At 40.5% G+C, this 144,179-nt stretch overlaps 1 protein-coding gene across 7 annotated transcripts; it reads left to right on the top strand.

Annotated features, from left to right (window-relative positions):
- The first annotated feature begins 71,776 nt into the window (after positions 1-71,776).
- On the top strand, positions 71,777-141,517 carry Slc22a30 (solute carrier family 22, member 30). 7 transcript variants are annotated; one of them, XM_006527135.1, is made up of 11 exons: positions 71,781-71,823; positions 72,068-72,384; positions 75,980-76,083; positions 90,084-90,238; positions 90,328-90,496; positions 106,684-106,807; positions 131,452-131,567; positions 132,166-132,380; positions 138,909-139,017; positions 139,962-140,165; positions 141,067-141,517. In XM_006527135.1, the coding sequence occupies exons 1-11, from the start codon at positions 71,802-71,804 to the stop codon at positions 141,125-141,127; spliced, it is 1,596 nt and encodes a 531-aa protein (XP_006527198.1). In that variant the 5' UTR covers positions 71,781-71,801; the 3' UTR covers positions 141,128-141,517. The 7 variants fall into 7 exon arrangements, 6 of the variants coding, with proteins under 6 accessions (XP_006527199.1, XP_011245564.1, XP_006527201.1 ...); NM_177002.3 differs by having other exon boundaries at positions 71,783-72,384; positions 141,067-141,265; XR_877676.1 differs by lacking the exons at positions 139,962-140,165; positions 141,067-141,517 and adding an exon at positions 132,475-133,966 and having other exon boundaries at positions 71,777-72,384; positions 138,909-138,971.
- Positions 141,518-144,179: the final 2,662 nt, after the last annotated feature.

Below are 144,179 nucleotides of genomic sequence, written 5' to 3'. Positions count from 1 at the left end.
TTTGAAAGACCAAGGGTCTTTTCTCCCATTGATGGCCGACTAGGTCAAACTCTGCTACATATTCAACTAGAGACACAGCTCTGGGGGTTACTGGTTAGTTCATATTGTTGTTCTTCCTATAGGGTTGCAGACCCCTTTAGCTCCTTGGGTACTTTCTCTAGCTCCTTCATTAGGAGCCCTGTGTTTCATCCAATAGATGATTGTGAGCATCCACTTCTGTATTTGCCAGGCACTGGCATAGCCTCACAAGAGAGAGCTATATCAGGGTCCTTTCAGCAAAATCTTGCTGGCATATGCAATAGGGTCTGGGTTTGGTAGTTATATATGGGATGGATCCCTGGGTGAGGCAGTCTCTGGATGGTTCTTTCTTCTGTCTCCGCTCCGAACTTTGTCTCTGTAACTCCTTTTGAAATCAAGTCATCAAGCTTGATGGCAAACACTTTACCTGCTGAGTCACCTTGCTGGCTTCTTAACTTATTTACATTCATTGACTGGATAGTTAGTTATCTAAAACAATTGATTGTGATGATAACAACAAATATGTCCAAAGTTTCTTCAAAGTTACCTTTTGGTCAGTTCCTGTTAAATCTACATGTACCACTAATTTAATCTCATGTAATATTTGAAACTCAAAAAAGACAAGTCATGAGAAATCTACTTTACTGTGTGTTTTTACCTTTCAAAGTCAATTCTAAAAAGTTAGCATAAAGAATAATAGGTTTATTATACATTTTCACATCTACTCTGTTTTGGTTACTCTGCCGCTTTTGTCCAATTCCCTTCTGCGAGTTTACCCCCATTATTCTGCTTACCACCTCTTCCTTTCAGGTCACATGTATGTGTGTTTGTGTGTGTGTGTGTGTGTGCGTGCCTGGGAACTCTCTAAATAACAAAGACCAGCATAGGGAGATTTAGAGATAATTAGGACAAGAATATACGTCTTTTGTCCTCTCTGATCTCATGTAAAGCAGATATCCTTAATAAAGTTTCACAAGCATGCACAAACACAAATGCCATTTTATCCCTTATACCTGGTAAGTGCTGGTAAGCTGTCTGAAACTCTCAGTACTTATATGCTTGAGCGTACAATGGTCACTGAATAACTTAAGGGAAATTACATATAGGTCTAAAGGGCCTGCCACTAATTACACTGTATCTGGGTGGAGGAATCTTCTTTTTGCTATGAGATTCAGATTATTTTTTTACACAAGGAATGAAAGTATTCATGACAGAGAAAAAGGGAATCGTCAACAAAGAGGTTATAGAATATGAAATAATGGGCAGAACTTCAAAACTTATGAGGCATTTCTATTGCCTCCCCTCACTCAATTGTCCTTGAAAAATACCATGATAGCCAAGGTATAGCCAAACAAGTGCCCTAGTTTGCTTCTCTGTTGCTGTGATAAAACACTGAGCAAATACAACGTGAGGAACGAAGGGTTAATTTAGTTTATAGGTTAGTCCATAACTGAGAGAAGCTCAGACAGGAGCCTTAAACAGAAACCAATCAAGCAATGTTATTTACTAGTTTGCTTCCTCTGGCATATTCAGCTACCTTTTATATACAGCTCAGACTATCTGCCTAAATATATCACCACAGTGAGTTGGGCCCTCTTATCTCAATTAGCAATCAAGAAAAATTCTCTAAAGTCACGCCACAGACTAATCTGATGAATCAGTTCCTCAGCTGGAATTCTTGCTTCTCAAGTATGTCAAGTTGGCAACCAAGATTGGCCGTCACACAGACGTTACCAGGAGGCTGGCCTTTGACTTGACAGGATATACTCAGCTAATTTCTGGCAGAAATATTGGATGTTTTCAAAGCAGTTGGGTGAAAGACGAGGATGTAGGGGATGTCATTTTTCCTCAGTGTTCTTTTAGGTTTATTGTGTTTTTCATGTTTGCTGTATGTGTTACAGAGGAAGAGTCTCCAGACAAGCAAAGCATAAAGATACTTTCATCAAAGTGACACAGTTTTAAGGAACTCCAAGAACTGAAATCTGATAAGCAGCAAGATAAGAAAACTATCACTGAGATTTAAGATGGTCCAGGTTCACTCTAGATATAGCAAAATTCTTAATCAAATAACATAGCAAAAAGTTTGTATTAAATTTAAAATTTCCATACTCAACTGATACACAAATTATCTCAATAACAAAATTAAAGGAAAACATAACACAGTGAAGTAAATCTTCAGGGATATTTTTATGATAACAGACAGCTATGACGTTTCTAGATAGGATGTGGATGAATCTTCTTCCAATTATTGTGACATAATGCTAGGGAAAATTAAAGATGAATAATTTACTGTGGAATTCTCATTAGTTTCATCCCATGGTTGTTGGGATAATTTCTTGTTCACTGTGTAAAGATTGCCTTCATATTATTCAAATGCTGATTTCAGTACTAGCAGAGATTTGAGTACAGCTGGACTTTGGTATTTTTTGAAGCATCTCTCGTTTCAGTATTCTGTAAACATTTTCTCTATTACCTCCTGATCGGTTTAATAAAGAGGTGAATGGCTTGTGCCAGGGCAGGAGAGAAAAAGTGAGACATTGATTTGGTAAGACATAGGAACTCTGGGAAAGAGTTGATCATGAAATTGATCAGCGATTAATAGGAAATGTTCTTGAAGCCTCAGAATTTTGTGAAGAAACACCATGTTAACAGCAAAGGTTTGAAGAAAGATTTTTCTATTACTTGGCAGCAAGCCCAGAAAATTGTAAGGAAGTGTTTTGTTCTTTGTATAACCTAACTCCATTACCTGCAGTAAGTAACCCAAAAGATACCCAAAGAAAGGAAATTTTACAAATGGGTGTGTTTTATTTTGCAGAGTTTGGAAAAATTAAAATATGTGAACTATTCCATAGATACATATTCAGGATTTAAAAGGGCAACTGCTTTTCTGAAAAGGCTGATTTTGTAATTACACATTTATTATAAGTTATGGCTATTATGGGAATACCATTACAAATTAAGACTGAAACTGCTCCAGCATATTTCTCTAGTAGAATGAAAGATTTCTTGCATATTAGAACATAAAGCTTATTATATGCATTCCACATAATCCTACAGGACAAGCAATTATAGAAAGATCAAATCAGAGGCTGCCGGGAGTTGGTACTCCTGGCCGGAAGCAAAGGCACTGCAGGAGTGATCCTGGGGCCTGCCTTCTGTGCTTGCAGCCTGGCGTGCATGCCTGCTAGTGCGCTGCCTAGCCTGGGATGTGCTGGGGATGCGTGCCCGCCAGATCTGCGGCTCCTGGCAGCTGGGTGTGGGGCTATGGAACTGGGCATGAAGAAGTTCACGGTGTGCAGGTACTTCTCTGTGTACCTGTGCAAGAAGTTGCGCTCCAAGAAGAGCTCCAGTCCCAGTCTCCTCGAGAGTCCTGCACCTGCTGGAGGACATCTGTCCAGAGCCCTAGAGTGGCCTGTCTAGACGCTTCAGACAAATGGAATCCTAAAACTAGTGATGCTCTGTGACTGGCTTCTTTCACTGGGGCTTAATGTTTCCAAACCCCATCCACACCAGCATTTCTTTGTCCTGCATCCTATGGCCACACCATAAATTTATTTATTTGTCAAGAAGTCGATAGATGTTGGAAATGTTTCCATGGTTAGGCTGTTGCAGAATGCTGCCAAGAACATTTTTGTGTGACTTTTTTGAGGGTATACCTTTTCACTTCCTTGTGAAAATATCCAGGTGTGTAGCTGCTGTGTTGTCCGAGATCGCTCCACGCTTTAAAGCCGCTCTGGTTGTTTTTAAGTCACTGCGATTCGGCGACATGAAGTTCTCACCAAGGTTATAACTGTTCTTTCCACTACTTCCATGCTGGTGGCTATGGTGTAGGTCTCCCTATGGTTTAGATTTGCATCTCCCAAATGACCCGTGACACTGAGGCCATTTCTTGGGCATTCGTATGCCTTTCTTGGAGAAACATCAGTTTTCTCTCCTTAAAAGTTGAGTCTGCCAACGGGCCCAATGTACATAATGTCTTATGACTTCCCCAAAGAGCTCCAAGTGGGGACCAAACATGCAGGCTGGTGGGGGTATAGTTCCCATTCAAACGGCAATGATCTGTCTCTCACCACTGAATTGTAAGAGTGACTTAACATGTCCTAGAAACATATGCTCCAGACACCATTTGCCACTGCCTCTCCCAGGGTGTCAGTTGTCTCCCTGTTCATGAGGATGTCACCTACAGACTAATTCTCTGACTTTTGTGTGAATTCTCAAATTCTCCCTCATTTGCAGTCACACTGAAGTTCCTGTGTGTGCAGCCCGTAAGAGCTAACAGTAGGGTTCACATTCAGAAACTGTAATAAACTTGATGCTATGGCGAACACTAGCCAGGGCCCAGGTCTGTGGGTCACAGGAGACACATTGAGGAAGCTGAAGTCTGGACTGTTCAGTAGTCTCGCATGCCTTTAGTTTCCCTTAATGGATGGTCACCCTGCAAACTTACACGGTGATGGAAAGCTAAATGTCTAAAGCCCCAGGGTCCTGTCCCCCTGGGTCCTGTCTCCCCCTCCCCCCGGTGCCTTTCTGTTGTGGTCTGCTTCTCATGGACTGTTACCAAGGTACTGAGCCAGCAGAGGTGGAGGCCCAAGGCCAGATCTTTGATGGGGGGCGGGGGAGAGGGTGCTGTCTGCCAAGTTCACATCCACCTGCCAGGTGGAGCCAGAGGATGTGGTGTCATCTCAGGTTTGCAAGTCTCATTTGCCTTTCCAATGGAATTTATTGCTGGTCCTATTCATGGCAACCCTTGGTACCTTCCTAGGGATACAAGAGGGGATAGGGGTGGCTTGTATTTCTTCCACAGCACATCTCCCTCATGCCCCTTTCCGGTAGAATATCTATCTGCCTTCACATTCACATTGTTGTCTGATGTCAAGGCCCGGACAGAAGGTGAGACATTTTACAACTTAAATGATCTTAACAAGCGTAGTTACCTCTCTAGTCAGGGTCTTTCTAGCCTGGGTCTGAGTTCAAAGAGGCACATGTTAAAGTATCCTGGTTCTTGTGTCCCACAATAAATAATTAGACCAGAGACACATGGCTGGAGAGAGAAACAGAGACAGTGCATTAAGAGACAAAGTACCCTGAAAAAGAGTGGCTAAGAGCTGAAGGAAAGGCCCCAAAGCACCACTCTGTGAGGCCTCCAGACACCTCCCCCACATTTGTGTCTTGGGCTTTTTTTCTTTTTTCTTTTCCTTCTTTTGAGCATGCTCCATACACTGTCAGGTAAGGAAGGGCTGCCAGTCTTCCTCAGCCAACTGGTTTCTTTAAGGTTAATCTTTAAGGTAGCTTTTTTCAGTCTCTATTCTTTGGCCACAAGAGTTTTGGGGATCTCAAATTCCATGTTATCCTGGGGGCCTCCTTCTAAGGAGTTCACCTAAGTTAAGGAGAACAGAGTAATAATCCTGAAGTAACCGTGAGAGTGTGGTGAGATGCCGGGCCCCACGCCAGGGCATGGACTCAACAGCGGTGCTGTGTGAGAAGGGTGTGTTTGATATGGTGACCAGTATCATGGTTGGTATAGGAGCCTGAGACGTGAAGCTAGGCTTCTAAAACCAGCCCTCAGGGAACCTGATTGGGGCAGCTTTCAGATGAGGTGGAGAGGGCAAGTCTTGAAATGCAGGAGTGGGGAAGCTCCTGGAAGGGAATGCAGCCCAGCTGGGATCTGTGAAGGTGGTGTGGGGGAACCTGGGTGGGCAGAGCCCACGGTCCTTAACACCTCATGCCTGGAGGGACTCAGCTCTCTGTATCTGTTTGATCTCGACAAGCCCATGATGTCAGCCTTTTCTTGGGCTCCGCTTGCAGATAAAGCATGACCGTGAGGAATGGCCAAGGACAGGCTCCCAAATGGCCTTGTTTGTGGTCCCCCACTTTTCCTTAGTGATGTTTGGAGGAACAGAGGGTCAGGGAGAGCTGACCAAGTTCCTGGCCATAGTCTTACCCTTGGCTGTTGGTGTTGGGGGCGTGGCTTTGAGTCCCCCAGCAGGGATGGCTTATCTTTTAGACGTAATGCACCTGATCTCTCCTTAGGCCCCCTATAGGAGTCTTGTCTTACCTATTACAATCCAGCTCATACCTCTGGTTGGCTTGAAATCGCCTGCTGTTTTACAGAGTGCCTCTCCTACTGCTGGTGTTATACAGTAGGGCAGCCCCCCCCCCCCCCATGGCTACCTACCTCTTCGCTGCTGTAGCTCCTTATAGCCAGTCATCCTCCTCTCACAAAGAACCTGGTCAGGGGTCTCCTCACACCAACCCCACCGAAGCAGAGAGGGTATCCAGATCCCCCATCTCCACCGAACTCCAGGATCTGGTGGGAGATGTCCCGCCCTTAGCTCTGCCCACTTCATTCACCCAGGTTTCTGTGGTCCTGATTGAATTGAGTTAAGGAACACTTTCCTTTGTGGGAATGCCACAGCCTGTGCTAGGCAGGAACACAGGCTAATCTCAGTGGAGCTGCCTTCCCGTATAGGCTGGAGGGCTGGTCATATGACATCTCTGAGACCAGGCAACGGACAGAAGGAATGAATTTTCTGGATCCAGAATGCTCAATTTTCGCTGTCCCTATTGTTACCTATGCTGGCAATTCTGAATAGCTTCCCACTGTCTGTGGAGGTTTGTAGCTGGGATTTGTCAGTCAGAGCAAGCTCACTTCCTTGTCTCAGTAAGTAAAATCAGTGACCGGAGTTCTTTTCAGAATTTTCCCTATAAAATATGTCAAGTATCTGTACAAATAAAAAAGCACTGTAACGAATGTCTATGCACCCATGAACTAGCTTCAGAAATAGAAGGTTTTCAATGTGACTGGAAAAAAAATAGAAAAATCAAATCATACTTTAAAAGAAATATTTAATAAACAGAAAGGGGTAACAAGGACCCTCTGAGAGATATTACATAGTATTTTATTACCTTTAAAAATTTTGAAAGTTATGAACAGAAACCAATAGCTACTGAGAGACATTGGATTGTGGGAAAAAATTGCTGAATTAAACCAGTCTGTATGTTTTAAGGATTTGTTAACTTACAAATGGAAGTCAGGAAATGTGTTGTATGGGGGAGGGGGAGAAGCTATTCCTTTGTTTCAGCAGAAAACAAAAAGCTGTATATTACTTCAATATTAATAAATATTAGCTTTAATTGTGGGAAAGCTCCTGAAAATCCTGACTTCATACCCGAAGGAAGAAACAAAGAAGAACAAAATAAAACAACAAAAAAGAGGTACCATGACTGATGATCCCTCTTCATGGGATCTAAGATTGGCTGAGACATGTTGCTGCATAGCCAATAAATAGTATTGGCTACAGAGTCCTCAGTACTTATTTGTTACATGCCATCCTTTCATATGGCATGGATGGAGATTTATATTACAACTTGGCTATACAGTCCAAATGGACCTATAAAGTTTAATGCTTTTCCTGATCAAACAAAGAGTAGAGAATAATCTTTAGCTGATGTGTGTACACTGCACATTCCATACATATATCAATGCAGAAATATCTATTACCTTTAAAAGTTTATGTGTTTTTAGAACAAAATGACCAGACACCAATGAAGATAAGTAGCCCAGATGATCTAGTCTTACAGACTGTCTCAAAAGCTGTTTCCTCAAAAACCCTATATCCAGAATGACTTCAAAGTGTTAGCTTAATTGTTCCATCCCCCCAAGCTTCCAGTCATGTCTTCAATTAAACCCTGCCCTTTCCCATCACACAGACACTGGAGAGCAAATGATATAGCTGGCTCTCCCATGACTTGATCAATTTCCCAACTTTCTTAAGGTCCCTAAAGAATGCTGTTGTCCCTAGACAGTAGGAAACAATGTTAAGAGAATGATGCCCCATTTGCAAGAGGTGGCATGGGTGTTTGTTGGTTATTAGAGGGTGATAGATGTTTGTCTTTATTTAAGGAAGGTTAGTCACAAGTTGTTACTGGTCTTTGTCAGGGAGGAAACAAAGTAAAGGAGGCTAGATTCAGGGATCTGATCTTCTTTTTGTTCCATCTTTCCTTATTTCTCGCCTATCTAGTGTTAAGAAGAGCATGGGGGAGATGGAATGAAAAGAAAAAAGGAAAATATATGAATGATAGGATGAAAGTGTAGATTGTTGAGTTTACTTTAGATTAGAAAGCAACAACAAGCCAAATGTTTTTACATTGGTATGGATTTTTGTATATTGATAGAAAATTGTTATAACATATTATATATATATGTTTCAGCTCTTGTTTAAGGCATTGAACCTATACAACTCACTTTAAATGTAAGGTAAGGTTCTAGTCTTGGAAAACTACTGTTAGAAACTGTTTAGGATAATTAAATGCAGGTTAGTGTCAAGCAAACTTGCCATATTAGGTACTAATTTAGTTAATTTAAAAAACAATCCTTATTTAACCATCTGTACTTATTTTCAAAGTTGGGGGTGGGGGAATGGTCCTGGAGCAAGAGTGAGATTGAGACATGTGCAAACCTTAAAAATATCATCTTGAGACTGGCAGGAGTAAGGATTGTTCCCTTCCTGTTCTGAACCTACATGACTTGGGGCACATAACTCTACAATCTCCACTTTTACCTCCATCGAGGTAGTCATATAGCCTCATGGCCAGAGTACAGGTTTAAGTACCTGGAATTCTTCTTCACGTAAATGAAACATTCCCAGCACCACGGCCCCAGTCAATAATGTATACTCACCCCAAACCTCTACCCATTCCCTGAAGTTTATACAGCCTGTGCTCACACCCAATAGAGAACATTTTCACTGAAAAAGTTCTAGAAGAGCTGCTTCACTTTCCCCTGATAAACTGTCTTGGAGAAGGCCTCCTTACCACTCACCTGGCCAGACTGAGACCCTGCCAACCAGTCTGTTCCAGTTCAGTTTCATCCTTTCCAGTCCAGAATGCAACAGTGTCTGAACACCTCAAACCCCAAAGGAAGAAGCAGGATACATAATGACAGTTGGTGCTCATGTGGATTCAACAGGACCTCTGGTTTGAGCAGGAAAGGGTGAGGGTCCTCTGGCCTTTGGCATCAGTCCAAAGGGCGTTAAGCCTCTTCACTCTCAGGGCAGGCAGTATATTTTCTCCTATTTTGATTTTGGTTCACACCATTGCATGGATTCATATACATTGACAGGACATCTGGAGCTATTTCTCAACTAGCTCATATAACTTAATTAACCTGTTTATTCTAATCTAAGTTCTGCCACATGGCCAGTTCATTATGTTTCCTTCAGTACCAGCACCTGGCTGAAGAATCTCCTGCCTCTGACCCTTTCCCAGAGTTCTTATCTCTGCCTGGAAGATCAACCTGTCCTCCCTTGCTTTGCTTCAGGACTTTCAGCTCTTTATTAAACCAATCAGAAGGTGATACAGAGAATGTTTACAAAATGCTGAGAATACAAAGACAACCTTTATACAGTACATAAAAGATTATCCCAACATCTCACTCTTTCAGCCCAATAAAAGGCTCCTCTTTTAACATCAATAAACTATATGCAATAAGAACAATTATGAGTGGTATAAGATAAGAATATATTTACAAGGTCCAGCCCACATTTGTTTGGCAACCTTGGAGAGAATACTCTACTATTTATCCCATCTTGGGGAGTTCAAAGTTCTGTACCTAAATCATTTTTTATTATATCTTGCATTTGTCAACCAAAACCATAATTTTATATCTTAAATTATTTATTAAATCCTAAACAACTTAAGCTTAGTATGAGACTATAACTATCTAGTCTTCAACGGCATCTGAGACCTGAGAAAGATTAAATACTACCTGAGGAAATAGGTGCTGAGGAATTGGCTTCTAAAAATATATAAATGACAGAGATTGCTGGATGCCTGGACAGTCACCCAAGATTCCTCTGCAACATTGGAGCATCTGTCTTTGGCCTATATGACTGAGTATCTGACAGACTTTTTGTGAAGCAGGAATTAGGTAGGACTGGCCTACCTTATCTTGGCAATGTTCAGTAGTCAACTTCCTCCATCTCCTGCTTGTCCAAAATTTGGACAACATGCTGTCAGCAGTTGAGGCAAGGGCAGTTTTTTTTTTTTTTTTGGCCAGTGCCTAGCTTTGTTACATTTGAAGCACACTTTATGTGGAGGTTCTTCAATGCCCATCATCTTCTTTGAAGTAGATTGGGGCTGCTGTCACGAGAAGCCGTATGTTAGTAAAAGTTCTTAAATGCCATATTCTATAGATTTCTGAAGAGTTTGAAAACCTATCTATCTATCTATCTATCTGTCTGTCTATCTATCTATCTATCTATCTATCTATCTATCTATCTATCTATCTATCTATCACCTATTTGGATAGGCAAATGTTGCTTGTTTCAAGCTATTTACTATCTGCTTAACTTTAAAAACCATCTATAGAAGGCTAAATAAAGGCTATTTCTGTATTTAATTTAGTACCTATCATGATCACAAGTTTGTTGACTTGCATTTCTTTTTTTTGTCTTCTTTCTTTTTTTTTCCATTTTTTATTAGGTATTTAGCTCATTTACATTTCCAATGCTATACCAAAAGTCCCCCATACCCACCCACCCCCACTCCCCTACCCACCCACTCCCCCTTTTTGGCCCTGGCGTTCCCCTGCATTTCTTTTTTTATTGGATATTTTATTTACTTATATTTCAAATATTATACCCTTTCTTGGTTTTCCCTCCACAAATCCCCTATACCTTCCTGCCCTGCTTCTATGAGGGTACTCCCTCACACATCCACCCACTCCAGCCTCCCCACCCTGGCATTCTCCTACAATGGGGCATTGAGCCTTCACAGGACCAAGGGCCTCTCTTCCCATTGATGCCAGATAAGGCCATCCTCTGCTACATATGCAGCTGGAGCCATGAGTCCCTCCATGTGTACTCTTTGGTTGGTGTTTTAGTCCCTGGGAGCTAAGGAGGGGGGTTGTCTGGTTGGTTGATTGCAAACCCCTTCAGCTCCTTCCGTCCTTTCCATAACTCCTTCATTGGGGTCCCAGTGCTCAGTCCAGTGGTTGGCTGTGAGCATCTACTTTTACTGACAAATACAGATGTAGATGCTCACAGGAGCCTCTCCGGAGATAGTTATATCAGGCTCCTGTCAGAAAGCACTTCTTGGCATCAGCAATAGTGTCTGGGTTTGGTGTTTGTATATAGGATGACTCCTCAGGTGGGGCAGTCTCTGAATGGCCTTTCCTTCAGTCTCTGCTCCACATTTTGTCTCCAAATTTGCTCCTGTGAGTATTTTGTTCCCCCTTCTAAGAAGGACTGAAACATCCACACTTTGGTCTTCCTTCTTTTTGAGCTTCATATGATCTGTGAGTTATATCATGGGTATTCCAAGCTTTTTTCCTAATAACCATTTATTAATGAGTTCATACCATGTGTGTTCTTTTGTGACTGGATTACCTCACTATCACTCAGGATATTTTCTAGTTCTATACATTTGCCTAAGAATTTCATAAATTCATTGTTTTTAATAGCTGAGTAGTACTCCATTGTATAAATGTACCACATTTTCTGTATCCATTCATCTGTTGAGGAATATCTGGGTTGTTTCCAGCTTCTGGATATTATAAGTAAGGCTGCTATGAACATAGTAGAGCATATGTTTTTGTTATATGTTGGAACATCTTTTGGGTGTATGCCCAGGAGTGGTATAGCTGGGTCCTCAGATAGTATTATGTCTATTTTTCTGAGGAACCTACAGACTGATTTCCAGAGTGGTTGTACCAGTTTGAAATACCACCAACAATGGGTGAGTGTTCCTCTTTCTCTACATCCTCACCAGCATCTGCTGTTACCTGAGTTTTTCGTCTTAGCCATTCTGACTGTTGTGAGGTGGAATCTCAGGATTGTTTTGATTTGCATCTCCCCGTTGACTAAGAACAGTTCTGTGGAACAGTTCTTTAGTTGCTTCTCCATCATTCAATATTTCTCAGTTGAGAATTCCTTGTTTAGCTCTGTACCCCATTTTTAAATAGGGTTATTTGGTTCTCTGGAGTCCAACATCTTGAGTTCTTTGTATATATTGGATATTAGCCCTCTATCTATAGGATTGGTAAAGATATTTTCCCAATATGTTGGCTGCCATTTTGTCATGATGACAGTGCCTTACAGAAGCATTTCAATTTTATGAGGTCCCATTTGTCAATTGTTGATCTTAGAGCATAAGCCATTGGTATTCTGTTCAGGAAAGTTTTCTCTTTGCCCATGTGTTTGATGCTCTTCCCCACTTTCTCTTCTATTAGATTCAGTATATCTGGTTTTATTTGGAGGTCCCTGATCCACTTGGACTTGAGCTTTGTATAGGGAGATAAGAATGGATCAATTTGCATTTTTCTACATACTAACCACCAGTTGAACCAGCACCATTTGTTCTTTCACTTGTTTGGTTAGAGTCACACCTAGGTATTTTATATCATTTGTGACTATTGTGAAAGGCGTTGTTTCCATAATTTCTTTCTCATCCCTTTTATCCTTTGAGTAGAGGGAGGCAACTGATTTGTTTGAGTTAATTTTGTATCCAGACACTTTGTTGATGTTGTTTATCAGCTGTAGGAATTCTCTGGTGGAATTTTTGAGGTCACTTAAGTATACTATTATATCATCTGCAAATAGTGGTATTTTGACTTATTCCTTTCCAATTTGTATCCCTTTGATCTCCTTTTGTTGTCTAATTGCTCTGGCTAGGACTTCGACTAATATATTGAATAGATAGGGAGAAAGTAGTCAGCCTTGTCTAGTCCCTGATTTTAGTGGGATTGCTTCAAGTTTCTCTCCATTTAGTTTGATGTTGGCTACTGGTTTGCTGTATATTGCTTTTATTATGTTTAGGTATGGGCCTTGAATTACTAATCTTCCTAAGACTTTTATCATGAATGGGTGTTGGATTTTGTCAAATACTTTCTCAGCATCTAATTAGATGATTATGTGCTAACTTGCATTTCTTAATTTTCCAAAATAGTTTGTAGTGGTAGCTTTTAAGGACTAGAACCTTACCTTACATTTTAACATGAGTTTCATAGGTACAATACCTTAAACAAGATTTGAAACTCATATAAAATATCTTGTCCCCCCCCAAGTAGAATAGACTTTATTTTAATTTTAAAATGTATCTATTTATTTTTGTTCTTTAATCCTTTTTTTAATAGTCTAGTCTTTATCCCCATTCTGGTATGCCCTCTGTTTCTCATTCCATACCTCTTCACCCTAACTCCGGTTGGCTGTCCACACCCCTTCCTCACACCCCTACCAGACCTCCCCACTCCCTGGGGCCTCATGTCTCTCGAGAGTTAGGTGCATCTTGTCTCACTGAGGCCAAACCAGGTAGTTTTCTGCTGTATATGCGTTTGGGGCCTCATATCTGCTTGAGTATGCTACTTGGTTAGTGGCTCAGTGTCTGAGTGATCTTGGGTATAATCTCAAATTTGTATCAATATACAAAATTCCCTATCAATGTAAAATATTTAGTTTATTAATGGTCTTTAGTTTAAAAGTAGATTTAATAATCTGTACAGGTTTGGCAAGTACAAAGTCAAACCATCCTCTGAGGGGGGAGTGAGGATGATTACAGAAAAGAGAGAAAAAAGATGCAAGAAACAGATAATGGGAGGGCTGCAGGACTATACCATGACAGCAGTGAGAATATTTCTCATAGCCTTTTTATATTACAGTACTGTGGGAAGAAAAGCCACAAGCTAACAGAAACAATTTTGCTAAAACACACACATAAGACATGTTCTCAACCAAAATGTCCCTATTCCTCTAACCAAGGTCAATAGAATCTTCAGCCCCTCCTCAAGTGTACCTCCTCTTATTGTTCCAAACCTCAGCATGCCAGGAAATCTACGACAGACCCTGACTTCCTTTGACTCTGCTTGACAGGCCAGAGTTTTTCCTTTATATTTTTTTCTCTGCTTCAGAGAAGCATCAAATGGCTCCTAACATCTCCCCCTGTTTTATTTTCTACAAGCCAATGATGTCTCATCTATTGGCACAGAAAGATTGGGTTTGTTTTAGGCATCCCCTTAAGAAATGTGGACCTTACCCAACATTGGTACATTAATCCCAGCATTCATGCCTTGTGTTAGGTTGATCCACCTATGAGAGAATCTTACCAATCTTTGACTACCAGCTTCTGCAATGGGAGATGTGACCTATTAGGCTACTGTTTTGAGACTTATATGATGGAGATTTGCATGAATGTTCAAGAATGAATGGAGGGCACAATTAACCACAAGGCACAATCCTATAACCATTAGAGTACACAATGCAAACACTGAGGAGGCCAAATGAGTAAATGAAGACCAGGAAGGCATCTTCTTTCTTTCTTTTTTTGTTTTTTAAATATTTTTATTAGGTATTTTCCTCATTTACATTTCCAATGCTATCCCAAAAGTCCCCCATACCCCCCCCCCCACTCCCCTACCCACCCACTCCCACTTTTTGGCCCTGGCATTCCCCTGTACTGGGGCATATAAAGTTTGCATGTCCAATGGGTCTTTCTTTCCATTGATGGCCGACTAGGCCATCTTTTGATACATATGCAGCTAGAGTCAAGAGCTCCGGGGTACTGGTTAGTTCATAATGTTGTTCCACCTATAGGGTTACAGATCCCTTTAGCTCTTGGGTACTTTCTCTAGCTCCTCCATTGGGGGCCCTGTGATCCATCCAATAGCTGACTGTGAGCATCCACTTCTGTTTGCTAGGCCCCTGCATAGTCTCACTAGAGACAGCTATATCTGGGTCCTTTCAGCAAAATCTTGTTAGTGTATACAATGGTGTCAGCGTTTGGAAGCTGTTTATGGGATGGATCCCCAGATATGGCAGTCTCTAGATGGTCCATCCTTTCGTCATAGCTCCAAACTTTGTGTCTGTAACTCCTTCCAGAGGTGTTTTGTTTCCAATTCTAAGAAGGGGCAAAGTGTCCACACTTTGGTCTTCGTTCTTCTTGAGTTTCATCCGTTTAGGAAATTGTATCTTATATCTTGGGTATCCTAAGTCTCTGGGCTAATATCCATTTATCAGTCAGTACATATTGTGTGAGTTCCTTTGTGATTGGGTTACCTCACTCAGGATGATGCCCTCCAGGTCCATCCATTTGCCTAGGAATTTCATAAATTCATTCTTTTTAATAGCTGAGTAGTACTCCATTGTGTAAACGTACCACATTTTCTGTATCCATTCCTCTGTTGAGGGGCATCTGGGTTCTTTCCAGCTTCTGGTTATTATAAATAAGGCTGCTATGAACATAGTGGAGCATGTGTCCTTCTTACCAGTTGGGACATCTAGATACATGCCCAGGAGAGATATTGCAGGATCCTCCGGTAGTACTATGTCCAATTTTCTGAGGAACCACCAGACTGATTTACAGAGTGGTTGTACAAGCTTGTAATCCCACAAACAATGGACGAGTGTTCCTCTTTCTCCACATCCTTGCCAACATCTGCTGTCAAATGAATTTTTGACCTTAGCCATTCTGACTGGTGTGAGGTGGAATCTCAGGGTTGTTTTGATTTGCATTTCCCTGATGATTAAGGATGTTGAACATTTTTTCAGGTGCTTCTCTGCCATTCAGTATTCCTCAGGTGAGAATTCTTTATTTAGCTCTGAGCCCAATTTTTTTAATGGGGTTATTTGATTTTCTGGAGTCCACCTTCTTGAGTTCTTTATATATATTAGATATTGGTCCCCTATCTGATTTAGGATAGGTAAAGATCCTTTCCCAATCTGTTGGTGGTCTTTTTGTCTTATTGATGGTGTCTTTGGCCTTGCAGAAGCTTTGCAACTTTATGAGGTCCCATTTATCAATTCTCGATCTTACAGCACAAGTCATTGCTGTTCTATTCAGGAATTTTCCCCCTGTACTTATATCTTCGAGGCTTTTCCCTACTTTCTCCTCTATAAGTTTCAGTGTCTCTGTTTTTATGTGGAGTCCCTTAATTCACTTAGATTTGACCTTAGTACAAGGAGATAGGAATGGATCAATTCGCATTCTTCTACATGAAAACCGCCAGTTGTGCCAGCACCATTTGTTGAAAATGCTGTCTTTTTTCCACTGGATGGTTTTAGCTCCCTTGTCAAAGATCAAGTGACCATAGGTGTGTGGGTTCATCTCTGGGTCTTCAATTCTGTTCCATTGGTTTACTTGTCTGTCGCTATACCAGTACCATGCAGTTTTGATCACAATTGCTCTGTAGTACAGCTTTAAGTCAGGCATGGTGATTCCACCAGAGGTTCTTTTATTTTTGAGAATAGTTTTTGCTATCCTAGGTTTTGTTATTCCACATGAATTTGCACATTGCCCTTTCTAATTTGTTGAAGAATTGAGTTGGAATTTTGATGGGGATTGCATTGAATCTGTAGATTGCTTTTGGCAAAAGAGCCATTTTTACTATATTGATCCTGCCAATCCATGAGCATGGGAGATCTTTCCATCTTCTGAGATCTTCTTTAATTTCTTTCTTTAGAGACTTGAAGTTCTTATCATACAGATCTTTCACTTCCTTAGTTAGAGTCACGCCAAGGTATTTTATATTATTTGTGACTATTGAGAAGGGTGTTGTTTCCCTAATTTCTTTCTCAGCCTGTTTATCCTTTGTATACAGAAAGGCCATTGACTTGTTGGAGTTAATTTTATATTCAGCTACTTCATTGAAGCTGTTTATCCGGCTTAGGAGTTCTCTGGTGGAATTTTTAAGGTCACTTATATATACTATCATATCATCTACAAAAGTGTTATTTTGACTTCTTCTTTTCCAATTTGTATCCCCTTGATCTCCTTTTGTTGTCGAATTTCTCTGGCTAGGACTTCAAGTACAATGTTGAATAGTTAGGGAAAAAGTGGGCAGCCTTGTCTAGTCCCTGATTTTAGTGGGATTGCTTCCAGCTTCTCACCATTTACTTTGATGTTGGCTATTGGTTTGCTGTAGATTGCTTTTATCATGTTTAGGTATGGGCCTTGAATTCTTGATCTTTCCAAGACTTTTATCATGAATGGGTGTTGGATTATGTCAAATGCTTTCTCCTCATCTAATGAGATGATCATGTGGTTTCTGTCTTTGAGTTTGTTTATATGCTGGTTTACGTTGATGAATTTCTGTATATTGAACCATCCCTGCATCCCTGGGATGAAACCTACTTGGTCAGGATGGATGATTGTTTTAATGTGTTCTTGGATTCAGTTAGGGAGAACTTTAATGAGTATTTTTGCATTGATATTCATAAGGGAAAATTGGTCTGAAGTTCTCTATCTTTGTGGGGTCTTTTTGTGGTTTAGGTATCAGAGTAATTGTGGCTTCATAGAATGAGTTGGGTAGAGTACCTTCTGTTTCTATTTTGTGGAATAGTTTGTGAAGAACTGGGATTAGATAGTCTTTGAAGGTTTGATAGAACTCTGCACTAAACCCATCTGGTCTGGTGCTTTTTTTTTGGTTGGGTGACTATTAATGACTGCTTATATTTCTTTAGGGGATATAGGAGTGTTTAGATCATTAATCTGATCTTGATTTAACTTTGGTACCTGGTATCTGTCTAGAAACTCATCCATTTCATCCAGGTTTTCCAGTTTTGTTGAGTATAGCCTTTTGTAGAAGGATCTGATGGTGTTTTTGATTTCTTCAGGATCTGTTGTTATGTCTCCCTTTTCATTTCTGATTTTGTTAATTAGGATGCTTTCCCTGTGCCCTTTAGTGAGTCTGGCTAAGGGTTTGTCTATCTTGTTGATTTTCTCAAAGAACAAGCTCCTTGTTTGGTTGATTCTTCAAATAGTTCTTCTTGTTTCCACTTGGTTGATTTCACCCCTGAGTTTGATTATTTCCTGGCGTCTACTCCTCTTGGGTGAATTTGCTTTTTTTTGTTCTAGAGCTTTTAGGTGTGTTGTCAAGCTGCTAATGTGTGCTTTCTTTAGATTCTTTTTGGAGGCATTCAGAGCTATGAGTTTTCCTCTTAGAAATGCTTTCATTGTGTCCCATGAGTTTGGGTATGCTGTGGCTTCATTTTCATTAAACTCCAAAAAGTCCTTAATTACTTTCTTTTTTCCTTCCTTGACCAAGGTATCATTGAGAAGAGTGTTGTTCAGTTTCCATGTAAATGTTGGCTTTCTATTATTTATTTTGTTATTGAAGATCAGCCTTACTCCATGTGATCTGCTAGGATGCATGGGACAATTTCAATCTTTTTGTATATGTTGAGGCTTTTTTTGTGACCAATTATGTGGTCAGTTTTGGAGAAGGTACCATGAGGTGCTGAGAAGGAGTTATATCCTTTTGTTTTAGGATAAAATGTTCTGTAGATATCTGTTAGATCCATTTGTTTCATAACTTCTGTTGGTTTCACTGTGTACCTGTTTAGTTTCTGTTTCCATGATCTGTCCATTGGTGAAAGTGGTGTGTTGAAGTCTCCCACTATTATTGTGTGAGGTGCAATGTGTGCTTTGAGCTTTAATAAAGTTTCTTTAATGAATGTGGCTGCCCTTGTATTTGGAGCATAGATATTCAAAATTGATAGTTCCTTTTGGAGGATTTTGTGTTTGATTAGTATGAAGTGCCTCTCCTTATCTTTTTTGACGACTTCGGGTTGGAAGTCGATTTTATTAGATATTAGAATGGCTACTCCAAGTAGTTTCTTCATACCATTTGCCTGGAAATTTGTTTTCCAGCCTTTCATTCTGAGGTAGTGTCTGTCTTTTTCTCTGAGATGAGTTTCCTGTAAGCTGCTAAATGTTGGGTCCTGTTTGTGTAGCCAGTCTGTTAGTCTATGTCTTTTTATTGGGGGAGTTGAGTCCATTGATATTAAGAGATATTAAGGAAAAGTAATGGTTGCTTCCTGTTATTTTTGTTGTTAAAGTTGGCATTGTGTTCTTCTGGCTGTATTCTTTTAGGTTTGTTGAGGGATTACCTTCTTCCTTTTTCTAGGATGTGGTTTCCGTCTTGTATTGGTTTTTTTTTTTTTTTCTGTTATTATCCTTTGAAGGGCTGGATTCGTGGAAAGATAATGTGTGAATTTGGTTTTGTCGTGGAATACTTTGGTTTCTCCATCTATGGTAATTGAGAGTTTGCCTGGGTATAGTAGCCTGGGCATTTGTGTTCTCTTAGTGTCTGTATAACATCTGTCCAGGATCTTCTGGCTTTCATAGTCTCTGGTGAAAAATCTGGTGTAATTCTGATAGGCTTGCCTTTATATGTTACTTGACCTTTTTCTCTTACTGCTTTTAATATTCTATCTTTATTTAGTGCAGTTGTTGTTCTGATTATTATGTGTCGGGAGGAATTTCTTTTCTTGTCCAGTCTATTTGGAGTTCTGTAGGCTTCTTGTATGTTCATGGGCATCTCTTTCTTTAGGTTTGGGAAGTTTTCTTCTATAATTTTGTTGAAGATATTTGGTGGTCCTTTGAGTTGAAAATCTTCGTTCTCATCTACTCCTATTATCAGTAGGTTTGGTCTTCTCATTGTGTCCTGGATTTCCTGGATGTTTTGAGTTAGGATCTTTTTGCATTTTGTATTTTCTTTGATTGTTGTGCCAATGTTCTCTATGGAATCTTCTGCACCTGAAATTCTCTCTTCCATCTCTTGTATTCTGTTGCTGATGTTGCATCTATGTTCCAGATTTCTTTCCTAGGTTTTCTATCTCCAGTGTTGCCTCACTTTGGGTTTTCTTTATTGTGTCTACTTCCCTTTTTAGGTCTTGGATGGTTTTATTCAATTCCATCACCTGTTTGGTTGTGTTTTCCTGCAATTCTTTAAGGGATTTTTGTGCTCTTTCTTTAAGGTCTTCTACCTGTTTAGCAGTGTTCTCCTGTATCTCTTTGAGTGAGTTATTAAAGTCCTTCTTGATGTCCTCTACCATCATCATGAGATATGCTTTTAAGTCCGTGTCTAGCTTTTCAGCTGTGTTGGGGTGCCCTGGACTGGGCGAAGTGGGAGTGCTGGGTTCTGATGATGGTGAGTGGTCTTGGTTTCTGTTAGTAAGATTCTTTGTTTACCTTTCGCTATCTGGTAATCTCTGGAGTTATTTGTTATAGTTGTCTCTGTTTAGAGATTGTTCCTCTGGTGATTCTGTTAGCCTCTATCAGAAGACCTGGGAGACTAGCTCTCTCCTCTGAGTTTCAGTGGTCAGAGCACTCTCTGCAGGCAAGCTCTCCTCTTAAGGAAAGGTGCACAGATATCTGGCATTTGGACATCCCTCCTGGCCGAGGATGAAGGCCCAAAACAGGACCTGTCCCAGAAGCTGTGTTGCTTTGGCCTGTCACAGAAGCTGTTAGCTTCTGTAGTCCACACTCTCACCTGTGCAGACTACTTTCAGTGGAGTCTCAGAACCAAGATGTATTCCACTGATGCTGAGGCAATCCAGGGCTGGGTGAACACCCATCCTCTGGCCGGGAAGGTGGCAGGATGTCTGGAGCCGGAAAAGGGGGCTGCCTCAGAAGCTCGGTGGCTCCCGCTTGTCTCAGAAGCTGTTAACTTCTGTAGTGCACACTCTCACCTGTGCAGACTACTTTTGGCGGAGTCCTGGAACCAAGATGGCTCCTGCTGATGCTGAGGCAAAGGCCTCCCGGGTGGGGCAGACACCTGTCCTCTGGCCGGGAAGGTGGGCAGATCGGCATCTTCCTTCTTAATTGCTCTCCCCATTCAGAGGCAGATTTTGCAACATCAAATTGCAGGGGTTACCATCTTTTAGACAGACCATTAGGTATACTCAAAGTTTTTTGAGTTGTGTCTAACACTTGCAAGCCTCTATCTGAATACCAAGGTTCTGAAACATTAACTGAAAGCATAGTAAGTGAAGGTTGAAATACTATAACTACCAGAGCTATCAAGGAGAAGCTAAAACCTAGCAGGTGATTTTCCTGAGATAGTTCTGCCATGGAGTTTAAATCTATGATAGATTTGCTTTTTTAGGCAAGGCTGAGGAGATTTACATTTGAGGAAATATTTTTGCTATTAATATGCTTTTCTTGTAATTATTAAATATATAACAACCATTAGGTACTGACCCACCCTTTTGAGTAGATTTCTGTAGACCTATGAAGATGTATTATCTTGTAGCTTTGCTATAGAGACAAATAGATAATGATTCTATAGAATTCCTGATTTGATTCAAGTAATTTTAGGAAGACAGTTTTTAGGAATGGTATTAGTTACTAGAAAGATGCAATAAAGCTAGAATCTTGCAAGAATAGAATGTGCCCACTCTTCATAATTGTAAGTAAAGGCTGCATAATAAATATAATGAGTTTTCATAATTACAATAAAAAGTGAAATAGATTTGGGACAAATTTGTGTACCAGGTAAAATATTTAGGTACAAAGATAAAGTCACATGTGTGCACTATGATAAGGCAATGCCATGAAAAAACTGTTGCTTTGAACTTATAACAAGCATATACAATGAAACATGGCTTTGAGCTTAATACCAGCATCCTTCTATAAGTCCCATTCTATGTAAGATTTTATATTCCACATCTATACCACCAGGGCAAGCTCTCCAGCACTGCTTTGACTAGCTCACCCAATGTTGTAGCTATCAAGGGGCAGAGCCAGCTCTCCCACTCTCTTGGGGTCAGCTTACCTATGCTCACTCCAGCAGGGTCATCTTTATTGTGCTGCTCGGGTGAAGTACAGGGCCTGATTTCTCAAGTACTGCAGCCTTCGAGGGGCTTAGTCAGCTCTCTGGATCTCATACTCAGAGGACTGGCTTACCTACAACCCCTGCATTCAAGGCCAGTTCTACTGTGCTGCCTAGGCATGGTGCAGACCTTGAGGTTCAGGGCTTTAAAAAATTTCCATTTTACAAGTTGGAAGATTTGCTGAATTGGATCTTGCCATGAGGTGACCACTTTATTTTATTCCATTTAATATCAGACTTAAAAAAACCTGTTTATCTCCTTGAACACAAGATTTATTCCATTCTAATTCCTGGTACCCATTTTCACCTCAAATTGTTCATTTTCTATTTCCCCTTGCTTAGCTTGCTCCTTTTCATTATAGATCTGAGTAAGAGTGAACACTAATAGCCATACCAAAGTCTATACTAGGCTGTTTTGAGATTTTTTTTCTAATAGAATTAATCCAAAACTCTTGACTGTAAATTCCGTCTGACTTTTCAGACAAAGCAAAAACCAGCCACATTTTACACCAAAATATTAAAGGAACAGTCGACCCTGAGTACCACTCTTTTCCATATTTGTACTGGGATGGCCCATTAAACCATTCAACTGCTTTCCTAATCTAAAGTTTTAAAGTCTACATTCCTTTAAACACAAGCATGGTCAGGCCTATCACAGCAATACCCCACCACTAGTGCCAGCTTCTGTCTTAGTGTTTATTGCTGTGAAGGTACAACTTGACCACAGCAATCCTTATAAAGAAAATCATTTAATTGGTACTGGGTTACAGTTTCAGAGGTTTGGTTTATTGTTGTCATGGCAGTGTACAGGCAGATATGGTGATAGAGAAAGAGCTGAGCATACCTTTTTATGGTGAAACTTTTATTTTTTTGGTTATTTTATTTATTTACATTCCAAAGGTTGTCCCCCTTCCCAGGAAAATTGTAGTTAGAATGTAGTAAATGGGAGAAAAATAAAAAAATGAAAACCAAACCAAACCAAACCAAGCCAACCAACCAACCAGCAAATCTACTTCAATGAAATCCCTGAAAAGTATGTAATTTTGTTTTTCTTACAGTTGAGGAAGCTCCACTGTGTATATATTCTGTTTCTTTCATGCACTTAGCTATTGATGGATTTTGATTAGTGCCATCATAAATGTGAATGCACACCTTTGTGGCATACTGCATTTCCTTCAGTATATACCAAGGAGTGGTATAGCTGACTCATATAGCACCTCTAGTTTTATTTTCTTGAATATTGATATTTATAGCTGCCATATTAGTTTATATTTACATGAGCAGAGAATTCATTTGTCTCATTGCTAGTATTATTATTTGTTTTTGATGTCATATATTTGGGGATGCTATTAGTTTCTTTTCTGTTGCCATGATAAAATAACACAATCAAGGCAGCTTATAAGAGAAAGAATTTATTTTAGTTTATGGTTCCAGAGGAATAAGGGTCCATCATAAGCCAGGAGTGGTGGTGTTCAACTTCATTCTTAGTACTAGGAAGGCAGAGGCAGGAGAATCTTTGTGAGTTTGAGGCCAGCTTGGTTTACATAGTGAGTTCCAGGCCGTCCAGGGCCACATAATGGGATCCTGTCTTAAAAAAACAAACAAACAAACAAACAAACAAACAAACAAACAAACAAATGGAGTCCATCATTTTATTATGACAGCAAATGGGAGGGATGGCAGTTGGAATAGAAGCTGAAAACTCACATACTCAAATGTAAAGAGAGAGAGAGAGAGAGAGAGAGAGAGAGAGAGAGAGAGAGAGAGAGACACTGGGCCTGGCATGGGCTTTTGAAACCTTAAAATCCAGTTTCAGAGACACTCCTTTCACTCTTCCAATAAGGTCACATCTTCCAATCCTTCCCAAACAGTTCTATTAACTAGGGACTAAGAATTCAAAATGAGCCCATGAGAGCCTTTCTCATTCAAGCTCCCCTTACAAGTCACACCTTCTAAACTTCCCCAGACAGTGCCATCAATTGGGAACTAAGTGTTCAAATACCTGCAACTATTCCAGACATTTGTCATTCAAACCTTACAGAGACTATGTGTGGAAGGGAAGAATCTAGAAGGAGTTAGAGGGCATGACAAGGGGGAATGGGTAGCTTATTTCAAGAGCTTTTTGTTAATTGTAAATCATTATCTAATGCCTAAGAGTTTTTGTACAATTACTCTATCTCACATGTTTGCTGAGGGCTGACAATTCTGCAGTCACAGAGATGAATACTTTTGACTCAAGCGAGCTCTTTTATATGTTTTGACTCCAGTTGTCAGAAAAAAGACACAGTAGTATAAAAGCTGATCAGGGTTAGAAGATCTGTTTTCTTTTTTCTTTTTCCCTCTTATCAGATATTTTATTTATTTACATTTCAAATGTTATTCCCTTTCCTGGTTTCCCCTCTGGAAATCCCCTATCCCCCCTTTCCCATTGTTTCTATGAGGATGTCATCACACCTACTCCTGCCTCCCACCCTGGCATTCCCCTACACTGGGGCATTAAACCTTCACAGGACCAAAAGGCTTTCCCCCCCTATTAATGCCTGACAAGGCCATATTCTGCTACATATGGGGCTGGAGCCATGGTTTGTGTCACGTGTACCATTTGGTTGGTGGTTTAGTACCTGGGAGCTCTGGGGGGTCAGGTTGGTTGATATTGTTGTTCTTCCTGTGGGTTTGCAAACTCCTTCAGCTCAGAAGGACTGTTTTCAAGAAAATACTGTTAGTACTCAGCTTAACACTTGTGACCTCTGACTTGCATTCATTGCTTAGCTATTCACTATGAATGACCACAGAAGTTCTACTAAGACAGTTGACAGTATATGTTTGTGATCTTGGTTCTAAAGTCATTACCCATCATGTCAAATTTTTTTTAATTTGTTAAAATAAAACTATAAATATAGCCAATAAAAAGGCAAGAAAATCATTCTCTCTGTACTAAAGATGTGGTTACTATCATATTTTAGCAAAACAAACAAACAAACAAACAAACCACAAACCCACCCCAAACCAAAAAACAAATGAACAAACAAAAAAACCCAAAATAAGGGTAGAAAAAATGTGAGAGTGGTCAAATGGGGAGGAATCCTGTGATCTTCTGGAAAATGTCTTCTGAACATGACATGACATTGGACTCATGCTCTAACAGTAGCTGAGGTTGTCTACACAAGACCTTCACATGACTGTCAATACTCCATCATGGATAGGAAAGGCGCTTAGGAGGCTCCACCACTCACAATGAGTTATTAGCAGTTAATGGTTACTGGTAGAATAATTTTTCTTCAGTGATGTAGCCACAAGTAAATTTCCCATGCACCTACTGGTATAGAGACAGACAAGTAGACCAATGGAATAGAATTGAAGATCCAGAAATGAACCCACACACCTATGGTCACTTGATCTTCGACAAGGGAGCTAAAACCATCCAGTGGAAGAAAGACAGCATTTTCAACAATTGGTGCTGGCACAACTGGTTGTTATCGTGTAGAAGAATGCGAATCGATCCATACTTATCTCCTTGTACTAAGGTCAAATCTAAGTGGATCAAGGAACTTCACATAAAACCAGAGACACTGAAACTTATAGAGGAGAAAGTGGGGAAAAGCCTTGAAGATATGGGCACAGGGGAAAAATTCCTGAACAGAACAGCAATGGCTTGTGCTGTAAGATCGAGAATCGACAAATGGGACCTAATGAAACTCCAAAGTTTCTGCAAGGCAAAAGACACCGTCAATAAGACAAAAAGACCACCAACAGATTGGGAAAGGATCTTTACCTATCCTAAATCAGATAGGGGACTAATATCCAACATATATAAAGAACTCAAGAAGGTGGACTTCAGAAAATCAAATAACCCCATTAAAAAATGGGGCTCAGAACTGAACAAAGAATTCTCACCTGAGGAATACCGAATGGCAGAGAAGCACTTGAAAAAATGTTCAACATCCTTAATCATCAGGGAAATGCAAATCAAAACAACCCTGAGATTCCACCTCACACCAGTCAGAATGGCTAAGATCAAAAATTCAGGTGACAGCAGATGCTGGCGAGGATGTGGAGAAAGAGGAACACTCCTCCATTGTTGGTGGGAGTGCAGGCTTGTACAACCACTCTGGAAATCAGTCTGGCGGTTCCTCAGAAAACTGGACATAGTACTACCGGAGGATCCAGCAATACCTCTCCTGGGCATATATCCAGAAGATGCCCCAACAGGTAAGAAGGACACATGCTCCACTATGTTCATAGCAGCCTTATTTATAATAGCCAGAAGCTGGAAAGAACCTAGATGCTCCTCAACAGAGGAATGGATACAGAAAATGTGGTACATCTACACAATGGAGTACTACTCAGCTATTAAAAAGAATGAATTTATGAAATTCCTAGCCAAATGGATGGACCTGGAGGGCATCATCCTGAGTGAGGTAACACATTCACAAAGAAACTCACACAATATGTATTCACTGATAAGTGGATATTAGCCCCAAACCTAGGATACCCAAGATATAAGATATAATTTGCTAAACACATGAAACTCAAGGAGAATGAAGACTGAAGTGTGGACACTATGCCCCTCCTTAGATTTGGGAACAAAACACCCATGGAAGGAGTTACAGAGACGGAGTTTGGAGCTGAGATGAAAGGATGGACCATGTAGAGACTGCCATAGCCAGGGATCCACCCCATAATCAGCATCCAAACGCTGACACCATTGCATACACTAGCAAGATTTTATTGAAAGGACGCAGATGTAGCTGTCTCTTGTGAGACTATGCCGGGGCCCAGCAAACACAGAAGTGGATGCTCACAGTCAGCTAATGGATGGATCATAGGGCTCCCAATGGAGGAGCTAGAGAAAGTAGCCAAGGAGCTAAAGGGATCTGCAACCCTATAGGTGGAACAACATTATGAGCTAACCAGTACCCCGGAGCTCTTGACTCTAGCTGCATATATATCAAAAGATGGCCTAGTCGGCCATCACTGGAAAGAGAGGCCCATTGGACTTGCAAACTTTATATGCCCCAGTACAGGGGAATACCAGGGCCAAAAAGGGGGAGTGGGTGGGCAGGGGAGTGGGGGTGGGTGGATATGGGGGACTTTTGGTATAGCATTGGAAATGTAAATGAGTTAAATACCTAATAAAAAATGGAAAAAAAAATTTCCCATGCACCTGTAAATAACCCTCTAGTCATTTACATGCAATTAATCCTATTAAACTCTTTGAGCTATAAAAAAATATGAAAGCTAGAGCTAGCAGTGGTGGTGCACATTTTTTTTTTAATTTATTTTTTTACACTCCATATTTTATTCCTCCCTCCCCTTGTTCACTCTCTGACTGTTCCACATCCCATTCCTCCTCCTCAACCCCTGTCTCCATGTGGATGTCACCACCCCCAATCCCACCTGACCTCTAAACTCCCTGGGGCCTCCAGTCTCTTGAGGGCTAGGTACATCATCTCTGAATGAACACAGACCTGGCAGTCCTCTACTGTATATGTGTTGGGGGCCCTATGTCAGCTGGTATATGCTGCCTGTTTGGTGGTCCAGTGTTTGAGACTGCTGGTCCTCCTACAGGATTGCCCTTCTCCTCAGCTTCTTTCAGCCTTCCCTAATTCAACAACAGGGATCAGCTGCTTCTGTCCATTGGTTGGGTGCAATATCTGCATCTGATTCTTTCAGTTGCTTGTTGGGTCTTTTGGAGTGATGCACATTTTTAATCCAAGTATTCTGGAGGCAGGAGCAGGAAGATCTCTAAGTTTGAGTTCAGCCTGGTCTGTGTAGCTAGTTCCAGGCTAGCCAAGACTATGTAGACAGACTATCATAAAATAAAATAAAATAAAATAAAACAAAACCAACCAACCGACCAACCAACCAACCAACCAACCAACAAACCAACCAACCAATTAACTAATCAACCAACCAAAAACCAGACAAAAGATATAAAAGTATGAGGGGGACTTTTTGGAAGAATGGAGTCTAATTTTTGAACTAAAGCATATGGGCTTTGAACTAGTTTTCTTAGCTTTTTTTCTGACTTATAAACTGCCATTCCCAATCTATTTGTATCAGTATAACATAGGTTTAATTGGAATTCCTTTTACAATAAATAAGAAAATCTAATTCTTTTTATAAACTGAAGATGCTTGCTTTTTGGATATTTGCTGTTAATTTTTTAAAAAATAGTTGCTACAAGCTCTTTGCCAATCTTCATTGATTACCCATAACAAAATAATCTCAGCATTATTATAAGGCACTACAATTTATGCTGGGTCTATTCTTGACAATTAACATAGTTATATTCTTCCTTTTATAATTAAATCAGCAATCTTTTATATATGTCTTAAATTTTACTTTGTTGGTGTACTAAGAATATCCATTCTAAAATACTATCTTCCCTTTGCATACTGAGCTCAGTAGGAGAATAAGTTGAAGGTACAATAACCAAAATACAATTCAGTTTGAGATATATGTGATCCACATATGCATCTTGCAGTCTCTTTTCTACTAAAGTTAACTCTTTTGCTGCTTCCTTTGTTAGCTGTCTCAAATTGTCTAAGTCTGAATCTCCCTGTAATGTTTGAAACAAGTTGCTAACTGTCGAATTAAATACTTAAATAAATCCCATTGGTGGGTTTGCTACCTGCCTCACACACACACACACACACAAAGCCTTTATATTTTGATATGCCTTATACAACTCAATAGCTGGGCCACTGCCTAATTTCCAGATGGTTAATCTTGAGTTAATACTTACCAAATTCTGTGTTCTATTTTGGCTGCTCTAGACCCAGAGTGCTGCCCAACTGGGCCGTGTTATGGGCCACAGTCTCCTGGCTCCTTCATATGGCAGCCATACCTCTCTGTCCTACACTCTTCTCAGACTTGGTGGATCTCCTCTCCTCCACACTCTCCCTGAATGGCAGATCTCCCCTCTCTTTTTCTCCTCTTGGTTCCAAGCCTGGGAATCCTAAAAGTCCTGCCTCTGTCTGCCCTGCCAAGCTATTGGCTTTCCACATCTTTATTTAGCAATCAGAACCAACTGGGGGCAGAGTCCCTCAGTGTCTTATGGGCAAATGTGTGAACTCTCCCATGCAAATAATTTGGGGACCTAAATTAACATTGGAATACAATCAACATTAGGCCAAACCCACTACACTTAACTCTGGAGTAGTTAATCCAATAATGGGCCATTTCCAATTAATCTCTTCTATTAATTTTTGAAAGCCAATAAGAGTTCATAACTGATCTCTTCTGATATGTACCTTCTGTGGTTGTTCTGGATGACATTTTTCACTAGTTTTCTCTACATATTAAAATGTCCACACCTGTGTTGGATAATTTTATGTCAGCTTTATACAAGCTAGAGTTATCTGAGAGGAGGGAACCTCAATTGAGAAAATATATTCATAAGATTGTATTCAAGTCTGTAAATAAATCATATTACAAACTACCTTATTGTACAGTCTCACAGCATATTGTATGCAGGACTGCTATGTAACAGATTGACTCTGGTTTGTGTTCAGAAATTATTTGTCACAGTTGAAAGGGTCATCACGGGACAAGGCTAGACACAAGTTGAACCTTAACAGATTTAAATATAGAGAGCAAGTGAGCAGAAAATCCTTATCCCTTTAAAAGAAACAGCTCTCTACCTAACTCTAACATCACTAAATAATGCCATCTCTATGACCTTGATATAGAAATGAAGAGGGGACTTTTCAGGTCAGGATCAATCCTATTTAGTATGCCTTGGTGAAACCCATGCCTTTTGCCTGTTTGTACGTATTGAAGATAGTTTATTCAGCCTGGGTGGCCTATCAGGACCACCTGAATCAAATTGGAAACCAGGGGAAGATTCCAGAGTTTTCAGACGACTTTTCTTCTGATCTGCAGTGCTGTTGTGTTCTCTCACAGCAGCCATTCCCAGTCATTGTTGCTGGGTCCCCATCCTTGGCAATGACACTGTCTTTGACAATGACTGTGGGAACCTGAGACAAAATGACTTTCCGAGGATCTCCCCTGACTCCACCCCCAGATTCTAACCTGAGACCAGACAAGTGCCATTTTTTTGTCCAACCACAGTGGCACCACCTTCATCTAAATGGCATCTTCTCCAGTGTAACAGAGCTAGACATAGAGCTCTTTGTGGATGCCTGGGTGTATTACTGAAGCAGTTTCTTCTTGACTGAGCTAAGTGACCCAATTTTCCCTCAGGAATTGGGTGTTACAGATGGAACAAATAGTACACTTGCTTTCTGCTTGCCTTCATTCTTTTAGCTAACGGTGGTTACTTCTTTACTAAATTTGAGATGTGGACTTGTTGAACAAAATGACTTGCAAAATAAGACCTTTTACTCACAAAATGACCACAGTAAAAGCAGGTAACCCACATGTTTATTATGAATATTATGAAAAGTCCATTAAGCAAGTGATTTGTGTGTTCTTTTGTAAATGTTATATCAAATTCATATTGTTTAGCCTTGATTTAAAATTGAAAATATACCTGGGCAATCATATAAAACCCTGATAGCATATTGTGAGGATGGCTCAGCTGCAGAGTCCTAGTGTAGGATGTATAAGTCCCTAGATTTAACCCTAAGTACAACAAAATGTTTTAAAAGTTTACTTTTGGTTATACAGGATGCAATGTGGCTAATTTGTAAAGCATTTTCCTCCATTGCACAAGGCCCTTGGTTTAATCCTTAAAATATCTATCTATCTATCTATCTATCTATCTATCTATCTATCTATCTATCTATCTATCTATCTACCTACCTATCTATCTATCTATCTATCTATCTATTTGGAATAAGGACAATAAAACTCAGTGTCTAGGCTGGAAAAATGTCTAGAATGAGGGACTTGTGGTGAATACATGAAATGTTCCATCTGAGATTTAATAAAGCACTTGGGTGAATCTTGCTGAGAAATTAAAAATCCTCCTTACATATGTATGAAGAAGAACGTTATGCATATGGCCTAATGACACACATATTCCAAACTTAAATATCTTAAGAGTACACACACAAGACTAATACTTAAATGAGAGTGTAGGCAGCAGTGTTCAGGATGCAGTAGATTATTTAAGATCCACAAATTATTGTCTCATCTAGCCAAATTGGAGAAGCTCCTAGTGTGGGTTATAAGCCATTAATATAATCCACAGAATTAGGGAAGACTTCTTGGAAAAGACACTTTTAAGTTAATAGCAATCCAGTTTCTATAGAAGTCAGGTACATTCAAAAGAGAAATTGGAGACAAAGAAACTAAACTTCAAGGTCATGTTGGAAGGTTTTGAACAAATACCACCTTGCTGGTTTTCTTCTCTTCCAGTGGGACCTAGTATGTGGATTTCAGACATTGAACACAATGCTTCAGTTTTTATTCATGGCTGACATGTTGGTAGGAAACATCCTAGGTGGCTACTTGGCAGACAGGTGTGAGGCTTTGGCCTACAGATTCCTTCATGAGTTTTCATCACTTTGTGAGCAATTGATTCAGCATAAATCAGTTATAGCAAACTATTCTGTTCTATGACACTGATACAGAACTAAGGAGAGACAGTTGAGATGGAGTAAAGACCAGTCTAACTTTGAGTGACTTAGTGAAGCAGATCTCCACCCCTTTGTTCTTGCCTACATATAATACTTTCTGCCCCATGATGGAAACAGTCATATAGACTACATGGATTCTTATGACCTTCTGAATCCAGTTAGCAGCCTAAGGAGTTTGAAATTAAAAATGAGAGAATCTGAAATGAAAAAAGAGGTACTTTTACATTTAGATCCTCAATAGATCAAGAGCAACTTAAAGGAGAAGGGAATATTTTGGCTTATAGTTTGAGGGCACAGCTATCCTTACAGAAAAGGCTTGATGAGGTAAGTAATGTGGGCCAATGGCAGTAGGAACTTGAGCTTATTTGATCACATCTTTGCAGACCAGGAAACAGAAATGTGACAGGAAGTGGAGGCTGTCTATAAGCAATAGGAAATATCTCCCATCAAGATGCCTACTTCTTCCAATGAGGCCCTACCTCTTAAAGGTTCTACAACATTCCAAAATGGTACTATCAACTGGGTGCCAAGTGTTTAAAACTTGGGTGGACATTTTACATACCATCATCATATCAGTTCCTGCACTTCCCCTAAAGTCATGGTCTACAGAATATGAATTTTATGTTTATATATCTTTAAATTAACTTATTTTCCTGAGAAAGTGTTTAACCAGGTAACCCAGACTCATCTAGAGCTCAACATGATTGGCTCAGGCTAGCCTTGAACTCAATGTGACTTTCCTGTCCAAGACCCTTGAATTCTGGTGTTATAGGCATGAGATAATAGACTTTCTTTTAGTTGATAGTTTATACAAGTTTGTCACTATTTTTCTTCTATGTAACTGTTGTATTATGGGGATATAGGTCTACCCTCCTGGTACTTTTAAGTTCATGCTTTGACTAACCAAGGATTACTGTTGGCTGCCATTTTATCATTTCACTTAATGCAATACATTTCACTGTACTCTGAAAGGAATTACAAATTTAGGAATCATGTATGTGTTGTATAAATACTCATGAAATATATAATTCATATAATTCATGTTATAGTGTGAATAAATTGCTGAGAGTTCATCAATCATCAGTTTTGCTAAGTTATTGATATGGCTCATACTCCTCCATTGCTGGTGGGATTGTAAACTGGTACAACCAGTCTAGAAATCAATCTGGAGGTTCCTCAGAAAATTGGAAATATATCTACTTGAAGATCCAGCAATACCCAAAAGATGCCCCACCACGCCACAGGGGCACATGTTCTACTATGTTCATAGCAGCCTTATTTGTGATAGCCAGAAGCTGGAAACAACCCAGATGTCCCACAATGGAAGAATGGATACAGAAAATGTGGTTCATTTACACAGTGGAATACTATTCACCTATTAAGAATGAGGACATATGAGTTTTGTAGGCAAATGGATGGGACTAAAAAATTATCACCCTGAGTGAGGTAACTCAGACCCAAAAGGACATGCATGGTATTTACTCACTAATAAGTGGATATTAGACAAAAATTACAGAATACCCAGGATACAGTCCACAGAACTCAAGAAGATTAACAAGCAGAAGGGCCCAAGTAAGGATGCCTCAATCCCACGTGGGAGGAAGAAGAAAATAATCGTGGGAGGCAGAGGGAGTGAGGGACCTGGGTAGGAGAGGGGAGGAAGAGGGAAAAAGGGAAACAATATCATGTATGAAGGGGAGACAGGGGAGAAGCCCTGAGGGCCATCAGAATGCATGGAAATATGTAACAGGGAGGGCACATTGGGAGACCCTCTAGGATGTACCAGAGACCTGGGAGGTAAGAAACTCTGAGGATTTAAAGGGAGAGACCTTAGATGAAATGTCTAACCCACCTCCAGTAGAAAGACAGGGCATCAAGTGGAGGAATGGGGTTGTTATCCCCCAGTCAAAAACTCTGACCCAGAATTGTTCCTGTCTAAAAGAATTGCAGGGACAAAAATGGAGAACAGACTGAGAGGAAGGAGGTCCAGTGACAGGCCCAAATTTGAATCCAGCTCAAGGAGAGGCTCTAAGGCCTGACTTTATTACTGAATAACTATTGTGTGCTTACAGAAAGAGCCTAGCATGGCTGTCTTCTGAGAGGTCCAACAAGCAGCTGACTGAGATAGATGCAGATATTTAAAGCCAACCATTAGACTGAAGTTTGTGACTCCTGTGGTTGAATTAGGGAAAGACTGGAAGAAGCTGAGGAGGAGGGTGACCCCATAGGAAGACTAGCAGCCTCAACAAACCTGGACCCCTGAGATCTCTCAGACTCTGAGACACCAACCAGGCAGCATACACTATCTGGTATAAGGCCCCTGACACTTATACAGCAGAAGACTGCCTGGTCTGGCCTCAGTGGGAGAAGTGGGGAGGCCTGGCCTGGGGTTGGGGACATCCTCTTGGAGACAGGGGGTTGAGGGGAGGAGGAATGGGATGAGGCACTGTGGGAGGGTATACCGGGAGGGGGGCAATGACTGGACTGTAAAAAAATAGAAGTAATAAAAAAATCAAGCCGGGTGTGGTGGCGCACGCCTTTAGTCCCAGCACTTGGGAGGCAGAGGCAGGCGGATTTCTGAGTTCAAGGCCAGCCTGGTCTACAGAGTGAGTTCCAGGACAGCCAGGGCTACACAGAGAAACCCTATCTCAAAAAAACCAAAAAAAACAAAAGAACAAAAAAAAAATCAAAACAGCCTCTGAGACCAGTCTGCGCAGATCAGCTTGCGGACTGCGGAGGGTGAGTGAGTAGACTGCAGAAGCGACACAGCTTCTGGGACAGACCCCTGTTTCGGGCTCCAGACATCTGGGCACCTTTCCCGCCAGAGGAGAGATGGCCACCCGGGATGGCTCTGACCTCCAGAGCAGGTGAGGGAGCCATCTTGTGTCCCAGGTCCCTCTGAGACCAGTCAGCGCAGATCAACTCACTGGACTGTGGAGGGTGAGCGAGATGACTGCAGAAGCAACACAGCATCTGGGACAGACCCCCAACTTGGGCTCCAGACATCCGGGCACCTTCCCCACCAGAGGAGAGGTGACCACATGGGAGGGCTCTGACCGCCTGAGCAGGTGAGGGGGCCATCTTGTGTCCTGGGTCCCTCGGAGACCAGTCTATGCAGGTGAGCATGCAGATTGCAGAGGCAACACATCTTCTGGGACAGGCCCTGTTTCAGGTCTTCATCTTCAGCCAGGAGTCAGGTCTGAATGCCAGACCTCTGAGCACCTTCCCTGCAAGAGGAGAGCTTGCCTGAAGAGAGTACTATGACCACTGAGACTCAGAAGAGAGCTTGACTCCCAGGACTGCTGACAGAGGCTAATAGAATCACAAGAGGAACAGGCTCCAGCCAGAGACTACTCTAACAACTAACACAAGAGATTACCAGAGGGCAAAAGGCAAATGTAAAAACCTTACCCACAGAAACCAAGATCAATCACCACCATCAGAACCCAGCACTCCCACCTCAGCCAGTCCTGGATACCCCAACACACCTGAAAAGCAAGATTCAGATTCAAAATCATATCTCATGATGCTGGTAGAGGACTTAAAGAAGGGAATTAATAACTCACCTAAAGAAATACAGGAGAACACTGCTAAACAGGTAGAAGTCCTTAAAGAATCACAGAAAAACACTGCTAAACAGATAGAAGTCCTTAAAGAGGAAACACAAAAATCCCTTAAAGAATTACAGGAAAACACAACCAAACAGGTGATGGGATTGAACAAAACCATCCAAGACCTAAAAAGGGAAGTAGAAACAATGAAGAAAACCCAAAGTGGGTTTATCTGGAGATAGAAACCCTAGGAAAGAAATCAGGAACCATAGATGTGAACATCAGCAACAGAATACAAGAGATGGAAGAGAGAATCTCAGGTGCAGAAGATTCCATAGGAAACATGGGCACAACAATCAAAGAAAATGCTAAATGCAAAAAGATCTGTTGCGTCCAACTTGGCCAGCAAGAAAAACGCAACCACCAGTTCTTCTTAAAGCAGTTTACTCAGGTAGCTTCTCTCTTCAAATCCCCCGCCTCTCGGGGTACAAGCGTTTTTTCCCCACTCCAGCCACAACCATGCCCCCACCAATCACCACAGGTCACATCACCTCACCAGGCAGGCTTGCTCAGCCAATCAGGGATTAAGGGCGGGCCATCCACCAAACATGGGCTTGTTTACTGCCTGGCACAGATTTCCGTCTGGCTGGCCAGGGAGTCCGAAATGGCTTCCCACAATTCCCCCCTTTTATATTCTTTTAAAGCAAGCTCCATGGGTGATGATAGATGTCTGATCCCCAGTGTGCAGAAATAGGGGCCATGTACAGGATTGACTCTTAGGCTCACAGGTTTTTACCCAGAGCAACCCTGACCTGCTCCCGGGCCGTTTTTTCCTGGGGGAAGGACACTAGGACACTCAACCCTCATGCAATCAGACATGCAATCTCCCAGAGATTGTCAAACAGCTTCTAGACTAACCTCTGCGCAGTGCTTAGCCTTACAACCCTACAGATCAATGGCTTCATTGTTCATTCTTCATGGCAGCAAGCCAAATCTGAGGTGACTGCTCTGCTTCCACTGTGGCAAAAACTTGCACCACCATGGCGGCAGTGTGGACCTGGTCATTCCGCAACCAACACATACACCATACACACAACATGCATGACAAAACAAGGGCCACAGCGAGGGCACCTATCCCAGTCCATTCTTTCCTGATGCCAAGCCAGGATCCACTTGGGTAGAATTCACAGTGACAATCGCCGAGCGAAGCTCATTCATCTTGCCATCAGAATTTGCAGTCCAATTTAAACACAGACAGTATCCCCCATCTGGGTTCCGCACCCATCAGGGGCAGACACATGCTCATCACCAGCAAGATCAGCTTCTTCATTTTGACAGCACTAGCTGTCACTATTTCATTTTGAGTGGCACTAGCCACTCCGTAACCCACACTGGCTCTGCGCGATTCTGTGGAAACATGCAAACAGACCCTCTCACCCAGGCCAACATGGGATCCGGATCATTCCATGATCCTGTAAGCACATCCTTCCATTTAGCATACCCCAGTTTACTGGGGCTGGTATTAGCATGTCGTTCAGCAGCAGAGCGACCTTCCTTATCCAATTGTCTTATCTTTGGGGTATGGCCATAGCCTATTCCCCCTTTTTGTTTTATTAATAATTCTTTTAAGGTTCTATGTGCTCGTTCAATGATTCCTTGGCCTTGAGGATTATATGGGAGGCCGTGTTTAACTTGTACTTCCATCTGTTGATAAAAAGACACCAGGGTTTTGGCAGTATATGCAGGGCCATTATCTGTTTTAAGTTGTTGGGGCTTACCCCAAGCTGCCCAGGCCTCCAAACAATGCTGTATAACATGGGAGGCCTTTTCCCCTGCCATGGGAGATGCATAAACTATTCCTGAACATGTGTCAATGGATACATGAACGTATTTCAATTTGCCAAATTCTGAAAAATGTGTCACATCCATCTGCCACACCTGTAGAAAGCAACATCCACAGGTACTGACTACATCCGGAGCTTGTGTTCTAGAGATTCCAAATTTTCTCTGCAGAGTTTTAGCGTTAACATGAAATTTAGAATGAAATTGTGAGGTTAACTCCATAGGGGATGCTAAAAATATGAACTCCATATGAGTACAATTATCCACAATTTCATTTCCCCTACTTAGGGGTCCTGGAAGCCCACTATGGGCACGGATATGTCCAATATATAATGGTTGGCGTCTTTCCCACAGCAACTTCTGTAATTGTAAGGCCAAGGCTTGGATGGTACTATGAGCTTTTATTTGGCCAACCACTTGTAGGGATAAAACTAAATTAACATATTGTGAATCTGAAATTAGATTAAAAGGAAAATCACAATCCTTAATGACCTCAATAACTATTTGTAATTCCACTATCTGCGGAGTACAGGGATAATACTGCCTGACCACAGGATCTTTCCCCTCTACCATATATACTCCACATCCAGTTTTTGATCCATCAGTAAACACATTAACTGCATCCTTAATGGGTGTTTTCCTCACCACTTGAGGGAAAATGACTGGATGTTCCTTAAAAAAGGTCATTAACGGATGTTTGGGATAATGATTATCAAATGGGCCCTCATTAATACAGGCTAAAATAGCCCACTCATCAATATTTTCTGTTAGGACCTTTTGCTGATACACATCATAAGGGATTACAATAGAGCTGGGTTTTATACCAAAAACTTGTAAACAATGCTGAATTCCCAACAATGCTAAAGAAGCCACTGTTGTAGGGTAATGATCTAATGTCCTCCCAGCGGATATTTTGGAATGGATCTATAACAATGGGCCTTCTTGCCACAATAATCCCGTGGGTTGCATCTCAGTAGGTAATATTATCAAAATGATGGGCAACCCTACAACGCTGAAGCTGGGCTTTAATCGATTCTTCTTCCACTAGGGTAAGGGCCTTTCTAGCCTCAGGTATTAATTCCCTTTTGGAACTTAACTCTGAGTTTCCTTCTAAAATGTGAAACAGAGGTTTTAATTTAACATTTGGGATCTTCAAATAGGGCCGAATCCAATTGATATCGCCTAACAATTTCTGAAAATCATTTAAAGTATGCAAGGAATCAACCCTCAACTGTATCTTTTGAGGCCAAACGGCCATAGGGGCGATCCTTGCTCCTAAATAGGACACGATTTTCAACAAATCCCTACCCCATAAGGTAATGGGCAGCTCAAGCACATATGATTGAAACATCTCATCATGCCCTTCCTTATCTTTCCAAGGGAGCATCCTGGCACTTATGTCTGGGCTCTTTGCATAGCCAAGGCCTGGTAATATTTGTCCTGACTCCTGAATCAGCCATCCTTTTGGCCAGACCTTAAACCAAAAGGCAGTAAGAAAAATTACCCAAATGGCTAGAAAAAGAAAGTAATCCATAGACAGTCCCTATTACCCTCTTACTTTCGCTACCCTCTTACTTTCACTTTCTCGCCTCCAGAGCCGGAGAGCCTTATTGTCTCTTTACTGAGAGCCTTATTGTCTCTTATCGAGAGCCTTATTGTCTCTTTACCGAGAGCCTTATTGTCTCTTACCGAGAGCCTTATTGTCTCTTACCGAGAGCCTAATTGTCTCTATACTGAGAGCCTAATTGTCTCTTACCGAGAGCCTAATTGTCTCTTTACTGAGAGCCTTATTGTCTCTTTACCGAGAGCCTAATTGTCTCTTTACCAAGAGCCTAATTGTCTCTTACCGAGAGCCTTATTGTCTCTTTACCAAGAGCCTAATTGTCTCTTTACCGAGAGCCTAATCACAACCCCGGGATGGTGAGTTACTTACCGTACACATCCTGTCGACAGACCCTGACTGCAGAAAGTTCTGAACCTCTTCGGTGGGGGAATTGGGTCCCTGGTTTCTTCGGCGCCACTTATTGCGTCCAACTCGGCCAGCAAGAAAAATGCAACCACCGGTTCTTCTTAAAGCAGTTTACTCAGGCAGCTTCTCTCTTCAAATCCCCCGCCTCTTGGGGTACAAGCGTTTTTTTCCCACTCCAGCCACAACCACGCCCCCACCAATCACCACAGGTCACATCACCCCACCAGGCAGGCTTGCTCAGCCAATCAGGGATTAAGGGCGGGCCATCCATCAAACATGGGCTTGTTTACTGCCTGGCATAGATTTCCGTCTGGCTGGCCAGAGAGTCCAGAATGGCTTCCCACAATGATCCTAACTCAAAACATCCAGGATCCAGGACACAATGAGATGACCAAACCTATAGATAATAGGAGTAGATGAGAATGAAGATTTTCAACTCAAAGAACCGGCAAATATCTTCAACAAAATTATAAAAGAAAACTTCCCAAACCTAAAGAAAGAGATGCCCATGAACATACAAGAAGCCTACAGAACACCAAATAGACTTGACCAGAAAAGAAATTACTCCTGACACATAATAATCAGAACAACAAATGACTAACTAAAGATAGAATATTAAAAGCAGTAAGGGAAAAAGGTCAAGTAACATATAAAGGCAGGCCTATTAGAATTATACCAGACTTCTCACCAGAGACTATGGAAGGTAGAAGATCCTGGACAGATGTTATGCAGACCGTAAGAGAACACAAATGCCAGCCAAGGCTACTATACCCAGCAAAACTCTCAATTAGCATAGATGGAAAAACCAAAGTATTCAAGGACAAAACCAAATTCACACACTATCCAAGAATCCAGCCCTTCAAAGGATAATAACGGGAAAATGCCAACACAAGCAGGGAAACTACACCCTAGAAAAAGCAAGAAAGTAATCCTTCAATAAACCTAAACGAAGATAGCTGCAAGAACAGAATCCCAACTTTAACAACAAAAATAACAGGAAGCAACAATTACTTTTCTTTAAATTCTCTTAACATCAATGGACTCAATTCCCCAATAGACTAACATAGGCTAACAGACTGGCTACACAAACAGGACCCAACATTTTGCTGCTTACAGGAAACCCACCTCAGGAAAAAAGACAGACACTACCTCAGTGTGAAAGTCTGGAAAACAATTTTCCAAGCAAATGGTCTGAATAAACAAGTTGGAGTAGCCATTCTAATATTGAATAAAATTGACTTCCAACCCAAAGTTATCAAAAAAGACAAGGAGGGGCACTTCATACTCATCAAAGGTTAAATCTACCAAGATGAACTCTCAATTCTGAATATCTATGCTCCAAATACAGGAGCAGCCACATTCATTAAAGAAACTTTAGTAAAGCTCAAAGCAGACATTGTACCTCACACAATAATAGTGGGAGACTTCAACACCCCGCTCTCACCAATAGACAGATCCTGGAAACAGAAACTAAACAGAGGACACTAAACACATGGACACTAACAGAAGTTATGAAACAAATGGATTTAATAGATATCTACAGAACATTTTATCCTAAAACAAAAAGGATATACCTTCTTCTCAGCACCACATGGTACCTCCTCCAAAATTGACCATATAATCAGTCACAAGACAGGCCTCAGCAGATACAAAATTATTGAAATTATCCCACGCATCCTGTGAGATCACCATGGACTAAGGCTGATCTTCGATAACAGCATAAATAATAGAAAGCCAACATTCACATGGAAACTGAACAACACTCTACTCAATGATTCCTTGGTCAAGGAAGAAATAAAGAAAGAAATAAAAGACTTTTTAGGGTTTAATGAAAATGAAGCCACAACTACCCAAACTTATGGGACATAATGAAAGCAATCCTAAGAACAAAACTTATAGCCCTGAATACCTCCAAAAAGAAACTAGAGAGCGCATACACCAGCAACCTGACAGCACACCTAGAAGCTCTAGAACTAAAGGAAGCAAATTCACCCAAGAATTGTAGACGGCAGGAAATTACCAAAGTCAGGGCTGAAATCAACCAAGTGGAAACAAAAAGAAAGAATCAACCAAATCAGGATCTGGTTCTTTGAGAAAATCAACAAGATAGATAGACCCTTAGCCAGATTAACCAGAGGACACAGGGACAGTATTCTAGTGAACAAAATCAGTAATGAAAAGGGAGACATAAAAATAGAACCTGAGGAAATCCAAAACATCATCAGATCCTACTACAAAAGGCTATACTCAACAAAACTTGAAAACCTGGATGAAATGGACAACTTCCTAGACAGATACCACGTACCAAAGTTAAATCAGGATCAGATTAATGATCTAAATAGTCCCATATCCCCTAAAGAAATAGAAGCAGTCATCAATAGTCTGCCAACCAAAAAAAGCCAAGGACCAGATGGGTTTAGTACAGAGTTCTATCAGACCTTCAAAGAAGACCTAATTCCAACTCTCCTCAAACATTTTCACAAAATAGAAACAGAAGGTACTCTACCCAACTCATTCTATGAAGCCCCAAGTACTCTGATACCTGACCACACAAACATCCAACAAAGAAAGAGAACAGGAGACCAAGTTCCCTTATGAATATTGATGCAAAAATACTCAATAAAATCCTCGCAAACCGAATCCAAGGACACATCAAAATGATTATCCATCATGACCAAGTAGGCTTCATCTCAGGGATGCAAGGATGGTTTAATATATGGAAATCCATCAAAATAATTCACTATATAAACAAACTCAAAGACAAAAGCCACATGATCATCTCATTAGATGTTGAGAAAGCATTTGACAAAATCCTACACCCATTCATGATAAAAGTCATGAAAAGATCAGGAATTCAAGGCTCATACCTAAACATAATAAAAGCAATCTACAGAAAACTAGTAGCCAACATCAAAGTAAATGAAGAGTAACTTTCAGCAATCCCAGTAAAATCAGGGACTAGACAAGGCTGCCTACTTTCTTCCTACCTATTCAATATAGTACTTGAAGTCCTAGCCAGAGCAATTAGACAACAAAAGGATATCAAGGGTTTACAAATTGGAAAGGAAGAAGTCAAAATGACACTATTTGTAGATGATATAGTAGTATATATAAATGATCCTAAAAATTCCACCAGAGAACTCCTAAATCTCATAATCACCTTCAGTGCAGTAGCTAGATATGAAATTAACTCCAACAAATCAATGGCCTTTCTCTACACAAAGGATAAACAGGCTGAGAAACAAATTAGGGAAACAACACCCTTCACAATAGTCACAATACAAAATATAAAATACCTTGATGTGATTCTAACTAAGGAAGTGAAAGATGTGTATGATAAGAACTTCAAGTCTTTGAAGAAAGAAATTGAAGAAGATGATGGAAAGATCTCCCAAGCTCATGGATTGGCAGGATTAATATAGTAAAAATGGCTATCCTGCCTAAAGTAATCTACAGATTCAATGCAATCCCCATCAAAATTCCAACTCAATTTTTCACTGAGTTAGAGAGGGCAATTTTCAAATTCATCTGGAATAACAAAAAACCTAGGATAGCAAATACTATTCTCAACAATAAAAGAATCTCTGGTGGAATCACCATGTCTGACATTAAGCTATACCACAGAGCAATTGTGATAAAAACTGCGTGGTACTGGTACAGCAACAGACAGGTAGATCAATGGAATAGAATTGAAGACCCAGAAATGAATCCACACACCTATGGTCACTTGATCTTTGACAAGGGAGCTAAAACCATCCAGTGGAAAAAAAAGACAGCATTTTCAACAAATGGTGCTGGCACAACTGGTGGTTATCATGTAGAAGAATGTGAATTGGTCCATTCTTATCTCTTTGTAAAAAGCTCAAGTCTAAGTGGATCAAAGCACTCCACATAAAACCAGAGACACTGAAATTAATAGAGGATAAAGTGGGAGCAAGCCTCGAAGATATGGGCACTGGGGAAAAATTCCTAAACAGAACAGTAATGGCTTGTGCTGTAAGATCAAGAATTAACAAATGGGACCTCATAAAACTGCAAAGGTTCTGTAAGGCAAAAGACACTGTCAATAAGACAAAAAGGCCACCAACAGATTAGGAAAGGATTTTTACCAATCCTAAATCTGATATTGGACTAATATCCAATAAATACAAAGAGCTCAAGAAGCTGGACTCCAGAAATTCAAATCCCCAGTAAAAACTGGGGTTCAGAGCTAAACAACGAGTTCTCAAATGAGGAATACTGAAGGGCTGAGAAGCACCTGAAAAAATGTTCAACATCCTTAATCATCAGGGAAATGCAAATCAAAACAAACTTCTGATTCTACCTCACTCAAGTCAGAATGATTAAGTTCAAAAATTCAGGTGACAGCAGATGCGGGTGAGGATGTGGAGAAAGAGGAACACTCCTCCTTTGCTATTGGGATTGCAAGCTTGTATAAGCATGGTGGAAATCAGTCTGGTGGTTCCTCAGAAAATTGGACATAGTACTACTGGAAGATCCAGCAAAATCTCTCCTGGGCATATACCCAGAAGATGTTCCAACTGGTAATAAGGTCACATGCTCCACTATGTTCATAGCAGCCTTATTTATAATAGCCAGAAGCTGGAAAGAACCCATATGTCCCTCAACAGAGGAATGGATACAGAAAATGTGGTACATTTACACATTGGTGTAGTACTCAGCTTATAAAAACAATGAATTCATGAAATTCTTGGGCAAATGGATTTATCTGGAGGATATCATCCTGAGTGAGGTAACCCAGTCACAAAAGAAGTCAGTTGATATGCACTCACTGATAAGTGGATATTAGCCCAGAAACTTAGAATACCGAAGATACAATTTGTAAAACACAAGAATATCAAGAAGAAGGAAGACCACAGTGTGGATACGTCATTCCTCCTTAGAATAGGGAACAAAACACCCATGGAAGGAGTTACATAGACAAAGTTTGGAGCTAAGATGAAAGGATGGACAATCCAGAGACTACCCCACCCAGGGTTCCATCCCATAATCAGCCACCAAACCTAGACACTATCGCATATGCCAGTAAGATTTTGCTGAATGGACTCTTATATAGCTTTCTCGAGCGAGGCTATGCCAATGTCTGGCAAATACAGAAGTGGAAGCTCACAGTCATCTATAGGATGGAACACAGGGCCCCCAATGGAGGAGCTAGAGAAAGTACCCAAGTAGCTGAAGGGGTCTGCAACCCTATAGGTGGAACAAGAATATGAACTAACCAGTACCCCCAGAGCTCGTGTCTCTGGCTGCATACGTAGCAGAAGATAGCCTAGTCAGCCATCATTGGGAAGAGAGGTCCCGTGGTCTTGCAAACTATATATGCCCCAGTACAGGTGAATGCCAGGGCAATAAGTTGGAGTGGGTGGGTAGGGGAACAGGGCAGGGGGAGGGTATAGGGAACTTTTGGGACAGCATTTGAAATGTAAATAAAGAAAATATCTAATAAAATAATAAAAACAAAATAAAACAAAAACAAAAAACACTAACCAACCAACACACCAACCAACCAACCAACCAACCAAACCAAACCAAACCAAACCAAACCAAACCAAACCAAACCAAACCAAACCAAAACCTTAGTACATGTGGTTTTTTTTTTTTTTTTGTTCAACTGGGCAGAAATTTTATGAAATTTACTGTTTTACTATATTACACATGCCCATAGTGTAATCCTTCATTTTCTGCTGGGGTCCAGTCTTGACACAGGGTTCTCAACTGGAAGCAGGAATATCTGAAATGCATGTACCTGATCTGGTATTGGGTGAGAATAAAGACTGAATCCCTGAGGGCCAGCAAAAAGAATGGAAAAAAAGCAACCTCAGGAAGCAGTAGGTTGGGGGTACCCTCCAGAATGTACCAAAGACCTGGGAGGTGAGAGACAACCAGGAGTCAAAGGGAGGGATCTTAGATGAAATGCTCTACAGTGGGGAGAAGGAACTTATAGAGTTCACTTCCAGTAGAAAGACAGAGCATCATGTGAGAAATAGGGTTGCTATCCCACTGTCAAAACTCTGACCATAGTTGTTCCTGTCTGAAAGAACTGCAGGAATGGAAATGGAGAGGAGCCTGAGGAAAGAAGTCCAGCAACAGGCCCAAAGTGGGATCCAGATCAAGGGGAGGTTCCAAGGGCTGAAACTATTATTGAAGCTATGGACTGCTCACAAAAAGGGACCTATCATGACTGTCCTCTGAAAGACCCAACAAGCAGCTGAATCAGATGCAGATATTTGCACCCAACCAATGGACCAAAGCAGCTGACCCCTGTGGTTGAGTTAGGGAAAATCTGGAAGCTGAAGAAGACAGCTACTCTGTAGGAGGACCAGCAGCCTCAATAAATCTGGACCCCTGAGATCTCTCAGACACTGGACCATCAACCAGGCAGCATACACCAGCTGATATGAGGCCCCAAACACATATACATCAGAGGACTGCTGGGTCTGGGTTCATTCAGAGAAGATGCACATAACCCTCAAGAGACTGGAGGCCCAGGGAGTTTAGAGATCTGGTGGGGTATGTGGTGTGTGGTGTGTGGTGTGTGGTGTGTGGTGTGTGGTGTGTGGTGTGTGGTGGGAACATCTTTGTGGAGACAGGGGGTGGGGAGGAGGTCAGAGGGTGGACTTGGTGGGGAATAAAATCTGGAGTGTAAATAAATAAAAAATGAATAAAAAAGGCAACACACATGCAGTGCATTGGGTACAAGCTGAAGAGCAAGGCTTAAAGTTACCCTCTCTCTCTCCCTCTCCCTCTTTTCCTCCCAGTTCCCCTCACAGCTTAAGTCTTTGTCCATTCACTGGAGCTTGCTCTCTCCTCAGTTTGGAGGTTTTGCTCTCTTTTTTGCTCACACATGCATCCACTCACTCCCCGTGAGCGCTCCTTTCTCACTCATACACTCCTCCTCATTTCTCTCTCGCCCCAGTCTTTTAGTGTTACTCAAAGATACCTCAAAGTAGGTATCAAAAGAGTTATTGTATAATCATTACTAGATCAAATTCAAAAGAATGACCATATCTTACAAAGAATTAAGAATTTTCATTGTTCGCTGAAGTTTCAAGCTTTCCACATTCCCAGGCACATGGCCAAAGTAAAGTTTGCAAACTTACCATTATTTAAATTTTAACTATTGACTTATACTTCAAAGTTCAAAGCTCCCAGGTCAGCTACATGCAGTTTTTTCCTATAAAGGTCTAATAATAAATGACATGGGCAGAAGTGCCAGGCAGTCTTTAGAAAGAAACAGGTTTACCCCTAACTCAGTAGTTCCACTAGCTTCTGCTTGTGCACGTTGCACACACTGACTCAATATCTTTTGCTTTTCTGAATTAAAATATTCCCTGTTTGTGTTTCCTTATTCCATTTTCCCTTATTCCAATGATTGTGTCTCTTATACTAATGCTTTTTCATCATTCCAAAAAATTCATTCACTCTCTGGTAATGAACCCTGTATGACTTCAGCAGTATGTGGTTCTGTTTCATCTATTTACCTCCTTCCTTCCTTCCTTCCTTCCTTCCTTCCTTCCTTCCTTCCTTCCTTCCTTCCTTCCTTCCTTTCCTCCCTCCCTCCCTCCCTCCCTCCCTCCCTCCCTCCCTCCCTCCCTCCCTCCCTCCCTCCTTCCATCCTTCCCTCCCTCTCTCTCTCTCTCTCTTTTTGACTTTATTGGATATTTTCTTTATTTGCATTTAAAATGTTATCCTCTTTCCTGGTTTCCCCTCTGAAAACCCCCTATTCCCCCCACCCCTTACCCTGTTCACCAGCCCACCCACTCCTGCTTCACAGCCCTGGAATTCCCCTACACTGTGGCATAGAACCTTGACAGGATCAAGGGCCTCTCCTCCCACTGATGACCGACTAGGCCATCCTCTGCTACACATGCAGCTGGAGCCATGAGTCCCACCATGTGTACTCTTTGATTGGTGGTCTAGTTCCTGGGAGCTCTGGAGGTACTGGTTAGTTCATATTGTTGTTACTCCTATGGGGCTGCAAACCCCCTCAACTCATTGGGTCCTTTCTCTAGCTCCTTCATTGGATACCCTGTGCTCAGTCCTATGGATGGCTGTGAGCGAGTTACACTACAGAGAAACAAATAACCCTATTAGAAAATGGTGTACTAAGCTAAACAAAGAATTCTCAACGGAGGAATACCAAATGGCTGAGAAGCACATGAAAAAATGTTCAACATCCTTAGTCATTAGGGAAATGCAAATCAAAACAACCCTGAGATTCCACCACACAACCAATCAGAATGGCTAAGACCAGAAACACAGGTGACAGCAGATGCTGGCAAGGATGTGGAGAAAGAGGAACACTGCTCCATTGCTGGTGGGATTGCTAGCTGGTACAACCACTCTGGAAATCAGTTTGGCAGTTCTTCAGAAAGTTGGACATAGTACGACCAGATGATCCAGCAATACCACTCCTGGGCATATACCCAGAAGATGCTCCAACATGTAATAAGGACACATGCTCCACTATGTTCATAGCATCCTTATTTATAATAGCCAGAAGCTGGAAAGAACCCAGATGTCCCTCGACAGAGGAATGGATACAGAAACTGGTACATTTACACAATGGAGTACTACACAGCTATTAAAAACAACGGCCTAGTCGTTCATCAATGGGAGGAGAGGCCCTAGGTCCTGTGAAGGTTCTATGCCCCAGTAAAGGGGAATGCCAGGGCCAGGAATGGGAGTGGGTGGGTTGGGGATCAGGGGTAGGGGTTAGGGGGTAGGAGGTAGGGGATTTTCAGAGGAGAACTAGGAAAGGGATAACATTTGAAATGTAAATAAAGAAATTATCTAATAAAAATAAACATTTAAATAAAAAAAGAACTTAGAAACTGTGCTACTGATGACATGAGGACCTTGAGCTGTGTGACATATGGTACAATATGAAAGCTAAAACAAATAAAGAATCCTGAAGACAAGACAAAACAAAACAACAAAAACAATGAATTCATGACATTCTTAGGCAAAAGGATGGATCTGGAGGATATCATCCTGAGCAAGGTAACCCAATCACAAAAGAACACAAATGATAGTTACTCAGTGATGAGTGGATATTAGCCCAGAAGCTTGGAATACCCAAGATACAATTCATAAACTAAATGAAACTCAAGAAGAAGGAAGACCAAAGTGTGGATACTTTGATTCTTCTTAGAAGGGAGAACAAAATACCTATGGAAGGAGTTATAGAAACAAAGTGTGGAGCAGAGACTGAAGGAATGACCATCCAGAGACTGCCCCACCTGGGGATCCATCCCATATACAATCACTAAACCCAGACACTATTGTGGATGCCAACAAGAGCTTGCTGACAGGAGCCTGATATAGCTGTCTCCTGAGACGCTCTGCCAGTGCCTGACATTTTCTTTCTTTCTTTTCTTCCTTCGTTTGTCCCTCCCTCCCTCCCTCCCTCCCTCCCTCCCTCCCTCCCTCCCTCCCTCCCTCCCTCCCTCCCTCCCTCCCTCCTTCCCTCCCTCCCTCCCTCCCCCTTTCTTTCTTTCTTTCTTTCTTTCTTTCTTTCTTTCTTTCTTTCTTTCTTTCTTTCTTTCTTTCTTTCTTTCTTTCTCTTTCTCTCTCTCTCCCTCTCTCTCTCTCTCTCTCTCTCTCTCTCTCTCTCTCTCTTTCTTTCTTTCTTTCTTTCTTTCTTTCTTTCTTTCTTTCTTTCTTTCTTTCTTTCTCTTTCTCTCTCTCTCCCTTTCTTTCTCTCTCTCTCCCTTTCTTTCTTTCTTTCTTTCTTTCTTTCTTTCTTTCTTTCTTTCTTTCTTTCTTTCTTTCTTTCTTTCTTTCTTTCTTTCTTTCTTTTTCTTTCTCTCTCTCCCTCCCTCCCTCCCTCCCTCCCTCCCTCCCTCCCTCCCTCCCTCTCTCTCTCTCTCTCTCTCTCTCTCTTTCTTTCTTTCTTCCTAAAATCATTCAAAAAATTTTTTTTAATAGCAGTCCAGTTGTTAGCCCCATTCTTGTCCGGCCTCTTGTGGTACATCTCATACCTCCTCCCCTGTCTCCAAGAGGATGTCCCTACTCACATCCCACCAGACCTCCCCACTCCCTGAGGCCTCAAGTCTCTCAAGGGTTAGGGGCTTCTTGACTCACTGTGGCCAGACTTGGCAGTCCTCTGCTGTATATGTGTTTGGGGTCTCATATCAGCTGGTGTATGCTGCCTGGTTGGTGGCTCAGTGTCTGAGAGATCACTTGGGGTGGGGGAGTGGTCCAGGTTAGTTGATAATGCTGGTCTTCCTATGGGGTTGCCCTCTTCCTCAGCTTCTTCCAGCTATTCCCTAATTCAACCACAGGGGTCTCCGGCTTCTGTCCATTGGTTGGTTGTAAATATCTGCATCTGTCTTAGTCAGCTGCTTGTTGAGCCTCTCAGAGGACAATCATGCTAGGCTCCTGTCTGTAAACACATCATAGCATCAGTAATAGTGTCAGCCGTTGGAGCCTCCCCTTGAGCTGGATCCCAATTTGGGCCTGTCACTGGACCTCCTTTCCCTCAGTCCCTTCTCCTTTTGTGTCTCTGCAGTACTTTTAGACAGGAACAATTCTGGGTTACTGTGAGATGGTAACCCCATTCTTACCCTTGATGCCCCACCTTTCTACTGGAGGTGGGCTTTACAAGTTCATCATCTTGGGACTCACCTTTGAGTCCCAAGAGTCTGTTACCTCCCAGGTCTCTGGTATATTCTAGAGGGTCCCCTCTGCTACCTCCTTGAGGTTGCCTGTTTCCATTCTTTCTGCTGGCTCTCATGGCTTCAGTTCTGTTTCCCGCTCCCAATGCCTAATCATGTTCCCCTTTTCCTCACCCTGTCCCCTCTCCTACCCAGGTCCTTTCCTCCCTCTGCCTCCCATGTTTGTTTTCTTCTCTCTCCCTAGTGGGATTGAGGCATCCTCACTTTTGCCCTTCTGATTGTTAACCTTGAGTTCTGTGGATTGTATCCTGGGTATTCTGTATTTTTTGTTGTTGTTAATATCCACTTATTAGTGAGTAAATACCATGCATGTCCTTTTGGGTCTGAGTTACCTCACTCAGGGTGATATTTTTTTAGTCCCATTCATTTGCCTGCAAAACTCATGATATCCTCATTCTTAATAGCTGAATAGTATTCCACTGTGTAAATGAATCACATTTTCTGTATCCATTCTCCCATTGGTTTGTTGCCAGATTTTGGCTACTAACTCTGTAGGTCTGGATTAGTAGAAAGATATTGTTTAAATTTGGTTTTTTCTTGGAATATTTTGGTTTCTCCATCTATGGTGACTGAGAGTTTTGCTGGCTAAGTAGGCTGACATCTGTTCCCTATTAGGGTCTGCAAGATCTATGATCTCCTGGACTTCAGAGTCTCTGTTGAGAAGTCTGGTATAATTCTAATACATATGCCTTTATATACTTTGCCTTTTTCCTTGCAACTTTTTTCCTCATTTTTTATTAGGTATTCTTTCCTCCTTCCTTCCTTCCTTCCTTCCTTCCTTCCTTCCTTCCTTCCTTCCTTCCTTTCTTCTTTCTTTCTTTCTTTCTTTCTTTCTTTCTTTCTTTCTTTCTTTCTTTCTTTCTTTCTTTCTTTCTTTCTTCCTTTCTGTTTTTCTGTGTAGCCCTTGCTGTCCTGGAACTCAATCTGTAGACCAGGCTGGCCTCGAACTCAGAAATCCGCCTGCCTCTGCCTCCCAAGTTCTGGCATTAAAGGCGTGCACCACCACTGCCCGGCCTCCATTTTTGTTCTTTTGTTGCTTCTATTTCAATTTTTAGGTCTTGGATGTTTTATTCATTTCTTTTGCTTGTTTGCATTTTCCGGTATTTCTTTAAGGTGCTTATTGTTTTCTTCTTTAAGGGTTTCTACCTGTTTGTATTTTCTTGTATTTTTAAAAGAGATTTTTAAAATGTACTCTTTAAAGGGTTCTATTATCCTCATAAAATGGGATTTAAGGTCACAGTGTCCCTCTTCAGGTGTGTTGGAATATCCAGGTGTTACTATAGTAGGAGATCTGGGTTCTGATGATGCCATATTGTATTGCCTTCTGTTGTTTATATTCTTGTGCTTACCTTTGCCATCTAGTTGTCTGTGGTGTTGATTAGCCTAATGTGTACCTCATTGGAATAGGCCTCTTGTGAGGCAGGCAGAACTGTGTCCTGGATTTGAGCAGGGCCTTCTGGGAGGCAGGTCAAGCTGTGGGGGTGGGGCATGGTGTACTGCTCCATGACTGCTGCTCCTATGAAGGAAGATGGAGCTCTGTGTAGGCATGGCAAAGCACAGTGATGCTTGGCTTTTTGGGGTCCCCACAGGCTTGGGTTTGGGGCAGGTATCTCACCTGAGTCTTTTGGGTTAGAGCAGACCCCTTGGGATGAAAGTAGAGCTGTGGGGTAGGGCATGGTGCACTGCTCTATGACCACTGCTGATGCCAATGCAGACCAGAAGCCAGATTTTTTAAAATGAACGAACACTTATTATTAATTTTAGATATTATTAGGAAGCAAATATAATTAATGTTCTGAAGCTTAGTAAAGGAACAGTCATACCCAACTAAATCCAGGTGACATCTTGGGCACTAATTTTACTTTGTTGAGTGAAGACTTTGTGTTCAGGAAGTGAGAGGGTAGAGATAGCCTTTACCATATGGTCTAACCCAGTTCAGCTAGATCCAAAAGGCAGCAGCCTTAATTCATATTTCTGTCTGACTTTGGATAACTTTGCTTGGTACCTTTGGCTTTTTGCAATTTGAACAAATGGTGCTGGTTCAACTGGCAGATAGCATGTATAAGAATGCAAATAGATCCATTCTTATCTCCTTGTACAAAACTCAAGTCCAAGTCGATAAAGGACCCCCACATAAAACCAGATACACTGAAACTAATAGAAGTAAAAGTGTAGAACACCCTCAAACACATGGGCTCAAAAAGTTCCTGAACAGTTTATGCTATAAGATCAAGAATTGACAAATGAGACCTCATAAAATTGCAAAGCTTCTGTAAGGCAAAGGACAATGTCAGTAGGACCTTTACTAATCTTATATCTGATAGAGGGCTAATATCCAATATATACAAAGAACTCAAGAAATTAGACTCCAGAGAACCAAATAACCCTATTAAAATGGGGTACAGAGGGGCTAGGGAGATGGTTCAGCGGTTAAGAGCACTAACTGCTCTTCCAGAGGTCCTGAGTTCAATTCCCAGCAACCACATGGTAGCTCATAACCATCTATAATGGGATCCAATGCCCTTTTCTGGTGAGCAGTGTACTCATACACATAAAATAAATAAATCTTTATTAAAAAAGGGGTACACAGCTAAACAAAGAATTCTCAAATTTGGAAACTTGAATGGCTGAGAGGCACATAAAGAAATGTTCAACATCCTTAGTTATCAGTGAAATGCAAATCAAAACAACACTGAGATCCCACCTAACACCAGTCAGAATGGCTAAGATCATAAACTCATGTGACAGCAGATGCTGGTGAGGATGTGGAGAAAGAGGAACATTCCTCCATTGTTGGATGGAGGAATACATTGTACAAGATACAATTCACGGACCATATGAAGCTCAAGAAGAAGGAAGACTAAAGTGTGGGTGTTTTGGCCCTTTTTAGAAGGATTAACAAAATACTCATGGGAGCAAATGTGGAGACAAAGTGTGGAACAGAGACTGAAGGAAAGGCCATCCAGAAACTGCCCCACCTGGGGATCCATCTCAAATATTGTCACCAAATGCAGACATTATTGTGAATGCCAAGAAGTGCATGCTGAGAGGCTCTACCAGAGCCTGACATATCCAGAGATGGATGCTTGCAGCCAACCATTGAACTGATCATTGGGTCCTCAGTGGAGGAATTAGAGAAAAGACTGAAGGAGCTGAATGCATTTGCAAACCCATAGGAAGCACAACAATACCAACCAATCAGAGCTCCCAGGGTCTAAACCACCAACTAAGGAGTACATATTGAGGGACCCACAGTTCCAGCCATATGTAGCAGAGGATGGCCTTGTCAGTCATCAATGGGAGAGGAGACCCTTGGTCCTGTGAAGGCTGGATGCTCCAGTGTAGGGGAATGTGCGGGTAGGGAGGCAGGAGTGGATGGGTGGGGGTACACCCTCATAGAAGCAGGTGTGGGATATGGGATAGAGGGTTTCTGGGGGTGGAAATTGGGAAAGGAGATAACAACTGAAATGTAAATAAATAAAATATCAAAATTGTTTCTGCTATTCTGTTTTTTTTTTTTTGATTTTCCAGATGAATTGAGAATTGATCTTTCCATGTCTTTGAAGAATTGTGTTGGGATTTTGATGGGTATTGCATCAAATCTGTAGATTGCTTTTGGAAGAATGTCCATTTTTACTATGTTAATTCTGACAATTCATGAATATGAGAAATCTCTCTATTTTCTGAGGCCTTTTTAGAATTCTTTCTTGATCAACTTGAAGTTTTTGTCATACAGATCTTTCACTTGTTTGGTTAGAGTTCCCCTAAGATATTTTATATTATTTGTGACTATTGTGAAGGGTGCCTTTTCTCTTATTTCGTTCTCAGTCTGGTTGTTATTTGTGTATCAGGGGGCTACTGATTTATTTCAGTTAATTTTATATACAGCTATTTTGATGAAGTTGCTAAGTTCTCTTGTAGAATTTTTGGGGTTGTTTGTGTACACTAATCATATCATCTTCAAATAGTGATACCTTGACTTCTTTGCCTATTTTATCCCTTTTCTTTTTGTTGTCTTATTGCTCTAGGTAGATCTTTGAGTACTGTATTGAATAGATATGAGGAGAGTAGGCATCCTTTGCCTTGTCCTTGATTTTAGTGGGATTGCTTCAAGTATCTCTGCATTTAATTTGTTATTGGCTGTTGGTTTGCTGTATTTCACTTTTAGTATATTTAGATATGGGCCTTGAATTCCTGATCTCTCCAATACTTTCAACATGAAGGGGTATTGTATTTTGTCAAGTGATTTTTTAGTATCTAATGAGATGATCATGATATTTTTTCTTTGAGTTTGTTTATATAGTAGTTTATGTTAACAAATTTTCATATATTGAACCAATCTTGCATCCCTGGGATGAAGCCTATTTGATCATTAGGTATTTACTAAGGGCCCCCTGGTAGTGGGTTAAACAATTGATTAGAATTGCAGTTGGGCATATTCGCCCTCTCACCTGGCTCCTAAGAATAGCTGACTTTAGATAGGGCTGATCTTATCTCAGTTGTAAACATTGCCTGGTTTCTGTCAGCTTTTATGTATGCATTTCTCTGTAAAGAGTCATTATGCATCGGATAACCTCGATGTACTTTGGATAATGTACCACCTAGCTTCCTTGTTTTCTTCTGTGTTATAAATCTGATGCTTGCTTTGAGAAATTACATTCATATCCAATACTCCCTTGTGTTAGTATCTGTTTGTCACTCACTGACTCCTTTCCCACCTGAGTACTGGGACCCTGATTTCTCCCCCGGATTGAGGGATTCAGATAGAGCCAGTCCATGACATTGCATAATAAGAATTTCAAGTCTCTGAAGAAAGAAATTGAGAAGATCTCAGAAGATGGAAAGATCTTCCATGCTCAAGGATTGGCAGGATTAATACAGTCAAAATAGCTATCCTGTCGAAAGCAATCTACAGATTCAATGCCATCCCCATCAATTACAACTCAATTCTTCACAGGGTTAGAAATGGCAATTTGCAAATTCATCTGGAATAACAAAAAACCTAGGATAGGAAAAATTACTTTCAACAATAAAAGAACCTCTGGTGGAATCACCCTGCCTGACCTCAAGCTGTACTACAGAGCAATAGTGATAAAAACTGCATGTTACTGGTAGTGTGACAGACTGATAGATCAATGGAATAGAATTGAAGACCTAGAAATGAGCCCACACACCTATGGTCACTTGATCTTTGTCAAGTAGTTATGAACAATTCAGTGGAAAAAAGATAGCATCTTCAACAATCTGTGCTGGCTCAACTGGCAGTTAGCATGTAAAAGAATGCTAATTGATCCATTCTAATCTCCTTATACAAAGCTCAAGTCTAAGTGGATCAAGGAAATCCACATAAAACCAGAGACACACTGGGGTAGCTAGGGCGCAGAGTCGGCTGACACCCGCCAGCGACCCACAAGACCCGCCACGGGATCTTAAGACCTCTGGTGAGTGGAACAGAGTCTGCTCCAATCCAATCGTGCGGGACCTGAGACTGCATTACTTAGGGAAGCAGAAAACCCGGCCTGATCAGGGGCACAAGTCCCTTCCGGTCCTTGCCAGCACGGGGGTACCTCGGGCGTGGAATCTGCGGACACCCGTAAGGTATACACAGGACCCTCCATGGGATCTTAAGACCTCTGTGAGTGAATCACAATTTCTGCCAGGAGGCAGGTTCGAACACCAGATATCTGAGCACCTTCCCCGCAAGAGGAGAGCCTACCTGCAGAGAGTACTCTGAGCACTGAAACTCAGGAGAGAGCTAGTCTCCCAGGTCTGCTGATAGAGGGTAACATAAACACCTGAGGAACAAGATCTAACTAGAGACAACTACAACCACTAACTCCAGAGATTACCACATGGCAAAAGGCAAACGTAAGAATCTTACTAACAGAAACCAAGACCACTCACCATCATCAGAATGCAACACTCCCACCCCACCTAGTCCTGGGCACCCCAATACACCCGAAAAACTAGACCCGGATTTAAAAGCATATCTCATGATGATGGTAGAGGACATCAAGAAGGACTTTAATAACTCACTCAAAGAGATACAGGAGAACACTGCTAAACAGGTAGAAGACCTTAAAGAGAGAGCACAAAAATCCCTTAAAGTATTGCAAGAAAACACAACCAAACAGGTGATGGAATTGAATAAAACCATCCAAGACCTAAAAAGGGAAGTAGACACAATAAAGAAAACCCAAAGTGAGGCAACGCTGGAGATAGAAAACCTAGGAAAGAAATCTGGAACTATAGATGCAAGCATCAGCAACAGAATACAAGAGATGGAAGAGAGAATCTCAGGTGCAGAAGATTCCATAGAGAACATCGGCACAACAATCAAAGAAAATACAAAATGCAAAAAGATCCTAACTCAAAACATCCAGGAAATCCAGCACACAATGAGAAGAAAACCTACGGATAATAGGAGTAGATGAGAATGAAGATTTTCAACACAAAGGACCACCAAATATCTTCAACAAAATTATAGAAGAAAACTTCCCAAACCTAAAGAAAGAGATGCCCATGAACATACAAGAAGCCTACAGAACTTCAAATAGACTGGACCAGGAAAGAAATTCCTCCCGACACATAATAATCAGAACAACAAATGCCCTAAATAAAGATAGAATATTAAAAGCAGTAAGGGAAAAAGGTCAAGTAACATATAAAGGCAGGCCTATCAGAATTACACCAGACTTTTCACCAGAGACTATGAAAGCCAGAAGATCCTGGACAGATGTTATACAGACCCTAAGAGAACACCATTTTCGTCCAGAATTAAAAATTTAAAGTAAAGAGGGCTAAAGATAATTGTTCTTTGGGTGGCGGGCCATCGGCGATTCCCCCTTTTTGTTTTTGTAATAGTTCTTTTAAGGTTTGATGTGCTCTTTCCACCATGCCTTGGCCCTGTAGATTGTAGGGAAGGCCAGTAGAGTGACTAACCTGCATTATTTTGCAAAAGTTTTGGGATGATTTTAATGTATATGCGGGGCCATTATCAGTTTTTAAACTATCTAGCCTTCCCCAAGATGCCCAGGCTTCTAGGCAATGGCCAATCACATTGTGGGATTTCTCACCAGACATGGGGGAGGCAAAAATGACACCTGAACAGGTGTCAATTGAAACATGAACATATTTTAATCTTCCAAATGCTGAGACATGAGTAACATCCATTTGCCACAGTTTTAGAGGAAGCAATCCACGAGGGTTAATACCAACATGAGGAGGGTGGTGAAATTGTACACACTGTGGGCATTGTAACACCACATCTCGTGCTGAGGTTCGAGAGATATCAAATTTCTGCTGAAGTGTGGCAGCAGGAACATGATACAATCGATGAAAATCTTTTGCAAGCTCCAGTGGGGTGGCGTGAAAAATAAATTCCATGTGAGTGCTAGCGTCCACTAAGGCATTTCTTTTAGCCATAGGGCCTGGCAATGTAGAGTGAGCTCGAATATGTTGAATAAAGAATTTATGTGTTCTTTTCCAAATCAATTTTTGTAACTCTAATAAGATGGTGCACAGAGGGCTGGTAGGTCTAATGGGTCCTGCAATTTCTAATGCACGCACTGCATTTACTACATAAGCCGAATCAGAGACTAGATTAAAAGATTCCTTAAAAGCTTTGAATACTTCCAACACAATTTTACATTCAGTAAGTTGTAGGGTGCCAGGATTGTATTGAAAAAAGAACGGGTTTTTGAGAATTAACTACATAGGCACCAACACCTGTTTTAGAACCATCTGTATAAATATCCAATGCACCCGATATGGGTTTAGATGCTGTGACTTTGGGGAAAATCACTGGATGTTCACTAAAAAATTGTAGCAAAGGATCTTTGGGATAATGATTATCTAATTCCCCATCAAAATTACAGCGCAATAGGGCCCAATCATCTATCAAAGAACTTAGGATCTGTATTTGATTAGCATTATAAGGTGTAATGATTTTCTGAGGGGGTGCTCCAAAATGTTGAATACACGATTTAATGCCCAAAATTGCTAATTGAGCTACAGCAATGGGATAATATTCAAGGGTTTTATTGGGAGACTCATGAGGATAAATCCACAATAGAGGACCTGACTGCCACAACACTCCTGTTGGTTGGCGGAATGTCTTCAAAATGCATAAGAGGATGTCCTCTTCTTCTTTTCATCTATACAGCTTGGCCTTTTCTAAACACCTTTCTACCTTTTTTAATGCTACTCAGGTCTCAGGGGTGAGAGCACGAGGTGACGAAAGCTGTGGATCGCCCTTCAATATATCAAAAAGAGGGATTAATTCAAAATTTGATAGCCTCATATATGGACGAATCCAATTTATATCTCCCAACAACTTCTAGAAATCATTCAATGTTTTCAAATGATCTTTACGTAATTCTATCTTTTGAGGTGTAATAAAATGTGGAGTAATTCGAGCACCCAAGAACTCTCCTAAATTTCCCATCTGAACTTTGTCAGGTGCTACAAACAATCGTTTCTTTTCTAATTTCTTTTCTTTTCTTTTCTTTTCTTTTCTTTTCTTTTCTTTTCTTTTCTTTTCTTTTCTTTTCTTCTTTTCTTTTCTTTCCTTTTCTTTTCGTCCTTTTGTTGACTGATACTCCCTTTTTCATTGGGTTGGCTCTATATGGCCAATCCGGATCATACCTATCCCTCTCATATTGAGCTGCCTCTTCTTCTAGGTCAGCTTCATCATCTTTACTAAGCTCCGAGTCACTGGAGTCAGAACTTGCTGAACTTATTGTTAAGTCTTTTAATGAGGGATATCTTTTTGCTATTTCCTTTCCTTTCTCATTATTTCCTTTTCCTTTTGAATTTGCCTTTTCTCCCTTTTCTTTTTCTCTCTCTTTTTCACCCCTTTTCTTTCTTTTGGTTATGTGTTTCCTATCTTCCTCTTACATACTTTCTTGCTGTTCCGTGAGAATTTTCTGACCAGCCTTAACTGCTTCTATCATACAAAAGCAGAGGCCAGAAATTACAAAAAAATGAAACAAAAACACTAAGAGCTACCCACACTAGGTCTACGGGCGAGAAAAACATATCCCTCCTTTTAACCAGGGATCAATTTGGGAGACTTACCGGTACTGCCCTTCCTCACCTGAAGAGTTCTGAATCCACGAGATCCTCGGGTCCCTGTGCCGGCCACCAACTTGTTGCGCTCACCTCGTCCAGCAAGAAAAAACGCAACACGGTCGGTTCTTCTCAACAGCCTTTTTTTATTTCAGGAACACCTCGATGCTACGGGAACTCCGGAAACCCAGGGAGGACTGCTTATATACACCCCAGCACTGGGGAAATCTATGTGTCCTCCTGGGATTGGTCAGTCTGCCGGCACTTTAATTTGTATGCACCCGCTCGGGAGGGGTTGGCACCAGATTCGGGGTAGTGCCTGCACACTGGTGTTGTTTACAGCGATGGTGTACCGGAGGCCGGTGCCATCTTTAAGGCGCCCGGCTGCCTACACCTGACTAATACAGAAGCTGATGCTCCCAGTCATCCATTAGATGGAATACAGGGTCCCCAGTGAAGGAGCTAGAGAAAGTACCCAAGGAGCTGAAGGGGTTTGCAGCCCCATAGGAGGAACAACAATATGAAATAACCAGTAACCCCAGAGCTCCCTGGGACTAAACCACCAATCAAAGAAAACACACAGAGAGACTCATGGCTCTAGCTGCACATGTAGCTGAGGATGGCCTAGTCGGCCATCAATGGGAGGACAGACCTTTTGTCCTATGATGGCTCTATACCCCAGTATAGGGGAATGCCTGGGCCAGGAAGTGGGAGAGGTTGGGTTGGGGAGCAGGGAGGAGCGGGAGAGAACAAGGGATTTTCAGAGTAGAAACTAGGAAAGGGTATAACATTTGAAATGGAAATAAAGAAAATATATAATTAAATAACAAAAAAGAAACACACACACACACACACACACACACACACACACACACACACACACACACAAAGTAAAAACAGCTCCATGCCAAATTGGTGCTTCCCCTCTCCCTAGCCCCTTTCTCCCAAAGCAAGCAAAGCTTCACTAAGCAGGACCCCTGCCAAGAAATTGGAGTAAATGCTAAGTTATCCCTTGGCTTTCTCCCTCTGCTCAAAGTGGATAAAATGACAATTAATACTCCACTCATGATGCTGATTGTAATGTAAGAATGTCAGGCATTTCCAGTTAATGCCCACACCACCATGGTTTGACTCCTCTCCCAAAGTCGTATTCCCATTTTAAACAGACATTTGTCCCCCAACCCCGTAGGAGCTCTACAAAAACAGCTCAGACAGCAAGGTATTAGAGCCAGGTGCACCTATGTCAGCTTCAAGCCTGAGACAAAATCACCCGGCCCTCTGACATAAGACCCCATCCTCAGCACAACCCTGATACCTTGAGCCTACCCCTTTCTAGGTCTACATTTCAGGACTTAAACAAAGAGGTACACTCCTCTTACAAAAGTGGCTGTTACCCCCTCCTGTCTACCAGGCAGTGCTGGAACACAGCTAAAAGGCACACTGTGAGGAATGGGGGCTGCTGAGCAAGAGCCAGAGGAGTTCTGATAAACTGGTAAAACTGATATCAATCAAAAGGTTAGGGCTTCACATTTCCTTTGTTTGTCTTCAGTAGCAGAATCGCTGTATCTGATATGAATTCTGGAGTGATGGCACCTAGACTTTGAAAATAGCCTTTGTCAGTGACTGTTATCTGAGATTTTGTGGTGTTGTTCTTTTGTAGGATTTTCAGAGACATGCTCTTTTGAAGGGTTCTCAGAGACATGCCTGACACACCAGGAAGTCTGAGACTTACTTAAAGTTATGGTTCTTTCAAGACAATTCTAGATCAGATGAGAAATTTGGGGACATAGAAATTGACTTGTTAAAGGTGCCTTTTGTGTAACAAAAAAGAGGATCTGCAAAATGTGTTTGGGGTTTAGTCTTTGAAGGTCTGATTCCTCTGCTGCTTGAGGAGGCTAAACTCGTCCTTCAGTGTCGCTTTCTTTGATCAATCAGTGGATTGTCCCCGTAACCCAGAATACAATCTTCTAAACAGACTTAAAGATGCTTATCATTCAGCTAAAAACATCTCTATGTACCTAAAAAAGAATGTTTATGTTTTTAACCCGAAACCATGGCTTTTTTAATAATTGGAAGGCATGGGTCTACTCCAGTTCTCTTACAGACACCTGTTAGCTGCTTTTTCTACAACGTAGATTTCAGTACAGATTATAAAGAGTGGTAATGCCAATATACCTAAAACTTTTGTATATTTTGTAAACTAAAAAAAAGTAATGTTAACACTAGGGAATCCAGGGAGCCATAAGACTTGGATCCACCTCTTACTGATCAAAAGGACCCCAGAAAGTACAGCCTAAGCTTCTCCACAGCTTAAGCTTCTCCACAGTCTAAGATTCTCTACTTGCTTATCTCTCTCTCTCCCTTCCCCCTCCCCATCCACCTCTTGGCTGTTCTCCTGTCCCCAAACTATCAGAATTATAAACTCCAAATTTCCTAAACTTTAACTTCTGGCCCTAGTCAATATCTGTCTCAGCAGATTTCCACTTGACCAACAGTCAGTATCTAGGAATCAGCTGTGGAGTACAAACTGCTTCAAATTGCTTCTAGCTCTGGATTTGCTGAGAGTTGAGGTGAACCAGTGCAGCTGATGTGATTGCTTACCATTTCTTCATCTAGATTAAACTAGATGCTTTTGATAATGCTCAGTTGCCTGATTCTCCTCCCAGCCTTTGACAAACATTCCACCCTTCCTGTGTCCTGGCAATTTCAGCAGAAAGAAGCTACAGAAGAGAGTATATAACCCTTTATCCTTGAAATGCTGGAATGTCACTTCATATGAAAACTCAATGGCATAGGGGACAAAATGGCTTCCTATACTACTTATGGGCACACCAGGAAATGTACCTGTTAAAAGAAACAGACCCAGATCTATTAACATTATATTTACAATCTGAAAACTTGTGGGATGGAGGTTCTTTCCCCAAAGGTAACACTATTCAATTTTGCATCAGGCTTATCTTTAATCTTTTTATATCTTTGAGAACAAGACTTGGCTGCAATATTAGAATATCTGATGCTCTTTTTTATACTCAAACTGCATGTTCTATATCTCTTTTTGCTTGCTTTTTTACTTTTAGATCTTTACAAGAGTGATCACTAGTAATCATTGTTAACATACAGGCAATTCCAGTGGCCTGCTCTCAGGGACCTAGCAAGTTTTTATGCCATCACCTGCCCCTGCCACAAGTGTACCAGGTATATCAGGTGTACCACCTGTGTGCTGCAGATAAAATTACCACTAGCCATTCCAGCTTGATCTCTCTGCATTCCCTCTCTTGGTTCTCTCTGTGTGACTCTCACTGCCCTCATGGCTCTCTCACTGCTGTCTGTCTTTCTGTCTGTCTGTCTGTCTGTCTGTCTGTCTGTTTGTCCACACATCGACTTGTCTGCCTTTATCCCCTCACCATGTCCTCACTCAACTCTTCTCCACCAATAAACCTCTTTCCACAAGATCTGTGGCTTGGTCCACCTTGTCATATCCTGGTTGCATTATATTTCATAACAATTATACAATAGTATCAATGTTAGGCTGTCTTGAAATCTCTATCAATGTAGTTAGTCTAAAAGTTCTGAATTTAGCCTCTGACAGGTTTGTAGGACAAGTGCTGGAGGCAGGAACCTTCTCTGCAAAATATCACAAGAATGGTCACTATCCCAGTTGCTAATATTGTTCTCATTGGTAACTTCTTGAGCTGAGCCTCCATATTCTACATTGATGTTTGTCCTAGTCAGGGTTTCTATTCTTGCACAAACATCATGACCAAGAAGCAAGTTGGGGAGGAAAGGGTTTATTCAGCTTACATTTCCACATTGCTGTTCATCACTAAAGGAAGTCAGGACTGGAACTCAAGCACGTCAAAAAGCAGGAGCTGATGCAGAGGCCATGGAGGGATGTTCTTTACAGGCTTGCTTCCCCTGGCTTGCTCAGCCTACTCTCTTATAGAACCAAGACTACCAGCCCAGAGATGGCACTACCCACAAGGTGACCTCTCCCCTTGATCACTAATTGAGAAAATGCCTTGCAGCTGTGTCCTGTCCAGCAGAACTTAGTTATTCCATGGGTCGAGAAGGACGAGGCCTGCAAGAGAAACGGTCGGAGAAAGGGAAGCAAGACCAAGCAGAGAGTTGTCAAGGTCTGTTTAATGGAGGCTTAAGAGCCTGGTTATAAGCACACAATGAGAGAAAATAGGGCGGGGTCGAGGAGTATAATAAAATACAGAGAAAGGGATGGACATCTGGGGCAGATGCTGATTGCAGGCTTCAAACATCTTGCAGCTTATCTTGGAATGTTGGCCCTAAAACAGTCCCGGGCAGCCTTCAAACATTCTGCAGTTTATCTTGGAGTGTCAGCCCTAACTAAAAAGTTCCAGGCAGCCATCAAACATCTTGTAGCTATTTTGGAGTGCCATAAACTGTCCTAGGCACCAAATGGAGACATGGAGGAGGAGGTGAAGCTTTCTTAACCTAAGCAGTTCTAGGCGCCAAGTGGATACATGAAGGATGAAGTGAAGCTGGCAGTTCCAGGTGCCAGGTGGAGACAATGAAGGAGGGGGTGACATAATTCCCATCAAAGGGTCAGCCTCTTCTTCAGGGTGAGAGTTGTCTTTGGTCTAGTTTCCCACAGTTTGGTCTCTCACATCTCCCCCTTTTTTCTTTATTAAATGTGGGGGATGGCCATGAAAAGAGGGTCAGTCAAGCACCTGTTTTAGGTCTTTATCGTGGCATGCACCCACATCCAGCACCGCAATAACTAGGCCTTTTCAGGTCCTAGGTGGGCAAGGACCCTGTCTTAGGCTAATGCAGGTTGCAACCACTCCTGGCATCACGTCTTATTCCAATGACTTAATCAGGCCACTTGTAGTTGTGATGGGCACCCAGGCAGTGGACCCACAATAATCCCGTCATTGGGTCACCTTGCAGCCAATAGGCGGTGTGTATCTGGCTCGTGGCACCACAAAATTCCGTCATTGATAATTCCACAGCTTATGGCCCTCAGCCAGTATAAGATCTGGAGGTCACCCCATCCATCATTGTCATTTCCACAGCTTATGGAACCAAGAAGGCTCTGTTTCTGCAGCAAGGGTAGAGAACTGAAGCAATGGCTGCCCTCACTGCACTGTTGGAAGACAGGTCTTTGGCTGAGTCTCAGATGTCTAGTTGATGGTAGTGGACTGAAACTGTTTTGTTTAAGGCAGAATCAGTCTGTGACTTAATAAAGCTTAATAAATTCGATCAAAGGTCCAAGGACCAAAGGAGACAAGGAGGATTAGTCCCAACACAGGTCCCAAGAAGGGGAGGAGAAAAGGCAAAGCCCCATTCCAAAAACTCCACATGGGGTTATCAAAAAGCTCTTTAAGTCTCTTCTGTAACTCCTTTTGATGTTTTCTAATTCTATCTCTAACTATGCCAGGTTTATTTGTATAAAAACAGCATTTTTCTTGCAGGGCCAGGCAAATACCTCCCTTATCTGCAGTCAAAAGATCAAGCCCTCTTCTGTTTTGGAGAACAACTTCAGCAAGGGAGTCTACCTGATCCTGAATATTTTTTTTATAGACTCACATATCATATTAACTTCAGAGATCAACTGCAAGGAAAGCTTCTTGTATGAGTCTATGGCTACCCCTAACCCCGTAGTTCCCGATGCAAGAGCGCTAGTTATGCTGAGTCCCACCAGTAGGGGAATGAATTGGAGTGCCCTTTTATGTTGAGGGACAAAAGTGTCAAAGCTAGGAAGGAGAACGGGTTCATCACCAGGGAGAATATGGATATCGGGGACGAGCAGGGCAGGGGCACAGAGTCCCGTTCCATTTATGGGCAGAAAGGGATAAGCCACATTATCTCTACAAATGAAAACTCTGCCAGGGGGCAGACAACCAGCCTGGGAGGAATTAACTATAGTAGAGCAATAATAGGTAAAGGAGGCAATACCAAGATCAACATCAAGGAATTATTTGACATAGGGTTCCAAAAACAAAAAAGAGGTATTAAATTCAGTAGGCTGAACCTTTAAAGGTTTTGTAAAACTGCAATTATGTAAGGTAGGGGAAGGCGGATCAGAGGTGTTGAGCAATGGAAAAGGCCAAAGGCCATGTTACCCCCAAGCCCAAACATAACCAGCAATCCTCAGTGAGCATAGGATTGGTGGAATTCAGTACTTTGTGAGTAGCTTCAATAATATCCATGGTCTGTGGGTTCAAATATACCCCTTTTGGCACTATCTTGAGCAAAGGGTTGTATTCTAGCTTGGGGAACAAAATCTCTACCTGATGTTGAATGGTCAACTGAACCCTTTCTTCTCTAACCATGTCTGTCGGGCCTCTGCCATCTGAGACATGAATAGGAGCACCACAGGGCCAGCAGGCTTGTTCACCCACTGGGGCTAGGCAGGAGGAGCCTGCATATTTATTGGACTTATAGCCAATGACACAGACATCGGAGGTCCAATTTCCCCCAGAAGGAGCCTGTGGAATATTTATAGGGAATGGCAGTAAAATACTTGAGGCCATTATGAAAGCATGTTGTGGCCCGCTTGTAATAACCAGAATGCATTTGGAAAACAAAATTACATTTGGCGGGGCAGGTGCCATTTGGTCCCACAGGGATAGGCTTTGGTTTATCACTGCAGCCCCACCATCCTTGTGCCCCACCCATATGTGAAGCACTCCACTGCAGAGTAGCGATCTGGTTGCCACAGTCCACCATAAATGAGGATCCACTAGAGAGTGTCAAGGGCCCATTATGACTGCCCCTACATGACTGGCAGGGCTTGCCATAAATGCCAGTCAGAAAAGTCAGTCTATCTGTGGGTTGGTCGAATCCAGCTCTGACCACAGCCAGGGAAGCCAAGGTGAATATAATGATCCAAATCGCAATCTGGAAGATAGAAAAGGGGAAGCTTTCTCAGGGCTTTTCTTCCCTGGATGAGTTATATGGTTTTATTAGGCGCTCTGGGAGCCGTCTAGCATTTTGGGCTCCTGAATCATAAATGCAAGCATGTCCTTTGCCCCATATAAGGACCAGATCTGGACCTTGCCATTTTTTGGACAAGGGATCCCTCCACATGGCTTGTGCATAATTGTTGGCAGTTGAAGGGTGCCAAAGGTGATCTGCGGCAGACTTGCCTACAGTGTCATATGTAAGAAAATTTAAGACAAATAGTGCATGATTCAAGAGGGTCTTCAACTTGCCTACTGGGGATATAGAACTCCTCCCCCAGACTGTAATTTAAAGAGCATATTTTTAAGGGTTTGATGAGTCCTTTCTACAATGCCTTGCCCTGGGGGTTATAGGGAATGCCAGTAATATGCTTGATACCCATTTGAGCACAAAACTGTTTAAAGCTGGAACTAGCATATCCCAGGCCATTATCTGCCTTGAGGATCTTGGCTTGTGGTGTAACCACCAATCAGGAGAGAACATGACTGATACCATGTTTAGTGGCCTCCCCCATCTGTAAAGATGTACAGATAAAATTACTAAAAGTATCAACAGAGCCATGAATATATTTTAACTTTCCAAAGGGAGCATAGTGGGTAACATCCATCTGCCACAACTCAGCAGGAATTAGCATGTGGGGGTTGACACCCACATGTGGCTCAGGCAAAAGGGTCAGGCAGCCCTTACACTGCCGAACAATTTCTTGTGCCTGTTCGCCGGTGATGGAAAATTTAAGTCTCAAGGTATGGGCATTAAGATTGTGTAAATCATGGGCCTTTTGAGCGGCGGCAAGAGGAGTGGTAGACAAGGCAGAAGCCACTACCTGGGTAGCCTGATCAACTATATCGTTGCCTTCAGACAATGGCCCAAGCAGGCCTGAATGAGCACGAATATGGCCAACAAAAAAAAGGAAAATTGCGGGCAAGGATAAGTTTTTGAAGTTTAGAAAACAACGGGGAAGCATTGGTTGAGGGGCGAATATTTGGAACAGTTTCTAGAAGAGGAACAGAGGTGGCCACATAAGCGTTATCTGTATACAAATTAAAAGGGGTTTCAGGAAAGAGTTCAAACACCCTAACAATGGCTGCCAGTTCAACAAGTTGCACCGAGGAAAAGTCTGTCATAAAACATGAGACCTCTCCACCAATGCTGAAGGCAGCCACACCTGAGGAGGACCCATCAGTAAAAGCTACCACAGCCCCAGCAATCCCACCTGGCTTTGTTCTCTTTGGGAAAACCACAGGTATCCTATGTAGGAATTGAACTAGTTTATCAGCAGGATAATAGTTATCAATCACACCTTGGGCCCTGCAAGAAGAATGTTGTCTATATAATGTATAATATATAAGTCAGGGTAAGACATTCTGAAAGGGTCAATTGTCTGAGCCACATACTTTTGGCAAAGGGTGGGACTATTGGCCATGCCTTGAGGGATAACCCTCTACTGAAAACGGGACGGGGGGCGGGAAGCCCGACACAATTGACTATGGGAAGGAAAGCGCTTGCAATCGTCAGGATGAAGAGGAATGGAAAAGAAGCAATCTTTTAAGTCAATGACTAATTTGACATCTCTCCTGGGAATAGCCACTGGAGAGGGAAGCCCAGGATCAAAAGCCCCCATGGGGACCATGGTCTTATTGACCACTCTAAGATCTTGTAACAATTGCCATTTGTCACTTTGCTTTCATATGACGAATACTGGGGTATTCCAAGGTGATGTGGAAGGCTCGATATGCCGAGCAGCCAACTGTTCCTGAACTAACTGTATGGCTGCTGACAGCTTTTCGATGGGGAGGGACCATTGGTCAATCTAGACAGGGGAGTCATCTTTCCATGTAATCTTGTCTACCTGATGTGCAGGGAGAGCAATGGTCCTTAGGAAAAATGGGTATTATAGCCCAAGCCTGCATGATCTACCTTGGGGGTGGCCTCTATCGGTGTAGGCCTCCCTTGGCTGTTTTTACCTAGTCCCTGTCTAGGGAGATAGCCCTGGGAAAGCATTTGATGAGCAATAACTGCATTGGGATTGCACATAAAGACTTTTCATTTGAGAGAGAATATCTCTTTCCCAAGGGTTAACAGGTAGACCAGGAGCAATGAAGGGCTGAATGGAGCCAGAATTTCCCTCATTATCTTCCCAAGTCAGCAGCTGTGAGCTCTGGAGAGTATTTTTTGATTGTCCAATTTCCTGCAAGTGGGTTAAAGAGGCTTGCAACGGCCAGGGGGTGGGCCAGGCACTCTGTGAGATTACAGTGGAATCAGTGCCTGAGTCTAAGAGGCCCTCAAAGCTCTTGCCATTTATCTTAAGGTGGAGTGTAGGGTGGTTCCTGGTAGTTGCCTGGACCCAGTAAAGATCTGATGATCGTGGCTGTGAGGAGCCACACTGTGCACCTATCACTGGGTGGGAGGTATCTAGAGGCAGAGGCAGGGCTTGAGCTAGGCGTTGTCCTTTGAATATCGATACTGGGCCCAGAGGGGCACTAACTAAAATCTTAATTTCTCCAGTATAGTCATTATCTACTAGAGAGGGGTGAACCATAAGTCCCTTTAAGGTGGTGGAGGCACACCCCAGAATTAAAAATTAAGTATTAGTTGGAGGAGGTCCAAAGACCCCAGAGGAAAGGATTTGGACGCCATCCTCAGGTGCTAGTATTGAGTAGGCGGGGGCATACAAGTCTAGTCCTGCGCTACCTGGTGTGGCTCTGTAGAGACTAGGGGCTGGTTTGGCTTCTGGCTGTTCTCCGTGGCAGGAAGAAACGAGGTGGATTGGGGCCCCAGGGCTGGCTCCACCATCTGTTTTCCTGAAGGGGAGGCAGAGGATTTCCAGACATGTCTGTTTTAGATTTACAGGCACTAGCCCAATGTTTGCCCTTCTGGCACCGTGGGCAAGGGGTGTTGGGCGGTGCAAGGTGGGCAGTGGCAGACCCCCCCCCCCAAGGCTGGGGGACATTAACAAGAGGAGATAACAAGGGACACTGGCGGGCAAAATGCCCAGGCTGGCCACATTTAAAACAGCTTTTCTGTGGGCCAGTCTGTTGAAGAGCCACACCAACAGCCATGACAGGCTTAGTGCCGTGCCCATCACAAGTTAGACTGTTTGAGACATCCTATGAGTAAAGGTATCCACATCACGGCAGAATAAGAATTATTTCTTTGAGGTCTCTGTCCCTAATTTTACTGCGCAAGACAGCCTTACAGGCCGAATTAGCATTCTCATAAGCCAATTGTTTAATAAGCTTATTTTCCACATCCTCATGCCCTAGAGTCTGCTCTGCAGCCTCAAGTAGACGACTCACAAATTCACTATAGACTTCTTGGGCCCCTTGAATAACTTTAGTTAGGGGAGTGATAACTGAGCCTTTTGCTGGAACTGCTGGCCAAGCACTAAGCGCTGCGTTGGCAGTTTGAGTCAGGAGATCAACAGGGAGGTGTTGCTGCTGTGCCTCTGCTGCATATTTACCTTGACCACTAAGTTTCTCGAAGGTCCAGGCGGTGCAGGGTGCACGAGGGGACCTCTGGTTACTGCAATAGACTGACAATGATCAAGGAAGTCAGCTTTCCACAACAGGAATTGCCCGTGGGTCAAAACAGATTGAACTACCTTAATCCATTCACCAGGAAGCATGAGCACAGAAAGAGTGTAAGGAGCATTTGGCCCATATGTTTGTACTGCAGGATTAAGCTCCCTCAGATCTTTAAAGTGCAGCCAGTGGAATTTGGTTGGCTGGGCAGGAGCAGGCACTTGATCCTCAGCCTCGATTTCTGTTTCACTATCTCCCCCACTGGCAGCTCCGCCCTCGCTACCAGACTTGGTGGAGAGGTCTTCATTAGGAGGTGCTGCTGTGCTAACTGAGGGTACAATTTCTGTGGAGGCAGATTCGGCTTGGGCGGTTGAAGGGGAGTCCTCTGAAGTGGAAGTGGGCGGGTTATAGCTGGTGGCTCCTGTGGAGTGGGCAATTACAGGGAAAGCCAGCATTTTAGATTTTACACCCTCCCTGAGGATTTTTTCTTTTTTGTGCAGCCGGAGGCTGCGGCTGGGGCAGGGGCAAGGATCTTTTCCTTAAGGGATGCCTGTAAAAAGGTGGGTGTACTGTTTCTGGAGCTGTAAAACTTCTTGTAACCCTGCAACTTGAGATGCAAGTTTGTCCCTGGCATCTATGAGAGTGGGGATGGGCAATGTCCGAGACCAGGGGGTGGGTGCGCAGATTGGCAGAAGGTAGGGAGCGATCCTGTACGGAGGGGCTGAAGCATGAGGCTTACTAGGACAAAGGACCTCTTCTTCCAAAGTGTCTGCGTCCGCAGGAACTAGAGGCCCCTCAGCCAAGGGTTTTTTTAAAGACTGGATTGATCAGTGGCATTTCTATAGGAGACGGATCCACTGGGAGAGGAGTCTAAAGAGAAGCCTAAGGGGCTTCAGGCATGTCTGTATTTACTGAAGTGGGTTTCTTGTTGGGGAGGGAGCTCACTGAAGCGTCCCCAAACAAGGGGCAGAGACAGTATTCTGCAACCAACAAAAGCTGCTGCTTCTGAGGATCATCAACAGCACTTTCTACTACATCACGAATAAGTCCCCAATAAGTGAAAACATTTGCAGGAACAGCATTGGGGTCCTGCCTGGTCAATATATCATTTAACGCTCGACCTAACCTTTGCCATTTTTTATGATGTATCTCTGCCCCGTCAATTATAAACCAGGGGCAAGCTTGATCTATAAAAATAAAAAAGTTTATCAAATCGTTTTTCTTAACTTGAACTCCCCTTTCCTTGAGTGAAGCTTTCAGGACTCTGATGAAGACCGCTTCCTTTGACAGTTTAGTTCCCATTTCTTAATGGAGAGGAATTATTCACGGAGGACAGCTTCTCCTATGAGTGGTAGGAGCGTTCTTCAAACAGCTTATTCTTCTAGTTGCAACGAAAATCTCTTGGAGCTAATCTCCTGGGTCCCCACCAGGCAAAGCTCCATGCCTTGAACCCCACGTTCTAGGCGCCACCTGTCCCATTCAGTAGGACTTAGTTATTCCATGGGTGGAGGAGGATGAATGAGGCCTGCAAGAGAAACAGGTGGAGAAAGGGAAGCAAGACCAATCAGAGAGTTGTCAAGGTCTGTTCAATGGAGGCTAAGAGCCTGGTTATAAGCACACAATGAGAAAAATAGGGAGGGGTGAGGGGGTATAGTAAAATACAGAGAAAGGGATGGACATCGGGGGCAGATGCTGATTGCAGGCTTCAAACATCTTGCAGCTTATCTTGGAATGTTGGCCCTAAAACAGTCCCGGGCAGCCTTCAAACATTCTGCAGTTTATCTTGGAGTGTCAGCTCTAACTAAAAAGTTCCAGGCAGCCATCAAACATCTTGTAGCTATTTTGGAGTGCCATAAACTGTCCCAGGCACCAAATTGAGACATGGAGGAGGAGGTGAAGCTGGCTTTATCTAAGCAGTTCTAGGCGCCAAGTGGATACATGAAGGACGGAGTGAAGCTGGCAGTTTCAGGTTCCAGGTGGAGACAATGAAGGAGGGGGTGACATAATTCCCATCGAAGGGTCAGCCTGATATTCAGGGTGAGAGTTGTTGTGGGTCTAGTTTCCCAGTTTGGTCTCTCACAGCTGGATCTCCTGGAGGCATTTCCCCAACTGAAAGTCTTTTCTCTGTGATAACTCCAGTCTGTGTCAAGTTGACACAAAACTAGCCAGTACAATGTCACAGCATGAGTGTCTTTGAAGCTTAAATAGGAGGAGATAATATGCTCGACTTACAACATTGAACCATTTTTCTAGTCCAAAGTGCCCAAATTTTCAATATTTCTCCAAAAATTTGGATAGTCAGGCCTGTCACAGAAACATACCACACTTTGCTACCAACTTTTGGCGTAGTTAATTTTCTATCTCTGTGAAGAGACACCATAAAAAAGAAAACTTAGAAAACAAAATACTTAATTTAGAGCTTGCTTACAGTGTCAGAGTGTGAGTGTCAGAGCTTGAGTCCATCATGTTCATCATAGAAAGGAGCCTGGCAACAGTCTGGCAGGCAAAGTGCTGGAGCAGTAGTTAAGTGCTTACATCCTTATCTGCAAGACAGTGGCAAAGAGAGAAAAGCTCATTAGGAATATAATCCTCCAATCCTCCCCAAGTGATGAATGTCCTGCACCAAGGTCACACATTTTAATCTCTTCAAGCAATTCAATCTACTGAGAACCAAGCATTCAACATATGAGCCCGGAGGGAGTATTCTTATTTGAAACAGCATGTGAACCATGCTTCATCTTAAATAATTTAACTTCGATTCTTCTTCTTAACTCTTAAAACAAAATTTAATATTAAACACAACACTTTGAGTAAAAAATAAAATGGTTCACTTTGACATCTTTTTAATTGCACATTCTGTAGTGCATAAATGTAATAGGTTAACTCTTTTATTAATTTTTTGAGATTTGCAGATCAAGGTCCATATTTGACCATGGGAATTGTGTAAGCAAAATTCCATTAAAAGTAAATTTTTAACAAATTCTGTTGCAGAAATAAAACATTAGTAGAATGCTTGGTAACTTTAAAAGAAGAAGCTCCATGCATGACACTTAACCCATTAGAGAGTAAGGTTTCTATGCCTGCAGTGGAGAAGCGATGAGGGACACATGAAGAACAACCCTACTTAGGGTGACTTTGTGAAATCTAAGTTCTTTTTAAATGTTCGGTATTAGACTACATGGAAGTATTATTTGTCTCCCATCGGAGATAGTCATTCAGTTCCAATGGCCTTTCAGGAACTCCTGAATCAAGTTGGAAGCCTAGGAAGATTCCAGATCCTTCAGATCTCTTTTGTTCTCTTCCTCGTAGGCCTTGTGGTACCTCATATTACAATGGAGAACTTTACTGCAGCCATTCCCAATCATCGCTGCTGGGCCCCCATCCTTGACAATGACACTGCCTCTGATAATGGCAGTAGGATCCTGAGCCAAGATGACCTCCTGAGGATCTCCATCCCCCTGGATTCCAACCTGAGACTGGATAAATGTCGTCGTTTTGCCCAACCACAGTGGCATCTTCTTCATTTGAATGGCACTTTCTCCAATGAGACAGAGCCAGACACTGAGCCCTGTGTGGATGGTTGGGTGTATGACAGGAGCAACTTCCTTTCTACCATTGTGACTGAGGTAAGTCATCCCCAAAAAGGAATTCATGATAGGGCTTTTCCAGTGCCACAATAGTGGATATTCATTTAATTCACTCTTCAACTTTTAGCTAACATTAATTACTGATAAATTAAATGTGAAACATTTCTCATTCTTCTAGCATTTTATTCTAAGGATGACAACAGATTATCACTGTTTTCTAGTATATATATATATGCTTGGTGCACAAAGAAGTAAAAAGAGGGTGTTGTCTCACAGGAAACTGAAATTACAGATGTTTGTGAGCCACTATGATTATGCTAAGAACTCAGGTCCCTTGTCATGGCAATAAGTGCTCTCTATTGCTAAGACATCTCTTCAACCTTAATCTCTTCAATGAATGTATGAATTCATTTTAAGCAAATACTTATGTGTCTTCTTAGATATGTTATGACAAGACAGTGTTATTCAGCCTTGATTTAAAATGTAAAAGAATTGGGCGAGTATATAAAACATCAAGGTCATCTAAGGCTATTGCTCCAAGGTAGAATGATTATGTTTCACATGTGATCCAAGATTCCATCTCAGCATTGCCACAGAAAAGATATTTTTACCTCTATAACAGGCTTGAATGTTTCTCATTATTGGAACACTGTACCACTTGGTTAAATACTTTTACCAAAAATAAGGAAATAAAAGTACAGAAATAAGGGGAGGGGGAGAGAATGCAGTCATTTCTAGGCTCTATCTATACCTAATGGAATTACATGAGACTTTATACACTGATATATGTGATCCAGAAAAGTCCTTAAGTTTCTCTAATGATTGCACTTCATGACCTATTTGAGAGAACTTTTTTTCTTTTTTTTTAATTAGGTATTTTCCTCGTTTACATTTTCAATGATATCCCAAAGGTCCCCCATACCCACCCCCCCAATCCCCTAGCCACCCACTCCCCCTTTTTGGCCCTGGCGTTCCCCTGTACTGGGGCATATAAAGTTTGCAAGTCCAATGGGCCTCTCTTTGCAGTGATGGCCGACTAGGCCATCTTTTGATACATATGCAGCTAGAGTCAAGAGCTCCGGGATACTGGTTAGTTCATAATGTTGTTCCACCTATAGGGTTGCAGATCCCTTTAGCTACTTGGGTACTTTCTCTAGATCCTCCATTGGGGGCCCTGTGATACATCCAATAGCTGACTGTGAGCATCCAATTCTGTGTTTGCTAGGCCCCGGCATAGTCTCACAAGAGACAGCTATATCTGGGTCCTTTCAGCAAAATCTTGCTAGTGTATGCAATGGTGTCCGCATTTGGAAGCTGATTATGGGATGGATCCCTGCATATGGCAATCACTAGATCCTTTTGTCACAGCTCCAAATTTTGTCTCTGTAACTCCTTCTATGGGTGTTTTGGTCCCATTTCTAAGAAAGGGTAAAGTGTCCACACTTTGGTCTTCATTCTTCTTGAATTTCATGCGTTTGGCAAGTTATATCTTATATCTTGGGTATCCTAAGTTTCTGGGCTAATATCCACTTATAAGTGAGTACATATTGTGCGAGTTCCTTTGTGATTGGGTTACTTCACTCAGGATGATACCCTCCAGGTCCATCCATTTGCCTAGGAATTTCATAAATTCATTTTTTTAATAGCTGAGTAGTATTCCATTGTGTAAATGTACCACATTTTCTGTATCCATTCCTCTGTTGAGGGGCATCTGGGTTCTTTCCAGCTTCTGGCTATTATAAACAAGGCTGCTATGAACATAGTGGAGCATGTGTTCTTACCGGTTGGGACATCTTCTGGATATATGTCCAGGAGAGGTATTGCGGGATCCTCCAGTAGTACTATGTCCAATTTTCTGAGGAACTGCCAGACTGATTTCCAGAGTGGTTGTACAAGCTTGCAATCCCACCAACAATGGAGGAGTGTTCCCCTTTCTCCACATCCTTGCCAGCATCTGATGTCACCTGAGTTTTTGATCTTAGCCATTCTGACTGGAGTGAAGTGGAATCTCAGTGTTGTTTTGATTTGCATTTCCCTGATGATTAAGGATGTTGAACATTTTTTCAGGTGCTTCTCTGCCATTCAGTATTCCTCAGGTGAGAATTCTTTGTTCAGCTCTGAGCCTCATTTTTTAATGGGGTTATTTGATTTTCTGCAGTCCACCTTCTTGAGTTCTTTATATATATTGGATATTAGTCCCCTATCTGATTTGGGATAGGTAAAGATCCTTTCCCAATCTGTTGGTGGTCTTTTTGTCTTATTGACGGTGTCTTTGGCCTTGCAGAAGCTTTGCAACTTTATGAGGTCCAATTTATCAATTCTTGATCTTATAGCACAAGCCATTGCTGTTCTATTCAGGAATTTTTCCCCTGTACCCATATCTTCGAGGTTTTCCCCTACTTTCTCCTCTATAAGTTTCAGTGTCTCTGGTTTTATGTGGAGTTCCTTAATCCACTTAGATTTGACCTTAGTACAAGGAGATAGAAATGGATCAATTCTAATTCTTCTACATGATAACCGCCAGTTGTGCCAGCACCATTTGTTGAAAATGCTGTCTTTTTTCCACTGGATGGTTTAAGCTCCCTTGTCAAAGATCAAGTGTCCATAGGTGTGTGGATTCATCTCTGGGTCTTCAATTCTGTTCCATTGGTCTACTTGTCTGTCACTATACCAGTACCATGCAGTTTTGATCACAATTGCTCTGTAGTACAGTTTTAGGTCCGGCATGGTGATTCCACCAGAGGTTCTTTTATCCTTGAGAAGAGTTTTTGCTATCCTAGGTTTTTTGTTATTCCAGATGAATCTGCCGATTGCCCTTTCTAATTCGTTGAAGAATTGAGTTGGAATTTTGATGGGGATTGCATTGAATCTGTAGATTGCTTTTGGCAAGATGGCCATTTTTACAATGTTGATCCTGCCAATCCATGAGCATGGGAGATCTTTCCATCTTCTGAGATCTTCTTTAATTTCTTTCTTTAGAGACTTGAAGTTCTTATCATACAGATCTTTCACTTCCTTAGTTAGAGTCATGCCAAGGTATTTTATATTATTTGTGACTATTGAGAAGGGTGTTGTTTCCCTAATTTCTTTCTCAGCCTGTTTATTCTTTGTGTAGAGAAAGGCCATTGACTTGTTTGAGTTAATTTTATATCCATCTACTTTATTGAAGCTGTTTATCCGGCTTAGGAGTTCTCTGATAGAATTTTTAGGGTCACTTATATATACTATCATATCATCTGCAAAAAGTGATATTTTGACTTCTTCCTTTCCAATTTGTATCCCCTTGATCTCCTTTTGTTGTCTAATTGCTCTGGCTAGGACTTCAAGTACAATGTTGAATAGGTAGGGTGAGAGTGGACAGCCTTGTCTAGTCCCTGATTTTAGTGGGATTGCTTCCAGCTTTTGAGAGAACTTCTTAGTATGTTTTAAAATGATTAACAGAAGCTGCAGAGAGTTAAATGGAGTTTCTTAGAGAAAGGTAACTTTAGCTGATAGTAGAAATAATATTGATTTCAAAAGGAATGTTGAAGAGTAAGATAGGGCTATAAAATAATATTAGGGGTTATGGTGAAGGCTTAGGATAAATGGCACTGAGTAGCTATAATTTCTGATTGGTCATTTTCTTCTTTTCTAGTGGGACCTGGTGTGTGAATCTCAGGCACTGAATTCTGTTGCTAAATTTTCATTCATGATTGGCCTATTTATAGGGGCTATCATATGTGGCCATTTGTCAGACAGGTGAGTGTGTTTAAAGTGCTCCCACCTACTCTACATGTACTTTTAGCAGCTGTGACCCATTGAAGATGAAATCTTGATTGTACATTATAGTGTTCTAGTTCTGCCATTGAACCAAAAAAAAAATCTATGAACAGATAGATATTCAAGAGTCAGGTCAACAAGACATTTTAGAAATAGAGAAAGAGTTAACTATGGAATCAAGACTAAGAAAAGCCACACCATTAATTTCATGATCTTTACATATTTTATATAAAACAGTGTCGTCCTTGGTCAAGGCACTTGGCTCCCTTCTTTTTGGACATTTAATTGAGTAGATGTGATGCCAAGTGAAAAAAAATACAGTATTTTAGTTGCTTGATCATGACAAGCAGAATGTCTTTTGATGCTTGTGAAATATACAACCATGTATATGTGATGTGTTGGTTTAAGGAGATAGTTATCTGAGTCCTGCCATCCCAGAGATAATGCTTCCATCTTACTGCCAGGGTCAAACTAAGTTCATGTTTCCAGGCCAGAAACCAACTTCTATCCTGTTTCTCCAGATTTTTTTCTTTTTTTTTTCTTTTTGTCTTTTAACCAGTAAGTTAGAAAAGAATGTAAAGAGAGAAGTTGCCTGTTATCTAAACTAAGATACCCAAGTCATAAATGTATATAACTGATAGCCTGTCATAGACCTAATTGACTACATGCAGCTTGTTCATTCATTTGTTCACTAATCATTTTGAGTTATGTGCTAGATGTTGAGAATGAAGTCTGACCTTCAAGGCTGTGAGTCAAGGACATGGTTACTTTGATAAAGCCCAACCACATACATTTACTCCCTTTATGTGACTGGCTGGCCCCAGTCAGTGACAAAATCTTAATGGAAATTCCCTTTCTCCACCCTTTGTGTCAAAATATGACTAGACAATGCTATAGCCCCCTATATCCCCGTTTGCTTTGTGGTTTCATCCTTTAAAAATACTGTAAAATTTTCCCTTCAACAACATGGTTCAGATCCTGAGCTGACCACCTGCTTGACTGATCAGAGAATTTTAACCTCACTTTTTGAAGTGATTTTTCTCAGTTTCTCCCAGAACCCAACATTGGGAAGTAATACCTATCACTTCCATGCTTGCTTCTGCTCACACATCTTCTGAGTGTTACAGAGTTTATAAGATTATGTAATTAGGCAAGTAAATACTGCAGTGAGTAATTGTGGAATAAGAATTGGCATCTTGTGCCTGATAATATGTTTTTTAAATCAACAACAATTTCTGCAAATCAACTTGATTCAGCTTTCTTTCCTGTTATATGGATATTCCTTAAAACAAAGTAGGTTGAAGCAGAGCTGAACCAATCACATATTTTTGAGACAGGATGTTTACTGGGAGATGAAACAAGGGATGTTCTAGGGGAGGTGAAACATTCACTCTTCAGGGAAGCTCAGAAATTAAACAATCAAATAACTTAAAGAAGTCCCTGAATTGACCAGATTAGTTAGTCCCCTCCTTTTTCATGTATTTGTAAGTAGTAAGTATTTCTCAGAGACACTCTCAGAAACTCTGATCTGCCTAGAAAGGGTTCAGACCAGTTGAACACTCTGGAAACACAGAATTCATTAAAGGTACAAAGTTTCCAGGAAGAGGCTCAAACTAACTGTGTTACCAGCAAAGGCCACCTACTAACCTGTGAACTATCTGTGGGCCAGACAGGACACTGTGTTTCCAGCTTTCATGAGCTATCTCCCATGCAGGATGTGCTTGGTGATAGAGCTGTCTTTGACTAATGTTATTCCTTTAAGGAATTTCTCACCCATATTCATATGAGTAGCACAATAAAATTCATTGGTTCAGCAAGTTAGGTTTTTGTGGTATCTTTTCTTTAGTCTCTTTTCAGTTCTCTATCTGAAGTAAGTAGATGTTTGTTAATATCTTTCAAAAATAGTGTCTCATAATTCTACCATGGAACAATGTTAGTTTCTTCTTTGAGGAGTGCTACAGAAAATGTCAATACTCAAAAAAGGGGGGAGTATACTTAATGAGATTCTAGGAAATATGTGTCAAAACTTTAGATAGTGTGATATAATGAAACGGATACATTAGAGACTGTTGAAGTTGGGGCCTGGTTCTTCTTTCTAGCTCTATGCTCCTGGAAATAAGACTCAAAATACATTTACAAAAACCTTGTCCATAAAGCTATGTTCTTCTATGATTATATCATAATTAAAGATAACCCAGTTATTTCAACCTACATTCTGCCACATGGCTGTTTGCCTGTGCTCAGGTAACATTCATCTATCTCCTCACATTTTTCAGGGTCGATCTCCACACCCTGACTATATCCCTGAATCCTTTCTCTCTCTCTGTCATATGTCTAACTCTTATTTCTTGCCTAAGCCATAGGCGATAGGCTTTTTAATTGACAGGTGATACATCTATACAATACACAATATAGTCTGTCTACAAGTGAAGAAATAAAACAAAGAATGTTTTTTAAAAGAACTGGTAAATAAAGCCACCGAAGTCACAGAGTACTAAATTTAAACAACTAAATCAATCAAGAACAGTATACATGAACAATGGAAAACTGAATTCCAGAATTTCTATATTTTAGTGATTCTTCTTTTGGAAAGAGACATCAAAGCTACCACCAAAGGCTTGCCCTTTAAGCATCGTTATATTTATCAATTTTATAAATGACTATTTCCTGTGAGGATATACAAGATATATTTATAGCAGTATATAATATTTAAGCCAACCAACCTTTATAATATCTGCCATCTAATCATTTTACTTAATATACTATTTATTTATGCATTCTTTTCCAATCTAAATTGAGTCATATTTACATAAGACATGTATGTTATATAAATACTTGTCTTAGTTAGGGTTTCTTTGCTGTGAAGAGATACCATTACCAATGTAACTCTTATACAGGACTGTTGTGGTAAATACAAGCTGTGCACCTAGATTGGGCATATCTACCACTACACTACCGTCTTCCCCATCTATGAGACCCCTTATAACTTGCGGTTTCTCCAGGCCAGGTGCTTCTACTCCACTTTCCTTCTTCCTCCTCCTCCATGGTGTCTTTCTCTCTCTTTCTCTCCCAAAACCATCAGCTCCATCTTCCCCTCTTTCTTTGCCTGATCACCGGCTCTAGCCTTTATTTTGTAAATTAAGGTGGGAAGAATGTTTACAGGATATCACATGAGTGCTGTCTCATTTCTTGTTTGAAGCCCCTCACAGGCGAATGAAATTAACATCAAATATAATTAGCCCCAGGGATATCTGCAACACAGGGCATTTAATTGTGACTGGCTTACATTTTCAGAGATTCAGTACATTATCATCATGGCAGGCAGCATGCTAGTGTACAGGCAGACATGAAGCTGATATATCATCATCAGAAATGCTGAACTGACCTGCCTGATCTTCTGATGTCTTGGTTTTTCATCTGGATCCAGTCAGGACACAGACATCAGAGATTAATACAATCGTTGGTGTGGACTTCTTAAAACCAACCAACTCCCCCATTTTCCCTACCCTTCCCCCTCCCTTCAAAAATATCTCAACACCCATATTAAATTTGAAGAATTTATGAAGAGTCGTTGTCTCAGTTTTCTAGGCTTTGGAGCTGAGGGTGGTTATTATAGGTCTTTCTAGGGAATGTAGGAATGGTCATAATTGGAACAGGGAGGAATATCTAGAATTGATTGCATAGCCATAATCTCATTTGGTAGAAATCTTCTTAATTGCTACTAAGCTGAAGTCATAATTTCTTAAATGGTATGTAATTTGATGCAAAATCAAAGGTTTTCATTGGTATAAAATTATTCTATTGATACTAAAAATTTTGATGTGCAGGGCTTAGACCCAGTCCTTCTATTGCTGTTATTATAAACAGATCTGAGATGTTTACGCCTGTGAGTTAAGGGCCAAAGAGGAAATTCATGACTTTGAGTTTATTGTTAGTGTGTTTTCAGTAATTTTAATTAGAAATGGCTGATTGTAGAGAACAGTTCCGATTACTTCACATAAATAGTTAGTTTTCAAAAATGTCAGAAGTCCACAGAATGTGACATTTAATGTTATTTATTCACTTGTGATTAGTCTGCTCTTGACAGCTTTCTCTGTCTTGGATTCAAAGAAGAAACTGGGCATCTTTGAGTTACTCCAGTTGTGGCGAAACAGCCACAAGGCAAGAATTGCCTCACTTCATCTACAGACATAATACTGTTCAAAGAAAGGGCACAATTACAGCTTAGGACAGCTTAATTCTGCTGAGACAGTGTAGGCTAGGTCTTAATATCCCTGTTTCTCTAAGTCTGTCAGAAGATCCTTGCCAGTAGGTTGAAGACTGATGCTTCAATGTGTTGAAGTAAGGGACTGTTCAAGTAATCAGTAGGCTCTATAATTTGGCTAAGTTTTGGAAGCTGTGTTAGGCTTCCTATTAATATCAGTCATTCTTGGATTTATGATGGGGTTGAAAAACTACATAGTCTCCCAGCCAACCTAGGCTTTTTACTTTGATAGGAACTGATTTGAGAGGATGGTTTTCAGATGGCATTCAATCTAAAGCCAAGGCATAGCCAGGTGCAGAACTATAGACTTTTAAGTAAGGATAGATGACAGAAGTTCTATTTAATTAACAAAGATGATTTACTGGGTGTTATAAGTGGTCTCATAGATGGAGAAGATGGTAGTGTTGGCTGTATATTCTGTAATATAGATCTCAAAATAAAATTTTAGTAACATCAAGATAACCTTTCTGTTTTATTCTGTGGAATCTAGTACTTCAGGGGGGGTCTTCCTCTATCAAATCTGATCCATATAACCCTGGAAGGTATAAATACCTTAATCACCTTTTACAAAAATTCAAAGGCAAAACCCTTTCCTCAAATCAGCATATCCTTCAGTTGGTAACCAGGAAAACCTGTAGCTTTCCCTCTGTCCCAGAGGAACAATAAAACAACCACAATAATCAAAATCACACACATTTTAGCTTATTTAGGCCTTTCTAATGTGTCATGTCAGGATATTAACTCAAAATTCCTATGGAGTCCACATTAGAGAACATGAGTCTCCTGCAGTCTTTATTATACCACCTTTAAAACAAATGATTCACACTTCTGTCTATACCTGCTTATAAGAGGCAGCTTGTCAAACCAGGATTTATACCCAAAATTCCTATGAAGCCTAAGTTAGACAGAGTTTGAGTATTTTGTAAGACTTATTAGAGCAATATCCCATCATGTGGGATTCAGTTATTCGTGGGTGTGAGGGGGACCGCAAACCTGAACGAAAATGGGAGGAAGGGGAAGAAAAGCCAAAGACCAAATAAAGTTGTCAAGGTATTCGTTTATTATTCTGAGGTGCCTTGTATTAAAGCATACATTGCAGGGAATAGGGAGTGGTCGAGGGGGAATTTTACAAAGAACACAGAAGAGGGCATCTGCTGACATGAGGGCCAAAGTCAGGCACCAGGCAGCGGGTACTCTGCATCTTATCTCCGGAACATAGATCCTCCTTAACAGCCTTGGGGTGTCAGGCCAGGCTCAGGCATAACTTATGTTCTTGGAAGTCATGAGAGTCAGGAAGAGACAGGGAAGAGAGGACTATAATTCAGCTTTTACAGCCTCAGGTGCCAGGAAGGGAATAGTGAGGAGGGAGTGATAACCAGCTCCTAGCACGAGGCCATTTGGCCTGTCAGGGAGATTTTGAAGGCCTCGATTTCTCACGGGATGGTCTCTGACATCTCCCCCTTCTGAATTAAATTTGATAAGTCCACACTTAACTGAGGTGATCAAATGATTTTCTCATCCTTGGATGAGTAGGTATTAACCATGGCTGGGGGGACATTGACCCGATTCCTCCCGTGGGTGCTGTCACGACCCACACTTGTGGCTCTTGGTATCTTTTGGGTAAGGGAGGCAGAGCCTTAGAAAAATTTTTTATTTGTAAATGAAACTAGATACCAACCTCCATCCAAACCAGGTGTGTCTCTCAGGGAACTCAGAAATGGTCTATTTGGACCTTCCCCTGCAATGCTTAGCTTGGACCCAGGCTGGGCCCATACTGGATTCGTATTATCACGAACCAGCATGCACAGTTCTGAATTTTCTGCAGCTCCCAAAGGAGAATTGTCAACCTCAGATTCAGCAAGACCTCTACAAGAATTGTATCAATTGTAACACCACAATTTGTGGCTCTTAAGCTATATTAGGAGATGGAGGTCACCCCTTCTCGTCCCTATTATCTCCAAAGCCTGAGGAACCAAGGGGACCCTGCATTAGTAGCAAGGGTGGAAAATTGGAGACAAGTCGCTTTTTCTGCCTTAGTGGGAGGAGGATCTTCTTAGTCTGAGTCCTGGATATCCAGCTGATGGTAGTGGACTGCAACCTGCTTACTTAAACCAGCTTCAATCTGTGACTTAACAAAACTGATTAATTTTCTAAAGGCCTAGGGGCCAAAAGACAAAAGCAGTAAAATACCCATGAAAGGTCCCAAAAGAGTGGGAAGTAAGGTAGTGAGCCAAGGAGAAGTGGAAAACCAATTTTTATACCAATATTCTTGTTTCTCTTTGTTGTGTTTTCTCTCTTCTAAACTAGCTCTAACTTTGTCTATGCTATCTTGAACTAAGCCAGTCTTGTCAGAATAAAAACAACACTCCTCTAATATCTGAAATTTCTGTTTTTGTAGCCTTAATATTTGTTATATCCTGTCTTATTGTTAAGACCACTACTTCTAAGACATTAACCTTTGCCTCCAATTTTTTATCTAGAATAAGTTGTTAATATTCTTATGCATATCATTAACAAAATGAGCAGTATGCAGCTGTTGATCTAAAGCTGTGGTATATATTGAAGTTAAAATTACAATTAAAACAGTATGTCTTAAAATTGCTCATTTGACCTTTTCCAAGTTTGCATTCTCGGATTTTTAAACCAAGGATCATTTCCTAACTCTAACAGGCAGCAAAACATAAGCAGGTCTCTTTTAACAAAATCATAACATCAGATTCCTTATCTAAATTAGGATCTACACAATTTGTTAATTGACAACAATTACAATGAATGTGAAAAGACTTGTCAAGATTGGTGATCTTAACTCTTAAAATTATCTAACAATATAGCCTATATGTGAGGTACACAAGCTTTCACAGCTATAGGGGAGTTGGCCTGAATGGCCAAAAACAGTGTCTCTGATGAAATCTTGTTAAATACATTGTAGCAGTTCCTTTGCCTCACAGGTCATCATTTATAATTGTCCTCAAATTGACACCAGGTCAGCTCTCCTTGCTGTAGCCCATGGCGGAGATAGAAAGTTTCTTCATCTTGTTTGCAAGTGGCTGCTCTCCCTGATTCCTCTTTCTCTGTGTGCTCAACACAGTTTTCTTGTCATCACTGCCAGGGCACTCATGAACTCACAGGTTAGTCTGTCACACGAATCATTTTGGAAGCTAGCATGCTTCTGTAGCATTCTGTGGAAAAAAAAACCCCAGAAACACCGCCCCCCTTTTCCCCATAATAACTTTCTGCTCAGGCTCATGCCATGTGTCAATAAGTGGATCCTTTTAATCTCACCTAGACAGGATTATGTCTAGTTTTAAGATACTATAAGGCATTTATTAAGTTCTTTGACATCTAAATTTCAAAATTCTTAAAAATAAAAGTATGATTTAAATAATGTGCACGGGGGTATAATTTCTCCCCTTTTTTGTTTTTAAGAAGATAGAGTTTTTAAAGTTCGATAATATGTCGTCTTTGAGAATTATTAAATTGTTGACAAAACATCTCAAATACTTGACTGTTATAGTCAATTTTAATATAACATGGACAGTTACTAATTATACTTTCAATTGTTTCTCTTGAAGAGAGATTGTAACTAGAATGTTTGAAAAGTTATTATAGTTACATGTGTATAATTTATTTATTTATTAATCAGAAATAAGAGAAAATTAAATTAAATTGTCTCTGCGAATAACTAGCTGCTAGGGAAAAACAGCTTGATTAGTAAGTCTAAAATCTAAAAAATTATAAGGGTCCTGAGTTTGTATCTTTTCAGGAGCTATCTGTAATCTTTATCAGTTAAAGCTTTATGTAAACCTCTATAACACAAAAGCAAATCCTGGGAGTCTTTTTCAGGCAACCCAGGACAATTTCTTAACTGTCCTAAAACAGTCTTCTGAAAGGAACAGTATTTTTTCTTATAAGTTGCATAAGCAATTGCAATCTTGAGAATTAATAGCATCTGAGGGATGAACAATTCTAAGCAATTGTAAGCTCTGAGATATAATAATGACTATTAATATACAACTTAAAGTTTGATTGTTCAACATTTTAAAACTCGATCTACAGCACACAATTTAATTATCTGGGCTGAAACCGGAGAAAATTCAAAAGAATAAGTGTGTGATCTAATTTACACATACTTTTCTCCCATAGAAGGGCTGTTTTTAAACACAGTAAATTGGATGCATGCATGCATAAATTTATAAAAGATATAGAAGCATGCATAAAAACATTATTTAACTTATCTTAAGATAATGACTATCAATTTTATTAAAAATGATGGTATGCAATAGATCAAACATCAATATTCTGTAATAACCAAATTAATGGCTGTTTGGAATAAGGAACAGACACTTATACATATAAGCGAACTCTGTACACTATAACTTTATATAAAGTAGTCAAGTCAAATTGCAGCCTGATTGACCTTTTATAAACTTTGAATTTAAACCTTATTTAGAACAACACCTGGTTAGGTCTGCAACAAGGCTCTTTTAGCTAAAAGGAAGGAAGGGAGAAGTGAAGTCCCAGGTTTCCCTAGTCACGGTTTGCAAAACAAAAGTAGTGCCACACAAGCCTCGCTGAGGCTGCTCCCCTCCGAGCTCAGCTTCAACCCAAACGCAAACTTTTCTCAATCTGAACACTCTGCCAGAGTCCTGGCCCAAAGATTATCCCTATTTTGAAGTATCCTTAAAGACCTGTTTTCTTGGGTTCCTTCATGTTGTTTAGAATGACTCCAACCCGGAGTTCCCAATTTTAAGCTAACTTTCTGTTACAAGCAAAAGGCTGCCTGCCCCTTTAAGAGCTCCATTTGCAATTGGCTCTCAGCAGGGCTTTTCCAGTTGTACTTGACTCCCAGCCACAGTGCAGCGTAACTTATCAGTTTCTGCTGTGCAAATTGAGACTGCTTTTTAAACAAGTTAAACTAAATCAAAGGATGGACAGCCAGCAGATAAAGTTTTAACCATTTATATTTTTCAACATGAAACACAGAACAACAATCATTCAAAGAACAAAGCAAAAGCAAACATAAATAGACAGACATATGGACCATTTAGTGCACCAAAACCAGACAATAGACAGACAGGGAATAGAAGTTGATTTCTCAAAGGGACTCAGATATACTAACCAGAGCTAAGAATATCTCCATAAGAGCCAGAGAGGAAGCAGGACGTCTCCCGTTTTCCTTCTGTCCCTAGGAGATCTCTGAAATAGCTTATTTTCATTTTCTTTCTTTTTTGCTAAAAGATCCCAAACAGGGGATAACTGCTTTTCTGAAACTTATTTTCTCTCTCTCATGTTCAGACTCTAATTCTTTATCTCCTTCTTCTGGGAATTCTGCCAGAGAAGGAAGAGGAGTCACAGTGATAGCTTCTGATAGTTACTCCTCAATAAGAAAAGATGGTTGCAGGGACCGCATCAGGACTCTCATTAGCTAATTTATCATTTTAATCTATACTTACCTTTCACCATTTTTTACAATGTATCTCTGCTTCATCTATAACAAACCATGGACATACCTGGTCTATGAAAATTAAAAAGTTCATCAAATCTTTCTATTTAACTCTAACTCCTCTTTCCCTGGTTACTATCTTTAAGCCTTTAAGGAAAGCTGCCTCTTCAGATAGCTTATATTCCATTTCGTGGAGTGGAGATGAATCAACTCACCGAAGACTTCTTACTCCCATGAGCAGCAGAAGCGGTCCTTCACTACTTCTAAATTCGTGGGGTCTCAACGAACTTCCCAGGAACCTCCACTGGAAGGAAATATGATCCAAACCTCACCCTCATGTTGGGCGCCACTTATCCCATCCCATGGGATTCAGTTATTCGTGGGTGTGAGGGGGACCACAAACCTGGAAGAAAATGGGAGGAAGGGGAAGAAAAGCCGAAGACCAAGCAAAGTTGTCAAGGTCTTCATTTATTATGCTGAGGTGCCTTGTTTTAAAGCATACACTGTGGGGAATAGGGAGGGGTTGAGGGGAAATTTTACAAAGAAAGAAGCGGGCATCTGCTAACATGAGGGCCAAAGTCAGGCACCAGGCGGCGGGTACTCTGCATCTTATCTCCGGAACATAGATCCTCCTTAACAGCTTTGGGGTGTCAGTCTGGGCTCAGGTGTAGCTCATGTCCTTAGAAGTCATGAGAGTCAGGAAGAGATAGGGAAGAGGGGACTATAATTCAGCTTTTACAGCCTCAGGTGCCAGGAAGGGAATAGGAAGGAGGGAGTGATAACCAGTTTCTAGCACGAGGCCATTTGGCCTGTCAGGGAGATTGTGAAGGGCTCGCTTTCTCACGGGATGGTCTCTGACAGAGCAATATCTTTATACCATCTTTAAAGCAATTGATTCAAACTTCCAGTAATATCTGCCTATAGGAAGCAGATAGTTTTTAATTGTTAAGCTCTCTGCCTAGAGCAGCCATCCTGTTATACCATCTATCTGTTGTGCTCTCTACCTGGAGTCACAGACACTTATTTAATAATACCCAGTATAATATCTATCTGTTATGCTCTCTAGCTGAAGCCAAGACTTCTATTATTTAATACATGTTCATAGTAGGTTATTAACACTGATCTCTCTACTTGGAGTCAGTGACTAATATTCCTATCTAGTTCTGAACTGCAGGTGAAGTTTCCCATCTTTAAGTATCAAAAGGTTATATTTCTCTCTTTATATCAATGAATTACCTGGTCCAGAGCCTTATGTACCTTTGTTTCCTTTATTCACAGGGAGGAGCTGAGTGTAGAAAGATGCACGTTGTCTGTGTCCCTGTTTAGGGGTTGGGGAGGCAGGTTGGGGAGGGAAGTATACAGGGAAGCGAACACAGAAAGGCTCTCTTGGGCATAGATGCTTCTCTGTCATTCTCTGTGAGCCCCTCAAACCCAGTAAGCTTCCTATCCACTGTGCTGCAGTCTATATGACTGCCTCAGCCCTAATCAGGGATTGGGGGCAGTGAATTTTTATCTCAGGTTAGTTGAGTTCAAATCAATATGTTGGGCACCAATTTGTTATGGTAAAACTCCAACCCAAATATGCTCCAGCACTGAAAACACAACTCAATTAATGTGAATAAAAGCTGTGTGCCTAGATTAGGCAGATCTACCACTACACTACCATCTTCCCCATCTATGAGACCCCTTATAACTTGGGGTTTCTCCAGGCCAGTGCTTCTGTTCCATTTTCCTTCTTCCTCTTCCTTCATGGCATATCTCTCTCCTCCTCTCCAAAATCATTCAGCTCCATTGTTTCTCCACCCAATCACTGGCTCTAGCTTTTATTTTACAAATTTAGGTGGGAAGAAGGTTTACAAAAAAATCACCTGAGTTCTGACTCATTCCTTGTCAGTAATTCCTTGACTCATTAGCCCCTCACAGGCGAATGGAATTAATATCAAATGTAATTAGCCCCAGGGCTATCTGCAACACAGGGCATTTAATTGTGACTGGCTTACAGTTTCAGAGGTTCAGTACATTATCATCATGGCAGGAAGCAGGCCAGTGTATAGGCAGACCTGATGCTAGAGAAGGAGATGAGAATTCTATATCTTGTTCCAAAGGCAGGCAGAAGGATATTGTCTGCTGCAGGCAGCCAGAGGAGACTCTCTTTCAAACTGGGTAGATCTTAGCATTGAGACCTCAAAGCCTATACCAACAGTGGCATACTTCCTTCAACAAGGCCACAACTACTTCAGGAAGGCCATACCTGCTAATAGTGCCTTGTTCAATCACAAACACATAAACAATATGCTTAGCTGGATGGGGTTGTCCCCTGAGGTCCCACATCCTTTAATCTCTTTATCTTCTTGAACACAGATCACTTTCTTGTACCATACATTTTGTATTTTTTCTTTCTCGGCTCGTGTATTTTTTATCTAAATGCTCTTCATAAGTTTGAAATCAAGTAACCAGATAACAGAAATTATTCTAGGGTCTTTTGAGATTTCCTTTGCTAATGCAATGACTCTAAATCTCCTTTCCTTAGCCTCAGTCAGACTCTGAACCAGGGTGAAAAGCAACCACATTTCCCCCTAAAATATTACAAAACACTCTCTGGGCAACAGACTAACATTATTGTCCTCTGAAACCTCTTGAGCCAGGGTTCTAATCACTCTTAGCGACAACATCTTCCATATTCCTACTAGGCCCATTTTGAGTTAAAGCATACCACTGATTTCCAAATTCCAAAATGTCCAAATCCACATTCCTCTCAACAAAAACATGGTCAGGCCTGTCACAGCAATACACGACTCCTGGTACAATGTCGGTCTTAGAGTTTTATTGCTGTGAAGAGACACCATGTCCATGGAAATTCTTATAAATTTAATTTTGACTGCCTTGCTGTTTCAGACATTCAGTCCTTCATCATCATAGCAGGAAGCATGGCACTGTTCAGGTAGACATGGTGCTGGAGAAAGAACTGGAAGTTCTGTATCTTGATCCAAAGGCAGGCAGAAAGAGAATGTATTCTGCAGGTAGCCAGGAGAAGGCTTCCTTCCACACTGGGAAGATATTGAGCATTGAAACCTCAAAGCTCACCCCCACAGAAAGTGCATTTATAAATACACTTTCCAAAAAGGCCACATATATTTCAACAAGCCCACACCTCCTAATTGTGCTACTTTCCATGGTCCAAGCATATTCAAACAACTGCAGTACTTATGATATGAAGTGTATAATTCAAGTTATGATGTGACTAAGATGGTGAGAGATGCAAATAACACTTATGTTTGCTAGTTCCCATTTGTTAGCACAGCTGCTCCTATAAATTCTATACAAATGATTTGTTCAATTTGACAGAAAGTATTGCATTTCTAGTATTCTGAGAAACTCAGAATTTTGTTTTCCTGTGCTAAATCTGTCTTCCTTTGTGTTTATTCATTCTCTGTGTTGCTCATTTCTCTGAAAATTTCTAGAAGTCTCTTGCCCTGCATCATGACTGTCTTATAGCTTGTACTACAAAGTGGCATAGAAATTTCAATGTCAATAGATTCATATTCAGGAAACGTAGCTTTTACAAAGGCACAGATTAACTATTACTAAGATGTTACTGTAGCCGTACTAAAATTCCAAGTGCTCGCTTAGGTACCTAATTTTATAAGTACTGTATGTATTTTGTACTATGCTTATGTGTCCACCAAAATTTCATGTGTTTGAATATTTTGTACTTTAGCTAATTAAGGTGTTTTGGGAGGACACAGAACATTTGGTAATGGAGTTTGCTTGAAGGAATTGAGTTGCTTGTGTACATATTGTGAGAAATACCTATGTGAGGTCTGGTATGATCTCCATTTACTAGTTCATTCTCTGTCTGAGTCATTTATCTTATGCACATACTGAACAATTACCACGATTTATTTATTTTGTATCTGTTGGTACTCTACCAAAATACTTCTTCTACCTTAAGTAGCTTTTAACAAGTATCTTGTCATATCAATGAAACAAATCAGTAATAAATATGCTAAGTATATTATGTGTTATGGTATCTTTATGATATGCTATAATATCAACATAGTATTTTATCATATGGCATGAGATAGTCAAATTGCTGGTAAGGAATTGAGAAAAATATTGTTTAACAATGTATTTATTTATAAAAATGAAAAAAATCTCTTGTTCATGCAGCCTCTATTATTTATAATTCCTTATTATTTATAATTATATCTGCTTTGAAGTTTCAAGCAAACCGAATTGTTCCTCTAATCTAATTTTTTTTCTTTTTTTCAGGTTTGGGAGGAAGTTCATTTTAACATGTGCTTTATTACAATTTGCCATCACTGAAACCTGTGTAGCTTTTGCTCCCTCCTTCTTCATCTACTGCTTACTTCGATTCCTGGCAGGAATGTCTGTGGAACCCATATCAGTAAATAGTCACTTGCTCAGTAAGTCAAAGAGTTTGAAATGGGCCCTTGCTCAAACTTAGGTCTTGACCCTCAAATCCCTTTCAAGTCAATGTATCTTTTTCTTTCAGTGTTAGAATGGACAAGCCCTAAATTCCTAGGCATGGTGGCAGTGCTTACATCTTGTGCTGCTAGTATCGGATACATGATATTGGCAGGCCTGGCTTTTCTATTTAGAATCTGGCGTCACCTCCAGCTAGCAATGTCTGTGCCAATATTCTTCTTCCTTATACTCACAAGGTATGAGCTTCCTTTCCTATTCTGTGTTATGGAATTCTGTGACAATAATGAACAGGTATAAGGACAAAAGAAATGCATTTCTCTTTAGTCTACACCTAATAGTGTGTGCTTCTCTTTGTAATTATGGGACAGGAGGACAAGAACCACTGTCAGATAAGACTGAGGGAACTGAATTCTGCCTAAACTTGAGGTAAACATTAAATAATTTTATAAAATCATACACAAGTGTGACAAAAGTTACTGGTACATTGAAGGATTCGCTTCTTATACAAAAGTTGTGTTTAACTGCAAATTCTGTATTTCACTAATTAAGTAGATGAAATGTATGACATCTAAATAAGTTCATATTATGAATAAACATTTAATACTAAAGTAAGTATATTGAACATATTGAATATGTTATTCTAGTAGAAAAATATACACTGTTTATTAGTTAAGTTCTTTTATGCAGAGTTTAAGTTTCTTTGGTAGGAAAAACAAAACAAAACAAAACAAAACAAATCAAAACAAAATGAGAGTAGCAGTGAAGGCAGCCTGAATATCTTCCTATTTTTTTTTTCTTTCTGCCTTTATGTGGTAGCTATTCTTGGTTGTCTACTTGACTATATCTATAATAAATTAAAATTAATAAATGAAAAGCACACCTGTGAGAGGTAGTTTTTGCTAGGTTTTAAGTAGGTGAATCTACTTCTAGTCCAGACCTTTGAAATAGGAAAACACATATTTTTTATTTGGATCTTGAGGCAAGAAGACACTTAATCTGGGCCATACTTTCTGCTATAAACCTACAAAAGGACATGGAAGAAGAAAGCTTTTGCTTTTTGTCTGCTTGTGCTCATATTGCTAGCATTCCTGGAAATGGGACCTATTTCTTTGGGATTTCAGAGTATACAGAAGACCAGCTTTGTGGAACTGACCAACTACTAGATTCTTGGACTTTCCATTCACAGCTAGTCATTGTTGGATTAGTTTGATTGCAGCCTGTAAACCATTCTAATAAATCTCATATATATGTATATATACATAGATATATATGTACACGTATATGTATAATATGCATATATTATGCTTATTTATTTGCAATGCTAGAGCAGCTATTCTTTAAAAACCTAATCCTCCACAGTGAGAAGGCCCAGAAGACATGTCCATCATTAATCCTTTTGCCCTTTCTATCTGAGTGAATAATTGAGTTGGAATTTCGATCGGGACTGCATTGAATCTGTAGATTGCTTTTGGCAGGATAGCCATTTTTACTATATTAATCCTGCCAATCCATGAGCATGGGAGATCTTTCCATCTTCTGAGATCTTCTTGAATTTCTTTCTTCAAAGACTTGAAGTTCTTATACAATCTTTTACTTCCTTAGAGTCACACCAAGGTATTTTATATTATTTGTGACTATCGTGAATGTTGTTGTTTCCCTAATTTCTTTCTCAGCCCATTTATCATTTGTGTAGATAAAGGCCATTGATTTATTTGAGTTAATTTTATATCTAGCTACTGCACTGAAGCTGTTTATCAGGTTTAGGAGTTCTCTGGTGGAATTTTTGGGGTTACTTATATATACTATTATATCATCTGCAAATAGTGATATTTTGACTTCTTCCTTTCCAATATGTATCCCCTTGTCTCATTTTTGTGGTTGAATTGCTCTGGCTAGAACTTCAAGTACTATATTGAATAGGTAGAGAGAAAGAGAGACCCTTGTCTAGTCCCTGATTTTAGTGGGATTTCTTTGAGTTTCTCTCCATGTAGTTTGATGTTGCCTACTGGTTTGCTATAGATTGCTTTTATTATGTTTAGGTATGGGCCTTGAATTCCTGATCTTTTCAAACTTTTATCATGAATGGGTGTTGGATTTTGTCAAATGCTTTCTCAGCATCTCACAAGATGATCATGTGGTTTTTGTCTTTGAGTTTGTTTATATAGTGGATTATGCTGATGGATTTCTGTATGTGAAATTATCCCTGCATCCCTGGAATGAAGCCTACTTTGTCATGATGGATGATCGTTTTGATGTGTTCTTGGATTCCGTTTGTGAGGATTTTATTGAGTATTTTTGCATCGATATTCATAAGGGAAATTGGTCTGAAGTTCTCTTCCTTTGTTGGATCTTTGTGTGGTTTAGGTATCAGAGTAATTGTGGCTTCATAGAATGAATTGAGTAGAGTGCCTTCTCTTTATATTTTGTGGAAATGTTTTAGGAGAGTTGGAATTAGGTCTTGAAGGTCTGATAGAACTCCCCACTAAACCCATCTGGTCCCGGGTCTTTTTTGAGAGACTATTGATGACCGCTTCTATTTCTGTAGGAGAAATGGGACTGTTTAGATGGTTAATCTGATCCTGATTTGACTTTGGTACGTGGTATCTGTCTAGGAAGTTGTCCATTTCATCCAGGGTTTCTAGTTTTGTTGAATATAGCCTTTTGTAGTAGGATCTGATGATGTTTTGGATTTCCTCAGGTTCTGTTGTTATGTCTCCTTTTTCATTTTTGATTTTGTTAATTAGGATACTGCCCCTGTGCCCTCTAGTTAATCTGGCTTGTTATCTATCTTGTTGATTTTTCTCAAAGAACAGCTCCTGTTTTGGTTGATTCTTTGAGTAGTTCTTTTTTCCCACTTGGTTGATTTCAGCCCAGAGTTTGATTATTTTCTGCCATCTACTATTCTTGGGTGAATTTGATTCCTTTAGTTCTAGAGCTTCTAGGTGTGCTGTTAGGCGGCTAGTGTGTGCTTTTTCTAGTTTGTTTTTGGAGGTACTCAGGGCTATGAATTTTCCTCTTAGGACTGCCTTCATTGTGTCCCTCAAATTTGGGTATGTTGTGGCTTCATTTTCATTAAACTCTAAAAAGTCTTTAATTTCTTTCTTTATTTCATCCTTGACCAAGGAATCATTGAGTAGAGTGTTGTTCAGTTTCCGTGTGAATGTTGACTTTCTATTATTTATGTTGTTATTGAAGATCAGCCTTAGTCTGTGGTGATCAGATAGGGTTTGTGGGATAATTTCAATATTTTTGTATCTGTTGAGGCCTGTTTTTGTGACCAATCATATGGTCAGTTTTGGAGGAGGTACCATGTGGCACTGAGAAGAAGGAAAATCATTTTGTTTTAGGATAAAAGTTCTGTAGATATCAATTAAATCCCTTTGTTCCATAACTTCTGTTAGTGTCCATGTGTCTCAGTTTAGTTTCTGTTTCCAGGATCTGTCCATTGGTGAGAGTGTGTTGTTGAAGTCTCCCACTATTATTGTGTGAGGTGCAATGTGTGCTTTGAGCTTTACTAAAGTTTCTTTAATGAATGTGGCTGCCCTTGTATTTGGAGCATAGATATTCAGAATTGAGAGTTCATCTTGGTAGATTTTACCTTTTTTTTTTCTCTGTATAGCCATGGCTGTCCTGGAGCTCACTTTGTAGACCAGACTGGCCTCAAACTCAGAAATCCGCCTGCCTCTGGCTCCCGAGTGCTGGGATTATAGATTTTACCTTTGATGAGTATGAAGTGCCCCTCCTTGTCTTTTTTGATAACTTTGGGTTGGAAGTCAATTTTATTCGATATAAGAATTTCTACTCCAGCTTGTTTCTTTGGACCATTTGCTTGGAAAATTGTTTTCCAGCCTTTTACTCTTATGTAGTGTCTGCCCTTTTCCCTGAGGTAGTTTTCCTGTAAGCAACAAAATGTTGGGTCCTTTTTATGTAGCCAGTCTGTCAGTCATTGTCTTTTTATTGGGGAATTGAGTCCATTGATGTTAAGAGTATTTAAAGAAAAGTAATTGTTGTTAAAATTGGAATTCTGTTCTTGCAGCTGTCTTCTTTTAAGTTTGTTGAAGGATTACTTTCTTGCTTTTTCTAGTTTCTAGTTTCTGTCCTTGTGTTTGTGTTTTCCCTTTACTATCCTTTGAAGGTCTGGATTCATGGAAAGATATTGTGTGAATTTGGTTTTATCATGGAATACTTTGGTTTCTCCATATATGGTAATTGAGAGTTTTGCTGGGTATAGTAGCCTGGGCTGGCATTTGTTTTTTCTTAGGGTCTGCATAACTTCTGTCCAGCATCTTCTGGCTTTCATAGTCTCTGGTGAGAAGTCTGGTGTAATTCTAATAGCCATGTCTTTATATGTTACTTGACCTTTTCCCCTTACTGCTTTTTAATATTCCATCTTTATTTAGTGCATTTGTTGTTCTGTTTCTTATGTGTCAGGAGGAATTTCTTTTCTGGTCCAGTCAATTTGGAGTTCTGTAGACTTTTTGTATGTTCATGGGCATCTCTTTCTTTAGGTTTGGGGAGTTTTCTTCTATAATTTTGTTGAAAATACTTGCTGGCCCTTTAAGTTGGAAATCTTCATTCTCATCTATACCTATTATCTGTAGGCTTGTTCTTCTCATTGTGTCTTGGATTTCCTGGATGTTTTGAGTTAGGATCTTTTTGCATTTTGTATTTTCTTTGATTGTTGTGTCCATGTACTCTATCGAATCTTCTGCATCTGACATTCTCTCTTTCATCTCTTGTATTCTGTTGCTGATGCTCACATCTATGGTTCCAGAATTCTTTCTTAGGTTTTCTATCTCCAGCGTTGTCTCACTTTGGGTTTTCTTTATTGTTTCTACTTCCCTTTTTAGGTCTTGTATGGTTTTGTTCAAATCCATCACCTGTTTGGTTGTGTTTTCCTGTATTTCTTTAAAGACTTTTACCTTTTTAGCAGTGTTCTCCTGTATTTCTTTAAGTGAGTTATTAAAGTCTTTCTTGATGTCCTCAACCAGCATCATTAGATATGATTTTAAATCCGAGTCTTGGTTTTCGGGTGTGTTGGGGTATCCAGTACTGGCTGAGGAGGGAGTGCTGGATTCTGATGATGATGAGCGGTCTTGGTTTCTGGTAGTAAGATTCTTATGTTTGCCTTTCGACATCTGGTAATCTCTGGAGTTAGTTGTTATAGTTGTCTCTGGTTGATGCTTGTTCCTCCTGTGATTCTGTTAGCCTCTGTCAGCAGAACTGGAAGTCTAGTTCTCTCCTGAGTCTCAGTGGTCAGACTACTCTCTGCAGGTAAGCTCTCCTCTTGCAGGGAAGGTGCACAGATATCTGGCATTCAGACCTGCCTCCTGGCTGAAGATAAATGCCCCAAACCGGGCCTGTCCCAGAAGCTGTGTCACTTCTGTAGTCCACACTCTCACTTGAGCAAACTAGTCTCTGAGGGATCCGGGACCCAAGATGACTTCCCCACCTGCTCTGACAGAGTCCTCCTGGGCAGACACCTTTCCTCTGGTGGGGAAGGTGCCTGGATATCTGGAACCTGAAAAGGGGTCTGTCCCAGAAGCTGTGTAGCTTCTGCCTGTCCCAGAAACTGTGTCGCTTCTGTAGTCCGCACTCATGTGAGTCTTTTATTTGGGAACACAGACCATTTAGGCAGGCAGTGAACCACCACCCAGATTCATTATTTTATTTCATTTTTGTCTTTTTATTATTATTATTAATCATTCCATTAGTTTACATATCAAATGATATCCCACTACCTAGTTACCCATCCACAACTCCCCCCCCCCATCATCCCACATCCACTCCCTTCCCCTACCCTTTCCTTTATGAGGGTGCTCCCTCACCCACCTACCCTCTCCCACCCTACTACTATAGCATTCCCCTATGCTGGGGCATCAAACCTCCACAGGACCAAGGCCCTCCCCTCCCATTGCTGTCAGACAAGGCTATCCTCTGCTACATATGTGTCTGGAGTCATGAATCCCTCCCTGTACACTTCTTGGTTAGTGGTCTAGTCTCTGGGAGCACTGGTCTGGCTAGCCAATGTTCTTCCTATGGGATTGCAATCCCCCTCCACTCTTTTGGTCCTACTGCCAGCTTCCCCATGGGATTCCTGAGCTCAGTAGATGGGTGGCTCTAAGCATCCACATCTGCATTTGTCAATTGCTGGCCAGACCTCCTGAGGAACACCCACACCAGGTTCCTGTCAGAAAGTGCCTCTTGACCATAACAACACTCTATGGTCTGGTGTCTGCAGACAGGATGGATTCCCAGGTTGGGCAGTCCCTGGATGGCCCTTCCTTCAATCTCTGCTCCATTTTTTGTTCCCTTTCTTCCTTTGGACTGGCTTCACAAGCAACCAGATTCTTGGAACAGGGGAATTCTGGGATAGCCTAGCTTGGCATTCATTCATAAATTAGCCTGAGATTAGGTTCATAGGGAAAATAGAAGGGGATTTAATTGAATTTAAATACAAAGGAAAGGATGCTAATCCAAGACATATAAAGACAAAGGGGATACAGTTATATATCCACAGATACCAATCTCCTTAGAAGGGAAGAACAAAGGAAAATGGCACTGTTTTAAAGATAGAAGGGAGAAATAGTGGTAACTGCTTCAAGTGCTCTTAAGTATACATGGAAAAATAAAGAAATTCAGGCCTTGATCTCAAATGTAGGAAACAAATACATGGAGATAAAGAGAAAACCTATATCAACAGATAATAACAATTATTTAAAATTGTTTTAATTGCATTGAGTTGTTTTAATTATCAAAATGAATGTTGTTATAAGTCTGGTGGTATTACTGCTATTACTAATCCTCAGTGAAAGAGGTCAGGTCCTACAAAAAAGGAGGTGGCTAAATTGAACCAATTGATTTTGGGTTTCTGAACCAAAGACATGCTCTTTTGGGAGAGAAGCTCTGTATTTGTATTGACAGGAAAGGAGATAAGGCTTTGGATGCCTTCTTGAGTAATATGGATCAGATATGATTGGCAAATGTCACCTAAAGATCTTTGCTACAGACAGGAAAGAGAAATTCTAGAAGACCAAACAGGAGAGGTAACATGAATTGCTGATCTCTCCACGTGGGAACAGCCCTAAAACTGGCTTAGACATTAACAAAAAGTCTCTAACCAAAATCTCAGCTAAATCTTTCTTAAACTTAACACACAAATCATTGCCTGCCCCCAAGTCCTCCATCCCGCATTGCTCATCCCATCCCTTCTCCCACTTGCCTCCTAGAGGGTGCTCCCCCACTACCCAAGTTCCCCCTTCCCTGGGGCCTAAAGTTTTCTCAAGGATTCATCATATCTTCTATCACTAACGACCGACCAGGCAGATCTCTGCTATATTTGTGCCAGGGTTCTCAGAGCAGCCCATGTATCCTCCTGGTTGGTGGGCCAGTATTCTGGGAGTTCCCAGGGATCTGAGTCAGTAGAGACTACTGGCTTTCAGATGGGGTCACTCTCCCCTTCAGCCATACCAGGCTCCCTTCTGTAAGTATATCGTAACTTCAGTAATAGTGTCAGGCCTTGGTGCCCTCCCATAAGATAGATCCCAAGTTGGGCCAGTCATTGTACTACCTTTCCTTCAGTCTCTTCTCCATTTTTGTCCCTGCAGTTCTTTTAGACAGAAACAATTCAGGGTCAGGTATTTTGACTGTGGGTTGGTAACACTGTCCCTCTTCTTGAGGCCCTGTCTGTCTACTGGAGGTGGACTCTTGAGTTATCTCTCCCCATTGTTGGGAATTTTTACTAAGGTCATGCCCATTGATTCCTTAGAGTCTCTCTCCACCTGGGTCTCTGTTACTTCTAGAGGATCCCCACACATCCCACTCTTAGGGCTACTTATTTCAATTCATTCTCTCGGCCCTCTGAGCTCCTCCCCACCAAACCTGGTGCTGTTTCCCTTTCCTCCTTCCCTTTTCCCACCAAGGTCCCTGCCTACCTCTGTCTCCCTTGGTTATTTTCTTCCCCCTTCTCAGTGGAATTGAAACATCCCCACTTGGGCCTTTCAAGTTGTTACACTTCTGTCTGTGGATTTTATCCTCAGTACCCTGCACTTTTAGCTAATATCCACCAATCACTGAATTCATACCAAGTATGTCTTTTTGGGTCTGAGTTACCTTACTCAGGATGATATTTTCTAGTTCCATCCACTTGCCTGCAGTATTCATAATGTCCTCATTTTAAATAGCTGAATAGTATCCCATTGCATGAATGAACCAAATTTTCTGTATCCATTCTTCCATTGAGGGACATCTGGGTTGTTTCCAACTTCTGGCTATTGAAAATAAGGCTGCTATAAACATAGAGGAGCAGGTGTCCTTGGGGTATGGTGGGGCATCTTTTGGGTGTATGCCCAAGAGTGGTATAGCTGTATCTTCAAGTAGAACTATTTCCAATTTTCTGAGGAAACTCCAGATTGATTTCCAGAGTGGTTTACCAGCCTTCGATTCCACCAGCAATGCAGGAGTTTTCTTCTTTCTCCACATCCTCGCCAGCATGTGCTGTCACTTGAGTTTTTGATCTTAGTTATTCTGTTTTGTATGAGGTGAAATCTCAGGGTTATTTTGATTTGCATTTCTCTGATGACTAAGGACATTGAACATTTCTTTAATCTTGCACGTGCTCGACTGGCCAGGAAGAACGACACTGCAACAGAATCCTTCCACACACCTTTATTGAGAGAGCTTGATTGTAGAGGCGAAGTGACTCCAAGCCCAGGACTGGTGCTGCTTATATAGGCCTAGGAGAGGTGTTCTCTCTCATCTGATTGGTTAACTTTGGTCAATTCTCAAAACCTCATCTTGGCAAAAGAACCTTTACTGCCTATGTATGTGTGGTGGCCAGCAGTCACTGCCACTCTGCAACTGCCATTCTGTAACTGCCACGCTGCAACGGCTTCCCACACTTTAAGTGCTTCCCAACCATTTATAGAATCTTTTGTTGTGAATTTTCTTGTTTAGCTCTGTATCCCAGTTTTTATTCAGGTTGTTTGATTTTTTGGAGGTTACCTTCCTGCATTCTTTACATACCTTGGATATTAGCACTCTATCAGATGTACGGTTAGTGAATTTTTTTCCCAACATTTTCTAGTTCCATCTAGTTGCTGATTTATCCTATTGATGGTGTCTTTTGCCTTACAGAAGCTTTTCAGTATGTTTATTAGATATTTTCTTTATATACATTTCAAATGCTATCCTGAATATTCCCTATACCCTCCCTCCTCCCTGCTTCCCTTCCCACCCTCTCCCACTTCTTGGCCCTGGCACTCCCTTGTACTGGATCATGTCTCATTTATCAACTGTTGATCTTAGAGCCTGAGCCATTGGTGTTCTGTTCAGGAAACTTTCCCATGTGTCAATGAGTTTGAGGCTCTTTCCCACTTACTCTTCTATTAGATCCAGTGTATCTAGTTTTATGTTGAGGTCCTTGATCCACTTGGACTTGATTTTTGTGCAGAGTGGTAAATATGGATCCATTTTTATTCTCCTACATGCAAACTGCCAATTAGACCAGCACCAGTTATTGAAGACATTTTCTTTTTTTCCACTGTATGTTTTTGTCTCCTTTGTCAATGATCAAGTGTCCATAGGTATGTGGGTTTACTTTTGGGTCTTCAATTCTATTCCATTGATCAACCTGTCTGTTTTTGTACCAATACTGTGCGTTTTAAAATCACTACTGTTTTGTAGTACAGCTTGAGGTTAGGGATGGTGATTCCCCAGAAGTTCTTTTATTGCTGAGAATTGTTTTGGTTATCCTGTTTTGTTTGTTTGCTTGTTTGTTTTTTGATATGAAGTCAAGAATTGCTCTTTTCATGTCTGTGAAGAATTGTGTTGGAATTTTGATGGGGATTGCATTGAATCTGCAGATTGCTTTTGGTAAGATGGCTGCTTTCACTTTGTTAACCCTACCATTCCATGAGTATGGGAGACCTTTCCATCTTCTGAGGTCTTCTTTGATTTCTTTTCCTAAAGATTAGAAATTCTTGTCATGCAGATATTTCCCTTTCTTGGTCAGGGTTCCTCCAAGATATTTGAGAGTATCTGTGGCTGTTGTGAATGGTGTTGTTTCCCTGATTTCTTTCTCAGCCTGTTTATCATTTGTGTAAAGGAAGGTGACAGATTTGTTTGAGTTAATTTTATATCCTGCCATTGTGCTGAAGTTGTTTATCAGCTGTAGGGATTCTCTGTTGGAATTTTGGGGGTGGATTATGTATACTGTCATATAATCTGCAAATAGTGATACTTTGACTTCTTCCTTTCTAATTTGTTTCCCCTTGTTCTCCTTTGTCTAATTGCTCTGGCTAGGATTTTGAGTACTATATTCAAAAGATAGGGAGATAATGGGGAACCTTGTCTTTTCCTGGATTTTAGTGGGATTGCTTCTAGTTCCTCTCCTCTTAATTTGACGTTGGCTGTCAATAGTGCTATATATTTCTTTTATTATATTTAGTTGTATGCCAGGAATTCTTGTCCTCTCCAAGGCTTTTAATATGAGGGGTTTTGTATTTTTTCAAAGGCCTTTTCAACATCTGATGAGAGGATCATGTGCCTTTTTTCATTGAGTTTGTTTATATAGTGTATTATGTTGACAGATTTTCATATATTAAACCATTCCTGCATCCCTGGGATGAAACCTACTTGATTGTCGTCAATGATGGCTTTGATGTGTGTCTGGATTCAGTTTGTGAGATATTTATAGACTATTTTTGCATCAATATTCAAAATTAAGGTTGGTGAAGTTTTCTTTCTTTGCTGAGTCTTTTTGTGGTTTAGGTATCAGAGTATCTTTTCACTTTATAGAATGAATTAGGTAGTTTTCATTCTGTTTCTATTTTTGTGATATAGTTTGAGGAGTATTTGTATTATCTCTTCTTTGAAAGTCTGGTAGAATTCTGTACTAAAACCATCTCTCCCTGGGCTTTTTTTGGTTGAGAGATTTTTGATGACTGCTCTGTTTCCTTAGTGGTCATGGGACTGTTTAGATTGGTTACTTCATTGTGATTTAACTTTGCTTCGTAGTATCTGTGCAGGAAATTATCTATTTAATCTAGATATCCTAGTTTTATAGAGTATATGCTTTTTTAGTATGTTCTAATGGTTTTTTGAATTTTCTCAGTTTCTGTTGTTATGGCTTCTTTTTCATTTTTGAGTCTGATGACATGTAATCTATCCAGATAAGCTACTCGCTTTTTCCCAACACCCTTTAGCTGAGTCTTTTGAGTTTTATAATAGGTGGTGCATTAGATTCTGGCCTCATTTCTTCTCTCTCTATCTTAGAGTCACTTTCAACTTTATTTGTTAATTTTTCAAAATTTCCATCTAGGGTTTGTGTCCATTTTCATACCCCCTCTGTCTTGTATCTCTAATATTTTAGCATTTTCTCTTTCTAATTATAAATTTCTTTAATTCCCTCCTCTAATGTTTGTTTTCATATATTATCTCTTTCCATTTGTTTTATGTTTGATGTCTTAGCATTTTCCTTGGTCTGATTTATAAATTTCCTTAATTTATTCTCTAATGCTTGCCTCTATATTTCATTTTTCTTCTTCTATTGTTGTCTTACTTAGGGTTTCTATTCCTGTACAAACATCATGACTAAGAAGCAAGTTGGGGAGGAAAAGGTTTATTCAGCTTACACTTCCACATTGCTGTTTACCACCAAAGGAAGTCACAACTGGAACTCAAGCAGGTCAGGAAGCAGGAGCTGATGCAGAGGCTATGAAGGGATGTTCTTTACTGGCTTGCTTCCCCATGGCTTGCTTAGCTTGCTTTCTTATAGAACCATCCCAGAGATGGTACCACCCACAAGGGGCCTTCCCTGCTTGATCACTAATTGAGAAAATGCCCCCAGCTGGATCTCATGGAGGCACTTCCCGAACCAAAGCTCCTTTCTCTGTGATAACTCCAGCCTGTGTCAAGTTGACACATAAAACCAGCCAGTACACTTGTCTTTCATATATCTTAGTATATTCCTTCTTTTGATTTACAAATTTATGAAACATCTCTTCTAATGCTTGTCTCCATATTTCACCTTTTTCTTTTTCTTATCTTTTAGTTATCTTAGCATTTTTTATCATTCCCATTTGTAAATTTATGAAGATTTTCCATGAAGGCTTGTGTCCATCCTTCATACTTTTCCTGTTTCTTTAGCCCTCTTCTTCGAGATGACACAGGAAGGTAGCATGATTATGAGGATAAGAATGAGGATATATATATATATATATATATATATATATATATATATATATATATGAATGGAATTTTATATCCAATTCTTTCCCTTTAAACATAAAAACAGAATTTTTATCTTCTCTGAAGTTTTTTTGTATTTGGATTCCTTTTGTATGTACTCTGTCTCCTTCTGGTGTTCAGTTCAGGAAACTCCAGTGGAATGCCTTGTCCTAATCCTTTTGCACACATGGAGGGGTGGAAATTTCTTTCAACTCGAAAAACCAGCTTGAGGACATCTGAGTTCTGTGGTACTGTGTCATGTTGCTTTGTTGGGCTGAGTCAGCACTTGTGACCTCCCCCATCTCTGGGAAGTTGGTGACTATTTCAAATGGGCTGTGCTTTAAGCCTGCCACATGTATGACATGCTTTAAATCTTAGCACAGTTGTTTTGGAAGTGCAAGTTCTGAAATTGGTCAGCTGAGCCAGTCTATAGCCAGGTTGCATGCCAATCTTGGCTCTGTTGTATTTCACAGTCCCTGTAAGCTAGCTCTGCTGGCATGGCAGTACTATGCAACCACCCATGTGCTCTGAACATAATTAACTGTGAGCTGCATTTCATCTGTGTCTATCAGGAGTAGGGGAGTCCAGTGTCTATTTAGCCCTGGGTGCTAGTGTATTTTAGCAGCACTGGGATTGCTCTGCCAGCATGTGTGCACAGCAGGGGTCCTCCTCCTCCTGTAACTTTGGACAATTTATTAGTAAGGCACTATGCTGGGCAGGTTATGAGCTATTGTAATCCTTCCACATGTTAGAACTCACCCAAATGTCAATCACTTGCCAATCTAATGTCTCTCTGGCTTCTACTCTATCTGCCTGTCCTCTGGGTGAACTTCTCTTGGCCACATGCACTTGGTTCATTCTGTAAGATGGAAACTTTCTCCTCTTTCTGTTTTTCCTTTCCTCCCTTCTGGTCTCTCTTGAGACCACTCACTTGATTCTAAGCCCTTCCTTCCTATCCTTCTGCCCTGTCATAAGCCTCCACAATTTATGGATCAATCATACATTAATTGGGAGAATTCTTTACAGTTCTTTGGTTAATACAGTGCCATAATATTAGGTTACAGTCTGGTCTGGGGCATGGTACTCAGGTTGTAAATACACAACACAGAAGATGAACTCCAACATGATTTATTTCATTACCGCCTTTTAAAAAGACTTAACAATTACTACCACAGGGTCATTATAATAGGCATATTTGATCAGAAATGACTTTACAAAGTGACCACAGACTTAATACAGAGAGAAAAGTTGATACAAAGAAGCACAAAACACTCATCTGCCACACATTTTTTTTCATCCACACAGCCTATCAGTATTATTATGTGACAGGAGCCATCTAGGAAAAGCTAAGGCTAGCAGATGGCCTTACTGGGGGTGGCCCACTTTTTTTTTTCATGGAATAAGGTGGGTAATTTCTGACAGGCAAATCAAAGAGATTTTATTTCAGGATTGCTTCTTGCAGCTGATATGCCTTTCCTGTCATTATGAAATTAGTATAACAGTCCCTAGGCATTAACCAACTCTATTGAACTGATTTTTTGCAGATCAACATAAAGATTAACTTTCATGAATTAATGCTGTTTTGACAAATTAATGATTTTACATATTTCCTGCTTGATTCAAATAATCTTAGAGAGAAACTTTTAAGGGATGTTTTTAGTTGTTTTGTTAAAAAGATGTAATAAAATTAAAATCAAGAATATATTTTGTCCACTCCTCATAATAGTAAGTAAAGGCTGAATAATAAGAAATACAATCAGCTTTCATAATTACACTAAAATTGAGATAAACTAAGGACAAATATGTGTTCAAGGCAAAACATTCATTCTAGGTCAGATCCAAGGATGAAGCCACAGGTGTGCTCTATAAGACAAGGTCATATAAAACTGTTGCTTTGAACTTATAATGAGCTTATAGAATGAACCACAGCTTTGATCTTAATATCAGCATCCTCTTGTATCTCTCATTTTGTGTAAAATTTTATTTATGAGGTGATTTTCTAAAGAAACTTTGCCTAGAATGTATAAAAAGGCCAGAGAAAAGAAATAAATATGGTGGCTTGGGGGGGCTCTGCCCCATCAATCCATCCACTCACCCATCCATCTATATGTATATGTCTGTTTGTTTATATGTTTGTGTGTATGTATGTATATATGTATAGACACACACATATATACATATATATATGTATGAATGTAGGCATATGTGTATATATGTAAGCATGTACAAACACTTGTGGAGTTGACTGATGGTTGGGCCCGCTAGAAAATGTGTGTATGAATGTATGTGTATCTGTGCATACTTGTGTATGTAAAGGATTCTAATGCTTTTATTTTATTTGTAACATTTATATCTATGAGGTAATTATTTTATACAGAGAGAACTTTTGTCTATAAAAAGCTAAACGCCAGTAATAAAAGGTGATATAGCCGTTTTTAACTTCTGGTTTGTGTTTTCTCTGTGAGTGACTCTTTTTTTCCTCTCTGGTTCACTAAGAGTTAACAAGCTTGATCAGTGAGGGGCTCCTGGCTGCCTGGCCAGAGAAAGGGGCACTATCAATAAATCCTTTACTTAATCCCCTGCTGTTAAGCAACAGGTATTAATTTGTCTGAAGCCACTGGCTTCTGGCTCTAGAAAAATGAATCAAGGAGAGTAAATATTATTTATACTAAGCAACCTCCACTTTCACAAAACCAAGTTTGCTCCTCTGCCTTCACTCCCCCCCCAGTGGGCTGCCATCTAAAGAAAACCCCAGTGCTGGGACAAGTTCCCAGCCCTTATGCAGTTGCTTCCACCATGCAAATGAAAAGCAGGACCAGTTTTACTTTGCTTGCAAGGACATATGTCAACAGCTAATTAGAAGAAGTTACAAATGCAATTTGGATGATACAAAATTTATACAATGCTTTTCATTTAGAGAAAAGAACACATTATTAAATGATATTTCCTATACTATAACAAGGAAGTTGGTATATTATGGGGCAATGGGCTATGCACAAACAGCCTGGTTTCCAGTGGAGCTGAGGTCTTGAACTCCAGTGGTACCGGGTGGGTGGTAATTTCCACCTACATGGGATGGTAGGGTTCGACCATGTCTCCTGGAACCCTGGCTCTTGTCAAAGTTATCACCCCTACAGCCCCCACAAAAGAGGCATGTGGCTATCAGTCACGTAGACAATGTCCCAAGATTCTGGCCTTCTGGCTAGACTCCTCCCCACAGTTACCTAGCAACAGCAAGATAACAAGACCACTATAAGAGGGGCTGCCTGGCCCCTCCTCACTCTCTTTAAGCTTTCTTACTATCTAGCTCCCCTTCTCTTTTTTTTTTCTTTCCCACCTCTCACTCTCTAAGCTTTTACCTCTCTCTCTCTAAGCCTTCACCTTTCTTACTCTCTCTTTTTCTCTCTTTTCCTTCTCCCTTCTCTCCTCTTGGCCATGGCCAGTCTCTCTCTCTCTCTCTCTCTCTCTCTCTCTCTCTCTCCTCTCTTTCCCCATGCCTTTCTACAATAAAGCTCTAAAACCATAGATTGTCTCTGTTCATCAAGGCCTGGACTACAGACACTCACCTGTGTGGGAACCATCCAGTCCCCCTTTTCCCTCTGCCCTCTTCCCTTATCTCTGGGGCCTAGTGCTGCCCCAGGGCCCCTATTCTGTCCTCAGCTCCTCTGCCATATCCAGTGTGGGATGCTGGAGACTGAGAACCTGGAAACTGGAGCTTTCCCTTGTCAACCCCCACCATGTGGTGTCAGTGGCTTCACACAGCCAGATGCCCATCTGGGGCTGCATAGAAAGAGTCCAGCAGTCCTCCCGCATCCGCCTGCCCAGAGCACATGAACTCTGGCCAGACATGGGCTCTCTTCCTTCCACCTCTTCCCCTACACCCACGGCCCCAAAGTATATGTCCGTGGAATCATCCCTCATAGTCTAGTTCCATGCATCACACTACAAATGTATATCTAGGTAGAGGGAGACAGATCCCCACTAGGGATCTAGGTATGCATTTCAGAAGTGCAGTGCATTATGTGGCTGAATCATTCTTCACTTTTAATGAAGCTATTAGACGACAAAAGATTATAGAGATTGATATATTAGAATATTGTAGGTATTCAATTAAAAACAAATTTTTGAAGGTTAAATTTTGTATGGAAAATGACATTACAAGTATTGTTTCTCCCTCCAACATCTTCCTTGACAGGTGGATGTCAGAGTCGGCTCGGTGGCTGATTGTGACCAACAAACCCCAGAAGGGCTTAAAGGAACTTAGAAAAGTTGCACACATGAATGGAATGAAGAATTCTGGAAATACCCTAACCATGGAGGTAAGCATAATGGGTGATGGTTATGACATGAGGAAATACAAGCTTCACATGTGTATGAGTTAGTGCCCAAGATGCACTATGCTGTCATTAAGAACACTGCATGTGAGAGTTTCATTCTAATGAGACTGAAAGCACTGATGTTTTAGCTCCTTTGCTTCTTGAATTCAGTTTGCAAAATTCTTCTGCAGATGATTTCATTCACAAAGAACTGTTTTAGTGGAATGTTAGTGATATATGCTATTGTGCTACATTTAATACATTTAGATATATATTGTCATTTTATTCTTTCATTAATCCCACAGTACCCTACAGGGCGTAAGAGGAACATAGGATGATGGTGGGATTAAAGTGACTCTTCTTCTTCCCAACAAATACTCAACTACTTTTTCTCTCTCTGTGTCTTTTATTTTTTGGTGAACTAATATGATAGATTAAGATTTCTTAAAGGATCTATTTATAGGAGCATTGGACAATATACAAGAGGCTACATTATTTAAAAAAAAATCCCTCTCCCCCATCTAGAACAATCATTAATCATCCATCATATCTCAAGATGATGGAACTTTATTCACTGAATTTCAGGCATGTCTAGTGCAGATAACCACAGCTGTTGAGAGTGCAATGGTCATGTCATGCCTTGAATACAGCATTACATATCACACTGTACCTAACTTTAGACCTTATATTATGTTATAACTCTCTTTCTTTATGGTTCCTGATTTTTTGAAATCGTGTTGTAGACATCTAGTTTAGGACTTACTCATTTAATAATTATTTAATTTAATAATCACTTATCTTCTGAAGAAGAAGCTTTTAGTAACTTTCTTAAACTGTTGAAAGAAGCTTCTCTGATCAAAACTGAAAACAGCATTAATATATGATTAATATATGAACATGAACAAAATCATTAGGAGACACTTAAACTGGCACACAATACCGATATAGATAAAAAGTTGAATTAGCTCTACTGCTAGGGCCCAAGAGTCCATTGTTGAATAAAATGATGTAGACAATTGACTAGCAGCAGCCTACATAACAACTTTCAGTGCAGTGAGACTAACCAGCAGAGAATAAGATTCCAGGTTAGTTTTAGCTTGGTATTTATATGTCCAGCAACCAGAAGTTGTAGTATATTCAGCATTTGGCTCTTATCATTCTTTCTATTTGGAATCCAGTCAAGATAGAGTGAGTAAGGTAGTACTGATCCAGTGAGGATAGAGCAAGTCAGGTAGTATTGATCCAGTCTCTAAGAACAGCAGAGGTCTTATGATGAGTGGCAGAGCAAGAGGCACTTGTACAAAGACACTGTCAATAAGACAAAAAGGCCACCAACAGATTGGAAAAGGACCTTTACCAATCTTAAATCTGATAAGGGACTAATATCCAAATATATAAAGAACTCAAGAAGATGGGCTCCAGAAAATCAAATAACCCCATTCAAAATGGGGTGCAGAGCTAAACAAAAACTCTAAACCGAGGGATAATGAATGGCTGAGAAGCACCTGAAAAAAATGTTCAACATCCTTAATCATCAGGGAAATGCAAATCAAAAGAACCTTGAGATTCCTTCTCACACCAGTCAGAATGGCTAATACCAAAAATTCAGGTGACAGCAGATGCTGGCGAGAATGTGGAGAAAGAGGAACACTCCTCTATTGCTGGTGGGATTTCAAGCTGGTACAACCACTCTGGAAATCAGTCTGGCGGTTCCTCAGAAAATTGGGCATAGTACTAACGGAAGATCCAGCAATACCTCTCCTGGGCATATAACAAGAAGTAGTTCCAATAAGGACACATGCTCCACTATGTTCATAGCAGCCTTATTTATAATAGCCAGAAACTGGAAAGAACCCAGATGTCCCTCAACAGAGGAATGGATACAGAAAATGTGGTATAATACACAATGGAGTACTACACAGCTATTAAAAACATTGAATTTATGAAATTCTTAGGCAAATAGATGGATCTGGAGGATGTCATCCTGAGTGAGGTAACCCAATCACAAAAGAACACACATGATATGTACTCACTGATAAGTGGATATTAGTTCAGAAAGTTGGAATAACCAAGATACAATTTGCAAAACTCATGAAAATCAAGAAGGAAGACCAAAGTGTGGGTAATTCATCCCTTCTTAGAACGGGGAACAAAATACCCATGGAAGGAGTTACAGAAACAAAGTTCAGAGCTGAGACAGAAGGAAGGACCATCCAGAGACTGCCCCACCTGGGGATCCATCCCATAAACAGCCACCAATCCAGACACTATTGCATATGCCAGCAAGATTTTGCTGACAGGACCCTGATATAGCTCTTTCTTGTGAAGCTATGCCAGTGCCTGGCAAAACAGAAGTGAATGCTCACAGTCATCTACTGGATGAAATACAGGGCCCCCAATGGAGGAGCTAGAGAAAGTACCCATGGAGCTGAAGGAGTCTGCAATTCTATAGGAGGAACAACAATATGAACTAACCAGTACCCCCCAGAGCTTGTGTCTCTAACTGCATATGTAGCAGAAGATGGCCTAGTCAACCATCATTGGGAAGAGAGGCTCTTGGTCTTGCAAAGATTATATGCCTCAGTAGAGGGGAATGCCAGAGCCAGGAAGCAGGAGTGGGTGAGTCGGGGAGCAGGGTGGGGGGAGGGTATAGGGGACTTTCGGGATAGCACTTGAAATGTAAATGAAGAAAATATCTAATAATTTTTTTTTTTAAAAGAAACACAATCTCTGAAAACTGTATGAAAAGAGGCTTCCCATTAAAAAAAGAGGCACTTGCACATGGCTGATAATTAGTAGTAATTGTAAATTTTAAGGATCTTTCATCACTGGCTGATGTTCTGCCAGACAGGCCTACAAGGACTTATTTATATTAAGTTAGTCTGTGGGAATGACAGAATGGTTATCTTGATTAGTAAAATTGATGAGAAATGACTACCTTAAAGGAAGACAACATTGTTCCCTGTGATTGAGTCCTAAGGCACATAAGAAGAGGCAGCTAGCTGAGAATAATATTCAATTTTCTCTTCTTCTTCCTCTTGCATGCATACACAATGCAACTATCTTCCATCTCAAATTCCTGTTAGGTGACCTTCCTACCTGAAATTACTATACAATTGATGTATGTGCCAAAATAATCTTTTTCATGTTTAAAAACGTTTTTGTAATACTATCTTATCACATCAGCAGGAACACTAGTTTAAAAAAATGGCATTGAGGATGAGGTCTTTGTCATGGTAAAACTCATATGCACTCTCGGTGCCTTTGTACTCATTGAGGGAAGAATCATATTAGAAACTCTGTAGTGAAAAGCCCTTGAATATTGTAAGTGTAGCTCAAGGAGCCATTCCAGTGTCTCCTGGGAAATGAGAATGATGAAAGAAGCACAGGAAGTGCAAGTAGAAACCATGACTTTCCGAATGGCCCACAGGTTCTTGACCTCAGTTCATGGGGATTCATGTTCCAGGAAAGCAGCTACCCAGGAAATTGTTTTCATGGGGGGTAATACATGGAAGGGCAGACTCCACTTTGAGCTACTGACAGAATGTGAGTGTGTGAGCACATAATACTGGCTTTGCAAACATGAAATGAAGATAGAGTGAGTCAGGGAGTGAGTATAGATCCAGGCTCTAAGAGCAGCAGAGGCCTTAGGATGTGGGGCATGGCAGGAGGCACTTGCAGCATTCCCTCCAAGAGCACTGCATAAAGCTGTGAAGTTGAATATTCTGTGCTGAAATGGAGATTCCTGGATGTTGTAGACATCAGAACCACAGGATGTCTGTGGCAGAACATTGCACACATGAAGTATAGTTGTCTCAAGATAAAAGTTATATGTGCTCAAAACAATATTAGAAAAGCTGACTACCAAATACTTTAGAACCAGGACATTCTGTTTTGAACCACAGACTGAAAACATGAAACTTGTACTGAGAAGTCTTATGTCATCTTGACATACATAATAGAGGTATTTAAAGTAAGGAAACCTTACTTGGGAAAATTGCTCAATAAGACCCTGCTTTGAGGCATTTTTCCTTTTCTTTCCTTTTTTGCTTATTTGTTTTTTGTTGTTATTTTTTTCAATTTTCATTATTTTACTTATTGACATGCCAGTCATTGTCAAGTCTCCTTGTCTTCCTCCCACATTTCTTCATCTCATTGTTTCTCTCCCTTGCCTCTGAAAGGGTGCTCCCCTGCCATCAGCCTCCCCCTCTTCCCTGTAGCCTCAAGTCTCTGCAGGATTAAGCAAAACTTTTCCCACTAAAGCCTGACCAGGCAGGCTGCTTTTATATTTGTGCCAGGGGCCTCAGACTTGCCCTTGTATGATTCTTGTAGGTGGGTCAGTCTCTGGGAGCTGAGTAAGTTGAGACTGCTGGTCTTCCTGTGGGGTCACTCTCCCCTTCAGCTTCCTCAATCCTTCCCCTAATTAAACTATAATTCAACTCTGACTTAATTCCAATGGTTGGATATAAGTATCTGTTTCTGTTTCAGTCAGCTGCTGTTAGTGCCTTTCAGAGGACAGCTATGCCAAGCTCTCATCTGTAAGTACATCATAGAATTAGTAATAGCGTCAGGCCTTGGTGCCCTCCCATAAGATGGATCCCAAGTTGGGCCAGTCATTGGACTGCCTTTCCTTCAGTCTCTTCTCCATTTAGTCCCTGCAGTTCTTTTAGACAGGAACAGTTCAGGGTCAGATATTTTGACTGTGTGTTGGTAACACTGTCCCTCTGCTTGAGGCCCTGTCTATCAACTGAAGGTGGACTCTGAGTTCCCTCTCCCCATTGTTGGGAATTTTTACTAAGGTCATGCCCATTGAGTCCTTAGAGTCTCTCCCCTCCCAGGTCTCTGTTACTTCTAGAGGATCCCCACACATCCCACTCCCAGGGCTACTTATTTCAATTCATTCTCTTGGCCCTCTGACCTCCTCCCCACCAAACCTGGTGCTGTTTCCCTTTCCTCCTTCCTTTTTCCCACCCAGGTCCCTTGATTATTTCCTTCCCCCTTCTCAGTGGAGTTGAAACATCCCCACTTGGGCCTTTGAACTTGTTACACTTCTTACTGTCTGTGGATTTTATCCTCAGTACCCTGCACTTTTAGCTAATATCCACCAATCACTGAGTACATACCATGTATGTCATTTTGGGTCTGAGTTACCTTACTCAGGATGATATTTTCTAGTTCCATCCACTTACCTGCAAAATTCATGATGTCCTCATTTTTTAAAATTAGGTATTGTCCTCATTTACATTTCCAATGCTATCCAAAAAGTCCCCCATACCTCCCCCACCTACCCACTCCCACTTTTGGCCCTGGCTTTCTCCTGTACTGGAGCATATAAAGTTTGCAAGTCCATTGGGCCTCTCTTTCCAGTGATGGCCGACTAGGCCATCTTTTGATACATATGCAGCTAGAGTCAAGAGCTCCGGGGTACTGGTTAGTTCATAATGTTGTTCCACCTATAGGGTTGTAGATCCCTTTAGCTCCTTGGGTATTTTCTCCAGCTCCTCCATTGGGGGCCCTGTGATCTATCCAATAGTTGACTGTGAGCATCCAATTCTGTGTTTGCTAGGCCCCGGTGTAGTCTCACTAGAGACAGCTATATCAGGGTCCTATCAGCACAATCTTGCTAGTGTATGCAATGGTTTCAGCGTTTGGAGGCTGATTATGAGATGGATCCCCAGATATGGCAGTCTCTAGATGGTCCATCCTTTTGTCTCAGCTTCAAACTTTGTCTCTGTAACTCATTCCATGGGTGTTTTGTTCCCAATTCTAAGAAGGGGCAAAGTGTCCACACTTTGGTCTTCATTCTTCTTGAGTTATATGCATTTAGCAAATTGTAACTTCTCTCTTGGGTATTCTAAGTTTCTGGGCTAATATCCACTTATCAGTGAGTACATATCATTTGAGTTCTTTTGTGATTGAGTTACCTAACTCAGGATAATGTCCTCCAGGCCCAACCATTTGCCTAGGAATTTCATAAATTCATTCTTTTTAATAGTTGAGTAGTACTCCATTGTGTAAATGTACCACATTTTTTGTATCCATTCTTCTGTTGAGGGGCATCTGGGTTCTTTCCAGCTCCTGGCTATTATAAATAAGGCTGCTATGAACATAGTGGAGCATGTTTCTTTCTTACTAGTTGGAACATCTTCTGGATATATGCCCAGGAGAGGTATTGAGGGATCCTCCGGTAGTACCATGTCCAATTTTCTGAGTAACTACCAGACTGATTTACAGAGTGGTTGTACAAGCTTGCAATCCCACCAACAGTGGAGGAGTGTTCCTCTTTCTCCTCATCCTCACCAGCATCTATCTCACCTGAATTTTTGATCTTAGCCATTCTGACTGGTGTGGGATGGAATCTCAGTGTTGTTTTGATTTGCATTTTCCTGATGATTAAGGATGCTGAACATATTTTCAGGTGCTTCTCAGCCATTCAGTATTCCTCAGGTGAGAATTCTTTATTTAGATCTGAGTTTTGATTTTCTGGAGTCCACCTTCTTGAGTTCTTTATATATATTGGATATTAGCCCTCTATCTGATTTAGGATAGGTAAAAATCCTTTCCCCATCTTTTGGTGGCCTTTTTGTCTTATTGACAGTGTCTTTTGCCTTACAGAAGCTTTGCAGTTTCATGAGGTCCCATTTGTCAACTCTTGATCTTACAGCACAAGCCATTGCTGTTCTATTCAGGAGTTTTTCCCCTGTGCCAATATCTTGGAGGCTTTTCCCCACTTTCTCCTCTATAAGTCTCAGTGTCTCTGCTTTTATGTGGAGCTCCTTAGTCCATTTAGATTTGACCTTAGTGAAAGGAGATAGGAATGGATCAATTCGCATTCTTCTACATGATAACCACCAGTTGTGCCAGCACCATTTGTTGAAAATGCTGTCTTTTTTCCAATGGATGGTTTTAGCTTCCTTGTCAAAGATCAAGTGACCATAGGTGTGTGGGTTCATTTCTGGGTCATCAATTCTATTCCATTGGTCTACTTTTCTGTCATTATAACAGTACCATGCAGTTTTTATCACAATTGCTCTGTATTAAAGGTTTAGGTCAGGCATGGTGTTTCCACCAGAGGTTCTTTTATCTTTGAGAAGAGTTTTTGCTATCCTAGGTTTTTTGTTATTCCAGATGAATTTGCAGATTGTTCTTTCTAATTCATTGAAGAATTGAGTTGGAATTTTGATGGGGATTGCATTGAATCTGTAGATTGCTTTTGGCAAGATAGCCATTTTTACTATATTGATCCTGCCAATCCGTGAGCATGGGAGATCTTTCCATCTTCTGAGATCTTTAATTTCTTTCTTCAGAGACTTGAAGTTCTTATCATACAGATCTTTCACTTCCTCAGTTAGAGTCACACCAAGGTATTTTATAATATTTGTGCCTATTGATAAGGGTGTTGTTTCCCTAATTTTTTTTCTCAGCCTGTTTATTCTTTGTGTAGAGAAAGGCCATTGACTTGTTTGAGTTAATTTTATATCCAGCTACTTCACCTAAGCTGTTTATCACGTTTAGGGGTTCTCTGGTGGAATTTTTAGGGTCACTTATATATATTATCATATCATCTGCAAAAAGTGATATTTTGACTTCATCTTTTCCAATTTGTATCCCCTTGATCTTCTTTTGTTGTCAAATTGCTCTGGTTAGAACTTCAAGTACAATGTTGAATATGTAGGGAGAAAGTGGACAGCCTTGTCAGTCCCTGATTTTAGTGGGATTGCTTCTAGCTTCTCACCACATACTTTGATGTTTGCTACTGGTTTGCTGTAGATTGCTTTTTATCATGTTTAGGTATGGGCCTTGAATTCCTGATCTTTCCAAGACTTTTATCATGAATGGTTGTTGGATTTTGTCAAATGCTTTCTCCGCATCTAAGGAGATGATCATTTGGTTTTTGTCTTTGAGTTTGTTTATATAATGGATTACGTTGATGGATTTTCGTATATTAAACCATCCCAGCATCCCTGGAATAATACTTGGTCAGGATGGATGATTGTTTTGATGTGTTCTTGGATTGGTTAGCAAGAATTTTATTGAGTATTTTTGCATCGATATTCATAAGGAAAATTGTTCTGAAGTCCTCTATCTTTGTTGGATCTTTCTGTGGTGTAGGTATCAGAGTAATTGTGGCTTCATAGAATGACTTGGGTAGAGCTCCTTCTACTTCTATTTTGTGCAATAGTTTGTGCAGAACTGGAATTAGATATTCTTTGAAGGTCTGATAGAACTCTGCACTAAACCCATCTGGTCCTGGCGGTTTTTTGGTTGGGATATCATTAATGACTGCTTCTATTTCTTTAGGAGATATGGGACTGTTTAGATCATTAACTTGACCCTGGTTTAACTTTGGTACCTAGAATCTGTCTAGAAATTTGTCCATTACGTCCAGGTTTTCCAATTTTGTTGTGTATAACCTTTTGTAGAAGGATCTGATGGTGTTTTGGATTTCTTCAGGGTTTGTTTTTATGTCTCCCTTTTCATTTCTGATTTTGTTAATTAGGATGCTGTCCCTGTGCCCTCTAGTGAGTCTGGCTAAGGGTTTATCTATCTTGTTGTTTTTCTCAAAGAACCAGCTTCTGATTTGGTTGATTCTTTGAATAGTTCTTGTTTCCACTTGGTTAATTTCGCCCCTGAGTTTGATTATTTCCTGCCATCTACTCCTCTTGGGTGAATTTGCTTCCTTTTGTTCTAGAGCTTTTAGGTGTGTTGTCAAGCTGCTAGTGTGTGCTTTCTCTAGTTTCTTTTTGGAGGCACTCAGAGCTATGAGTTTCCCTCTTAGAAATGCTTTCATAGTGTACCATAAGTTTGGGTATGTTCTGGCTTCATTTTCATTAAACTCTAAAAAGTCTTTAATTTCTTTCTTTATTCCTTCCTTGACCAAGGTATTATTGAGAAGAGTGTTGTTCATTTTCCACATGAATGTTGGCTTTCCATTATTTATGTTGTTATTTAAGATCAGCCTTTGTCCATGGTGATCTGACAGGATGCATGGGACAATTTCAATATTTTTGTATCTGTTGAGGCCTGTTTTGTGACCAATTATATGGCCAATTTTGGAGAAGGTACCGTGAGGTGCTGAGAAGAAGGTATATCCTTTTGTTTTAGGATAAAATGTTCTGTAGATATCTGTTAAGTCCATTTGTTTCATCACTTCTGTTAGTTTCACTGTGTCCCTGTTTAGTTTCTGTTTCCACTATCTGTCCATTGGTGAAAGTGGTGTGTTGAAGTCTCCCATTATTACTGTGTGAGGTTCAATGTGTGCTTTGAGCTTTACTAAAGTTTTTTTAGTGAATGTGGCTGCCCTTGCATTTGGAGCATATATATTCAGAATTGAGAGTTCCTCTTGGAGGACTTTAACTTTGATGAGTATGGAGTGCCCCTCCTTGTCTTTTTTGATGACTTTGGGTTAGAAGTCAATTTTATTCGATATTAGAATGGCTACTCTAGCTTGTTTCTTCAGACCATTTGCTTGGAAAATAGTTTTCCAGCCTTTCACTCTGAGGTAGTGTCTGTCTTTTTCCCTGAGATGGGTTTCCTGTTAGCAGCAGAATGTTGGGTCCTGTTTGTGTAGCCAGTCTGTTAGTCTATGTCTTTTTATTGGGGAATTGAGTCTATTGATATTAAGAGATATTAAGGAAAAGTAATTGTTGCTTCCTATTATTTTTGATTTTAGAGTTGGCGTTCTGTTTTTGTGGCTGTCTCCTTTTTGGTTTGTTGAGGGATTACTTTCTTGCTTCTTCTAGCGTGTGGTTTCCGACGTTGTATTGTTTTTTTTTGTTGTTGTTTTTTTTTTTTTTTTTTTTTTTTTTCTGTTACTTCCTTTGAAGGGCTGGTTCGTGGAAAGATAATGTGTGAATTTGGTTTTGTCATAGAAAACTTTGGTTTCTCCATCTATGGTAATTGAGAGTTTGGCTGGGTACAGTAGCCTGGGCTGTAATTTGTGTTCTCTTAGTGTCTGTATAACGTCTGTCCAGGATCTTCTGGCTTTCATAGTTTGTGGTGAAAAGTCTGGTGTAATTCTGATAGGAATGCCTTTATATGTTACTTGACCTTTTTCCCTTTCTGCTCTTTATATTCGATCTTTATTCAGTTCATTTGTTGTTCTGTTTATTATGTGTCGGGAGGAATTTCTTTTCTGGTCCAGTCTATTTGGAGTTCTGTAGACTTCTTGTATGTTCATGGGCATCTCTTTCTTTAGGTTTGGGAAGTTTTCTTCTATAATTTTGTTGAAGATATTTGCCGGTCCTTTAAGTTGAAAATCTTCATTCTCATCTACTCCTATTATCTGTAGGTTTGGTGTTCTCATTGTGTCCTGGATTTCCTGGATGTTTTGAGTTAGGATCCTTTTGCATATTGTATTTTCTTTGATTGTTGTGCCTATGTTCTCTATGGAATCTTCTGCACCTGAGATTCTCTCTTCCATCTCTTGTATTCTGTTGCTGATGCTTGCATCTATAGTTCCAGATTTTTTTCCTAGGTTTTCTATATCCAGCGTTGCCTCACTTTGGGTTTTCTTTATAGTGTCTACTTCCCTTTTTAGGTCTTGGATGGTTTTATTCAATTCCATCACCTTTTTGGTTGTGTTTTCTTGCAATACTTTAAGGGATTTTTGTGCTTCCTCTTTAAGGTCTTCTACCTGTTTAGCAGTGTTCTCCTGTATTTTTTAAAGTGAGTTATTAAAGTCCTTCTTGATGTCCTCTACCATCATCATGAGATATGCTTTTAAATCCAGGTCCAGTTTTTTGGGTGTGTTGCGGTGCCCAGGACTGGGTGGGGTGAGATTGCTACATTCTGATGATGGTGAGTGGTCTTGGTTTCCGTTAGTAAGATTCTTATGTTTGCCTTTCGCCATCTGGTAATCTCTGGATTTAGTTGTTGTAGATGTCTCTGGTTAGATCTTGTTCCTCAGGTGTTTATGTTAGCCTCTATCAGCAGACCTGGGAGACTAGATCTCTCCTGAGTTTCAGTGCTCAGAGTACTCTCTGCAGTTAGGCTCTCCTCTTGCAGGGAAGGTGCCCAGATATCTGGTGTTCGAACATGCCTCCTGGAAGAAGTTGTGATCCACTCACAGAGATCTTAAGGTCCTGTGGAGGGTCCTGTGTATACCTTACGGTTGTCCTCAGACTCCACGCCCCAGGTATCCCTGTGCTGGTGTGGACCACAAGGGACTGGTGCTCCAGATCAGGCCAGGTTTTCTGCTTCCATAATTAATGCAGTCTCAGGTCCCGCGTGATTGGTTTGGAGCAGCTGCTGTGTTCCACTCACCAGAGGTCTTAAGATCCCATGGCTGGTCTTGTAGGTAGCTTGCGGGTGTCAGCTGACTCTGTGCCCTAGCTATCCCAGTTCCCGCCCAATGTCCTACTTTTTAATAGATGAATAGTATCCCATTGCATGAATGAACCAAGTTTACTGTATCCATTCTTCCCTTTAGGGACATCTGGTTTGTTTCCAACTTCTGGCTATTGAAAATAAGGCTGCTATAAAAATAGTGGAGCAGGTGTCCTTTGGGTATGGTGGGACATCTTTTGGGTATATGCCCAAGAGTGGTATAGCTCTATCTTCAAGTAGAACTATTTCCAATTTTCTGAGGAAATTCCAGATTGATTTCCAGAGTGGTTGTACCAGCCTGCAATACCACCAGCAATGCAGGAGTGTTCTTTCTCCACATCCTCGCCAGCATGTGCTGTCACTTGAGTTTTTGATCTTAGTTATTCTGTTTGGTATGAGGTGAAATCTCAGGGTTATTTTGATTTGCATTTCTCTGATGACTAAGGACATTGAACATTTATTTAAGTGCTTCTCCACTATTTATAGATTCTTCTGTTGTGAATTTTTTTTTTTACCTCTGTGTCCCAGTTTTTATTCAGGTTGTTTGATTTTTTGGAGGTTATCTTCCTGCATTCTTTACATATCTTGGATATTAGCACTCTATCAGATGTAGGGTTAGTGAATTTTTTTCCCAACATTTTCTAGTTCCATCTAGTTGCTGATTTAACCTATTGATGGTTTCTTTTGCCTTACAGAAGATTTTTTGTTAGATATTTTCTTTATATACATTTCAAATGCTATCCCGAATATTCCCCATACCCTCCCTCCTCCCTGCTCCCCTTCCCACCCTCTCCCACTTCTTGGCCCTGGCACTCCCTTGTACTGGATCATGTCTCATTTATCAACTGTTGATCTTAGAGCCTGAGCCATTGGTGTTCTGTTCAGGAAACTTTCCCATGTGTCAATGAGTTTGAGGCTCTTTCCCACTTACTCTTCTATTAGATCCAGTGTATCTGGTTTTATGTTGAGGTCCTTGATCCACTTGGACTTGATTTTTGTGCAGAGTGGTAAATATGGATCCATTTTTATTCTCCTACATGCAAACTGCCAATTAGACCAGCACCAGTTATTGAAGACATTTTCTTTTTTTTCCACTGTATGTTTTTGTCTCCTTTGTCAATGATCAAGTGTCCATAGGTATGTGGGTTTACTTTTGGGTCTTCAATTCTATTCCATTGATCAACCTGTCTGTTTTTGTACCAATACTGTGCGTTTTAAAATCACTACTGTTTTGTAGTACAGCTTGAGGTTAGGGATGGTGATTCCCCAGAAGTTCTTTTATTGCTGAGAATTGTTTTGGTTATCCTGTTTTGTTTGTTTGCTTGTTTGTTTTTTGATATGAAGTCAAGAATTGCTCTTTTCATGTCTGTGAAGAATTGTGTTGGAATTTTGATGGGGATTGCATTGAATCTGCAGATTGCTTTTGGTAAGATGGCTGCTTTCACTTTGTTAACCCTACCATTCCATGAGTATGGGAGACCTTTCCATCTTCTGAGGTCTTCTTTGATTTCTTTTCCTAAAGATTAGAAATTCTTGTCATGCAGATATTTCCCTTTCTTGGTCAGGGTTCCTCCAAGATATTTGAGAGTATCTGTGGCTGTTGTGAATGGTGTTGTTCCCCTGATTTCTTTCTCAGCCTGTTTATCATTTGTGTAAAGGAAGGTGACAGATTTGTTTGAGTTAATTTTATATCCTGCCATTGTGCTGAAGTTGTTTATCAGCTGTAGGGATTCTCTGTTGGAATTTTGGGGGTGGATTATGTATACTGTCATATAATCTGCAAATAGTGATACTTTGACTTCTTCCTTTCTAATTTGTTTCCCCTTGTTCTCTTTTTGCTGTCTAATTGCTCTGGCTAGGATTTTGAGTATTATATTTAAAAGAATGGGAGATAATGGGGAACCTTGTCCTGTCCTCGATTTTAATGGGATTGCTTCTAGTTTCTCTTCTCTGAATTTGATTTTGGCTCTTAGTTTCCTATATATTCCTTTTATTATGAATAGTTACATGCAAGGTTTTCTGATCTCTGTAAGACTTTTAACATGAGGGGTGTTGTATTTTGTCAAAGACTTTTAAAATGTCTGATGACATATGTGATCATGTGTCTTTTTTCCTTTTGTTAACCTTTTAAAACATTAATTATTCCATTTGTTTACATCTCAAATAACATTTCACTTCCTGGCTAACCGTCTACCAACTCCCCATCCCATATCTTCTTTCCCTCTTCCTCTTTGACTGTATGAGTGTGCTCCCCTACCCACCCCACAATCTTCTGCCCTAACAGCACCAGCATTATTCTATTCTGGGGCATCAACCCCCTTTGGAACTATGTGCTTTCCATCCCGTTACTGTCAGGCAAGCCATCCTCTGCTACATATGTATATGGAGCCATGGATCCCTCCAGGTACACTTCTTGGTTGGAGGTCTTGCATCTAAGAGAACTGGGTTGTCAGGCCGGCCTATGTTGTTCTTCCGATGGGGTTGCAATCAGCCCATGCTCCTCCAGTTCTTTCTACAGTCCCCCCCCACCAGGTTCCTTGAAGTCAATTTGGTGGTTGCCTCCAAGTATCCACATCTGTATTGGTCAGTTGCTGGCCAGACATCATCCATACCAGGTTCCTCTCATCAAGTGCCTCTTGACCATGGCAACTGTGTTGGGCTTGGTGTCTGCAGACATGATGGATCTCCAGATGGAGCAGTCCCCAGTTGGCCCTTCCTTCAGTCTTTGTTCCATTTTTTATTTTGGACAGGAACATTTCTAAAAAATTTGAGATGGGTGGGTGATCCTATCTTTCAACCAGGGGCTGTGCTTATGCACATGAGGTGGTGTCAACAGATTCTGTCTCCCTCTTCTTTGTGCATTTCAGCTAAAATAATCACAGTTGGGTCCTGGGATCCTCATATTTCCATGGTGTATGGGACAGTCCAGTGGCTATCCCCAGTTCCTCATCATCCCTGCTATATAATTTTGGTTGATTTCGTGAACTTTTGTACCTCTCTCACATATCCTCCAGTTGCTGATATGCCCCTTTGTTTCCTCCCCCTTTTCTTTCCCTCCCAGGACCCCTCTTCCTCCAACTTTCCTCAATGCAGGACTGAAGCAGCCACACCCTAGTCTTCCTTCCTTCTAAGATCCATATGGTCTGCAGGTTATATCATGGGCATTGTGAGCTTTTGGGCTCATATCCACTTATCAGTGAGTACTTACCATGTGTGTTCTTTTGTGTATGAGTTACCTCACTCAGTATTATATTTTCTAGTTCCATCCACTTGCCTGCAAATTTTATGAAGTCATTGTTTTTAATAGCTGCATAGTACTCCGCTGTGTAAATGTACCACATTTTCTGTATCCAGTTTTCTGTTGAGGGACTTCTGGGTTGTTTCCTGGTTCTAGATATGATAAATAAGACTGCAATGAACATAGTGGAGTATGTGTCCTTGTTATATGTTAGAACATTTTTGGGGGGTTTATGCCCAATCGTGCTATAGCTGGGTCTTCAGGTAGAACTATTCCCAGTTTTCTTAACACCAGACTAATTAATAAAATGGTTTTACCAGCATGCAGTTCCACCAGCAATGGAAGAATGTTCCTCTTTCTCCACATCATCACCAACATCTGCTATCACCTTATTGTTATTTTAGTCATTCTGATGGAGTGTGGTTGAATCTCAGGGTCATTTTGATATGCATTTTCCTGATGACTAAAGATGTTGAACATTTCTTTAAGTGCTCCTGAGCTATTTGAGATTCATTGGTTGAGAATTCTCTATTTAACTCTTTTGTACTCCACTTTTGAGTAGAGTGATTTGGTTCTTTGGAGTCTAACTTCTTAAGTTCTTTACATATTTCGGATATTAGCCCTCTATCTAATGTAGGGTTGGTAAATTTATTTTCCCAATCTGTGGGTTGCTGTTTTGTCCTCTTGATAGTGTCTTTTGACTTACATAGGTTTTCAATTTTATGAGGTCCCATTTGTTGATTGTTCATTTTAAAGCATAAGCCATTAGTGTTCTGTTCAGAAAGTTTTCCCTGTGCCTAAGTATTCAAGGTTCTTCCCCACTTTCTAGTCTATTAGATTCAGTGTATCTGGTTTTATGTGGCGGTTCTTGATCTACTTGGATTTGAGCTTTGTACAAGGAGGTAAGAATGGATCAATTTGCATTCTTCTATATGCTAACCACAAGTTGAAAAGCACCATTTGTTAAAAAAGCCGTCTTTTTTCCACTGAATGGTTTTAGCTCCCTTGTCAAAGATCAAGTGACCATAGATATGTGGATTCATTTCTGGGTCTTCAACTCTTCCATTGATCTACCTGCCTGTCTCTGTACCAATACGACACAGTTTTTATCATTGCTCTATAGTATAGCTTAAGCTCAGGGATGGTGAGTTCTTCAGAAGTTTTTCTAGTGTTGAGAATAGTTTTTGTTATCCTGTTTTTTTTTTCTTATTCCAATTGAGTTTGAGAATTGCTCTTTCTAACTTTATGGGGAATTGATTTGGAATTTTGATTGGGATTGAATTGAATCTGTAGATTGCTTTCAGTAAGATTTGTTTCTTCAGGGATTTGAAGTTCTTGTCATACAGATCTTTCACTTGTTTGGATAGAGTCACACCAAGGTATTTTCTATTATTTGTGACTATTGTGAAGAGTGTTGTTTCCTCAATTTCTTTCTCAGCCCTTTCTGATTTTTAGTAGAGGAAGGCTACTGATTTGTTAGAATTAATTTTATATTCAGCCACTTTGTGAAAGGTGTTTATCATCTTCCAGAGCCCTCTGGTAGAATTTTTGGGGTCACTTACATATATTATCATATCATCTGCAAATAGTGATACTTTGACTTTGTCTTTTCTAATTTGTATATTTTTTTTACCTCATTTTGTTTTCTAATTGCTGTTGCTAGACTTTGAGAACTATATTGAATAGGGAGGGAGAGAGTGGGCAGCCTTGTCTTGTCCTTGATTTTAATGGGATTGCTTTGAATTTCTCTCCACTTAGTTTGATGTTGACTATTGGTTTGCTGTATATTGCTTATTTTAGACTTAGGTATGAACCTGGGATTCTTGATCTTTCCAATACTTATCATGAATGGATGTTGTATTTTGTCAAGGGCTTTTTCAGCATCCAATGAGATGTGTGTCTTTTTGTTGAGTTTGTTTATATAGTGAATTACATTGATGGATTTCCATACATTGAACCATTCCTGCATTCCTGGGATGAATCCTACTTGATCATGTTGGATGATCATTTTGATGTGTTCATGGATTTGGTTTGTGAGAATTCTATTGAGTATTTTTGCATCAATATTCATAAGGGAAATTGGTCTGAAGTTCTATTTCTTTGTTGGGTCTTTTTATGGTTTAGGTATCAGAGTAATTGTTACTTCATAGAATGAATTGGGTAGTGTTCCTTCTATTTCTATTTTATGGAATAGTTTGAAAATTTCTGCACTAAAACCATCTGGCCCTGGGATTTTTTTTTTTTTTTTGGTTGGGAGAATTCTAATGACTGCTTCTATTTCCTTGGGGTTATGGGACTGTTTAGATAATTTATCTGATCCTGATTTAACCTTTGTTCCTAGTATCTGTCTAGAAAATCACCCATTTCATATAGGTTTTTCTGTTTTGTTGAGTGTAAACTTGTCGTAGGATCTGATGGTTTTTTTTTTTAATTTCCTCGAGTTTTGTTCTCATGTCTCCCTATTCATTCCCGATTTTTTAAAATTTGGATACTGTCTCTGTGCCCTCTGGTTAGTCTGGCTAAGGGTTTATCTGTCTTGTTAATTTTTTCAAAGAACCAGTTCCTAGTTTTGTTGATTCTTTTTCTAGTTTTCTTTCTTTCTACATGATGGATTTCAGCCCTGAGTTTGATTATTTCCTGCCATCGACTCTTCTTGGTTGTATTTGCTTCTTTTTGTTCTAGAGTTTTCAGATGTGCTGTTAAGCTGCTAGTGTATGCTTTTTCCAGTTTCTTTATGGAGGCACTCAGGGCTATGAATTTTGCTCTTAGCACTGCTTTCATTGTGTCCCATAAGTTTTGGTATGTTGTGCCCTCATTTTCATTGAATTCTAAAAAGTCTTTAATTTATTTCTTCCCTCATCAAGTTATTATTGAGTAGATAGTTGTTCAGGTTCCACATGTATGTGAGGCTTGTGTTATTTTTCTTGTTGTTGAAGACCAGTCTTAGTCTACTGTGGTCTAATAGAATCTATGGGATTAATTTAATGTTCTTGTATGTGTTGAGGTTTGTTTTGTGTCTGAGTATATGGTCAGTTTTTGAGAAGGTACCATGAAGTCTGAGAAGAAGGTATATCCTTTTGATTTAGGGTGAAATGTTCTGTAGATATCGGTTAAAAGCATTTGGTCCATAACCTACTTTAGTTTTACAGTGTCTCTTTTCAGTTTCTTTTTTTCATGATCTGTTCATTGGCGAGAGTGGGATTTTGAAATCTCCTACTATTATTGCTTGAGGTTCTATATGTGCTTTGAGGTTTAGTAATGTTTTTTTAAAAAATGTGGGTGCCCTTGAATTTGGGGAATAGATGTTCAATATTGAGAATTTCTCTTGGTGGATTTTTTCTTTGATGCATAGGTAGTGTCCTTCTCCATCTTTTTTTTTTTTTGATAACTTTTGTTTGAATGTCTATTTTGTTTGTTATTAGAATGGCTACTCCAGCTTATTTCTTGGGACCAATTGCTTGGAAATTTTTTTCCTAGCCTTTTATTTTGAGGTAATGTCCATCTTTGTCACTCAGGTGTGTTTCCTGCATGCAGCAAATTGCTGAATCTTGTTTATGTATCCAATCTGTGAACCTATGTCTTTTTATTAGGGAATTCAGTCCTTTGATGTTAAGATATATTAGGGACCAGTGATTATTTGTTCCTATTATTTTTGTTGTTAGAGGTAGAATTATGTTTGTGTGTTTTTCTTCCTTTTGTTTGTTTTGAAAGATTAATTTATTACTTTTTCTTGGGTGTAGTTTCCCTACTTTTGTTGGACTTTTCCTTCTCTTATCCTCTGTAAGGCTGGATTAGTGGAAAGATATCCCTTAAATTTGATTTCGTCTTGGAATACCTTGGTTTCTCCATCTATGGCAATTGTAAATCTTGCTGGATATATTAGCCTGGGCTGGCATTTTTTTTGGGGGGTCTGTATTTCATCTGCCCACAATTGTCAGGGTTTTAAAATATCTGTAGGGAAGTCTGTTGTAACTCTGATAGGTCTGCCTTTATATGTTACTTGACTTTTTTTTCCTTACTGCTTTCAATATTCTTTCTTTGTTTTGTGTATTTTGTGTTTTAATTATTATATGACAAGAGGAATTTCTTTTCTGGTTCTCTGTGTTTGGTTTTTGGTAGGTTTCTTGTACATTTATGGACATTTCTTTTGTCAGGTTAGGGAAGTTTTCTTCTATAATTTTGTTGAAGATGTTTGCTGGCTCTTTGAGTTGGGAATTCTCACTCTCTTTTATACCTATTATTCTTAGGTTCAGTCTTTTCATTGTGTACTTGATTTCTTGAATGTTTTGAGTAGCTTTTTGCCTTTTGTATTTTCTTTGACTGTTCTGTCAATGTCTTCTATGGAATCTTCTATGCCGGATTTTCTCTCTTCTATCTCTTGTATTCTCTTGGTGATGCTTGCATTTATGAGTTCTGATCCCTTTCCTTGGTTTCTAGCTCCAGGGTTGTCCCCTTTTTGTGATTTCTTTTTGTTTCTATTTTAATGTTTAGATTCTGGATTTTTTTTTTTGAATTCCTTGTCCTGTTTGATTGTGTTCTCCAGTACTTCTTTCTTTCTTTCTTTCTTTCTTTCTTTCTTTCTTTCTTTCTTTCTTTCTTTCTTTCTTTCTTTCTTTCTTTCTTTCTTTCTCTCTCTCTCTCTCTCTCTCTCTCTCTCTCTCTCTCTCTCTCTCTCTCTTTCTTTCATTTTCACTATCTTTTTCTTACATTTCAAATGTTATCCCTTTTACTGGTTTCCTCTAAAGATTCCCCACTCTCCCATCTCCATTCCCTGTGCTTCCACGAGGATGCTTCCCTTCCAGCCACTCACTACCCCCTCACCACCTTGGCATTCCCCTACACTGGGCATAGAGCTTTCACAAGCCCAAGGGCTTCTCCTCCTATTGATGCCAGACAATGCCATCCTCTGCTACATATGGGGCTGGAGACATGTGTCCCTCCATGTGTACTCTGGATGGTGGTTTAGTCCCTGGGAACTCTGAGGGGGCCTGGTTGGTTGATACTGCTGTTCTTTCTATGGGCTCACAAACTCCTTCAGCTCCTTCAGTCCTTTCTCTATCTCCTCCATTGAGGACTCCATCCTAAGTACAATATTTGTCTGCAAGCATCTACCTCTGTATTTGTCAGGCTCTAGCAGAGCCTCTCAGAAGACAGCTATATCAGGCTCCTGACTGCATGCACTTCTTGGCATCCTTATAAGTGTCTGGGTTTGGTGTCTGTATATGGGTTGGATCCCCAGGTGGGGCAGTTTCTGGATGGCCTTTCCTTTAGTCTGTGCTCCACACTTTGTCCCTGTATTTCTTTTAGACAGGAGCCCTTCTGGGTTAAGAATTTGGAGATGAGTGGGTAGCCTCATCGCCCACCTAGGGTCCTTGACTAACCTCTGGATATGGTCTCTACCGGTTCTCCCTCCCCTTTGTTGAGCTTTTCAGCTAATCCTTGTTGGATCCTGGGATCCTCTTTCTTTCCTGGCATCTGGAACTTACAGGTTGCTCTCCCACTTTCCCATCTCCCATTGCTACACACCTCTGTTCAATTCCTGATCCTCTGTATATCATCCCAGTCTCCTCCCATACATCATCCTGTCCCTCTTTTTCTCCCTTCCCCTCCTCTCTTCCTCCCAAGTCCCTCCCACCCTCTACCTCCTGTGAGTATTTTGTTCCCCCTTCTACAAAGGACTGAAAAATTCACATTTGATCTTCCTTATTCTTGAGCTTCATATGCTCTGTGAATTGTATCTTGTGTATCCCGAGCTTTTGGACTAATATCCACTTATCAGTGAGTGCATACCATGTGTGTTCTTTTGTGATTGGGTTACCTCACTCAGGATGATATTTTATAGTACCATCCATTTGCCTAAGAATTTTATGAAGTCATTGCTTTTAATAGCCATGTAGTACTTCATTGTGTTAGTATAGCACATTTCCTGTATCCATGTTGAAGTACATCTGGGTTCTTTCCATTCTTTAAGGGAGTTCTCTATGTCCTTCCTAATGTCCTTTTTCATCATCATGGGATGAGATTTTAAATCAGAATCTTGCTTTTATGTTGTGTTAGGATATCTAAGGGCTTGCTGTTGTTAAGGAACTGGGTTCTGTTGAAACCAAGTAGCCTTGGTTTCTGTTGCTTAGGTTCTTGTGCTTGCCTCTTGTCACCTGGTTGTCTCTGGTGTTAGCTTATCTTACTGTCTTGGACTTAGCTTTTCTCTCCTTTGAGCCTGTGAGCCTGTTGTGAGCCTGTTGTGAGTCTGTGAGCCTGTGAGCCTGTGAACCTGTGATCTTAGGTATGTCAGCACTCCTTGGAGATCAGCTCTCTCTGGGTAGGATTGGGGTGTGGAGAGCTGTCGCACAGGGTTAGCTCCAGGCACAGATGGAAACTACTACTTTTTCAGAAGACAAGAGCTTGTTTCCCAATATCCACATTGTTGTCTCAAAGTTACTTATACTTCCAGCTCCAGGAGATCCAATGCCACCTTCTGGCCTACAGTCACTTCTATACATGATGCATATACACATTGAGAAAGAAGCATGTACATGGATAACAATGAAAATAAATCTAATAAAAAGTAAGCATCTTTTCCTGTATTTCTTAAAGGATTCATTCATTTCCTCTTTAACGTTCTCTGCCACCATGATAAGATTGGATTTAAGGTCTTCTTGTGTTTTGACTGTGTTAACATATCCAGTGCTTGTTCTTGCAAGATAGTTGTACTCTGGTGGTTCTATATTGACATGGTTTTTGTTGTTTGTGTTCTTACCCGTCCTTTAGTCACCTGTTTGTCAATTGTGTTGGCTGGATGTTCTTGATGCCAGCAGGACCCTCAGGGAGGCATGCAGAACCTGACAATGGATCTGTGAGAATAGGACATTGCTTCCTTCTGCTGTCTATGCCAGAGATTATTGGGAAAATTGTCTAACCTGGATGTCTTTGGGGCTCCTGCAGTCCTCCTCAGGGAAGCAGGGTGCTCCCGGGGTCCTGCACGGCTTCTTAGGATGTCAGGATAAGCTGTGTTCCATGTGATAGTAGTCAAGAGACCACACATAACTCTCCTTTATTGGCCATCCCATGTGGATCCCACTTGCTACCCCTTCTCTTTTATCCCTCCAAATCCTCCTACATACCTCTTAGGCTCTCTTTAAAACTCATGACTTCTTTGCTTTGTTTTTATATACACTCATGTTATATGCATATATGTTTATATTCCTAGATAAACAAGTAAAATCTAATCATTTTGTGTGATTTCAGTGCTGACCATTTGGTATTGGAAACCACTTGGTATCCTTTTCTCAGGGGAATGTTATTTCACCCCCTCTCAGTCTTCATTTTTTACTGTTAGTCTCTCTAGGACAGTTCAAGCTTTGAGGACTTTCCCCAGCTCAATTTAGCATGTTTGTTGTCTTGGCCGGTTAATTTTAGGCAGTCACATGGGGAGACTTTATGTGTGTTGCTTCTGAAAGTCATAGGATTTTGTATTTTTAAACTGTGCTAGAAATGTTCCAGTAGATAAACATGTCCCCCAGCTAAAGGATAAGGCCATCCACCCAACTCAAAAATTTTGACCCAGAATTGGTCCTGTCTAAAGGAAATACAGAGGCAAAAATATGGAGAAGAGACTGAAGTAAAGGCCATCCAGAGACCACTCCAACTTGGGTTCCATCTCATATACAGACACCAAACCCTGATACTATTGCCGATGCCAAGTTGTGTTTGCAGACAGGAGCCTGGTATGGCTGTCCTCTGAGTGCCTGACTGAGACAGATGCAGTTACTCACAGCCAACCACTGGACTGAGTCCGGGAATCCCTATAGAAGAATTGAAGGACAGACTGAAGGAGCTGAAGGGGATTGCAAACCCCTTCAAGAACAGCAGTAGCAATTAACCTGATCCCTCAGAGCTCTCAGTGACCAAGCCTCCAACCAAAGAGCATACATGGGCTAGTCTATGGCCTCTGCTCCATATGGAGAAGAGGACTGAGTTGTCTGGTCTGAGTGGGAGGGGATGCCCTTGGTTTTGTGGAGGCTTGATTCCCCAGAGAAGGGAAAGGCTAGAGGGGTGAGGTAGGAGTTGTTGGGTGGGGGAGCACCTTCTAAAAGATGAAAGGGAGGAGGGATGTGTTGAGGTACTCATGGAGGGAGGTATGAGAAGGGGGACAGCATTTAAAATGTAAATAAATAAAATAATTAATAAAAAGCAATAAAAATAATTTTTTAAAAAAGATTATAAAGATTGTATCTTTGAAAAACATGCAGGTCCCCCCCCCCCCAAGATTAAATGTCCATGAAACTGTACAAAAAAGAAGACGGCCAGGTCTGAGGACTTAAAAATGGTGTGTTTGAATTTCAAGTTAACAATACAGTGATATCTGGTGGTTAATTTTGTTTTCCAACTTGACAAGTAGCAAGAATCACTTGGGATACTGCACTATAGCTGTACATATAGGGACTATTTAGCTTAGTGTAGATTCTGAAAATTCCTGTGCATAATTATCTTGCTTGGTTTAATTGAAATAAAAAGATCCCACCTAAAGAAGGAGTAGTAGTGCTGAACTTGAGGCTTGGATTATAAAAAAGAGATGAACCTAGCTGAGCAAAAATATCTATCATCTTCTGTATCCAACCACAACACACCTAAATGCTGCATTATCTTGAAATTTTTGTTATTAAGTCACTCATTTCATAGTATGAATTCAACCTCATGAATGTTTTCATATCATGGTCAGTATGTAATCCTCCATTAATCTCTGTTCATAGAACTCTAGGGACTTTCTGTATAGCATCTAAGAACTCCTCCAAATACCCCAGCAAAGCACAACCAAATATAAAGAACAATACTGTATTGGCTAGTTTTGTGTCAACTTGACACAGCTGGAGTTATCACAGAGAAAGGAGCTTCAGTTGAGGAAATGCCTCCATGAGATCCAACTGTAAGGCATTTTTCTCAATTAGTGATCAAGGGGGAAAGGCCCCTTGTGGGTGGGACCATCTCTGGGCTGGTTGTCTTGGGTTCTATAAGAGAGCAGGCTGAGCAAGCCAGAAAAGAACATCCCTCCATGGCCTCTGCATCAGCTCCTGCTTTCTGACCTGCTTGAGTTCCAGTCCTGCATCCTTTGGTGATCAACAGCAGTATGGAAATGTAAGCCGAATAAACCCTTTCCTCCCCAACTTGCTTCTTGGTCATGATGTTTGTGCAGGAATAGAAACCCTGACTAAGACAAATACAGTCAGCTTTGTCTGTGCAACAACTTCACATATCTGGTATACATTTTCTATGTTGATTACTTTCACAATACCATGACTAAAATGCCTGGCAGAAACAGATTAAAGGAAGAAAAATCTCAGTGTGTGCCATGAATTCAAGAGTTTAATTATAGAGGACAGACCATGGCAGAATTTGTGGGAGCAGGTATTGGTGACAGACTATTCTCACATCATCAAGACCAGCATTCATTACTTCAATTGAAGTCTAGATTATAAATATCCTATTTGACAGGAAGACTCTACCATCTAAAGGCTTATTGCCCTCCAAAATATCACCACCAGCATTCCAACATGAAACTAGGAGATATAACTTTTTATATCATACTCAACTAAATTTTAGGCATCATGAAGACAGTGACATTGTGTCTTCCTTTAAATAGCATGAGTTTTAAGCTAAAATCAAGAGTCTTGCAAAGAATTATTTTTCCTGAATCTATTTTCAGTCATTCAGAATCAGTGGAAGCCCAACATAAGCAGCATTACCATCTAAACTCAATGGTCTAAATAATTGAATTTTACCTTAAAAACCTCTTCAGTTGTTTTACTTTCTAATTTTTATTTCCAGAACCAAGGACTCTTTTAATGTTCAACAGCCACCTATAATCCCTTGTTTAATATACTTCACTGTAGAAATCCCCTGATTATTTTTGTCTTTTGGTCTTTCCTTTCACTCTAATTTTTGGTTGTAAATATATCTTTGATGTTCATATTTTCAGTATAGAAAATCAATAGTTATTGATCTAGTCTTCTATAAGTGTATGTAATACCCCAGCATTCTCATCATTTTGTGACAATTAAACAGACTCATGGTTTTATTTTCGAAGGTTGTGGAAGCAAGTATGAAGAATGAACTTGAGGCAGCAAAAAGAAAATCTTCTCCAAGAGACTTGTTCCACACACCCATCTTACGAAAGCGGATATGTGTCCTGTCCTTTATGAGGTATGCTTACAATGTGCCTATTGAAATAGTGTAGAGACAAATTTTCTCACTGACAGATTTGATATGCCAATTTCTGTTGCTAGAAGTAATCCAAGAATTTTGAGTATAGCCACACAGAACTTACTGTGCAGTGAAGAGTGTGTACATCCAAACTTCATGCCAGGCTTATCACCATGGGCTGATGGTGAGAATGCCAAACACACTATAAACTTGGATGTTGTTACTCCCCAGTTGTCTCATTTCACTTCAAAGAAGATAAAAACTCCAATACAATGTACATAAATACATTGAACTGAAGAACATGTATAAATATAAAGATGGAACCTTCATTCAGGTGAGTGTATAGAAACACCCACCATGTATACTACAAACCCACTAACACTTTTCAAAACTTCAAGAGTGATTACGATGTGATCACTCATTACACAATGATTCTTGGTGGCTATAAAATGATACCCTAGATGTAAATAATCCCCAAAGCCAAAATACCTTCATAGTAAAACTACTAGAATTTGGTTTCTTGTTCAATATTATTAGCACCTGTTAAACATCAATTCTAAACCTTGTGATATGTTGTTTTTCTTTTTTTTTGCTACAGATATTTATTTACAATATCTATTTTTGGCCTATCACTTCACCTCCAACACCTGAGTACTAATATTATCCTGTTGCAGTTTCTCAGTAGTGCATTGGGCATACTTATTAGTGTTATTGGACATTTTGTTCTTAATCACATGGGACGTAGAATAACTCAGCTGGTTCTCATGTCCCTGAGGGGAATATTCATGTTGACTGCTGTATTTGTACCTCAAGGTAAGGAAAGAGTACAAGGTAAGAAAAAACCCCCCCCCCAAAAAAAAAAAACAAAACCAAAACCAAAAAGACTATGTTTTTCCGTTTTTTTCAGGATTTATCATCCCTTACATACAATATATCTGAGTACTAATCAAATAATTTCTGGTTGCCATGCTGGAAACTGAAGGCTCATACTCCATTAAGGATCTGGATAAAAACAGAAGTCAAAATTTCATAAAGAATATTTATTACAGTTAAAAGTGTCTGGAGCTGGTGCCATTTATTAACATTATAGATTATTCATTTTTGGTCATTACATTTTTTTATTCTAGCCATATATGTTTTAGACCTTATAATTCTACCCCAGATTACACAAAAATGTCTGACTAACTGTATGTACTATGTATGCCAGTTGGGTTGTTAATCAAGAAAATAATTTTTAGTTGTTTTGGAATATATGCGATGTGCTAAGAAGAACAAGTAGACCAAGAATTAAAAATCTCAAGACTGAATTTACTAAATTAAGTAAATTATATGTAATAAGTAGTGGTACTTATGTGGTCCATTCCTTTGCTAAAATGCAGGATTGTAATATGTTTTTTTAAAAAAATCCCACGATGATGGGTTCTATAACTCTCTCTTAGTTTCTCTCTCTCTCTCTCTCTCTCTCTCTCTCTCTCTCTCTCTCTCTCTCTCTCTCTCTTAGTCACTGTCTAGTTCTGTGAAGAGACACCATGATTAATGGGGAGTCTCATAAATGAAAGCACTTAAATGGAGGTTTGCTTAATGTGTCAGTGATTTAGTTCACTATCATCATAACAAGGCTCATGGTCATAGAAAAGCAGGGACCTGGTAAAGCAGCTAATATAAACATGATTCATAGACCAAGGGAGAGACTGGCCTGGGATGGGCTTTTGACACCTCAAATTCCAACCTATGATACAATTCCTCCAATACACCTACTTATCATTCTATTGTTTTCCAATAGTGTCACTGGCCCCAGTGACTAAGCATTCAAAACTATGAGTCTTGAGGGGTCATTCTTATTCGAACTATCACTTTCAATCTCTGGGCCCGGTAGACATTCAGTCCAACTTCAAAAGTCCCCTCAGCCGATTGCTGTCTCCACACTGTTTATAACTCCATAATTTAAGTCTCTCTCACACTCACAGCTATCTCTTAAATCCAATCGGTTGTAAATTCAAAATAAAAAATCTGATCACATCCAATATACAATGGCACAGAATATTCATTTCTATTCAAAAAAGAAAGATATAGACAATGTGGAGCTACTATCCCAAAGCAAATGAAAACCTGTAGGGCAAACTCTAAACTCTGCACTTCCATGTCTGATATCAAATGCCCTTTTGATTCCAAACTCCTTTCATCCTTGTTTGCTGTAACTCATTTCTATCTCTTGGGTTGGTTCCACTCCTGCTCTGCAGCTCCCCTTAGCATGTATGACTGTGGCAACATGAACATCTTGAGGTCTCAAATGAAAGCCAGGGTTCACTTGCATAACTTCAGACTATGGTCTCTTTTGGTCTCCATCAGGGAACTGCCTGGCACATGCTTGCAATCAGATGATTTCCTCAGTCATGGAGGTATATATAACCCCATTTTTACACCCTTGACTTTTAGTCCCGATCCAATTGTCTAAACCTATCATGTTTGGCTGCTTAATGGGGATGGAACTTGGCCTCCTTATTTAATTATTTATTTTTATTTAATTATATTATACCAGCTTTCTTTTGGGGATGGTTTCATTTGCAACTTAATTTTTTAAAAACAGTTTTGAAAAGTTGGAAGCATACCTAGTTTAGTGCTCACACTGAGGTTATCACTCCATTTATTCCACTGAGCTTTAGACTTTTTTTTTAAATCTCCTTAATAACCAGCCTTAGGTCTATTATAGTTACTGGCACTCATTTTCTCCTCAAACTATACATTTTGCATTATTTTTATTTCTCTGTTTGTTGGGCTGAGGATGTATGGGAAAAGGGAAGAGGGATAGAACCCACATCTTGCCAGAGTTCCTGTGCTCTGGGCAGGCGGATGGGGGAGGACTGCCAGACACTTTCCACTCGGCCCTGGGTGGGAATCTGGCTGTGTGAAGCCACTGACCCCACTCGGTGGGGGGTGGACAGGGGGCAGCCCCTGGTAGTAGGTTCTCAGTCTCCAGCATCCCACTCTGGATATGGCAGAGGAGCTGAGAATAAAATAGGGGCCACAGGTCTACACTCTGCCTCAGTGACATGGGAAGAGGGCAGAGGGAGAGAGGTTCAGATGCAGGTGAGAATCCTAATTCCAGTCTGTGGCTAGAGCACAGGAAGGCCTTCCATTGGGAGATTAGAAAAGGCTCATTAGAAGAAAGCCTATCCCATCATCCAAGCACAGTGGGCCTTGATGAACCGAGACAGTCTATGGTTTAAGAGGTTTATTGTAGAAAGGCAGGGGGAAAGAGAAAAGGTAAAAGCAAGAGAGAAACCAGCCATGGCCAAGAGGAGGGAAGGGGGAAAGAGAGAGAGAGAGAGAGAGAGAGAGAGAGAGAGAGAGAGAGAGAGAGAGAGAGAGAGAGGAGAGAAAGGAAATAAGAAAGGTGAAAGCTTAAGGGAGTAAGAGCTTAGAGAGAGAGGAGGTGAGGGAGAGAGAGAGAGAGAGAGAGAGAGAGAGAGAGAGAGAGAGAGAGAGCAAACAGCCCCTCTTATAGTGGGCTTGTTATCTTGTTGTTGCTAGATAACTGGGAGGAGTCTAGAGTGAAGGCCAGAAGCTTGGGACATAGTGTATGTGACTACTAGCCATGAGCCTCTCTTGTGTGGGTTGTGGGGGCAGTAACTTTGACAGGAGCCAGGGGTCCAGGAGACATGAGGTGGGAATTCTCTCCCATGCAGGTGGGAATTACCACCACCAGGTTCTACCCAGGTTCAGAACTGAGCTCAACTAGAGACTAGACTGTGTATAGCCCAATGCTCCACAAATCCTCCTTTTGTTCTTATAAAAAGGTGGGGGGTCACTGTGTGACTGTGTCATTCGTTGTGAAAATTTAAGGTGGTATGGAAGTATTTGAAGGAAACATATAGCCTAGAGAAGTAGCACAACTAAGCCAGAGTAGTAAAAAGGGTTAAGGGCAAGGGTTGGGAAGTCAAGAGATTATACAATCAATTAATTGTTTCATGGGCAGTACAGTTTGAACAGCTATAACATCAGTTTTGAACAGTAATTAATCTAGATAGACATTATGTTTTACTCACTATCATGTAACTTTCTCCAAGTTCAGCAGCAATTGGCTTTGGCAAGAGGGTTCATCTGTAGCTGGAAGGTCCCAAGTTTGTCTTTTGTGGGGATCAGCACCTGTCTCAGGAGTCTTTAGTCAGATGAGGTTTTTTTGAAGGAAGGCAGATTTGATGTCTGTAAGTCTCAGGAGATAGTGTTGTCTCAGGTGGGGGATCTGTGGGATCTGTGGCAGCAGGCACGATGTGGAGATGGACCTGTAGAGTAATTGTAACAGAGGAGCAGATCCCCAGCAGAGATCTAGTCTGTCTGTGTATAGCCCAATGCCCCACATCTGTTCTGTCCTTTTCATGTAGATCTATATACTAGTGATCACTAATAACCTTGTGACACAATCAATATTAGGCTGTCTTGTAATCTTCTCTGTCAGAGTTAATTAATCCCAAACTATTTAGTCTGAAACATATATTTTTTTTCAGGGCAGGGACAAAAAGCAGCAACATTCTTTGCTTTCAAATCACAGGAATTGTCTCTGGCCAGTTACTAGAACTTTTCCCATCTGAAATTTATTTTTCCGGGTCCTCACCCCTCAAATAAGCCTTAGCACTGTCCTCCATTCTTCTACTAGTATAGCCCAGTAAGCCTCACTTAAATCATTCAACCACTCTTCTAAGTCCCAAATGCTTTCAGTAATGTTTTAATAAACAATGGTCAAGATACCACAAATATGGTCAGCTGAGTCTATGGTGCCAGTATCTGTCTTAGTGACTGGTCTATATTTGTGAAGAAATATCATGACCAACCAACTCAACTCTTATGAGATCAAGCGTGTAATTGGGGCCTTGCTCGAAGTTGCAGAGGTTTAGTCCAATATCATCATGGTAGTCAGCATGGTTGCAGGAAGCATGGATAGAGAGAAGTGTGGTACAGATGGGTAGGTGAGAGCTTTATCCTAATCCATGGTTGAGAGATATTGGGCCTGGATTGGGCTTCTGACATCACAATTACCAACTCCAGTGACATATCTCCTTTACCAAAGCTACACCCTATAATACTTCTAATAATTGCAAAAGGTTCTATTTTCTGGTACTAAGCATTTCAACATATGAGTTTATGGAGAGCATATGTGTGTGTATATGAATATATGAATTTATATATGAATATATATTCTTCTTATTTGTTTTTATTGGATATCTTCTTTATTTACATTTCAAATGTTATCTCCTTTCCCTGGTTTCCCTCTGGAAACACCCTATCCCATTCCCCCTCCCTCTGCTTCTCTGAGGGTGTACCCCCCTCCACTCCTGCAGCTCTGCCCTGGCATTCTCCCACACTGGGGCATAGAGCCTTCACAGGTCCAAGGGCCTCTTCTCCCATTGATGCCGGATAAGACCATCCTCTGATACATATGAGGCTGGAGCCATGGATCCCTCCATGTGTACTCTGGTTAGTGCTTTAGTCCCTGGGAGCTCTGAGGGTTTGGCTGGTTGATATTGTTGTTCTTCCTATGGGGTTGCAAACCCCTTTAGCTCCTTCAGTTCTTTCCCTAATTCCTCCATTGGGGACACTGTGCTCAGTCCAATGGTTGGCTGAGAGCATTCACTTCTGTATTTGTCAGGTACTGGCAGAACCTCTCAGGAGACAGTTATATCAGGCTTCTGTCAGCATGCACTTCTTGGCATCCACAATAGTGTCTGGGTTTGGTGACTGTATATGGGATAGATCTCCAGGTGGAACAGTCTTGGATGGTCTTTCCTTCAGTCTCTGTTCCACTCTTTGTCTCTGCATTTCTTCCCGTCCGTATTTTGTTCCCCTTTCAACAAGGATTGAAGCGTCCATACTTCAGTCTTCCTTCTTCTTGAGCTTCATGAGGTCTGTGAATTGTATCTTGGGTACTCCGAGCTTTTGGGATAATATCCACTTACTAGTGAGTGCATACCATGTGTGTTCTTTTGTGATTGGGTTATATCACTCAGAATGATATTTTTTAGTTCTATCCACTTGTCTAAGAATTCAATGAATTCATTATTTTTAATAGCTGAGTAGTACTCCATTGTATAAATGTATCACATTTTCTGTATTTACTCCTATGTTGAGGGACATCTGAGTTCTTTTCAGCTTCAGGCTATTATAAATAAAGGTGCTTTCAACATAGTGGAACATGTGTCCTTGTTATATGTTGAAGCATCTTCTGAGTATATGCCCAGGAGTGGTAATGCTGGGTCCTCAGGTAGTACTACGTCTAATTTTCTGAGAAACTTCCAGACTGATTTCCAGAGTGATTGTACCAGTTTGCAATCCCACCAGCAATGGAGAAGTGTTTCTTTTTCTCCACATCCTCTCCAGAATCTGAAGTCTACTGAGTTTTTGATCTTAGCCCTTCTGACTGGTGTAAGGTAGAATCTCAGGGTTGTTTTGATTTGCATTTCCCTGATGACTAAGGATGTTGAGTATTTTTTTAGGTGCGTCTTGGCCATTTGAGTTTCCTTAGTTGAGAATTATTTATTTAGCTCTGTTTCCCATGTTTTAATAGGGTTATTTGGTTCTCTGGAGTCTAACATCTTGAGTTTTTTTGTATTATTTGTATTGGATATTAGCCCTGTATTGGGTGTGGGATTGGTAAAGTTCTTTTCCTAATCTGTTGGTTGTTATTTTGTTCTATTGACAGTGTCCTTTGCCTTACAGAAGCATTTCAATTTTATGAGGTTTCATTTGTATATTCTTGATCTTAGAGTGTAAGTCATTGGTGTTCTGCTTAGGAAATTTTGCCCTGTGCCCACGTGTTCAATGCTTGTCTCATCGTCCTAGAAGAGATTCTTATTTTTTATTTCTGATGAATTTGCCATCTCAACAGTACAAGCCTCCAGTTTTATGACACTCTTTTGTTTTTTTCCATATTCATCATGGATTTCAATGGCCTATGATTCTTTAAGAGTTTGAATTCTTTCCTGATTCACCCCATGACAGTCTCATATTCTGCATGGAGGACCATTGAGTCCCTAGGGAGAAAATATGAAAGTGACTTCTGCCTGGACTCACCACTGTCTGAAACATGAAGGAATGACCACAACTTTTCAAAATCCTTGATTCTCCACAAACCATCATGAATAAATTGGTCACATATCTCAACATACTAGCCATTGTAGGATTTATTTTCTCTGTGCTGGTTTTCCTCTCTGTATTTTATACTTGCACACACCTCTGATGAGGTGTTATCATTGTTATCTTTGTTTTGGGAATTACTATAGCAAATTACTATAGCAATTACTATAGCAAAGCTGAACTAACCACAACCCTTGGTCTTCCTTTCTCTAGAAATGCAGACCCTGCGTATTATTATGGCCACATTGGCAGCAGCACTTTCTTCTCTATGTATGTGTGTTAGTAATCTTCATATAAATGAGCTACTTCCAACCACATTAAGGTACAAGTTTCAAGTCAGTCACAGAATAACTTCTCCATTCATTCTATGTAACTAAAGGAAGAAAACTAAAGATTGGGTAGTTATCTAACCATTTAGTTATAAAGAGAATGTTTATAACTTTAGTATCCTGAAATTTCACTTTGTTTTGAGATATGTAAGTCTACCAAAGTACTCATGTAAATAATGAAACAACTGAAAAGGTGTTTTTTATAAGCAACAGCACACTCTAAATTTGTTTACTTTTATTATATTTATTTAAGGCAATTTTATATGGGCATGGCATATATTTTTATCATATTAATTTCCATTATTCTCTCTGATCATCTTATTATTTTTACTTAATTCATTCTACCTTACAATTGAATGCTCTCATACCCTAAATTTTTTTAGGGTGTGTAGGTGAGGATACATTTCTTTAAATTGGAATACAATATAATCAGTTGATTTATAACATTATCTCAGAGATGCTCTTCGTGCTGATTCAACTCCATCAGTCCCCGATCCACACTTCTGCTGGTCTTCTACTGCTCAGTAAATCCCTTTATTTTAGTCACCTTTATAGTCAAACTCTTATCCATTTCGAGATAGGTTCTACCTCTTTTTGTATTTCCTTCCCAGTTTTAGAGCCTATACCCATAACTCATGTATGTACACACATAAATAAAGCTAAAATATAAGATAAGTTATATATATTACTCTTTCTGTTTCATTGCGTTGAATAAGGAAGTGTCTTCATGGTCTGAATCTGACCAAAAATATTACAAAATGAAATAAATTTGAGAAGGAAGAGTAAGTTACCAAGATCCTTAAATTTAATTGCACTGTTTTTTGTCAAGTAACAGGTTTTAAGGTTTTAAAAAGGATCAGTATGTTTCTAAGACACAAGTTTCAAGTGTGCATTTTTACCAGATTTTTTTTTGTGTGTGCTGTATTCTTGCTCCAAGGGCAACAGGTATGGGAGTCATTGCAATGTTTGGTAATAGTGGATTATTCCTGGCCCCCCTGTTTATGCTGTTAGCAACATACTCTGCCAACTTGCCCTGGATCTTCTATGGAGGCTTCTCTATCCTCTATGGGTTTAGTGTGTTTCTCCTTCCTGAAACCAAGAATCAACCTCTTCCTGACTCCATCCATGATGTAGGAAATGAGTGAGTAAAACTTCTCAGTGTTCTTTAAGGGAGTTGTTTGCTAATGGACTATGCTGAGGAAGGTAAAGCAGCAATGAAAAACAAGATCAATTGTGTTAATTTATAGTGGTTACTATGTTCAATTGGGGAGTGTATTTCCTATATATGCTGATATTTGGGGTTATTTTATTTGTAGTCAGTATTTTTGAATAGGGACAAATAGTAACCCATTTGTACTGTAGATTCAAATGTTCCTAGAGGCCCTCTATTTCAGAGAGGCTACTTATGCTCAAGCTATGTCAGGACAAATTTACTGGTTTTATTGGTATTCTGTCTGATTATATATATATATATATATATATATATATATATATATATATATATATATATATGTGTGTGTGTGTGTGTGTGTGTGTGTGTGTGTGTGTGTGCGTGTTTGAGTATGCAAAGCTCATGGAATAATTTGGGATAAATAAATAACATACAAGACTAAAGGACATGCCATAAATGAATGTGTATCTAAGTGATTCATGCTTCTATTCTCTGTGACATTCCAATTGACTTGATTTTTCTAGAAATGAAAATGTTCAGGTAGAGAATAATATGTAGGTTAATTAACTGGTCTTAACAAGGAAATTAATGGAGTAGATTTTAACAATTTTGAGTGTACTTCAAGTGCTTTCCTCCAAAACTCATTTGGTAATCCCCTGGAACCAACGTGTAAAGTACTAAATCTTACTCACAACTTAACAGAGAATTTATTTTACAATATTTACCAAAAATCCTTCAGAAGTAGTCATTGTTTCAAAGGTGATGGGTGAAAGTAGATTATTTTGTGAAGGACAACACTATTTTTTCCCCCAGATTTTACAAATTTTGTTTTCATGTTTATTTTTTTTTATTGTTGTTGTGTATGTCCTAGTTGGAAAGAGTCAAGACAAGCAAAGGAGGAGGATTCCATCATTAAAGTCACAAGGTTTTGAGGAACTCCTGGAATTGCCATCTGATCCAAGAGAAGAAAATTTTGTTCAGGACATGGTGACAATTTTCTCAGATGATTACTCAGAATTCTTTTTTTGATATTATCAAACTTCTTGATAAATAAAGATTAAAAAGAAAACACAGATCACATTCTAATTGCTGCAATACATTATTATATGTCAAATATCTATGAGCAATATCATAATTGATTTGAAGAATTAAAAAGAACATTGAAAGAATTGAAAAGTACATGGAAAGAAATCCTGCTTGACATTTCTTGTAATCATGTATACCTATTATGTTTTTGGATGGTATATGTATTCTATTTTTCTACTGCTATCATATAATACCTGAGGAAATTAAAGGAAGAAATCTTTATTGTTTTCCCCAAATCCATATCACTGGCGTCAGTTTGTGGTTACTAGGATGCACTTCATCTCTGGTGTGAAGCAGTAGTATGGTTGGAGTAAATGTTAATTTCATACTTGCAAGTAAGGTAAGGAGGGAGGTAAAGATGGAGTGTGGGAGGGAAGGAGGGAGGGAGGGAGGGAGAGAGAATGGGAGAGAGAGAGAGAGAGAGAGAGAGAGAGAGAGAGAGAGAGAACACAGGAGAAGGAAGTAAAAGAAGGAAAGAGGCAACAGGCAACATTGGAAAAGAGTAGAGAAAAGTAGCTGAATATGGACAAGAACAAAGGAGAATCCTGAAAGCAATGCTTCCCCAAATTTTTGCAGCAAAATAACTCTCCAAACTTCCCCACCACAAATTTTCTGTCCTTTCACTATCACCAAATGGAGGGGACTGATTCTCCAGTAGATGAAACTTTTTGAGTTATTTAAATCCAAGTTATAACAAGAAGATTGACTACATTTGAAAAACTGCCTTTTAGCACTAGAAAGAACAGTGGAAAGATTGCATAGGTTTTGCATACAGAAGAATATGCATAATGAAGATACAAAGCAAAGGATGGGTGATAACTGGCTTACAAAGTAGGACAATTAGACTAACAGTACCAAAGCAATACACTGATAACAGTGACACATCAATTCAATGTGTTCGTTTGTATAACCAGTTTTGGTTGGAGGCCAGGCAAAGAGAAAGAGTGCACTTTAATTGGTTAGGAAGAAACTGCTTAAAAGAAGGTTATAGTTGAACAAAGTTGACATGAAAAGGAAGGAGAAATATGGTAGGAGCAGAAAACAGTGGGTGAATCATGTGGCGGACAATACAGAGAGGCCATGAGGAAGAATAACATTAAGCATCTTTAAATAAGGTATTTTAAAAATACTTTTTACTTTTATCAGATGTATATTTCATATATAACACATACATACATGCACACACTCACACATAAATATACATGAAAAATCAGTGGTAATTAGCTGATTCAATTATATGGTGAAAGAATGGAAAAAAATTCTCTCAAAGATTGATGATTATAAAGCAAAAAATTCAATTGTAAACAGGGTGTAACTCACCTAAAATCGTTAGTCTTAATCAATTCAAGATTACTTCCCCTCGAATTTGCATTTGTACCTCAGAGCAAATCCAGTGCTCCAGCAACCCCACTCTGCCCACACTCACAGACAATTTGATCCCCAGAAGTTCTGACCCCTCCATGCTCACAGGTGAGTCCCAAAACCTGCTTCAATACATGGCCTAACTGGGACCACTCAGAGCTGAGAGAATGCAGAACCTCCAGTCCTGTGGAGATAAAAGTTCCTTCCAGTTTGCATCTATGCTCTGGACTAGATCTTGTGCTTAAGGTCCCATCCCCACCCCTTCCACACCCAGGGAGAGCCTAACCCCCATGAGTTGTGACACAGCCAGGCTACAGAACAGGCACTCCAGACACCCTTCAATATCCATAGACAACCTGACACAAGGAAGCCCAAAATAACCAGGCTTACAGTAAGATCAGGCTCCTGTCTGAGACAGCAAGACCAGTTAACAAGAGACATAACCAGATGGCAAGAGGCAAGAGTAAGAACATAAGCAACCGAAAACTGTGCTACTTGACAACACCAGAACTCAGTTCTCCCACCTGAGCAAGTCCTGGATACCCTAATATACTGGAAAAACAAGATTCTGATCTAACTTCCCATCGCACGAGGAATTAAGTAGTACCTTACATAGGACATAAATAACTCTCTTAATGAAATACAGGAGGCCCTTCTGGTCCCACCAGCACAGGGGTAGCTTGGGCACGGAGGCTGCTGACACCCACAAGATACCCACAAGACCCTCCGTGGGATCTTAAGACCTCTGGTGAGTGGAACACAGCTGCTGCTCCAATCCAATCACGCGGGACCTGAGACTGCATTAATTAGGGAAGCAGAAAACCCGGCCTGATCAGGGGCACAAGTCCCTTCTGGTCCCACCAGCACTGGGGTACCTTGGGCATGGAGTCTACGGACACTGGCAAGGTATACACAGGACCTTCCATGGGATCTTAAGACCTCTGTGAGTGGATCAAAACATCTACCAGGAGGCAGGTAGATACCAGATATCTGGGCACCTTCCCTGCAAGAGGAGAGCTTACCTGCAGACAGTACTCTGAACACTGAAACTCAGGAGAGATCTAGTCTCCCAGGTCTGCTGATAGAGGATAACATAAACACCTGAGGAACAAGATCTACCCAGAGACAACTACAACAACTAAATCCAGAGATTACCAGATGGCAAAAGGCAAACATGAGAATCTTACTAACAGAAACCAAGACCACTCACCATCATCAGAATGCAGCACTCCCACCCCACCCAGTCCTGGGCACCCCAACACAACCAAAAAGCTAGACCAGGATTTAAAAGCATATCTCATGATGATGGTAGAGGACATCAGGAAGGACTTTATTAACTCACTTAAAGAAATACAGGAGAAAACTGCTAAACAGGTAGAAGTCCTTAAAGAGGAAGCACAAAAATCCCTTAAGGAATTGCAAGAAAACACAACCAAACAGGTGATGGAATTGAATAAAACCATCCAAGACCTAAAAAGGGAAGAAATAAATAAAGAAAACACAAAGTGAGGCAATGTTGGAGATGGAAACCCTAGG

Source organism: Mus musculus, chromosome 19, assembly GCF_000001635.26.
Source record: "Mus musculus strain C57BL/6J chromosome 19, GRCm38.p6 C57BL/6J".
NCBI lineage: Eukaryota > Metazoa > Chordata > Mammalia > Rodentia > Muridae > Mus > Mus musculus.
This window is presented reverse-complemented; position numbering and strand designations above follow the sequence as displayed.

Coding starts and splice junctions, on each gene's coding strand:
- Slc22a30 (NM_177002.3), top strand. CDS start 71,983: ATGGCCTTTCAGGAACTCCTGAATCAAGTTGGAAGCCTAGGAAGATTC. Junction 76,084..90,083: donor TGTGGCCATTTGTCAGACAG/GTGAGTGTGTTT, acceptor TCTTTTTTTCAG/GTTTGGGAGGAAGTTCATTT. Junction 131,568..132,165: donor TGTGTCCTGTCCTTTATGAG/GTATGCTTACAA, acceptor TTTTTGCTACAG/ATATTTATTTACAATATCTA.